The following is a 144,179-nucleotide window of genomic DNA, read 5'->3' as shown; positions in this document are numbered from 1 at the left end:
AGAAGTGTAACAGTAAAATATTTTTTAATGTGAGTTTCTTTGATTATTAGCCCGCTTTTGTAAACTGTCTCGCCTGTGCTCCGCCCCCCCCCCCTTTTTAAGCCGTCGTATTGAGTCTCCTGTAGGGCTTATTTTAGCTTTCTTTTGTTCATTAAATGAATTTCAAGAAGCTGAGCATATAACAGTTGAAAGGTCAGAAAGTATGAAGGTAAACAACACCTTAGTATTTTTGTGTTTTGTCCTTTATAACTGGTAGCATTTTTAAAATGTATTTTCTTACTCTAACAAACAACGTTTGAGTTTCATCTTATTTCACACTATCAAGATCATACAGTATTGACCATTTTGTACCCTGATATTTTAAAGCCCCAAAATATATGCTTTAAACTTTCTCCTCTTTTCTCTATTTCCTTGGGAAAATTCCTGAAAGTGCAACACAAGTGTTTTTCTTTTTCAGTGTTTGACAGGGTTTACCATACCATTGAAAAGATTGAGTGTTACTTGAATTTATTCTTGGAATTGTTTTTAACTAAAGTCCCTGTTTGACGATGATGATGGTATTTTAAAATTGTGGTATAATTAACATGTAACAAATATACATGCTTTTCTGCTGCTACTGCTAAGTCACTTCAGTCGTGTCCGACTCTGTGTGACCCCATAGACCGCAGCCCACCAGGCTCCCCCGTCCCTGGGATTCTCCAGGCAAGAACACTGGAGTGATAGGGGTCAAATCTATTGCATTAAGGAAGAAAGCCTGAGCTCAATCTGAGTATGACAGAGAGCTGGGGGGGTTAGAACAGATAATCAGAGAAAGGGTGTCAGTTGGCTGGAAAACTACAGAAAGGAGGCACTGAGGGTAGAATGTTTCTTGCTAAACTTGTCGAACAGTATTCTTGCTAAGCAGGGCTAAAGAGTTAGACACTATGGTAGGTTTGAAGAACTGGATCAGAAATGGGAATTTTTTCACTAATTTTTCAATTAACAAAATTTTATTTTTCATTTTCATTTAATTTTCCTTTGCATTGTCTTTTATAACTGGATCGGAGTAGAAAAAATCTCAGTAAAATTTAAAACTTTGCTCTTGCCAGGGTGGAGGCCTGATCATGGGTCATTATGGCAAAGCCTACCTCCTTCATCAATCTTTAATCCACGAGGCCTCCACCCTGGCCTTCCATTTCCAAGATTCCTGCAAAGTTTTAAATTTTACTGAGATTTTTTCTACTCCGATCCAGTTATAAAAGACAATGCAAAGGAAAATTAAATGAAAATGAAAAATAAAATTTTGTTAATTGAAAAATTAGTGAAAAAATTCCCATTTCTGATCCAGTTCTTCAAACCTACCATAGTGTCTAACTCTTTAGCCCTGCTTAGCAAGAATACTGTTCGACAAGTTTAGCAAGAAACATTCTACCCTCAGTGCCTCCTTTCTGTAGTTTTCCAGCCAACTGACACCCTTTCTCTGATTATCTGTTCTAACCCCCCCAGCTCTCTGTCATACTCAGATTGAGCTCAGGCTTTCTTCCTTAATGCAATAGATTTGACCCCTATCACTCCAGTGTTCTTGCCTGGAGAATCCCAGGGACGGGGGAGCCTGGTGGGCTGCGGTCTATGGGGTCACACAGAGTCGGACACGACTGAAGTGACTTAGCAGTAGCAGCAGAAAAGCATGTATATTTGTTACATGTTAATTATACCACAATTTTAAAATACCATCATCATCGTCAAACAGGGACTTTAGTTAAAAACAATTCCAAGAATAAATTCAAGTAACACTCAATCTTTTCAATGGTATGGTAAACCCTGTCAAACACTGAAAAAGAAAAACACTTGTGTTGCACTTTCAGGAATTTTCCCAAGGAAATAGAGAAAAGAGGAGAAAGTTTAAAGCATATATTTTGGGGCTTTAAAATATCAGGGTACAAAATGGTCAATACTGTATGATCTTGATAGTGTGAAATAAGATGAAACTCAAACGTTGTTTGTTAGAGTAAGAAAATACATTTTAAAAATGCTACCAGTTATAAAGGACAAAACACAAAAATACTAAGGTGTTGTTTACCTTCATACTTTCTGACCTTTCAACTGTTATATGCTCAGCTTCTTGAAATTCATTTAATGAACAAAAGAAAGCTAAAATAAGCCCTACAGGAGACTCAATACGACGGCTTAAAAAGGGGGGGGGGGGGCGGAGCACAGGCGAGACAGTTTACAAAAGCGGGCTAATAATCAAAGAAACTCACATTAAAAAATATTTTACTGTTACACTTCTGCCCATCGGATTGCCACAGAGATTTAAAGAAGGAAATGGGAGCAACAAGGCCGCCCTAAAACAGCCCCGTCTCTGTGGAGATAGAATTTTTGTTCTGAGTCCGAAGAGCACTTTTTTTCAAACACGAAGGGCGGGGGGAAGAGCGGAGTGACACGCAATTGAAGTGTTATACTGCCATCAAGCGGCCGCAGTTTCACTGAGTGATGAAGACGGCCTAGGAAGAGTCCCTTCGCGGCCCACTCTGCTCTTAGACCCACTAAGGGACCTGAGCGAGATAAACCGGGAGGGGAAAGCGACTGTAGCTAGAGCGCTGAGTCCACAAAACTGCTTTGGGTAGGGCGTGGGGGTGGGGCACCAGGGAAGTGGATATGCAATTGAGAGGCAGGAGAGCGGCCTCATATTAAAAAGCAGAGACATTACTTTGCCAACAAAGGTCCGTCTAGTCAAAGGTACGGTTTTTCCAGTAGTCACGTATGGATGTGAGAGTTGGACTATAAAGAAAGCTGAGGGCCAAAGAACTGATGTTTTTGAATTGTGATGTTGGAGAAGACTCTTGAGAGTCCCTTGGACTGCAAGGAGATCCAACCAGCCAATCCAAAGGAAATCAGTCCTGAATATTCTTTGGAAGGAATGATGCCGAAGCTGAAACTCCAATACTCTGGACACCTGATGCGAAGAACTGACTCATTGGAAAAGACCCTGATGCTGGGAAAGATTGAAGGCGGGAGGAGAAGGGGACGACAGAGGATGAGATGGTTGGATGGCATCACCGACTGGATGGACATGAGTTTGAGTAAGCTCCGGGGGGTTGGTGATGGACAGGGAAGCCTGGCGTGCTGCAGTCCATGGGGGTCCCAAAGAGTCACACAGGACTGAGCGACTGAACAGGACCGAGCGACTGAACCGAACTGAGAGCGGCCTCCTGAAGACCCGCCCCCGAAGCCATAGCAACAGCAACAGGAAGTTCCTGCGCGGCCTTCCGGGTGGGCAGCGCCAATGGCTGATGGGAAGTGTGGCGGTTTGTCTTACGGTGGTACAGAATTCGGGTCCTCTCTTTCCTATCTGAATTAATTTTGTGGATAGTTTCTTATGTTCCCTGGGGTGGCGAACATTTCCGGGAGGATTGAGAGCGAGCATGGGGATGGCGTTAGTTTTCAGACCCATTCTAAGAGTCATCGAGAAGAGTAACGCGAAGATGGACGCGTATCAGTGGCGTGTGGACATGCGCATCAGCGCTGTACGGACTTGCCAAGTCAGCTGTGTGCCCTAGACCTTCAAGCTATTTAGTGGCAAGTTTCTGCTGGCCCTTTAGTTTGTGGATCGGGGCTTGAGTGTTTGAGGGAGAGAAAGAGAAAGCCAAGTAGCCCCGGAGCCCCTTTTAAGAGGGCGTCATTCACCCAGCTATCCGTGCGTCCGTTCATTCATAAAGCAAATATTCACTGAGCACCAGTTACGTACCAGACACAGTTTTAGACTCTGGGGATCCAAGACACTGAAGATCACAAGAGTCCTGTGCTCAGGGACCACTCCTTCTAGGGAGTGGAGACAGAACATAAATAAACTACCGAGTCGATTTCAGATAGTGATAAGTGACAGTAAAAAAATAAAACGGGGTGATATGATGGAGAGAAACGTGGTGGATATGTACCCATTTTCACTGGGTGGTCAGATTCAGCTTCTTCAAGGAGATGACAGGTGAGGACATTAGGAATAGTCCTGTATGGCCTTTGATGATATTGATAAGGATAAAAGCTTCTTCCTGGTTTTACATTGCTTCACGCCTTATTAATACAGAGGCTTAGATCAACACAAAAAAAGATAGAAATGTTTGCTGCTTCATTGCCTGCAGTAGCTCCTAGACTCTCAAAAGTAGAATCAGAATAGGAAGTTCTGATAGAAGGGCTGAATGGATCAGGACCAGGAAGTGCTGGCACTAGACTGGACAACAGCTGCTTTTCGGGCCTTGAGCACCTAGCTTAAAAGCCTCTTTCCACAGAAGGCCCAAGAGTACAGAGGGTGGGGAAGCCTGACTCCCTTCCCCTTTGTGGCCTGCCCTCCTTTCTGGTCTCCTTTCTCTATGGGTCCTGGGATCTTGTCTTTCCAGATTAGGTCGCTATGGGGCTTTGTTTTGCTGTAATGGAAGAGTTTGTCACAGACCTGCATTACTATGGGTGGAATGCCAGTGGAATTTTAATTACAGGGAGGAGTTTGGAATGGGTCCATAGTACATAGTAGATCTTACGTAGTGTTCACAACTTTTATATTTTAAGGAATCCTAAAGGGCTCCAATCCATGGGGTCGCAAAGAGTCGGACACGACTGAGCGACTAACACACACACTAAAGTTTAGTAGAAGGTGAAACCGTGTTGACAGCAGCATGATAAATTGAATGAAAGAATGAATGAATGCATGCATGCATGTTCTGTGGTAGACAACAGTAGGATCCCCTCAGTTATCCTGGGTCTGGAGGAAAACAGGGAGTTAAAAGGCTACAGACCCATCACTAGCTGTGGTTCTCCTTTCGTAGGTGTGAGGTACACAGTGAAGGGAAGTTGGAAAAACAGGGTCTCACCCTGGGAAAAATCTGAAGCAAAAGAACTCTAAATAGACAAAACAGAGTGAAGAGCCCCAGTGCTGTGGGGGTGCAGGGGAGAGGTTGGGACTGATTGCTGTAGTGTAAGACAGATACTGAAAAGAGTCCCTGATGCCCTGTTAGAGGGCACCTACCAGCTTGTGGGAACATCAGGGACACCAGCTGGTCTAGGCCAGGGTAGCGGCGAGACTTTGCCCTATTGTGTTGGATGGCAGGTTGCAGGTGACTGTGATCTTCACTTCTTTCTAAGATCAGCCCCAGCCTTTTTCTTCCGATACAGGCCATGACAGGATTTGTCCTCTATGTTCTGAGCACCGAGCTTCATCCGAGGATTGTCCATACTCTGCGTATAATTTAGCTACGTTATTTTGGGGACAGAATTCCCTGGAGAGACAGGGGAAAAGGGATGTTAGAGGAGGGCGAAATGTCTGCTGTGGTATGCTTTGAATAATAATAACAATAATTGGCTACATCTGTTTGAGTTTTATCCCGTGGCAGGCCCTGTGCCAAAGGACCTCTCCCTAGTTCCTCATTTAATCTTCACAGTAACACGGAACACTGGTACCCTATTTCCACTTTACACAGGAGGAAACTAAGGCTTAGTTTAAGAGATTCATGTGAGGTTAAACAAATACAGCCATAGTTTCCATCCAGCTTTGTCTCTAGTCCAGTTTTTTTCTGAAAGTGTTGTCCCCAGAACAATAATAGTATCAGTATTGCCTGGGAACTTGTTCGAAATGCAAGTCCTCAGGCCCTATCCTTCACCTACTGAATCAGAAACTCTGGGGTCAAGGCCCAGTCACCTGTGGTTTAAAACACCTTCCAGGTGACTCTGATGTACACTCAAGTTGGAGAACCACTGCTCTAGTCAGTGCCCCAGCTCTTAACCAATCACTAGAGCTGAACTTTTCAGACTTCACTGTGCTCACAAATTGCATGCAGAATTTGGTTCATGGGCTGGTCTGTGGACCATACTTCGAGCACCAAGGCTCTATGCTATACTGCACTTCTGTGTGCCTTCAGTGAGCAGGGCTATTGATTGGATGCAGTTGTAGTGCCTTTAAATTCTCGATTTCTGAAAGCTGAGAGGCTATACAATTCTAAGTTGCCCTGAGCCTGCTTATCTTTTTCAAATGTTTGCCTGAACATAATGGTGATGAAGAGAGAAATCAAGAGTCAGACTCCATTCCCTCTTCCTGAGTACCATTTCAGAAATGCTGAGTCTTGACAGATTTAACTTGGAAGTTCTCTTTCTTGAGTGAAAGGAGAGCCAAGGGACAATTTCACGGTATTCCTTGCCTGAATGCTGCTGCTGCTGCTGAGTCACTTCAGTCGTGTCCGACTCTGTGCGACCCCATAGACGGCAGCCCACCAGGCTCCCCCTGTCCCTGGGATTCTCCAGGCAAGAACACTGGAGTGGGTTGCCATTTCCTTCTCCAGTGCATGAAAGTGAAAAGTGAAAGCGAAGCCACTCAGTCGTGTCTGACTCGCAGCGACCCCAGGGACTGCAACCTATGAGGCTCCTCTGTCCATGGGATTTTCCAGGCAAGAGTACTGGAGTGGGGTGCCATTGCCTTCTCCCCTTGCCTGAATGAGATGTGCTAAATGACCAAGGGGAGCAGCAGCATATGATCGCCTTAAATAACTGAAAACAATTTTCAGAAATATCGGAGGAGACTGCCTTCTTCTGAATGACTTACCTGGGTGATCATATTACTAAACTACCAATTAACGTCAATGTGCTTCTCTAACTGTGGTGTGTGTGTGGGGGGGGTGGGGTGGGGTGGGGGGAGGTGGCCTAAAAATGTGTATTTGTAAAAGACTATATTGCTGAATGGCTAAACTACTGCTAAAGAGCACACATTACTGGTTTTTATTTAGTTAGTTAGTTTTGACATATAGGACTTTTTGCCAGGAAGCTATCTGTTCACTATGTGAGATATTTGGGGTGTATTCCTTATATTTATGGCAAATGAAGATAAGGAGAAAACATTGTATCTGACCATTGACTGGGTGGGGGTAGAGGGCTTTGTTGAATGGAGAGGGTGCCCGGGCACCTCCATGGCCATTTTTATCTTCCTGAACTTCATGGAGAAGACGATGACGAGTAACAGAGGAGGTATTATGCCTGCAGCACATCCTTATTTGGGGCCAGAAAGGTCCAGAAGTGTGAGATGCTGCTCCTTCAATCCCCAGCCCTCCTGGCCAAAGTGTTTCTAAAATTTTCATTTTGTAGGCTCCTCTGTATGGCCTTTGTGGAATATGTGGGGCAACCAGTACCCCCAAAATATAGCTCTTGTAGTCACCCCTACCAGGATGCATCCCACTAATTACTGGGTACTCAAATTATCTCATTAAGGTGTGGTGCCTATATGGAACTCTGCTTCAGGGAGTGCTGATGGGAATCGTGATTAGAAAGCATGGTGCTGTATGGAACTCAAGGAAGAGGAAAGCTACAGGAAACTCAGACTGGCCACCGCTGAAGCTCACAGCGGTGTGGGCAGACAGAAGCATCTGTGTAAATCTCCGTATGATGCCAGGAGCTCTCAGGAGAGGCTCAGAACTACTGTAGAATGTCCAGCCTTCCTGGCAAATGGAACTCAGGTAAAATGGAGGCAGAGTATCTCCATCTGGGGGTAGAATGAAGGAAGGCATTGCCTGGTGTACTTCACTGAGGCAGAGGGTAGACTGAACAGTAGTTATGTGATCCCAGATTTAATCTGTCACCCGGTGGGGCACTGGTAGGAAAGGCTGCCCCTCCACCTGTGGACTCAGGTACCTGGATCATAGAGAATGCGCACTGTCAGATCTTGAAACTCCCCGTGTCTCTATGTAACCTAAAACATCTTTCCCCCAGATTTTTAGTCCAAATCTTCAAACTGCTCGTTTCTCTCATGCCCCCATCCCTGCCCACCCTGTTATTTTACCACCTATTTTCTCTCTTCAAACCTCCAACACTGCTTCTTCCATCCTTACTCTTAGCTTGTGGCCTATTCTCAGTGTTTCACTGAGAAAATTGCGTTAAGAGTCAATCCAAATCCAGGAGTCCAAAATCGAACTCCCCCATCTTCCCCTATAAACCTTCTCCACTGGCAGTATTTCCCATCCGAAGATAATGCAATTCTCTCCTCCCAGTTTTTTGTGCCATGGACTTGAGAGTGATCTTTCACTCTGCTCTTCCATGCACCTCTCATTTTTATCCTGTCAGGAAATCTTATGAGCTGGTTTTTCAGAATATATCCAGAATCTGACCACTTGTCACCACCTCTACTGTTACCATCCTGTTCCAAACCACTATCAGTTTTCTTCCTAGGTTACTGGACTTCTTTCCTTGCTTCACCCTCCCCACTGCTCCACCAAACCCCCGACTGATAATCAATTCAACAACCAGAATAATGCTATTAAAATGTATGATCAGGTCATATAATGCCTCTGCTCAAAACCAACAGCTTTCATTTCATTCAAGGTAAATTAAGAGTCCATTATGTCTTCCAAGGTGACACTAGTGGTAAAGAATCTGCCTGCCAATGCAGGAGATGCAAGGGACACAGGTGTGATCCCTGGGTTGGGAAGATTTCCTGGAGAAGGAAATGGCAACCCACTGCCTGGCAGGCTACAGTCCAAGGGGTCGCAAAAAGAGTTGGACAAACTTATACTCAATAATGTGAGATGCCTTCCTCTACCCCATGGCACCTTAGCTCCAGCAGGTATAGCTTTCATCTTCTCCACACCTTTGTTATCCCTCAGCAGCATAGTCAGGATCAGCGATGCCGTCAGGTCCACCTATGGCATGTCTGCATCAACTGTCTTAGAAGGAAGCTGAAATTCAGCTCAGTGATTCCCTTCCAGAAAAAAGAGGAAATCATCCCAGTGGACTTCCATGTCCAGTTTTGTTACTCCACACCAAAGGTCTTTCTCTCCTTGATATGGTTCTTGAAGTCCACCACCTCTCCCCCTTTATGCCCTTCCTAGCATATTCCTCTTTCTCTTATTTTAATATCCAGCTACTTTGAGTCCATCTGAAACAACAGGTATAGGCACAAACCCAGTGCTTATTCTTATAACCTCTGCCTGGGCTGGTTTCTTTGCCTGGCAGTCGGAAAGGCCTCTGGGTGGCAGTTTTATTTTCTGCTCTTTGGCAGTATGGAAGCAGTTGGCTTTTCCAATCTTGTGAGGACCCAGTTCCTGGTCTCTGAAAGTGAAAGTCACTCAGTCATGTCCAACTCTTTGTGATCCCATAGACTATACAGTCCATCGAATTCTCCAGGCCAGAATACTGGATTGGGTAGCCTTTCCCTTCTCCAGGGGATCTTCCCAATCCAGGGATTGAACCCAAGTCTCCCACATTGCAAGTATCTAAAGCTGTGAGTACTTGAATAGTGAGAGTTTCCCTCACTTAGGAAAAAGTCCTAACAAACAAAAAACAAAATATGCCCATGCTATATACATCTTTTTTTTTCTTTACTGTTTAAAAAATTTTTTTGTTACTGTATATTTTAATAGATTTGAAAGAATTAGAGATTATGAATCTGCCCAAAATATTAGATAAAGTAAATTACCTAAGTGCTTCCTCAGGTAAAAGGTTAGTTGTGGTTCTTGGAATTCTACCCATATGCACTTGTTATGCATTGATTTGGCCATCATCTTGAGCCTATCCCTCCATTTTCTTGTTGTCTATTGATGTCCTGGTCAGGCCTCCACATTCACTAGCATTTAGCATCCATGTGGATGACCCATCACACATTCATACCCCTGGGTTACATACAGACTGTTACCCTTGCAGAATCATGTCCTCTAGTTTTAGCTGGTCCCTTATAACTTCCCCCCATCTCCTTGTTAGCTTTCTTCTCCCTCTCATCTGAGTTGCTGTGCAGGACTTCTCAAGACCAGACTATTGCTCTCACAATGCCTCTTGCTCTCAGTTGCTCTCTCATGCTTCATAGAGAAAACAGAAATCATCTGGTGGGATCACACCAATTTCCTGTTTATGCTGCCTGTCTTCATTCCATGTACCTGGAGATACACCTATCTCACCTTCCAGGACCCTTTTTTGTGTAAGACCAATTCCACAGTACACTTAAGTCTCTTTAAAACTAACATCATAATTTTTAAAGTCCTTGAGGTTCCTCAAAAAGTTTAGATTATAATTATCACATGATCCAGCAATCCCACTTTTGGAAATAAATCCAAAAGAATTGAAAGCAGAGTTTGGAAGTGATATTTGCACACCCATGCTCATAGTGACACTGTTCACAATAGACATAAGGAAGCAACCCATATGTTCACTGATAGAAAAATGGATAGAGAAAGTGTGTTGTATACATAAAGTGGAATGCTATTCAGCCTTAAAAAGGAGGGAAGTACACATTGGCAACAACATGGATGAACTTTGAGGACATTATACTAAGTGAAATAAGCCAGTCACCAAAAGAAATGCTATATGAGTCCGCTTACATGAGGTATCTAAAGTGGTCAAAGACATAGAAAAAAAGAAAAGTATGGTGGTAACCAGGGGCTAGGGGTCGAGGAAAATGGGGAATTGTTGTTTAATGGGTATAGAGTCTCAGTTTTGCAATACGAAAAAGTTCTGGAGATTTGTTGGATACCAACGTAGATTTTCATGTTCTGTTTTTTTCTTTTTTTACCACAAGTTTAGAAATTCCTTGGACCTCATGTCTCTTTCTAGTCTGGAAGAACCTTGTATGATCATTGTCAAGTCTTCTTTAACTCCCACTCCTTTCTCAACCGACTGCCCTCTGACTTCTGTCCTCACCACTCCACTGAAACCACTCTTGCTAAGGTTTTCAAGGACCTTTCAAAATTTCTGGGCTGAGGGTATTCAACCCAGGGTAGTGGACACTGTTCACCACTTCCTCCTGAGAGTTCTCTTACCGTTGACTTCTGTGAGACTCTTCCTCCGTTCTTTCCTGTGTCTCACTGATAACTGTCTCTCTCTCTTTTTTTGCTGTCCTTTCTTCTTCCTAAATAGTTTTGTTGTTGGCCTCCTTCTCTTTGCGTCTTTACAGTTCTTCATAGTTTCCCTGGGACAGCTCAATTAAATCTGAAGTATCAACTATCAGATTTATATCTCTGATCAGATCTCCCTCTGACTAGTCAACTCTACCCTAATGTTCTATAGGTTCTTCATTAAACTCATCATCCCTCCTCCTGTGTTTTCTAACTCAATGACATTTATCCCCCAATTGTATTCTGAAACCTGTGAGTCATGCTGGAATCCTAATTCTTCTTTATCCTCCATATCCAGTTAGTCAAAAAGCCCTATAGATTCTGTTTCCCTTATTAATTCTCAACGTCCATCTCAACTGTCAGTGCCTCAGCTTAGGTTTTTAAGCACCCAATGCCTTCAAGTTAGTCTGCCTCAGTTTTGCCTTCCTCAAATTTACCTTCCATAACTTCATTGACCTTCTTATGATTTAAGTTTGATCATGAGGCTGGTTTAGTTAAAGGCCTTCAGTAGCTTATCATTGTTTTTAGGGTAGAGTCTCAACTCTCTAATATTCGGCATACAAAGCCCCTCTGCTTTCCCCAAATTATGGTGGATGACAGGCCCATGATGCAAGGCAACTAATTCTTGGGAGAGTTAGACCCCAGTGGAAGAAAACGAAACCTTCGCTGTGAATTTAGCATCTTACCAGCATAATTCTTCCTTGACCTACTACCTACTCCATTTCCTAGTATCATGCTTCTTTGTAGGAGAAGGCAATGGCACCCCACTCCAGTACTCTTGCCTGGAAAATCCCATGGATGGAGGAGCCTGGAAGGCTGCAGTCCATGGGGTCGTTGAGGGTCGGACACGACTGAGCGACTTCACTTTCACTCTTCACTTTCATGCATTAGAGAAGGAAATGGCAACCCACTCCAGTGTTCTTGCCTGGAGAATCCCAGGGACGGGGGAGTCTGGTGGGCTCCCGTCTACGGGGTCGCACAGAGTCGGACACGACTGAAGTGACTTAGCAGCAGCAGCAGCAGCTTCTTTGTAACTTAGTTGCTGATTGGGGTATTGCGAAGTGTGTCTGTCCCCAACGAAAAGGGGTGTAAGCACAAATGGAAAATGTAAATTTGAATAACAGCAGGATAGTGCAGCGGGGATGCGAAATTTACATTTGAACCACCTCCTAGTGCTCCAGCAGCCATCTAAGCCACACCTTTGTTCCTGAGCAGGGCGAGCGAGGAGGGGCCTGGGAGTATCGCCTCTAGGCGAGGGAGGGTGTGGCGCAGGCGCAGGCGCATGCGCAGGCGCAGTCGGGTGAAAGTCGCTCTTGCCCGCCCTGCGTTTTTAACCAACGGAAAACCGAGGAAGGAGTACGGCAAAAGTCATTTTCGGAGAAGTGGGACCACGCTTTGTGGGCTGCAACATGGAGGCCACCGGTGGACCTGAGGAGTTGGTGAGACGTTGCTCTGTTGTCGGGTGAGTGGGGAAGCCGAGTTGGGTCGAACCTCGAACGTTCCTTCCCTATCTCTTTTTCCTTTCCTAGGTTTCCGGGGAACTGGTGTCAGTGGCACATGCTCTTTCTCTCCCAGCCGAGTCTTATGGCAACGATGTGAGTATGACTCACCCACAGCTTCCACTAACCCAGCTATCCTGGGTTAGTCTGTAGGGCTCGCGACCAAATTGTAACCCCCTACCCAATTATCTTCCGTAGACTTCCTGTGTCTGACAGAAACTGCGCCTTTCAATTAATTCTAATCTTTTCGGTCCCCAGAAGCAGGCCTAATGCGAATAGGGGTAGTTCCCAAACTGTACCGCACTTTAGAGTTACTTGGGAATCTTTTAAATATCCCAGTGTTCAGGTTGCAATCCATCCTAGTTAAATCACAATATCTCGGAGGAGAGAGTCAGCAATCAGTTTTTTAAAGGTCCCAGGGTGGTTCCATTGTGCAGTAAAGTTCACTGGTCTCTGGTTTAGATCCTAAGGAGAAAGCCCATGATGTATTTTGAGTTATAAGACACACGGACATGGAAATAACGATAACGCTTTAATAATAATGTGATGTATGCTGGTAGATTGGCGGATCAGGGTATAAGATCCGAAGGAGTTTAGCCAAAGAAGAAACCCTAAGGACTCAGACAGTAGAGGAAGACCGCTGAGGAAGTGGTTATTGAACTGGATCTCCAAAGTGTAGATGGACAAAGGCATGGATTGGCAGTCAGGAAAAGGGCATGGTCTAAGGCATGGAGGTAAAAATGCAGTTTTTTTTTTTTATGGAGTCAATGAAATAAATTCGTCTATTTGGTGTAAGAGATTCCAATGAAACAGGTGCTTTGTAAGGCTTTTTATAATCTAGCCTGCTTCATGATACTGATTAATTTCTAAGTATTGTAGGATAGGGAATTGGCTATCTGATAAACACAAATGATGGGTTATGACATACTAGTCTTAAATGTGAAGAGTAACCTCACTTCTGCTATCTTACTTTGTCCTTAGTGGCGTATGTGGTATTTCAGTTTTAAAATGATTTAACTCAGTCCTGAGATGATTTATCTGCTGCTTTATGTAGTCTTCTATACTTTCACTAACTGCTGGGGAGACAGCCAGTGGCTCGTTTTGTTTATTAGGCTGTGTAGGTTTTCTTTTGGTTGTCATAAGGACAAAAGGATTATTACATTTTCCAGACTCACTAGTCCAGTTTTTAACCTTGATAGTAACACCAAACTTGGTAGCCCTCTTGAACATTAACTAGACATCCACAGACTTTTTAAATTTGTTCTTTAGTAGCAAGATTAGGTGAGTTCTGACCTGGCGTTCTTCACTCCTTTGCAGCCTGATATTGAAATGGCTTGGGCCATGAGAGCAATGCAGCATGCTGAAATCTACTACAAAGTGAGTTGTCTATGTTCTTTATGAAGCAGAATTAAATATGTAATTGCAGTGTATAATGCTCTGCTAAGCACCATTCTCAGTAAGTTAAATACTTGTGTTTTGGAGATAATTTTTATTACTCTAAAATATTATCTACAGAGAACCAGGGGTATGGAAGTGAATTTTGCTTTGACAGTGAGGAGTTGTGCTTCTTTGCCCAGTGTTCTGTTGCTAACCAGCAAAAGGATGTCTGACCCATGCTGCAGCAGCTGCTGCTGCTTAATTGCTTCAGTCGGGTCCGACTCCGTGTGACCCCATGGGCTATAGCCCACCAGGCTCCTCTGTCCATGGAATTCTCCAGGCAAGAGTACTGGAGTGGGTTGCCATGCTCTCCGGATCCAGGGGATCTTTCCAGCCCAGGGATCAAACCATGGTCTGCATTGCAGGCAACTTCTTTACCACTGAGCCACCAGGGAAGCTTTTCTGGCCCCTAGTAGGCACTAAATAAATGTTTCTTGACTTAATAAACAACCCACAGAGGGTAATAACCAGGCATTACTAGGACCAAAGTAGTTTAAATTGATGGAAAGGACTGTAGTATATTATGGCTCTTTAGAATTATGTCATGATTTCATCTGAAACCTAGGCTGTCTATATATTCTAATGAACTCTCCTGCCCTGAGAACCATGAGGAATTTTGGGGGAAGAAGGGACAGAAATATAGCGAATTAGAGACTGGCATCTGTATGTTGTCTTACTCTCTGGCAGCTGATTTCATCAGTTGACCCACAGTTCCTGAAACTCACCAAAGTGGATGACCAAATCTATTCTGAGTTTCGGGAAAATTTTAAGAATCTCAGGATAGATATACTGGATCCAGAAGAGCTCAAATCAGAATCAGCTAAAGAGGTAAGAATCCTCTCTTTTAAATATTGCCTAGCATCTGATCAACAATTATTGATCATGAATACATTTTTATATCTTTAGACTTGGGGGTGGGTTGTTTTAAGGCAAATATGTAAAGAAGCAGGGCTTTTATGTAGTTTAATAAACTAATATGTTATTAAATGAATGTTTTTCTGGTTTATGGATTTTTCATGTTCACTGAATATGGGTTTTTTTCCACTTTGGTGTGGACCTTTTGTCACTACACACCTAGCTCTTTCAGAGGAGAAGGAATGAATTTTTTTTAATGTGAGTAGTTTAACCAGAAGGCTTAGATAGAAGATTGGCAAATAGAGTACAGAGAGGTGTTTGAGTCCTCTGGATTTAAGATCATATCACAAGCTGTGGATAACTGGAAAACTTGTGTTTTGCATTGCTTACTTGATTATCTTCTACTTTTACAGAGCACTAAAATGCTTATACTTAGGAAATGGTTTTCCTTGAGAGTAGACTCTTGGCTTATGAAGAATGAAAACTTTTAACTCTAAGCAGGCTGTTACTGATCTTTGGAAAACTGCCTTTGTTGAATGGACTTCTTTCTTAAAATTTAACTTTGTGACTTTGGGCCTAATTCCTGCCTTCTTTGTCTTATTTGTGCTTCAGTGGGAATGAGTAACCATTTTGGGCTGAACTAGCCAATAACTTAAAACAGAGAATATACTTAAGAAATTAAAATTTAATTCTCTTCTTTAGACAAGGATTTAAGTATTTTATCAGATTTAAATATTGCTCATGTTGGAAAATGCCACTTAAAGATGCCAAAGATAGCACAGAAACTCATAGCTAGTGAAACTAGCAATCAGCTCAATTCTAGTCTCTTTCACTGTGGTTATTTTCCTTACTGGGGAAATGGAAGCCCCTCTCCTGGCCTGACTTCACCAGCCTCCTGCATTTTTAGCTAAGATATCTTTTTTGCCTTTATAGAAGTGGAGGCCATTCTGCTTGAAGTTTGATGGGATTGTGGAAGACTTCAACTATGGTACTTTGCTGCGACTGAACTGTTCGCAGGGCTACACTGAAGAAAACACCATCTTTGGTGAGTTTCTTGCCTCTGGGATTGTTTCTGAATAAGGAGAGTGAGGGGTCTGGTTTTACTGATGAATCAATGACATGGATGGTTTGGGAATCATTTTGTTATAACTTTAAAGATCATATTACTGTATCTTGAGTAACTGGAGATAGATTAAGTATTTTCAGCTTCATTTAGTATAGGATTAGAATTCCACATCTCTGAATCTTATGACTACTTGAATGCTTTGTATGTTAGTTCAACTTTGTCAGTTTACACTAGGTTTAGAAAATTAGCTAAGACTAGGACAATAATCAATTCTATTCACCTTTCAGCACCCAGGATACAATTTTTTGCCATTGAAATTGCTCGGAATCGAGAAGGTTATAACAAAGCAGTTTATACTGGTATTAAGGAAAAAGAAGAGAAAGAAGCCAGCAATGGAGGAGACAAAGGAGCCAACAGCAGAGGAGAAGAAGAAAAAGGAGCCAACAGAGAAGGAGAAAAAGAGAAAACCAACGAAAGAGAAGAAAAAGAGAAAGAAGCCTGCAAAGAAATCAGCAAAAGTAGTGAAACAACTATGTGAGGTAGTTAGGGAACAGCACTCTAGAAGCTATGATTCAAGTGAGTCTGCAAGTATCATGTTGCTACTTGCATAGGTCCCTATGGTCAAATGTATTAATATCTCCTTTTTTAGTGGAAGGACCTGCAAAAGGACATCTTTCTGGCCTAATTATCAGAAACTACAGTGGTTGTTCTCTTGTGTGAACTGGCTTGAAGACCATTGGTGGGGTCTTAGTTGATGGTTTGTTGGTTCACACCACCAGTCAAGTAAGGAATTTTGTAAATAAATTTCTTTTGGTTCTTATGACTATATATCTGTGACTGACTTTTAAAAGATATTGAGAATTATTTGACACGATTTTTTTAGTGCATAATCTTTGTCATGTCTTATATATAATGATTTATGTTTATTTCTCAGGGCTTCTCACTGCTTCCTGTAGTGAAGTTCATTTAAACCTGTAAAGTTGCACATGGTTTTGGATTAGAAATTCTTACATAAAATTGACTGTTGCTGTTTGAGTAGCTTTCTGATTTTATTTGCTATATTTCTCAAAAGATTTGATAAATACTCTACAGGGATAATAGCAGCAGCCTGAATCTGTCAGACAGGGAAACACTGCAGTTCACATTCGAGGAGCAAGAGACTAGACCTGCTTTAGTACCTGCTTTTCTTTTGTAACCACGTTGTTACCTGAAATACAGCAGAAATTAATAATGAAATACAAAGCTTAGTAGAGGGCTTTCCTTTTATAGTACTATGGACAATAGCATGTATACATTAAATACAAAATGAACATATTTCTAAATGGTATTTTGTCAGACTTCAAAAATAGACCAAGTGATTTTGTATGGATGGGGGGAAGTTCCTTCTCATCTAATGACTTTTAAGAGTGCATGTTTTTAGTTATCTTTAGAAATGTAGAGATTTGTGCATGTCCCCATAGACATACTGACTTTGTTTGCTAAAACTAGTTAGAGGAAGCTGCAGTGTTTATATGCATACAGTAAATACTCTTAAAAGTCTAACCACAGCATGATCATTCAAGAAAAGATATACCAGAGCAGAGGAGGGTGAATGAGACTTTTTTTCCCTCAGTGGACACAGAAGACAAAAGTTAAAATGAATGAGTTATCCCTTAGGTAAGAGCTACACTAAAGATGCACGCAGCCAGCAGAAACAATTGTGCACAAAGCAAATAGGTTTCTCCGCGAATTCTCTTGGGCCAGTTCTTAAAAGCTTTTTAAACATCTGTTAAAGTTTTCATTTTATAGAATATATTTTTAAAAAGGTAGAGTGTTAATATAACATAGTAGGTGGACTTTTTGAGATTAAGAACATGCTTTACTTTATTAAACTTTCTCTTTGATTTTACAGAGAATATGAAACATACTGTTGAAAGTCACATTGCTTTAAAACAATAGGCATCTGTCTATAAACTAGGTTATAAAAGGTGGTAAGAAGAAGGGAAGTAAGAACACAGAATACTTTGTGCTAACCATTTGATTTTTTTAAATTAATTTATTCTAATTGGAGGCTAATTACAGTATTGTGGTGGTTTTTGCCATGCATTGGCATGAATCAGCCATGGGTGCACATGTGTCCCCCTATCCTGAACACCCCTCCCACCTTCCACTCTATCCCTCTGGGTTGTCCCAGAGCACTGGCTTTGAGTGCCCTGCTTCATGCATCAAACTTGGACTGGTGGTCTATTTTACATATGGTAATATACATGTTTCAATGCTGTTCTCTCAAATCATCCCACCCTCGCCTTCTCCCAGAGTTCAAAAGTCTGTTCTTTACATCTGTGTCTTTTTTGCTGTCTCGCATATAGGGTCGTCATTACTGTTTTTCTAAATTCCATATATGTGCGCTAATATACTGTATTGGTGTTTCTCTTTCTGACTTCACTTTGTATAATAGGCTTCAGTTTCATCCACCTCATTAGAACTAACTCAAATGCATTCTTTTTTATAGCTGAGTAATATTCCATTATATGTACCACAACTTCCTTATCTATTTGTCTACCGATGGACATCTAGGTTGCGTCCATGTCCTAGCTATTGTAAATAGTGTTGCAATGAACATTGGGGTACACATGTCTCTTTTAATTCTGGTTTCCCCAATGTGTATGCCCAACAGTGGGATTGCTGGGTCATATGGCAGTTCTATTTCCAGTTTTTTAAGGAATCTCCACACCGTTCACCATAATGACTGTACTAGTTTGCATTCCCACCAAGAGTGTAAGAGGGTACCCTTTTATTTACACACTCCAGCATTTATTGTTTGTAAACTTTTTGATGGCAGCCATTCTGACCAGCGTGAGATGAAACATCATTGTGGTTTTGATTTGCATTTCTCTGATAATGAATGATGTTGAGAATCTTTTCATATGTTTCTTAGCCATCTGTATGTCTTCTTTGAAGAAGTGTCTGTTTAGTTCTTTGGCCCACTTTTTGATTGAATTGTTTATTTTTGATTTTGAATTGATCAAAAGGGGTAATATTCTGAGTGAGTCTGGCATAATCAGGTGAGACATTAAAGGAGACAAGAAACAGCAGCAGATGTTCTGTTGACCTTGAAGAAGCAAACAGATGTGTGACAGAAGGGCATCAGGTGGCAAAGTGTTGAGGGTGACATCTGGGAGCTGAGAATGCCTCCAGGCTGAGAGACAGCAAGAAAAATGGGATGTTACTCCTAGACTTGAAAGGAACTGAATTTTGTCAACAGCTGGTTAAGTTTAGGAGAAGAACTCAAGCCACAGATGAAATTGTAGTGCTGGTTGACACCATGATTTCAGCCCTGTGAGGACCCAGTTATGTCATACCTGGACTCTTAATCTGCAGGACTAATGAGGTAATAATAGGTATTGTCTTAAGCCACTAATTATGTGTTAATTTGTTATAGAGCAGTAGAAAACTACATAGACTTTGGTAATAAAAGTGGACTGCTGCTGTAATAAGTACCTAAAATGTGGGAATGACTTTGGAATCAGGCACTGGATGGAAGCTGGAAGAATACTGTGTAGCCTAAATTGCCTTGTACAGACTTTCAGTAGAAATACGAACTTTAAAGATGCTGGTGAGGGATCAAAAGGAAGTGTTATTGTTACTGGAAACTGGAAGAAGGGGGAGCCTATTAGTAGGTGGTAACATTGCAGAGGCCAGGAAGTTTGAGATTTGAGTTCTTGCTCTGAATTATTTGGAAGGTGATATGAGGCCAGTCTTGACATTATATTTAAACATAAGATTTATTATTTATTCAGATTCTGGTACCAATCCAGTTATTTATCTCCATGATATCTTTTGGAGGCAGGGAAAGAGACAAATTTTTGCATTTACAGAGAGGAATACTGAAGCCATTTAAAACTTTTAAGCCATTAAGTTTGTGATTTGTTACAGCAGCAGTATAAAACTAATAAGCATAGTGAGCCCTGCTCCAAAAGTGGAGACATTTACTGCACTATCATTATTTATTTTGAAACTAAACAAGGATATGGATATGTTGCACCAGAAGATTGGAGAAGTGAACTGCACCCAAAGTGAGCCTCAATAATTCTAAACTGTTTTGAACTTATTCTCCAAAGGAACTCCTGTAATTGAGTCTGTGTGTGTTGTGTGTTAGGTGCTATTGGTATAACTGGGAGTTCTCTAAAGTAGATTCTGTGTACAATACAATGCTTATTAGTGATATATGTGTGTGTGTATGTGTGTATGTATGTGTATGTATATATATATATATATATATATATATAGGCTTCCAAGGTGGCTCACATGGTAAAGAATCTGTCTGCAATGCAGGAGACCTGGGTTTAATCCCTGGGTCAGGAAGATCCCCTGGAGAATGGAACAGTTACCCACTCCAGTATTCTTTCTTGCCTGGAGAATTCAATGGATAGAGGAGCCTAGCAGGCTATAGTCCATGGGGTTGCAAAGAGTCAGACATGACTGAGCAACTAACACTTTCACTTCACTTTTTTTTTTCAAAGCCCCTTTTAATATTCTCTGTTGCTATACAGTAAATATTGTGATTAAAAGTTTCCTATTCCATTCTCTGTTATTTCTGTTATTATGCCTTCAGGAAATTGTAATTTCTTTTTTTTTATTTTATTTTTTAACTTTACAATATTGTCACTTCACTTTTGAAAGTGCTTCCCTCATAGCTCAGTTGGTAAAGAATCTGCCTGCAATGCAGGTGAGCTGGGTTCGATTCTTGGGTCGGGAAGATACCATGGAGAAGAAAATGGCAACCCACTCCAGTATTCTTGCCTGGAAATTCCCATGGACAGAGGAGCCTGGTGGGCTACAGTCCATGGGGTTGCAAGAATTGGACACAGTTTAGTGACTAAACCACCACCATATATATATAAACTCAACAGTAGGACCAAGAAATGTGTTTCTTGAGAGGTGTGTTTTTATCATTGACATTGTTTAAAGTTGCCAGATCATGGTGATAATTAAAGCTGATCAGTTTTTGTTGGTTTATTACCATTTTAAAATTTTCTACAGATAATATAGCTTTTTGTTTGCACCAGTGTAGATGATTCTCACTACTCCACATTTGTCCTCCACAGTTGCTTTTATATGTTGTTTTTTTTTTTCAGATAAATGGTTAATATCTTAACTGATAATTCAAAATTAAGGCCTGTATGTATGATATGTTAATGGTCATTTTTCTGTGCCTACATTCTACCTCTAGAACGGTGGAAGCATTATGAATGTCAACACATTGTTGGCCTCCTGAATTGCACAGCAGTCACATGATGACCATATGTATGACTGGCTAGCTTTTCTCTGCTCTACTTAGGGTTTCTCTAAATTCCTCAATATAAATTTAACAGAAGTCAGTATTTATGTTTTTATTTTATTAATGGAAAACAAGATTGAGTCCTAATTTTCCCTCTGTCACATAAGTAGTGATGTTGGGACTCAGATCTGCATCTTTTGATTATTAATCTCATCTAAAATCCAAATTCCTATCCTAGAATAAGCTTCTTGCTAGAATAGACAGTTAATATGGATGAGGAATTGAAGCATTCAACAACAATAAGCATTCAGTTGTGAAGTGATGCACCAAACTAGTTTAAACACTTCAATACGTTTTAAATTTCTCTTTTCCATCTAAGAGTTTCCTTTTGATATATGCAACTGAGATATTTAAAAGCCATGATGGCATAATTACTATATCTGTAATCTTCAATTTCAAAATTATATTTTAATTTCTTAACCTTTCCTATGAACTGAGTTTGGCTGACATTTTCCTCAAGTACTTTGTAGTTTTTTGTAATTTTTTTTCTTTTTCAGGCTTTATTCTGTCTTCCTGAAATAAGTTTTATCAGGCTACCTCCCTAGACACTCTAATATATATTACTGTTTGGTTTTTACATTGTAAATAAAGAAAATTGAAAATGCCTTAACTTAGAGGATAAACCTTTGCAAGTGGAAGATATCTCAGAAATCTAATTCAAAAATCTCCTTTTTATGTGAAAAAATAAAAAGACACTACAGGATGTGCTTTACCCGGTTGAAAAATCCTCTATGTATGTAAAGATTGTTTATTAACATCATCCTTCCTGTTATACTAAGAACACTGTACATGACATAATTCCATAATGTTTCCATTGTCCTATATACCTTCACAAGACACTTCTTTCTAGAAAACAGCTTTAAAATAATCTCTCTGCTTCTCTATGATTTAGGATTCTTATTATGTCCTTTCTGTTTCAGTTCAGTTCAGTTGCTCAGTCGTGTCTGACTCTTTGCGACCCCATGGACTGCAGCACACCAGGTCTCCCTGTCTATCACCAACTCCCGGAGTTTACTCAAACTCATGTCCATTGAGTCGGTGATGCCATCCAACCATTTCATCCTCTGTCGTCCCCTTCTCTTGCCTTCAACCTTTCCCAGCATCAGGGTCTTTTCAAATGAGTCAGTTCTTCACATCAGGTGGCCAAAGTATTGGAGTTTCAGCTTCCATATCAGTCCTTCCAATGAACAACCAGGACTGATTTCCTTTAGGATGGACTGGTTGGATCTTCTTGCAGTCCAAGGGACTCTCAAGAGTTTTCTCCAGTACTCCAGTTCAAAATCATCAATTCTTCAGCGCTCAGCTTTCTTTATTGTCCAACTCTCACATCCATACATGACTACTAGAAAAACCATAGCCTTGACTAGACGAACCTTTGTTGGCGAAGTAATGTCTCTGCTTTTTAATATGCTGTCTAGGTTAGTCATAACTTTTCTTTCAAGGAGTAAGCATCTTCTTATTTCATGGCTACAGTCACCATCATCTGCAGTGATTTTGTGGCCCCCCAAAATAAAGCCCTTCCTGTTTACACTAAACTGTATCTGGCCAATCTTATACAATTCCGAGAATTTGGATTATATTTAAAATCAAAATCACTGTAATTTAAAATTTACATGTTCTTGACTTTTTATTAAAGAAAACAAGTCTCCTAAAATTTTTGTCAATCTTAAGGTAATTTTTCTCCTTCACAGTCACTAAGGCTTACATGCTCTCCTTTGGTTTACAGAAGATAAAAGAATTCTGCCTTCTGCTCCCTGTAACTCCCCACCATTGAAATAAGTTTTTGCTTAATTGTGAATGAGATCATGAACTCTGGCATTTGCTTACCTGGTATACTCAAATTCACCTATGATATATTTATTTAATTTTTTTTTGTCATGAAAATTTTAAACATACACAATAGTAGAAATAATAGTATAATAAACCCCTATATATCTATCATCCAAATTAAATAGTACCAAGATTTTGCTACATCTGCTTCATTTATCCTTTTTGCTTTATTAAAGCAATGAAAACAAGCATCAGACATTATCATTACACCCCTGTATATTTTAGTGTGTATTTCTAAAAGTAAATATGTTATTATATAATCTCAATGACAATAAGATTTTCAACTGATATTCAATTATAGAAAAAATTTGTGAATGTATATTCAAATGATAGCAATCCAGGAAAAAGTCCTTTACTGTATATTTAAGGAATAGCCATTAGTGTAGGTTGATTATAGGCTATATGTATGTACAAAAGAATTAGAAAAGATTGAAAACATGTTTAATTCACACTGCAGGAACTAATAATAAGCCCTAGATACTGAGCTAGATACTTTACATACATCTTATTCCTATCATATAGGCATTATCAACCCTATTTTACACATTAGGAAATTTAGGCATGGGGAGATTTTGAGTCCCAGGTTAAGGATTTTAGAATTAGATACTAGTGGCTAGATATTGGAAGCTTATTTTAATTCCTGGCTAGTTATATGATGAAAACTGATTATGGAAGATTAAATTATGCACTATATTCAGTTCAGTTGCTCAGTCATGTCCAACTATTTTTGACCCTATGGACTGCAGCACACCAGGCTTCCCTGTTCACCATCTCCCGGAACTTGCTTAAACTCATGTCCATCAAGCTGATGATGCCATCTAAACATCTCATCCTCCGTTGTTCCCTTCTCCTGCTACCTTCAATCTTTGCCAGCATCAGGGTCTTTTCCAATGAGTCAGCTCTTTGCATCAGGTGGCCAAAGTACTGGAGCTTCAGCCTCAGCATCAGTCCTTCCCATGAATATACAGGACTGATTTCCCTTAGGATTGACTGGTTTGATATCCTTGCAGTCCAAGGGACTCTCAAGAGTCTTCTTCAGCACCACAGTTCAAAAGTATCAGTTCTTTGGCACTCAGCTTTCTTTATGGTCCAACACTCACATCCATACATGACTACTGAAAAAACTATACCTTTGACTATACAGACCTTTGTCAACGAAGTAATGTCTCTGCTTTCTAATGCACTGTCTAGATTTGTCATAGCTTTTCTTCAAAGGAGCAAGTGTCTTTTAATTTCATGGCTGCAGTCACCATCTGCAGTGATTTTGGAGTTCAATAAAGTAAAGTCTTTTACTGTTTCCATGGTTTCCCCGTCTATTTGCCATAAGGTGATGGGACCAGATGCCATGATATTAGTTTTCTAAACGTTGAGTTTTAAAGCCAGCTTTTTCACGCCCCTCTTTTAATTTTATCAAAAGGCTCTTTAGTTCCTCATCACTTTCTGCCATAAGGGTGGTGTCATCTGCATATCTGAGTTTATTGATATTTCTCCCAGAAATCTTGATTCCAGCTTGTGCTTCATCCAGCCTGGCATATCACATGATGTACTCTGCATATAAGTTAAATAAGCAGGGTGACAATATACAGCCTTGATGTACTCCTTTCCCAATTTGGCACCAGTCTTGACCTGCATACAGACTTCTCAGGAGGCAGGTCAGGTGGTCTGGTATTCCCATCTCTTGAAGAATTTTCCAGTTTGTTGTGATCCACACAAAGGCTTTGGCATAGTCAATAAGGCAGAAGTAGGTTTTTTTTTTTTTTTTTTTTTTTTCTGGAACTCTCTTGCTTTTTCTATGATCCAACAGATGTTGGCAATTTAATCTCTGGCTCCTCTGCCTTTTCTAAATCCAGCTTGAACACCTGGAAGTTCTTGGTTCATGTACTGTTGAAGCCTTGCTTGGAGCATTACTTTGATAGCATGTGAGATGAGTGCAATTGTGCCATAGTTTGAACGTTCTTTGACATTACCTTTCTTTGGGATTGGAATAAAAACTGACCTTTTCCAGTCCTGTGGCCACTGCTGAGTTTTCCAAATTCGCTGCCATATTGAGTGAAGCAGTTTTACAGCATCATATTTTGGTTAGGATTTGAAATAGTTGGAATTCCTTCACTTCACTAGCTTTATTTGTAGTGATGCTTCCTACAAACTTTGACTTTGCATTCCAGCATGTCTGGCTCTAGGTTAGTGATCACACCATTGTGGTTATCTGGGTCATGAAGATCTTTTTGGTATAGTTCTGTGTATTCTTGCCACCTCCTCTTAATATCTTCTGCTTATGTTATGTCCATACCACTTTTGTCCTGTATTGTACCCATCTTTGCATGAAATGTTTCTTTTCTTTAAGAGATCTCTAGTCTTTCCCATTCTATTGTTTTCCTCTGTTTCTTTGCATTGATCATTTAGGAGGGCTAATCTTTCCTTGCTGTTCTTTGGAGCTCTGCATTCAGATGGGTATGTCTTTCCTTATCTCCTTTGTCTTTTGCTTCTCTTTTCTCAGCTATTTGCAAGGCCTCCTCAGAAAACCATTTTGCCTTTTTGCATTTCTTTTTCTTGGGGATGGTTTTGATCACCACCTCATATAGAAAGTCATGAACCTCCTTCAGTAGTTCTTCTGGCAGTCTCGTCTATCAGATCTAATCCCTTAAATCTATTTGTCACTTCTTCTGTATAATCATAAAGGATTTGATTTAGGTCATAACTGAATGGCCTAGTGGTTTTCCGTACTTTGTTCAATTTATGTCTTAATTTTGCAATAAGGAGTTCATGATCTGAGCCATAGTCAGCTCCTGATGTTGTTTCTGCTGACTGTATAGAGCTTCTCCATCTTCAGCTGCAAAGAATATAATCAACCCGACTTCAGTATTGACCATGTGTAGATGACACATGACACATGTAGATGACACATGATGTCCATGTGTAGAGTCTTCTCTTGTGTTGTAGGAAAAGGGTGTTTTCTATGACCAGTGCGTTCTCTTGGCAAAACTCTATTAGCCTTTGCCCTGCTTCATTCTGTACTCCAAGGCCAAACTTGCCTGTTACTCTGTTACTTCAGGTATTTCTTGATTTCCTAGTTTTGCATTCCAGCCCTCTATGGTGAAAAGGACTTTTTTTTTTGATGTTAGTTCTAGAAGGTCTTGTAGGTCATCATAGAAACGTTCAACTTCAGCTTCTTCAGCAATAGACTTGGATTACTGTGATATTGTATGGTTTTCCTTGGAAACGAACAGAGATCATTCTGTCTTTTCTGAGACTGCACCCAAATGCTACGTTTAGGACTCTTGTTGACTGTGAGGGCTACTCCATTTCTCCTAAGGGATTCTTTCCCACAGTAGTTGATATAATGGTCATCTGAATTAAACTCACCCATTCCTGTCCGTTTTAGTTCACTGATTCCTAAAATGTCGATGTTCACTCTTGCCATCTCCTGTTTGACCACTTCCAATTTGCCTTGATTCATGGACCTAGCATTCCAGGTTCCTATGCAATATTGTTCTTTATAGCATCGGACTTTACTTCCATCACCAATCACATCCACAACTGGGTGTTGTTTTTGCTTTGGCTCCATCTCTTCATTCTGTCTGGAATTATTTCTCCAGTGTTTTCCAATAGAATATTGGGCACCTACTGACTTGGCGAGTTCATCTTTTAGTGTCTTTTTTTTTTTTTTTTTACTTTTTCATACTGTTCATGGGGTTCTCAAGGCAAGAATGCTGAAGTTATTTGCCATTCCCTTCTCTCAGTTCAGTTCAGTTGCTCAGTTGTGTCCAACTCTTTGTGACCCCATGAATCGCAGCACGCCAGGCCTCCCTGTCCATCACCAACTCCCAGAGTTCACCCAGACTCACATCCATCAAGTCAGTGATGCCATCCAGCCATCTCATCCTCTGTCGTCCCTTTCTCCTCCTTACCCCCAATCCCTCCCAGCATCAGAGTCTTTTCCAATGAGTCAACCCTTTGCATGAGGTGGCCAAAGTACTGGAGTTTCAGCTTTAGCATCATTCCTTCCAAAGAAATCCCAGGGCTGATCTCCTTCAGAATGGACTGGTTGGATCTCCTTGCAGTCCAAGGGACTCTCAAGAGTCTTCTGCAACACCACAGTTCAAAAGCATCAATTCTTTGGCACTCAACCTGCTTCACAGTCCAACTCTCACATCCATACATGACCACAGGAAAAACCATAGCCTTGACTAGACAGACCTTTGTTGGCAAAGTAATGTCTCTGCTTTTCAATATGCTATCTAGGTTGGTCATAACTTTTCTTCCAAGGAGTAAGCGGCTTTTAATTTCATGGCTGCAGTTACCATCTGCAGTGATTTTGGAGCCCCCCAAAATAAAATCTGACACTGTTTCCTCATCTATTTCCCATGAAGTGATGGGACCGGATGCCATGATTTTCGTTTTCTGAATGTTGAGCTTTAAGCCAACTTTTTCACTCTCCACTTTCACTTTCATCAAGAGGCTCTTTAGTTCCTCTTCACTTTCTGCCATAAGGGTGGTGTCATCTGCATATCTGAGGTTATTGATATTTCTCCCGGCAATCTTGATTCCAGCTTGTGTTTCTTCCAGTCCAGCATTTCTCATGATGTACTCTGCATATAAGTTAAATAAGCAGGGTGACAATATACAGCCTTGACGTACTCCTTTTTCTATTTGGAACCAGTCTGTTGTTCCATGTCCAGTTCTAACTGTTGCTTCCTGACCTGCATACAGATTTCTCAAGAGGCAGATCAGGTGGCCATTAGAGTAGTATCATCTGTATATCTGAAATTTTTTATAATTCTCCAGTAATCATGAATTCAGCTTGTGATTCATGCAGCCCAGGGTTTCACATGATGCACTCTGCATATAAGTTAAATAAGCAGGGTGACAGTATACAACCTTGTCGTACTTCTTTCCTAATTTGGAAACATTCTATGTCTGGTTCTGTGTCTGGTTCTAACTGGTTGCTTCTTGACCCGGGTACAGATTTCTCAGGAGGCAGGTAAGGTGGTCTGATATTCCCATCTCTTTAAGAGATTTCCACAGTTTATTATTATCTACACAGTCAAAGGCTTTTGGTGTTTGGTAGATGAAACAAGGGCTTTCCTCATAGCTCAGTCAGTAAAGAATCTGCCTGCAATACAGGAAACCTGGGTTCAATTCCTTGGTTGGGAAGATCCCCTGGAGAAGGAAATGGCAATCCACTCCAGTATTCTTGCCTGAAAAATCCCATGGACAGAGGAGCTTGGTGGGCTACATTCCATGGGGTCTCAAGAGTTGGACACAACGACTAAACCACCACCACCAGATGAAACATGTACGTCTGTTTCATTAACTAGCCAAAACCTTTGGCTGTGTGGATCATAATAAACTAAACCTACACAGGTAGATTTTGGAATAGTTTTATACAATAATTTCCATACTACAGTGAATTATGGCAAGAGTTGAGACTTTCAGAGAGGAATAATTTGTCAACCCTGAGAATAAGCAGAATGTTATTTTGGCATTATTTGTACAAATGCAAAAAGAGATTTCTGAAATGTTCAAATTACAGCATTCATCGGTTAAAATGTAGTTGATGATTCACACATTATTATTAGAATTAGTTACTTTTTCTCTATTTTTCTTCTTATTTATATTCACTTACATGAACTTGTGAGTTATAACTCATTTTGGACAGCAGTTATTTGCTTTTTTTAGCATGACATCCAGAATTGTAATGAAATTTGTAAGATAGTTCAAACACTGACTTCTTTAAAATCTGAAGTTTTTTCTTGAAAGAAATGCCATATATGTTGTAACAGAGGCAATATGGTAAATTTTTTTTTTTTTTTTTTGGTTTCCAGAATGACTTTGCTACATGTGGGAACCGTCAGCAATTTAGCTTCACTCCCAATCAACATGAGCAATTCGTAATCACAAACTTTGTGACAGACAGATGAACAGGGAACTCTCAAGACCAAATTAGGCATAATTAATACAGGAAACTCTCCAGTAACCTGGCAATTTGCAGCCAGGGGAGGACACATGCAGCATTGTCTTAACAAGTTCATCAAACATGTAATTAGCCCCCGGCCATCTGTGCAAACAGAATCTGAGCTGCTCCTAATCACAGATTGGCTAGCAGATGCCTCTTAGCAGAACCTAGGTATGTGTTCAAATACAGCGTGTACCACTAGAGGCAAACAGTCATATTTGTCTGGCTTTTTATTTGATGAACTCACAATATTTTTCCTTTTTTAATGAACTTGGATTTCCGGGGTCAGTTTCACTCAAGTTATTTTCTGAAGCAAAAAGCCAAGGCAGGATATTGCTTTCTCTAGTGGCAGATGAAGTCAGTTGGCTTGCAGAGATGGCCTTGATTCAGATAATTAGATTTTCCATTGGAAGGAGTTGGTTTTAAAACTTCTAATAAGGAGAAATAATCAGAACCCCACTGCTCATGGCTTGCCACATCCAGTATAGTGAGAAAGGCTTCAGGATCCCATCTTTTCATTCCAGAATTGTAGAAAGAATTAACTGAAAAACATTGTCTCTGCAAATAAAAAATAATAGTACATCCAATTAAGCATGACCAATAAAGATTAAAGTCTGTGGCTTTTCTTTCTGGAAAAATCTGTCAATTCATTCTAGGACCAGTATAGACTATTTCTCTCAGGATGTAAGATTTCAAAGGAAGAAAAATGTCCTCAGAGCTCAGTTGGTAATTCATCTTTCCATATGACTTCCTCATAGTTCTTATTAATTATCAATATTCAATCATGCATTAAAAGTGAATCTTTTGGGCTTCCCTGTAGCTCAGTGGCAAAGAATCTCCTGCCAATACAGAGGGCATGGGTTCAATCTCTGTTCGAGGAGGATCCCACATGCCACGAGACAACTAATCCTGTGTACCACTGTACTGAACCAGTGCTCTAGAGCCCACAAGCCACGACTACTGAAGTCTGTGCACCTAGGGCTGGTGCTTCACAAGCAAGAGAAATCACTGCAATGAGAAGCCTGCACAGTTAGAGAGTAGCTGCAATTAGAGAGTAGCTCACACTTGCCTCATCTGGAGAAGGCCTGAGTGAACCAACGAAGATCCAGCACAGTCAAATAATAAATGAATGAATCTAGAATGAATCTTTCTTTTTAAAAAATGGATTTTTCTTTGACCGAATTTAGCTTTTTATAAAACTTACTTTTCAAACTTTAAAAAATTTTTTATTGTATATTCGAGCATAGTTGATTAACAATGTTGTGTTAGTTTCATGTGTACAGCAAAGTGATTCAGTTATGTATCTATTCTTTTTCAAATTCTTTTCCCCATTTAGGTTATTACAGAATACTGAGCAGAGTTCCCTGTGTTATATAGTAGATCCTTCTTGATTGTTGATTTTAAATATAGTAATCTGGGGAATTCGGTGCCAGTCCAGTGATTAGGACTCTGAACTCACTGTCAAGGGCCTGGATTTGACCCTTGGTCTGGAACTAAAAATCCCACGAGTCATGCAGTGTGGCAAAAAAAAAAAAAAAAAAATAGTGTGCATCTATTAAATCCCAAACTCCTAATCTATTCCCCAAACCTTCCCCCTGTAACCCTAAATTCATTCTCTAAGTCTGTGAATTTGTTCCTGTTTTGTAAATAAGTTAATTTTGTATCATGTTCCTTAGATTCTGCATATAAGCAATATCATGTGATCTTTGTCTTTTTCTGTCTGGCTTATTTCACTTAGTATGATAAGCTCCAGGTCCATCCATGTTGCTGCAAATGTCATTATTTCATTCTATTTAATGGCTGAGTGATATTACAGTATGTGTTTGTACTACATCTTCTAAATTTTATTTTCTAAATTTTTATTTGAGTATAATTAATTTACAATGTTGTGTTAGTTTCAGGTGTACTGCAAACTGAATCAGTTATGCATATATCCACTCTTTTTTTAAAAAAAGATATTCCCCATATAGTCCATTACAGAGTATTGAATAGTGTTCCCTGTGCTATGCAGTGATCTATTTTATAGTTATCTATTTTAGTTATCTATTTTATATATAGTAGTGTCTGTATGTCAATCCTAATATTCCAATTTATCCCCTTATCCCCTGGTAACCATAAGTTTGTCTTCTACCTCCATGACTTTACTTCTGTTTTGTAAATAAGTTCATTTGTACCCCCTTTTTTTGATTCCATATATAAGTGATATTGTAAGATATTTGTCTTTTTCTGTCTTACTTCACTCAGTATGATAATCTCTAGGTTAATCCATGCAGCTACAAATGGCATTACTTCATTGTGTTTTTAATGGATGAGTAATATTGCATTTTATATATCTACCACATCTTCTTTATCCATTCCTCTATTGATGAACATTTACATTGCTTCCATGTCCTGGCTATTGAAAAATAGTGCTGCAATGAACATTGGGGTACATGTATCTTTTCAAATTATGGTTTTCTCTGGATATATGCCCAAAAGTGGGATTGCTAAATCATATGGTAGCTATATTTTTAGTTTTTTAAGGAATTCCATACTATTTTCCACAGTGGCTATACCAATTTACATTCCCCAGCAACAGTGTAAAAGGATTCCCTTTTCTCCACATGTCTACAACATTTATTGTTTCTGTTGGTATGTTTTTCCATCTTTTTGTGTCCTCTTCAATTTCTTTTGTCAACGTCATATAGTTTTTGGAGTACAGTTCTTTTTTCTCCTTCAGTTCAGTTCAGTCGCTCAGTCGTGTCTGACTCTTTGCGACCCCATGAATCGCAGCACGCCAGGCCTCCCTGTCCATCACCAACTCCCGGAGTTCACCCAGACTCACGTCCATCAAGTCAGTGATGCCATCCAGCCATCTCATCCTCTGTTGTCCCCTTCTCCTCCTGCCCTCAATCCCTCCCAGCATCAGAGTCTTTCCCAATGAGTCAACTCTTCGCATGAGGTGGCCAAAGTACTGGAGTTTCAGCTTGAGCATCATTCCTTCCAAAGAAATCCCAGGGCTGATCTCCTTCAGAATGGACTGGTTGGATCTCCTTGCAGTCCAAGGGACTCTCAAGAGTCTTCTCCAACGCCACAGTTCAAAAGCATCAATTCTTCGGCACTCAGCCTGCTTCACAGTCCAACTCTCACATCCATACATGACCACAGGAAAAACCATAGCCTTGACTAGATGGACCTGTGTTGGCAAAGTAAAGTCTCTGCTTTTCAATATGCTATCTAGGTTGGTCATAACTTTCCTTCCAAGGAGTAAGCGGCTTTTAATTTCATGGCTGCAGTTACCATCTGCAGTGATTTTGGAGCCCCCCAAAATAAAGTCTGACACTGTTTCCACTGTTTCCCCATCTATTTCCCATGAAGTGATGGGACCGGATGCCATGATTTTCGTTTTCTGAATGTTGAGCTTTAAGCCAACTTTTTCACTCTCCACTTTCACTTTCATCAAGAGGCTTTTTAGTTCCTCTTCACTTTCTGCAGTTGAGCTATTTCAAATCCTGAAAGATGATGCTGTGAAAGTGCTGCACTCAATATGCCAGCAAATTTGGAAAACTCAGCAGTGGCCACAGGACTGGAAAAGGTCCGTTTTCATTCCAATCCAGAAGAAAGGCAATGCCAAAGAATGCTCAAACTACCGCACAATTACACTCATCTCACATGCTAGTAAAGTAATGCTCAAAATTCTCCAAGCCAGGCTTCAGCAATACGTGAACCGTGAACTTCCTGATGTTCAAGCTGGTTTTAGAAAAGGCAGAAGAACCAGAGATCAAATTGCCAACATCTGCTGGATCATGGAAAAAGCAAGAGAATTCCAGAAAAAACATCTATTTCTGCTTTATTGACTATGCCAAAGCCTTTGACTGTGTGGATCACAATAAACTGTGGGAAATTCTGAAAGAGATGGGAATACCAGACCACCTGACCTGCCTCTTGAGAAATCTATATGCAGGTCAGGAAGCAACAGTTAGAACTGGACATGGAACAACAGACTGGTTCCAAATAGGAAAAGGAGTATGTCAAGGCTATATATTTTCACCCTGCTTATTTAACTTATATGCAGAGTACATCATGAGAAACGCTGGACTGAACAAAACACAAGCTGGAATCAAAATTGCCGGGAGAAATATCAGTAACCTCAGATATGCAGATCACACCACAGTAGGTTAATTCCTAGGTATTTTATTCTTTTTGATGTGGTGGTAAATGGGATTGTTTCTTAATTTCTTTTTCTGATCTTTCATTGTTACTGTATAGAAATGCAATCTATTTCTGTGTATTAATTTTGTATCTTGTATCTTTTCCTAACTCATTTATGAGCTCTAGTAGTTTTCTGGTAGTATCTTTAGGATTTTCTATGTATAGAATGATGTCATCTATAGACAGTGAAAGTTTAACTTCTTTTCCAATTTGGATTCTTTTTAGTTCTTTTTCTTTGCTGATTGCTGAAGCTAGGGTTTCCAAAACTATATTGAATACAAGTGGTGAGAGTGTACATCCTTGTGTTTTTCCTCATCTTAGAGAAAATACTTTCAGCTTCTCACTATCGAGTATGATGCTAGCTATAAGGTTGTTTTATATGGCCTTTATTATGCTGAGGTATGTTTCCTCTATCCCCACTTTCTTGCAATTTTATCATGAATGGTTGTTGAATTTTGTCAACAGCCTTTTTTTCTTTTTGCATCTGAGTTGATCATATGGTTTTTTTTTTTTTTTTTTTTTAGATGTTCCACTTTGACATTTTATTTACCGTGATCATATGGTTTTATTATTAAATTTGTTGATGTGGTGTATAACACATTGATTTGCAGATATTTGAGAAGTCCTTGGGTCCTTGGGATAAATTCCACTTCATCATGGTGTATGATTCTTTTAATGTACTGTTGGATTGAGATTGCTAGTATTTTGTTGAGGATTTTTGAATCTATGTTAATCAGTGTTATTGGCCTGTAGTTTTCTTTTTTGTGATATCTTTCTCTGGTTTTGATATCAGGGTGATTGTGGCCTCATAGAATGAATTTGGGAGTGTTCCTTTCTCTGAATTTTTTGAAAGTGTTTCAGAAGAATAGGTGTTAAGTCTTTTCTAAATGTTTGATAGAATGTGAAGCCATCTGGTCCTGGACTTTTGTTGGTTGGGAGTTTTTAAACCACAGTTTCAATTTAGGTACTTTTGATTCATCTGTTCATATTTTCTATTTCTTCCTGGTTCAATCTTGGGAAATTGTACCTTTCTAAGAACTTATCTATTTCTTCTAGGTTGTCCATTTTATTGACATATAGTTGCTTGTAATAGTCTCTTATGATCTTTCATATTTCTGTGGTGTCAGTAGTTAACTTATTTTTCGCATTCCTAATTTTTTTTGAGTCCTCTTCCTTTTTTTCTAGATTAGTCTGTCTAAAGGTTTATCAGTTTTGTTTATGTTTTCAAAGAACCAGCTTTTAGTTTAATTGATCTTTGCTATTGTTTTCTTTGTCTCTCTTTTATTTATTTCTGCTCTGATCTTTATGATTTATTTCCTTATACTAACTTTAGGTTTTGTTTGTTCTTCTTTGCCTGGTTGCTTGACATGGAAGGTTGATTTTTCTTGTTTCCTATGGTAATATTGTATTGGTATAAAGTCTATTGGAACAGTTTTTGCTATATTTCATAGGTTTTAGATTGTTTTGCTTTCATTTTAACTTGTCTCTATGTATTCCCTCTTGGAGTTCTTTAGAGATCTATTGGTTTTTAATATCATATGGTTTGGACTCCACGTGTTTGTGTTTTTTCCCTACAGTTCTTTTATTGTAGTTTATTTCTAATTTCATAACTTTGTGATCAGAAAAAATGCTTGATATGATTTTAATTTTCTTAAATTTACTAAGGCTCACTTTGTGGCCCAGCATGTGGTCCATCTTGGAGTATTTTCCATGTCCACATGAGAAGACTGTCCTGTTGATTTTGGATGGTATGATGTATAAATATCGATTAAGTCCCTCTGGTCAAATGTATCATTAAGGCCTTTGTTTACTTATTGGTTTTCTGTCTAGATGATCTGTTGATAATAGTACAGTAATAAAGTCTCCCACTGTGGAGGCTGACAAGATGGCAGAGGAGTATGTGGATAAGGAGTACATCTCTCTCCATGGATAAATCAGGAATACATCTTCAGATGCAGAAGATCTTGCAGAGCACCAGCTGATAACTGGCAGGAGTCCCTGACAACTGGAAGGGAATATATAGATTTATGCAAGACTTGATAAGAAAAAGGAAGGAAGAGGAAAGAGAAGAATGAGCAGGACTGGACCTTACCCAGGGGTGACAGCCCTGCACCTGGGTCAATCGTTTGGGACAGAAGGGAAGCATTTGAGGCTGTTAGAAAGTGAAACAGCTGACCTGTGACACTCTGAATGGAGTAAGAACCACATAGACAATCCATGCTGCAAGTGCATGTATCCCAGACAGGGACACAAACCCAACAGAATGTACAGCAGATGGGACCTGAGGCATGGGTGTTGGATAGAAATTCCAGAGCGAGGACATAAGGACTGCTATTGACTGTAGGGAGATGGCCTACAGGGATGGGAGGGAGGAAATTCATGGCAGAGAATGCCTTTGGAGAAAAGCAAGGCAGCCATGGAGGCAGGGCACTACTGCTTTAGTCATACACGAGGTGGAGCCATCACTGTAACCTCTCTCTCTCTCTAAATGCTGGTGCCAGCAGTTGACCAACAGAAAAAGACCCCAGCGAGGGTGGCCCTATGAGTGCCTGCTGTGCCAAGCAATAGAGAAGGACCAGTAAGAGAGGCCTTTGAGTGACAGCTGCTAGAGGCTAGAAAAGAATCCTAATAGCTCCATATCTCCTGCACCAGTAGCCATTGGCTTCCCTGCGCACCCGGCACTGCTGGTGTCCTGATGACCCAAACAGCCACAATACCTATATGCCTAGTCCAAACTGGGGCAGGGGGTTCCCTCATAGCTCAGTTGTTAGAGAATCTGCCTGCAATGCATGACACCTGGGTTCAATTCCTGGGTTTGGAAGATCCCCTGGAGAAGGAAATGGCAACCCCTTCCAGTACTCTTGCCTGGAGAATTCCATAGATAGAGGAGCCTGGCAAGCTACATTCCACGGGGGTCACAAGAGTCAGATATGACTTAGTGACTAAACCACCACCAAACTGGGGCAGAGCTGCCAGAGCCTAGAAAACTATACTAATAGTGTTGTAACTCCTGCACCTGTAGTTACTGGCTTTGTTGAGCAACTGGTGCTGCTGGAGTTCCCATGATCCAAGCAGCTGCACCACCTCCACACCTGGTCCTCACTGGGGCAGACTCAAGTCCTCCATGGAAGCCTCAGGAGCAAAATCCTGTGTATGACCCACATGCAGAGGTGGAGATAAAAGAAAAATTGAGCTTCACGGGTGGAGAGATCACAGAAGAGGATCAAAAACCTTTCCACCAGATGTATAAGCTGCAGATTAAATCCACAGGATCAACTAGGTAGACTCTGTCTATGGAATATATAAACAGACAGTAAGTGTTCCCACAAAATAAAATGATCTAGCATTGGAAGCTGTGGACATTGGAGGCAAGCACTTGAAGGAGTATGACCAGATTAGAGTTGAAACTGTCCCTACAGCAGGTCCAGAGACCAGTCCTCCTCAGTACTGGAGGGCATCCTAGGGAAGTGAAGGTGGGCTATGGCTCACAGTGGAGAAAAGGATGGTGACAGCTAAGACCTGAGAAAAATATTTATTATATTCTTATATTTTGACTTGTTCCATAGTTCTGGACTTTTTATTCTTTTTTTCTGTGTTGCTGTGGTTGTTGTTTTTATTATCATCTCTGTTTAGGCTTTTGGGAATTTTTAATTTTTTTATTTTATTTTATTTTTTAACTTTACAATATTGTATTGGTTTTGCCATATATCAAAATGAATCCGCCACAGGTATACATGTGTTCCCCATCCTGAACACTCCTCCCTCCTCCCTCCCCATACCATCCCTCTGGGTCGTCCCTGTGCACCAGCCCCAAGCATCCAGTATCGTGCATTGAACCTGGACTGGCGACTCATTTCATATATGATATTATACATGTTTCAATGCCATTCTCCCAAATCATCTCACCCTCTCCCTCTCCCACAGAGTCCAAAAGACTGTTCTATACATCAGTGTCTCTTTTAAATCACACTTTTAATCACTTTTCTATATTTCTACTTCTATTTGGCTTTCTGTAGTTCTCTGTTTTTTCTTTTCTTGTTTTAGTTTTTTGTTAATGCATATAGATATTTTTAATATATTTCTATTTAGCTTTGCTTTTCTGTTTTTTTTTTTTTCAGTTTTTCATCATGTTTATTTGCTTGTTTTATTTGCTTTGCTTTATTCATCAGTGGGCACTCTTCTGTAATCTTGTTTTCTGCTTTGTGTTTTAGTTAGTTTTGTTTTAATTGGTTGATGTCATTTTTGGTGTCCTTTGCTCTCTTCTACTTTGTTTTCTTTGATCTGTTTTGGTTTCGTGTGTGTGTGTGTGCCTGTGTGTGTGTATGTACCTTTGTTTTTATTTTCATCTGATTTTTCTTTTACTATTTGTCTGGGGTTTGGATTTTGCTTCTTCTTCTTTTTTTTTTTTGGTATTTTTATTTTATTTTTATTTTTTAAATTTTATTTTATTTTTAAACTTTACATAATTGTATTAGTTTTGCCAACTATCAAAATGAATCCATCACAGGTATACATGTGTTCCCCATCCTGAACCCTCCTCCCTCCCCATGAAGCTTTCTTCTTATTTTTTGCTTCTTTGTTTTAATCCCCTTTACTGCCATAACAAACAGCTTATGTGGTCTTGGTTCCCTGAACAGATGTCCAGCCTGAACCTCCGGAGTGGGAGCACTGAGTCCAGGACACTATACCACCAGAGAACTCTTGACTTCAGGGAGGATTAATCAGTGTGAACTCACACGGAGGCCCCCACTTGTATCCAATTCCTGGAACCACCTAATTGCCTGCAACACCCAGTGCAGGATGCCTCACTGAAATGACAGTCAAGTCAAGAACACAAACCCAGTCATCAACACACAGGCTTCCCACAGACATCCAAAACACACCACCTCACACAGCCCTGCTGTGTGTGCTTTGTGCTAAGTTGCTTCTGTCATATCTGACTCTTTGTGACCATATGGACTGTAGCCCACCAGGCTCCTCTGTCCATGAGATTCTCCAGGAAAGCATTTTTTTGTAGACTTTTTGATTATGGCCATTCTGACCAGCATGAGATGATATCTCTTTGTGATTTGGATTTGCATTTCTTCAGTAATGAGTGATGTTGAGCATCTTTTCATGTTTATTAGCCATCTGTATGTCTTGGGAGAAATATCTGTTTAGGTCTTTTGTTCACTTTTTGAGTGAATTGTTCTTTTTTCTAGTACTGAGCTGCAGGAGCTACTTGCATGTTTTGGAGATTGTCAGTTGCTTCATTTGTTATCATTTCTCCCATTCTGAGGGCTGTCTTTTCACCTTGATTATAGTTTTCTTCGTTTTTAAGTTTAATTAGGTGACATTTGTTCATTTTTGTTTTTATTTCCGATATTCTGGAAAGTGAGTCATAGAGGTTCTTGCTGTGATTTATGTCAGAGAGTGTTTTGCCTATGTTTTCCTCTAAGAGTTTCATAGTTTCTGATCTTACATTTAGGTATTTAATCCATTTTGAGTTTATTTTTGTGTATGGTGTTAGAAAGTGTTCTAGTTTCATTTTTTTACACATAGTTGACCAGTTTTCCCAGCATGACTCGTTGAAGAGACTGCGTTTTCTCCATTGTATATTTTGCCTACTTTTTCAAAGATAATGTGTCCATAGGTGCTTGGATTTATCTCTAGACTTTCTACTTTTTTTCCCATTGACCTATATTTATTTGTGCCAGTATCATACTGTGTTGATGACTGTAGATTTATAGTATAGTCTGAAGTCAGGCAGGTTGATTCCTCCAGCTCCATTCTTCTTTCTCATGATTGCTTTGGCTATTTGGGGTCTTTTGTGTTTCCATACAAATTATGAAATTATTTGTTCTAGTTTGGTGAAGAATACCATTGGTAGTTTGATAGGGATTGTGTTCAATCTACAGATTGCTTTGGGTAGTATACTCATTTTCACTATATTGATTCTTCCAATCCACGAACATGGTATATTTTTCCATCTATTTGTGTTGGTTTTGATTTCTTTCATCAGTGTTTTATAGTTTTAGATATATAGTTCTTTTGTTTCTTTAGGTAAATTTGTTCCTAAATATTTTATTCTTTTCATTGCAACTGTGAATGGGATTGTTTCCTTAATTTCTCTTTCTGATTTTTCATTGTTAGTGAACAGGAATGCAAGGCATTTATGTGTATTAATTTTATATCCTTCAATTTTACTATATTCATTGATTAGCTCTAGTAGCTTTCTGGTGGCAATTTAGGGTATTTTTAAATTTTATTTTATTTAACTTTACAATATTGTATTGGTTTTGCCATATATCAAAATGAATCTTCCACAGGTATACATGTGTTCCCCATCCTGAACCCTCCTCCTTCCTCCCTCCCCATACCATCCCTCTGGGTCGTCCTAGTGCACCAGCCCCAAGCATCCAGTATCGTGCATCGAACCTGGACTGGTGACTCGTTTCATATATGATATTATACATATTTCAATGCCATTCTCCCAAATCATCCCACCCTCTCCCTCTCCCACAGAATCTAAAAGACTGTTCTATACATCAGTGTCTCTTTTGCTGTCTTGTATACAGGGTTATTGTTACCATCTTTCTAAATTCCATATATATGTGTTAGTATACTGTATTGGTGTTGTTCTTTCTGGCTTACTTCACTCTATATAATAGGCTCCAGTTTCATCCACCTCATTAGAACTGATTCAAATGTATTCTTTTTAATGGCTTAGTAATACTCCATTGAGGGTTTTCTATGTAGAGAATCATATCATCTGCAAGTGAGAGTTTTACTTCTTCTTTTCCAATCTGGATTGCTTTTATTTATTTATTTTTCCTCTGGTTTCTGTGGCTAGGGCTTCCAAAACTATGTTGAATAGTAGTGGAGAGAGTGGGCGCCCTTGTCTTGTTCTTGATCTTAGAGGAACTGCCTTCAGTTTTTTGCCATTGAAGATAATATTTTCTGTGAGTTTGTTGTATATAACTTTTATTATGTTGAGTTATGTTCCTTCCATTCCTCCTTTCTGGAGAGTTTTTATCATAAATGGATGTTGAATTTTGTCAAAGGTTTTCTCTACATCTATTGAGCTTATCATATGGTTTTTATCCTTCAATGTCTTATATGGTGTATATTCCTGGTTCAGCTTTGGAAGCGATAGCTTACAGTGAATGGTGTCAAATTTGTGATCTCTGAAGAAGATTTACCTTTGGAACCAGGAACCAGGCTTGATCCCTCAAGAGCTTTTGTGTCACACAGTCTTATTAAAGTATAAAAAGGGACAGAGAAAGCTTCTGACATAGACATCAGAAGGGGTATGGAGAATGCCCCACTTGCTAGTCTTAGCAAGGGAGCTATATACTTTTTAAATTGGCTATTGCAATAAATCAAAAGAATGTCTCAAGGTTGTAAAGATCTTACTAGATCCACTCCCACAATTTACATTTTAAGATGACAGGATTAGAACTAACAATAGAAAGATCATACAAGACTTACTCCAATAATATACATTTTAAGATAACAGATTAATATGTTCTAGAATTAAGGTTGGTGATTATACAACTCTGTGAATATGCTCAAAACTACTAAATTATATATATGAAAATGGTAAGCTTATAGCATATGAATTGTTTCTTTATAAAAATGAATCATTTAAAAATTATTATATTTATTTTACATTGAATGATAACATTTGGCTATATTCAGTTAAATAAAATATAAAATTTAAATTAAAAAGTTTGTCCTTTCCTCCTCCTTGAGAATTACAGACCCCTTTCTCCTTCTTGGGGACCTCAGACTTCTTATCAACCTGCCTAGGAATTGACTCTCTCAGAAGGTTATACTCTTCTAAGAATTTGTCCATTTCTTTCAGGTCGTCCATTTTATTAGCATATAGTTGCTCATAGTAGTCGTTTGTATTTCTTGGATATATGTTGTAATTTCTCCATTTTCATTTGTAATTTTATTGATTGGAGTCTTCTCCCTTTTTTTCTTGATAAGTTTGGCTAATGGTTTGTCTATTTTGTTTATCTTCTCAAAGAATCAGGTTTTAGTTTTGTTGATCTTTGCAATAGTCTCTTCATTTCCTTTTCAATTTTTTCTGCTCTGATTTTTATGATTTCTTTGCTTCTACTAACACCGAAGGCTTTTTTGGTCTTCTCTACTTGTTTTAGGTGTAAAATTAGGTTGTTTACTTGACATTTCTCTTGTTTCTTGAGGTAGACTTGTATTGCTGTGAAATTCCCTCTTAGCACTGCTTTTACTGAATCCCATAGGTTTTGGGTAGTCGTGTTTTCATTATCGGGATTCCCTGGTGGCTCAGAGGGTAAAGTGTCTGCCTGCAATGCGGGAGACCTAGGTTTCATTGTTTTTATGCATATTTTGAATTTTTTATTTCTTCAGTTTTCTTTTGGTTATTCAGAAGCATGTTGTTTAGCCTCCATATGTTTGTGTTTTTTATAGTTTTTTTTAATGTGGTTGATATCTAATCTTATAGCATTGTGATCAGAAAAGATGCTTGAAACAATTTCAATTTTTAAAAATTTACCAAGGCTAGATTTGTGGCCCAGGATGTGATCTATCTTGGAGAATGTTCCATGTGCACTTGAGAAAAAGGTGAAATCCACTGTTTTTGGGTGGAATGCCACATAGATATCAATTAGGTCTTACTGGTACAATGTATCATTTAAAGCTTGTTTTTCCTTCTTAATTTTCTGTCTGGATGATCTGTCCATTTGTGTGAGTAGGGTATTAAAGTCCCCCACTATCATTGTGTTACTGTCAATTTCCCCTTTAATAGTTGTTAGCATTTGCCTTTATGTATTGTAGTGCTCCTATGTTGGGTGCATATATATTTGTAATTGTTGTATCTTCTTCTTGGACTGATCCCTTGGTCCTTATGTATTGTCCTTAGTCTCTTATAAGAGCTTTATTTTAAAGACTTTTTTACCCTATGTAAGTATTGCCATCCCACTTTCTTTTTGTCTCCATTTGCATGAAATATCTTTTTCCAACACTTCACTTTCAGTCTGTATGTGTCCTTAGGTTTGAGGTGGGTCTCCTATAGACAGTGTATATAGGAGTCTTGTATCCATTCAGGTAGTCTTTGTCTTTTGGTTGGAGGATTTAGCCTATTTACATTTAAGGTAATTATTGAAAAGTATGATCCCATTACTATTTACTGTTTTGGATTCATTTTTATAAACCATTTCTGTGTTTCCTGTCTAGAGAAGATCCTTTAGCATTTGTTGAAGAGCTGGTTTGGTGGTGCTGAATTCTCTCAGCTTTTGCTTATCTGTAAAGCTTTTGATTTCTCCTTCAAATCTGAATGAGATCCTTGCTGGGTAGAGTGATCTTGGTTGTAGGTTTTTCTCTTTCATCACTTTAAGTATATCCTGCCATTCCCTTCTGGCTTGCAGAGTTTCTATGAAAGATCAGCTGTTATCTGTACGAAGATCCCCTTGTATGTTGTTTGTTGCTTTTCTCTTGAAGCTTTTAATATTTGTTCTTTGTGTTTAATTTTCCATCATTGATCAGTATGTGTCTTGCCATGTTTCTCTTTGGGTTTATCCTGCATGACTCTCTGGGCTTCTTGGACTCCAGTGGATATTTCTTTCCTTATTTTAAGAAAGTTTGCAACTATTATCTCCTCAAATATTTTCATGCCTTTTCCTTTTGTCTTCTTCTTCTGGGACACCTATGATTCAAATATTGGAGCATTTAACATTGTCCCAGATCTCTGAGACTGTCCTCATTTCTTTTTATTTTTTTTCCCACTCTGCCTCACTTATTTTCATCATTCTATCTTACAACTCACTTATGCTTTCTTCCGCCTCAGTTACTCTACTGCTTGTTCCCTCTAAAGTGTTTTTAATCTCCTTTATTGCATTGTTCATTACCAATTGACCATTGTTTATTTCTTCTTGGTCCTTGTTAAAAATTCCTTGCTTCTTCTCAATCCATGTCTCTAGTGTACTTGCCTGTAACTCCATTTTGTTTTCCAAAGATTTTGGATCATCTTTGATATCATTATTCTGAATTGTTTTTTGGGTAGACTACCTTATCACCTCCTCTTTTGCTTTGTTTGGTGGTTTTTCATCATGATACTTCACCTGCTGGATATTTCTATGACTTTTAATTATTTTTTAGTCTAATGTGTTCATTTTCTCCTTTGTGCAGGTTGGAGAGTTGTAGTTCCTCTTAACAGTGGAGTCTTCTTGCTGTGGGTACAGTTTGGACCAGTTGCTTGTGAAGGTTTCCTGGTTGGGGCAACTTGTGTCTGTGTTCTGATGGATGGAGCTGGATATCATCTCTCTGGAGGTCAATGCAGTGTCCAGTAGTGAGTCTTGATTAGTCTTTGGGTTTGGTGTGGCTTTGGACAATTTGTCTTTTAATGTTCAGGTTTGTGTTCCTGGTTTTCTGGAGGATTAGTGTGGGGTGTCTTTTACTGGAGCCTGTTGACTTTTGGGTGGAACTTCGTCTCAATGTATGGGCTCTCATCTATTAATGTTCCCTGGGGTCTGGAGTTCTTTGATGTTCCAAAGTTCTGGAGTTGAGGCTCCTGCCTCTAGGTTTGGCTCTCCCTCTGACATTAACCTCAAGACTTCTCTGTCCACACAGAACTGAAGGAAAAAAACTCTAGGTTAATGGTGAAACAACTCTCCACAGTCAGAAACACCCAAAGAGGTTCACAGAGTTATATATAAAATATAAGTGGGAGGAGGGAGATAGAGGTGATCACGAGGAGAAAAGGGAGTGTCAAAATGTAAGTGAGTAACTGAGCCAGTAATCAAATCCCTATGTGAAAATGGATACTAAAAATTATAATCTTAAAGGTAAAAAATTAATAACAAATATCAAAATGTAAAAATTAAAACCTAGAATAGAGATTAGACTCTCAAAAATACCATACATAAAAAGCAAAACAAAATTGAACACAAAAACTAATATATGCAGTTAGTTCAGTGTCAGATAATCCCATGTTCTGGCTTGTACTTGTTTTCAAAGCCTATAGTTGACCCTCAAATGCACCTCAGCTTAACTGCAGAATTTTAATCTGTTGCACCTGCCACTTTCAGGGCAGTTCCCCTTCTTTTCTTTGCTTGGGCTGGCCTCTTCTGTTTTCCAATGTCTTCAGTGTCTAATCTCCACCTTGACACGAGGGGATGAATGTGTCCATTTATGCCGGCTCACTTGCTCAGTTGTGCTATGCAGAGGGAGGGACACTGCAAACAAACACCACTGGCATATGTGGGGAGCACTCATGGTATGTGGATGGACCACACTTGGTTGCCACAGCCCTAGGCAGGGTGAGCTTTCCATGTCAAAGCCACTCAGGCTCCTGGGTGCTCCACGAGGGCCCAGTCCCAGGCAGGCTGTGCATCTCATGTACTTCCCAGGCTCAAGCTGCTCAGACTCTCTCCTTGAGGGCACAGTCCCAGGTGAGCTGTGCATCTTGTGCACTTCCCATGTCCAAGCCACTCAAGCTCCCAGGTGCACCACGAGCACACAGTCCCAGGTGGGCCATGCATCTCCTTAGGGGAGCTGTCTCAGGCTGTGACACTTCTGGCAGATATGAACCACTCAGGACCCCAGGAAGACTTGGTTAGCAACTGGCACCCTGCTCACAGCTTGGCAGGAGATGTGGTCTCTGGGGTTGAGATTGCAGCAGCCCCTTACCTTCCCCTCTTTTGAGCACCTGCCTCTCTGCATCCACAGAGGGCTGTAAATGGCAGCCAGCTTGCTCTTCTTTGGTATTTGCTAGGGCACAATCCTTTGTTTTGTGAGTGTGCCAGGAGACACACTGTGGTATCAGAGCCTTCCTGGGGGAAAGATCCTTTGTTTTTCTTTGTCTCTCTGGCCTTCCCATGGTTTGGGTTGCTGTGTCATGTTAGTCCCCTCAGTGTGTCCTCAGGGCATTCAATATCAGTCCTTACCCTAAGGACCAATGATGCAGCCCATTCCTCTGCACCCAGCCCCCACTCACTGTGGGCAGACATGAGCATATGAGCTGCTTCTCCACTGGTAATTGCCATTTGGCACAAATTCTGTGATGATTTGTTGTTGTTGTTATGCTGCCCCAAAGTTCCCCACTGACTCCACCTGTGAAAGGGTTTGCTACTGTATGGAAACTTCTCCTTCTCTACTCCCTTCCCAGGATGGGTCCGTCTCTAAATCCTTTGTCTCTCTTTACATCTTTATCCTTTGTCTTCTTTCATTTCAAAGAGATTAGTTTGTCTTTCTGGGTATCTGGAGTCCTCTGCCAGCATTCAGAATTTGTTTTGTGGAAGTGCTCCACATGCAGATGATCTTTTCATGTATTTGTGGGGGAGAAAGTGGTCTCCCCATCCTATTCCTCCACGATCTTTGGACCAACTCTCAACATTTCTTGTAAGGCAAGTCTAGTGGTGACAAACTCTTTAAGTTTCTTTAAAAAATCATTTATTTTTAAATTGGAAGATAATTGCTTTACAGAATTTTGTTTGGTGGAATGGGGATGGAGATGGGAGGGAGGTTCAAGGGGGTGGGAACATATGTACACCTATGGCTGATTCATGTTGATGTTTGACAGAAAACAAAATTCTTTTAGCTTTTGTTTATCTATGAAAACATTTATTTCTCCTTTGCATTTGAAGGACAACTTTGCTAAATAGAGTATTCTAGGGTGAAAGATTTTTACCTTTCAGTGTTTTAGGCTTTCCTGGTGGCTCAGATGGTAAAGTGTCTGCCTGCAATGTGGGAGACCCAGGTTCAATCCCTGGGTCAGGAAGAACCCCTGGAGAAAGAAATGGCAACACACTCCAGTACTCTTGCCTGGAAAATTCCATGGACAGAGGAGCCTTGTAAGGTACAGTCCATGGGGTCGCAAAGAATCAGACACGACTGAGCAACTTTACTTCACTTCACTTCATTTTGAGAATATCATTCCACATCCTCCTGGACTGTACAGTTTCTGCTGAGAAGTCAGCTAAGAGCCTAATTGGGTTCTTTTGTAGGTTACCATCCTTTCCCCCCTGTCTTTAAAATTATATCTTTGTCCATTCATTTGTTGTTGGACACCTAGGTTGCTTCCATGTCCTGGCTATTGTAAATAGTGCTGCAATGAACATTGAGGTACATGTGTCTTTTTCATTTATGGGTTTCTCAGGGTATATGTCCAGTGGTGGTGTTGCAAGGTCATATGGTATATTTATTCCTAATTTTTTAAAGGAATCTCCATACTGTTCTAAATAATAGCTGTATCAGGTCACATTTCCACAAATATACAATGGAATATTACTCAGCCATAAAAAAGAATTAACTTGAATCAGTTCTAGTGAGGTGGATGAGCCTAGAATGTGTTATACGGAGTGAAGTAAGTCATAACAAGAAAAAAATATAGTATATAAATGCATATATGAAATCTGGAAAAATAGGATTGATGAATCTATTTGCAGGGAAAGGATGGAGATGCAGATGTAGAGAATGGACTTGTGGATACAGTAGGGGAGAGAGTGAGTAGGATGAATGGAGAAAGTAGCATCAATATATATACACTATCATGTGTAAAGTGGATAGTTGGGGAGAAATTGCTGTATAACACAGGGAGCCCAGTCTGGTGCTCTGTGATGACTTAGAGGGATGGGATGGGGAGAAAGCAGGAAGGCTCAAGATGGAGGATGTATGTATATAAGTATGACTGATTCGTGTTGTTGTATGGCAGAAACCAAAACAACACTGTAAAAATTGAAAAGCAAAAAATAATAAAATAGAAAAAAAATTATGTCTTTGTCATTGACTTTGGATAATTTTAATATAGTGTTTCTTGAAGAAAGTCTTTTTGTATTGAGATAACCCAGCATTCTCCTTAGCTTCATTAACTTGCACATTCAGTTTCTTCCCTGAGTTTCAGAAGTTCTCAGCTGTTATTTCTCAAAACAAACTTTCTCCTCTCTTTTTACCCCCTTCTCTTTCTGGGAAATTCATTATCCTTATATTACCCTTCCTAATGCAGTGAGATAATTCTTATAGAATTTATTAATATCTTTTAGATCTTTCTTCTCTCCCCTGTTCTACTGTATCTTTTCTAGATTTTTATCTACAAGCTTACAATTGCTTCCTTATGATCTGTTCTATTTCCAATGATTTCTAATGCATATTTTGTCTCATTTTTGAGTTCCTCAGCTCTGGAAGAATTTATGTTTGGTTCTCTTTTGGAATTCCAATCTCTTTGGTAAAATATCCCTTTTGGTTACTAATTTTATTTCTGAGCTTCTTGAACTGTCTTTCTGCATTTCCTTGTATCTCCTTGAATTTCTTCATGATACTATTTTGTATTCTGTATCAGTTAGATTGCAATATTCTGTGACTGTATATTTGGTTTATGAAGAATTGTCATTTTCTTTTCATGATACCATGTTACCGTGTTTTTTTGTGGTCCTTGATGAGTTTTTTTCTCTGTTGATATCTTTGAAGCAACAAACACTTTTCTTCTGTAGGTAAAACTGTTTTACTTGATTCTAGCAATTCAAGATTATCAATCACAGGCCTTTCTTTTTATTTTTCAGTAGATGGCAATGTAGCACAAGTTTTTAATTTCTTTACCTGAGCTGCCTCCGGGTATTTTTGAGGACTGGCACCACTGCCTCTGCCAGAGTTGTTGTTTGGTGCTCTTTTCATCACTCTTTATGCCTCCCAGGTCATTGGTTCCTTGCTACTATCAATGTTGCTGCTGTCACTGGTGTCATTGCCTAGGGAGGTGTGTCTTTCAACACATCTAGTGTCACCTGGGTCACTGACTCCACTGCTGTGGGGTAAGAGAGAAGTTTAGTGGGGAGCTGAGGTCATGAATACCTCTGCTGAGTCCAAGGTAGTCGAGTTTATGTGCTCCACAACTGTGGAAGGGATAGCCAGAGTCACATGCAAATATGAAGCTAGAAGGATTAGGTCACAAGCCTTCCTGCTGCTGTTGCCTGGTTCCCTGTGGCTGTGGGTACATCTATGACCAGGAGGCTGGAGTTGTCTGGGGCACCTCTTCTGCTCCTACCAGGTTCTTTAGGGCTGTGGCTCAGTCACAACAACAGGGGAACTGAGGCCATAGCCATCACCTCTGTTGTTCCCCTTGTTCTACCTCCTCTATGTGTTCCAGTCCACCCTCCTTTAGATGTATGGATATGTAGAACTCTCTGGAATCCTGGTGCACTGGATAGAGATATCTTCACTGAGTTATGAAATTAGTTTCAGATTGCAAGTAAGACACAAAGAGAGCATTTCATACTGCTATGATGCTGATGTAATTGTTCTTTTTAATTTTAATTTTATATTTTATTTAACTGAATATAGCCAAAATGTTATCATTTCAACATAAAATAAATATAATAATTTTTAAAATGATTCATTTTTATAAAGATACAATTCATATGCTATAAACTTATCATTTTCATGTATATAATTTAGTAATTTTGAGCATATTCAGAGTTGTGTAATCACTAACCCTATCTAATTCTAGAACATTTTAATCTTTCTAAAAAGAAACTCCATGCCATTAGCAATTATTCCCTATTTTTCCTTTTCCATTAGAAATTTCCTTCCAGAAATAACTAATCTAATTCCTGTGTACATTGATTTCCTATTTTAGACATTTCATATAAATAGAATAATATATTATGTGATATTTTGCATCTGGCTTCTTTCACTTGGCATAATATATTCAATATTCACCAATGTTGTGCATACATCAGTACTTCATTCTGTTCTGTGGCTGAGTAATTTATATTGTATGAATATACCATATTTTGTTTATCCACTAATCAGTTGGTGGACAGTTAATTTGTTTTCATTTTGGTGATTATGAATAACACTGCTATGAATATTTGCATGCAAGTTTTTTAACCTGGAAATATGTTTTAAATTCTCTGGGATATGCCTAGGAGTGGAATTGCTGGGTGTGGTAAGCAGAATAATGGCCATCTAAAGTTGTTAGAATACATGGCAAAAGGAAATTGAAGTTGTAGACTGACTGAAAGTTGCCAACTGGGTGACCTTAAAATAGGGAGATTATCCTGAATTTTATGTGTGTCCTACATGTAATCACAAGGGTATATAAGTGTGGAGAGAGAGTCAGAATAAAAAATCCAGAGGAAAACATGTGACACCAAAAGAAGGGTTAAAATAATCCTATGGTACAGACTTTCATGATGCTTGTAGTCATAAACTAAGAAGTGCTGGATGCCTCTATAAGCTGGAGATGGAAAGAAAGTGATTATCTCTTACAGTTCCCCAGAAAGGATGGCAGCTCTGCCAACACATTGCTTTCAATCCAGTGAGATCTGATTTGTGGGGAAAAAAAAAAAAAAGAAACAATAAGATAATGTCTTCTTATTGTGCAATATATATGCAATATAAAATTTACTAATTTTAAACATTTTAAAGTATACAATTCAGTGGTACTAAATACATGCACAGTGTTGTACAACTATCACCAATATCTAGTTGCAAAACTTTTTGTTATGGCAAAAAGAAACTCTGTATTCATTAACAGTTACTCCTCATTTACCTCTTCACCCAGTCCCTGGAAACCACTAATCTGCTTTTTGTCTTTATGAATTGCCAATTCTATATATTTTACATAAATACAAACATATGTGGCTTTTGTATCTAGTTTCTTTCAATTAGCATAGTAGTTTCAAGTTTCATACAAGTTATACCATGTATCAATACTTAACTCTTTTCAATGGCTGACTAATATTACCTTGTATGTCTATCCCACATTATGTCTCTCTCTGTTCAACAGTTGATGGACATTTGAGCTGTGTTCACTTTTTGGTTACTGTGAATAGTGCTGCTATCAACATTCCTCTACAAGCTTTTATTTGAAAACCTGTTTTCAGTTCTTTTGGGTATATAAATATGAGTCAGATATGCAGATGACACCACCCTAATGGCAGAAGCGATCACCCTCTTGATGAAGGTGAGAGTGAAAAAGCTGGCTTCAAACTCAACATTCAGAAAACTAAGATCATGGCATCTGGTCTCATCACTTCCTGGCAAATAAATAGGGAAGCAATGGAAACAGTGAGGCACTTTATCTTCTTGGGATTCAAAATCATTGCGGATGGTTAATGCAGCCATGAAATTAAAAGATACTTGCTCCTTGGAAGAAAAGCTATGACAAACCTAGACAGCATATTGAAAAGCAGAGACATCACTGTGCCAACAAAGGTCTGTCTAGTCAAAGCTATGGTTTTTCCAGTAGTCATGTATGGATGTGAGAGTCGGACAATAAAGAGGGCTGAGCACCAAAGAATTGATGCTTTTGAAATGTGGTGCTGGAGAAGACTCTTGAGAGTCCCTTGGACTACAAGGAGATCAAACCTGTCAATCCTAAAGGGAATCAATCCTGAATGATTGCTGAAGGTCAAATTCCAATACTTTGGCCACCTGTTGCGAAGAACTGACTCATTTGAAAAGACCCTGATGCTGGGAAAGCTTGAAGTCGGGAGAAGGGGACAACAGAGGATGAGATGGTTGAATGGCATCACCGAGTCAATGGACATAAATTTGACCAAACTCTGGGAGACAGTGAGGAACAGGGAAGCCTGAAGTACTGCAGTCCATGGAGTTGCCATGAGTTAGACATGACCGAATGACTGAACAACAGCAGGGTATATATATGCCCAGTAGTGGAGTTGCTGGATCATGCTGTAGATTTATTCCTAGTTTTAAAAGAAGTCTCCATACTGTTCTCCATAATGGCTATATCAGTTTAAATTCCCACCAACAGTGCAAGAGGGTTCTCTTTTCTCCACATTCTCTCCAGCATTTATTATTTCTAGATATTTTGATGATGGCTGTTTTGGTTGTTGTGAGGTGGCACCTCACTGTAGTTTTGATTTGCATTTCTCTAATAATGAGCAATGTTGTCTCTTCATGTTTATTGGCCACTTGTATTTCTTCTTTGGAGAAATGTCTGTTTAGGTATTCTGCCAATTTTTTTTTTTTTTATTGAGTTGTTTGTTTTTCTGATACTGAGCTGTATGAGCTGCTTATATATTTTGGAGTTTAACCCTTTTTCAGTTGCTTTGTTTACATTTATTTTCTCCCATTCTGAGGGTTGTCTTTTCATCTTGTTTACAGTTTCCTTTGCTGGGCAAAATCTTGTGAGTTTTATTCGGTCCTATCTCTTTATTTTTGTTTTTGTTTCCATTCCTCTAAGAGGTGGGTGAGAGAAAATCTTACTGCTATTTATGTCAAAGAGTGTTCTGCCTGTGTTTTCCTCTAAGAGCTTTATAGTTTCTGGACCTAACATTTAAGTTTCTAATCCATCTTGAGTTTATTTTTGTGTATGGTGTTAGGAAATGTCCTAATTTCATTCTTTTTCACATAGCTGTCCAGTTTTTCTAGCACCACTTATTGAAGAGGCTATCTTTTCCCCACTGTATATTATTGCCTCCTTTGTCAAAGATAAGGTGCCCATATGTGCGTGGATTTATCTCAGGGCTCTCTATCATGTTCTATTGGCCTATATTTATGTTTTTGTGCCAGTACCATACTGTCTTGATGACTGTAGGTTTGGATATAGTCTGAAATAAGGGAGGTTTGTTCCGTCAACTCTGCTTCTCTTTCTCAATGTTGCTTTGGCTTTTGGGGGTCTTTTGTGTTTCCATACAAATTGTGCAACTTTTTATTCTAGTTCTGTGAAAATTGCCATTGGTAATTTAATAGGGATTGCATTGAATCTGTAGATTGTTTTGGGTAGTGTGAAATGAAATATTTTCTGCCATAACAATGGGCAAGAAATGTCAGCCCTCAGTGATTTTGGGCCTCCAAATGTGAATGAGGACTCCCAAAATGGAACATGATGCCTGAAATCCAGCAGATATTGTATTCTTTTGTTGCAATGATGAATGGGACTGTTTCATTCGTTCGTCTTTCTGATTTTTCCTTGTTAGTGTATTGGAATGCCGGAGAAGGCAATGGCACCCCACTCCAGTACTCTTGCCTGGAAAATCCCATGGACAGAGGAGCCTGGTAGGCTGCAATATTGGAATGCAAGGGATTTCTGTGTATTAATTCTATATCCTGTGAATTTACTAAATTCATTGATTAGTAGTTTTTTGGTTGCATTTTAAAGGTTTTCTATGTATATAGTATCATGTCATCTGCAGTGAGAGTTTTACTTCTTTTCCAATCTGTATTCTTTTCATTCCCACTTTCTAGATATCTTTTGATTTCCTCTTTTATTTCTCCAGTGGCTTCTTGGCTATTTAGAAGTGTATAGTTTAAAAGTTTAGAAGTTTATCTTTGTGTTCAAACACTTTGCTTTTAAAATGTGCAGAAAAACTTTGTACATTTTAAAAATTGGATAGTTTTTTGTATTGCTTTTGAATTGTGAGAGTTTTTGATGTGATCTGGATATTAGACATTTATCAGATACATAATTAACAAATATCTTTTCCCATCCTGTAGGTTGTCATTTAACTGTCTTGAGAATGACCTCTGGCACATAAGTTTACTTTCATGAAGTTCATTTATTTATTCTTACCTTTTATTGCTCATAATTTTAGTGTCATATCACATAAACCATTGTCAAATCCAAGGTCATGAACATTTGTCCTCATGTTTCTTCCAAGAGTTTTAAGTTTTAGTTCTGTTATTTCAGTCTTTTAAACCACTAAAAATTTGCATATGCTATGAGATAAGGGTTCAGCTTTATTGGATTGTATGTGGATATCCAATTGTTCCAACACCATTTGGAACAATTGGATATTGTTGAACATATTGAACACGTTGAATGACTATTGAACACATTGAATGATTATGACATATCTTTCAAAAGCCAATTGACATATTTTTTTGTTGACCCTCAATCCAATTTCATTGATCTATATGGCTATCCTTATACTATAATGACACTTTTTATGGATGTAACTTTGTGTAAGTAAACTCAAGATGTTTGAGTCCTCCAAAGTTGTCCTTCCTTTTCAAGATTGTTTTGACTATTCAGGGCCCCTCATATTCACACATAAATTTTAGAGTTGGTGTTTTTCATATCTGCAAAATTGCTGTTGGTATTTTCTAGTAACTGCACTGAATCTGCAGACTTCATAGATTTTATTAAGCAGTATTATAATCTAGAAAATAATGTATTTCAATTCATGAATATGGAATATCTTTTCATTTATTTAGGGCCCTTTGAATTTTCAGTGTTTGTGTCTTATACTTCCTTAGTTAAACTTTTTCCTAAGCATGCTATTATTTTAAATGTTACTTTAAATAGAATTGCTTTAGTAATATAATTTTTGGGTTGTTGATTGCTAGTACATCAAAAGGCACCAGATTGTTTTTTGTGTCGGTTTTGCATCTTGCAACTTTGCTGATTTTTTTCTTAGCTTTAGTAGACTTTTTGGTAAATTCTTTAGGGCATTTTACATATAAAATCATGTCATCTGTGACTAGAGATAGTTTTACTTCTTCCTTTTAAAAGTATATACCATTTGTTTATTTTTTGTGCTTAATTAATCTGTCTAGAAATTTATTACAATGTTAAGCAGATGGGGTGAAAATGAACAACCTTTTCTTGATCCTAGTCCTAAGGTTAGGTATTTAGTCTTTCACCATTTAGTATGATATTATCTGTGGGTTTTTTATGAAGTGCTTAATCAGCATAAGGAAAGTCATTTCTATTCCTATATTGCTAAATACTTTTATTATGAAAAGGTGTTGAATACCATCAGTTGCTTTTTCTGTGTTATTTAGTGTGATAACATTTTTCATGCCTTCATTCTATTACTGTAGTGTCAAACATAGTCTTATTTTTATATGTGGAAACACCCTTGCATTCTTAATAACCTTCACTTTGAAATGGTTATATTTCTTTTAATATGTTTCTGGATTAGAGTGAATAGCATTTTTCTGAGAGTTTCTCCATCTATACATGATGTACATATATATTCTATAATTTTCTTTCTTTTTTTAAAAAAAATGTTCTTTCCTATATTTTTAATAAAGGTAATCACAATCTCACAAAACATATAAGGATGTACTCCCTCTTCTATTCTTTTGGAAGAGTTTGAGAAAGATTGATATTTTTTTTTAAAATCAAATACTGTAGTACTGATTTAATCAGTATAAAATTGAAAGAGCTTTAGATCTGTAATAAAAATCCAAATTTGGGGAAGGAAGGGCAAACTTTAAAACAGCAGCCAGTAGGGGAGGGCGTGGGCGAGTGAACAGGCACGTCGGAGCTGTGGGGACGTGTATCGACCACTGTCAAACCAGTGTAGTTTCTTGGTTTCTCATGGAAAACATTTTATACACCTAGTTTTTTCCTTCTATACTTAAGGTCAATCAGTGTTCAGACAGGTCCATTCCTTGTTTTTCTTGGTGATATTACCACATAATATTGCATTGACTCCAATTTCTGCCCCCGGTGGAAAAATTAGATGATTTCAAACACTTTCTTCAGCTCCACAATAAGCTGCCAGTCACTCTTCTGCATCTCGTCTCTGAACCAGTCTTTGAGAGCATCGATGGACTGCCGGCTGATCTTACTGACGAGAATGTCTGTAGCTTCAAAATGGCGTCCATACATTTTGGGAGATTCACCTGGGATGGGTTCTATTTTGACACAGACTTCTTGTCCTTTTTTCGCAACATCCACTTGTTTATGGTTTACTTCAATACTTGTTACTATTCCAATGTCAACAAAATTTTTGCTGGGCACGCACATGGGTGTCCCCTGCTTCACCTGCCCTGCTTCCACAGTCACGCCCATCACTATCGGATCCCGAGAATTGAAGATAAACTGAGGGAGGATCTTTATCTTGCAGGGGAATACTGCTATGTGCTTAAATTCTTCTTGTTTCTGTTTCTTGTAGTCTTGTCTGTATTTCGTAAAGGCATCAAATAAATGATAAATAATTTCTGCACTAAAAATTCTAACTCCTAAACTATCAGCCATTTCTTGGGCATCCCGTTCAATTCTCACATCAAAGGCCAAAATCACTGCATACTGAGGGTCGTGTTCCAGCATCACCGAAGCCTTCATGACGTCTTTTTTGTGGACGGGCCCAATGTTGATCCCTGCGTAGGGCACTTCTGATGTCTTCAGAAATTCAAGGAGAGCTTCCAGAGATCCCAGGGTCGAGGCCTGGACGTAGACGCCTTTCTCTTCTAATTTGATAGCGTTCAGTGTCTGCTTTAACTCGTGGATCAGCTCATCTTTAAGAACTGGGACTTCATCTTCTTTATAAGCTACGAGGAGGGATAAACCAGCCAATGTTTTTTCCAGGTCCTTTCCAAGAATCTTTACCCCCTGAGCTGCTTCTACCTCTTTATGCTTCTCATATTGGTTCTTCACTCTTAACTCCTTCATAGGGGGAGGTAACAGGAGGCCTCGGATCTGCGTGACGATAGGCCCTTCTACTCCGGGAACAATAATCATGTCTCCTTCCTTCAGACGCCCGTTGATCAGTATTACATCAATAGTCGTGCCCATTCCCGGGAGAGCCTTAACCTCCATCACCTGGGCTCTCAGCTCCTCACACTGGGCAAGCCTCTTACTCAACATGGTCTGAGTCAACTCAACAAGAAGGCAGATCAGACTTCCCATGCCATCGCCAGTGTGTGCAGAGGTAGGTACCAAGGACACAAAAGTGCGGGGATCCTTATTCTCATAGAACAAAGCTGCATTCAGCCCCTGCTGTGCAAATTCCACAATGATCGCCTTGGCCCGCTCCTCAAATTCATCTCTGGTGTTCTTCTTCTGCTTCTTCAGAGTAGCGGCCACGTCAGTCAGGGCTCTTTTTCCAATCATACAACCTATCAATCTTATTGAGGGCAACAATGAAGGGACATTTTTTAGATTTCAAAAGGTTGATAGATTCAATTGTCTGGGGCTCCAAACCATGCATAATATCAACAACTAAAATGGCAATGTCACAAAGAGAGCTTCCTCTGTTTCTCAGATTACTGAAAGACTCATGCCCCGGAGTGTCAATAATCAGCATTCCTGGAATCCGTATGTTCTCTCGATCAAAATTTTTAATCATCTTAGTTTGTTCATTAATAGCTTCAAGAGGGACATTGGTGGCACCAATTTGCTGTGTGATACCACCTGCTTCACCATCTTGTACATGTGTGTGACGGAGCTTATCTAGAATTTTTGTCTTCCCTGTATCCACATGTCCAAGTACACAAATAACAGGAGCTCTTAGCTTCTCTGTATTTATATTTTTACTGTGTTCAAGTCACCGTTTCTCAATCCTCGGTTTTGCTTTGTCATAAGCCCGTTCTTCTTTAGTTCGATCGTCGTCAGAGTCATCCTCAGATTCTGAGCTCACGTCTTTGCTTGGCTTTTTATCCAATGTTTTCCGAGCGTCCTTCTCATCTGACACCTTTTCATCATCATCTTCACCTTCACTGCCTTCACTGTCTCCTTCTTCCTCCTCTTCGTCTTCACTCTCTTCTTCCTCCTCCTCCTCCTCCTCTTCAGGGTTTTCTTTTACTTCTATATGCACTGTGTTTTCTTCTGTCTCTCTCTCCTCATCGTTAGCCATAGCTTCCCAGTCATCCAACCCAGCATCCTCGGTTTCTTCTTCCTCTTCTGGTTCAACAGGAGGCGGTGTCTCTTCTTTTTCGGGTAGTCCTTGCTCCACAACTTCTGCAGCAGCACTTAATTCCACTGGTTCAGAAACTTTATTTTCCATCTGCTGCGGTGGTTTTTTCTTCTTTTTATCTTCATAAATTGGCCTCTTCTATGGCAAAGAGTCTTTTGATGGCACTTCAACACCCTGAGCTTGTAGAAGTTTAAGGGTAGCTTCGCCTCTGGCTCTGGCTTCTCTCTGGGATTTAGTTAAAAGTTTCCCCTCTTTTTTCAAGCGTTCTTTCCTTTCCTTTTCTTTTTGCTTTTTCCTTTCTCTTTTTTCTTGTTCCAATCTTTCCTCTTCTTTATGCTTGGCTTCTAACTCTTCAAGCCGTTTTATCCGTTCTTTCTCCTCTCTCTTCTGTCTTTCCTCCTCTTCTTTAAGCTTAGCCAGAGCTTCTGCATAGCCTTAACTGTGGCTTTGCTAGGTCCTTTCTTCTTTTCTTCCTTTTCTCCTTTCTTTTTCTTCTTATCTTTTTTCTTTTTGTCTCCTTCATTGTCATCTTTGGGCCTGTGGGACCCTCTCCTTTCTCTTCAGAGGCAGGAGCTGCCCCAGAGTCAAGTGTCACTTTGGATTTCAGAGCTTCCTCCTCAGGTTTCCGCTGAGATTCTTTTGGTTTACCCTGATCCTTTTTACCAGACTCCAGCTCTTCTTTTTCTTTCAGCTTCCGAAGTTTTGCCTTTTCTTCATCCCGTTTTTTTCTCTCACGCTCTTTCTTCTCTGCCTTCTTTTGAGCCACTGTCTTAATTTTGAAGGACGAGTCGTCATCTTCATTTCCACTCTCGACAGTAGGACCTGGCTTGTTTTTCTTATTTTTTTTCTGTCCTTTCCTGGATTGCAAAAATTCATCTGATTCATCACCACTTTCACCAGAAGAATGTGCTCTCATACGCTCTTTAATTCTTTTACTGTTATCCTCATCCTCTTCTGATGCATCACGCTTGAAAGATTGATATTAATTCTAATTTTAAAGGTTTTATAGAAGTAGAATAATGGAGACAGAAGATAGGATTAGTGAGGTAGAAGATAGAATGGTAGAAATAAATGAATCAGAGAGGAAAAAAGAAAAAAGAATGAAAAGAAATGAGGACAATCTCAGAAACCTCTGGGACAATGTTAAACACCCCAACATTCGAACCATAGGAGTCCCAGAAGAAGAAGACAAAAAGAAAGACCATGAGAAAATACTTGAGGAGATAATAGTTGAAAACTTCCCTAAAATGGAGAAGGAAATAATCGCCCAAGTCCAAGAAACCCAGAAAGTCCAAAACAGGATAAACCCAAGGCAAAACACCCCAAGACACATATTAATCAAATTAACAAAGATCAAACACAAAGAACAAATATTAAAAGCAGCAAAGGAAAAACAACAAATAACACACAAGGGGATTCCCATAAGGATAACAGCTGATTTTTCAATAGAAACTCTTCAGGCCAGGAGGGAATGGCAGGACATACTTAAAGTGATGGAAAAAAAAAAAAAAAAAAACCTACAGCCCAGATTACTCTACCCAGAGAGGATCTCATTCAAATATGAAGGAGAAATAAAAAGCTTTACAGACAAGCAAAAGCTGAGAGAATTCAGCACCACCAAACCAGCTCTCCAACAAATGCTAAAGAATCTACTCTAGACAGGAAACACAAAAAGGGTGTATAAACTTGAATCCAAAACAATAAAGTAAATGGCAATGGGATCATACTTATCAATAATTACCTTAAATGGAAATGGGTTGAATGCCTCAACCAAAAGACAAAGACTGGCTGAATGGATACAAAAACAAGACACCTATATATGTTGTCTACAAGAGACCTACCTTAAAACAAGGGACACATACAGACTGAAAGTGAAGGGCTGCAAATAGAGACCAAAAGAAAGCAGGAGTAGCAATACTCATATCAGATAAAATAGACTTTAAAACAAAGGCTGTGAAAAGAGACAAAGATGGTCACTATATAATGATCAAAGGCTCAATCCAAGAAGAAGATATAACAATTATAAATATATATGCACCCAACATAGGAGCACCACAATATATAAGACAAATGCTAACAAGTATGAAAGGAGAAATTAGCAATAACACAATAATAGTGGGAGACTTTAATACCCCACTCATACCTATGGATAGATCAACTAAGCAGAAAATTAACAAGGAAACACAAACTTTAAATGATACAATAGACCAGTTAGACCTAAGTGATATCTATAGGACATTTCACCCCAAAACAATGACTTTCACCTTTTTCTCAAGCGCACACGGAACCTTCTCCAGGATAGATCACATCTTGGGCCATAAATCTAGCCTTGGTAAATTAAAAAAATTTGAAATCATTCCAAGCATCTTTTCTGACCACAATGCAGTAAGATTAGATCTCACTTACAGAAGAAAAACCATAAAAAATTCCAACATATGTATGCGAGACAGCAAAAGAGACACAGATATACAGAACAGTCTTTTGGACTCTGTGGGAGAGGGAGGGGGGATGATTTGGGAGAATGGCATTAAAACATGTATGATATCATATAAGAAATGAATTGCCAGGTTCGATGCAGGATACAGGAAGCTTGGGGCTGGTGCACGGGGATAACCCAGAAGGATGGTATGGGGAGGGAGGAGGGAGGGGGGTTCAGGATGGGGAACATGTGTACACCCATGGCAGATGCATGTTGATGTGTGGCAAAACCAATGCAATATTGTAAAGTAAAAAAAAAAAAAAATCCAACATATGGAGGCTGAACAACACGCTGCTGAATAACCAACAAATCACAGAAGAACTCATAAAAGAAATCAAAATATGCATAGAAATGAATGAAAATGAAAACACAACAACCCAAAACCTGTAGGACACTGTAAAAGCAGTGCTAATAGGTAGATTCATAGCAATACAGGCATACCACAAGAAACAAGAAAAAAGTCAAATAAAGAACCTAACTCTACACCTATAGCAACTAGAAGGAAGAAATGAAGAACCCCAGGGTTAGTAGAAGGAAAGAAATCTTAAAAATTAAAGCAGAAATAAATGCAAAAGAAACAAAAGAGACCATAGCAAAAATCAACAAAACCAAAAGCTGGTTCTTTGAGAGGATAAGTAAAATTGACAAAACATTAGCCAGACTCATCAAGAAACAAAGGGAGAAAAAAACAAATCAATAAAATTAGAAATGAAAATGGAGAGATCACAACAGACAACACAAAAATACAAAGGATCATAAGAGACTACTATCAGCAATTATATGCCAATAAAATGGACAACTTGGGAGAAATGGACAAATTCTTAGAAAAGTACAACTTTCCAAAACTGAACCAGGAAGAAATAGAAAATCTTAACAGACCCATCACAAGCACAGATATTGAAACTGTAATCAGAAATTTTCCAGCAAACAAAAGCCCAGGACCAGACAGCCTCACAGCTGAATTCTACCAAAAATTTAGAGAAGAGCTAACACCTATCCTACTCAAACTCTTCCAGAAAATTGCAGAGGAAGGTAAATTTCCAAACTCACTCTATGAGGCCACCATCACCCTAATACCAAAACCTGACAAAGATCCCACAAAAAAGAAAACTACAGGCCAATACCACTGATGAACATAGATGCAAAAATCCTTAACAAAATTCTAGCAATCAGAATCCAACAACACATTAAAAAGATCATACATCATGACCAAGTGGGCTTTATCCCAGAGATGCAAGGATTCTTTAATATCTGCAAATCAATCAATGTAATACACAACATTAACAAATTGAAAAATAAAAGCCATATGATTTTCTCAATAGATGCAGAGAAAGCCTTTGATAAAATTCAACATCCATTTATGATAAAAACTCTCCACAAAGCAGGAATAGAAGGAACATACCTCAACATGATAAAAGCTATATGTGAAAAACCCACAACAAACATTATCCTCAATGGTGAAAAATTGAAAACATTTCCCCTAAAGTCAGGAATAAGACAAGGGTGCCCACTTTCACCACTACTATTCAACATAGTTTTGGTCACAGCAATCAGAGCAGAAAAAGAAATAAAAGGAATCCAAATTGGAAAAGAAGAAGTAAAACTCTCACTGTTTGCAGATGATAGGACCCTCTACATAGAAAACCCTAAATACTCCACCAGAAAATTACTAGAGCTAATCAATGACTATAGTAAAGTGGCAGGATATAAAATCAACACACAGAAATCCCTTGCATTCCTATATTCCTATGAATATAGTAAAGTGGCAGGATATAAAATCAACACACAGAAATTCCTTGCATTCTCATTATACACTAATAATGAGAAAATAGAAAGAGAACTTAAGGAAACAGTTCCATTCACCATTGCAACGAAAAGAGTAAAATACTTAGGAATATAACTACCTAAAGAAACAAAAGACCTTTATATAGAAAACTATAAAACATTGGTGAAAGAAATCAAAAGGGACACAAATAGATGGAGAAATACCCTGTGTTCATGGATCAGAGGAATCAATATAGTGAAAATGAGTATACTACCCAAAGCAATCTATAGATTCAATGCAATCCCTATCAAGATACCAATGGTATTTTTCAGAGAACTAGAAGAAATAATTTCACAATTTTCATGGAAATACAAAAAACCTCGAATAGCCAAAGCAATCTTGAGAAAGAAGAATGGAACTGGAGGAATCAACCTGCCTGAATTCATGCTATACTACAAACCAAGAGTCATCAAGATGGTATGGTACTGGCACAAAGACAGAAACATAGATCGATGGAACAAAATAGAAAGCCCAGAGATAAATCCATGCACCTATGGACACCTTATCTTTGACAAAGGAGGCAAGAATATACAATGGAGAAAAGACAATCTCTTTAACAAGTGGTGCTGGGAAAACTGGTCAACCACTTGTAAAAGAATGAAACTAGAACACTTTCTAACACCATACACAAAAATAAACTCAAAATGGAATAAAGATCTAAATGTAAGACCAGAAACTATAAAACTCCTAGAGGAGGACATAGGCAAAACACTCTCCAACATAAATCACAGCAGGATCTTCTATGACCCACCTCCCAGAATATTGGAAATAAAAGCAAAAATAAACAAATGAGACCTAATTAAAATTTAAAGCTTCTGCACAACAAAGATAACTATAAGCAAGGTGAAAAGCCAGCCTTCAGAATGGGAGAAAATAATAGCAAACAAAGCAACTGACAAAGAATTAATCTCAAAAGTATACAAACAACACCTGTAGCTCAATTCCAGAAAAATAAACCACCCAATCAAAAAATGGGCCAAAGAACTAAACAGACATTTCTCCAAAGAAGACATACAGATGGCTAACAAACACATGAAAAGATGCTCAACATCATTATTATCTGAGAAATGTAAATCAAAACCACAATGAGGTATTTTCTCATGCCAGTCAGAATGGCTGCTATCCAAAAGTCTACAAGCAATAAATGCTGGAGAGGGTGTGAAGAAAAGGGAACTCTCTTACATTGTTGGTGGGAATGCAAACTAGTACAGCCACTATGGAGAACAGTGTGGAGATTCCTTAAAAAACTGGAAATAGAACTGCCTTATGACCCAGCAATCCCACTGCTGGGCATACACACCAAGTAAACCAGAATTGAAAGTGGCAGGTGTACCCCAATGTTCATCGCAGCACTGTTTATAATAGCCAGGACATGAAAGCAACCTAGATGTCCATCAGCAGATGAATGGATAAGGAAGCTGTGGTGCATATACACAATGGAATATTACTCAGCCATTAAAAAGAATACATTTGAATCAGTTCTAATGAGGTGGATGAAACTGGAGCCTATTATACAGAGTGAAGTAAGCCAGAAAGAAAAACACCAATACAGTATACTAATGCATATATATGGAATTTAGAAAGATGGTAATGACAGCCCTGTATGAGAGACAGCAAAAGAGACACAGATGTATAGAACAGTCTCTTGGACTCTGTGGGAGAGGGAGTGGGGGGATGATTTGGGAGAATGGCATTAATGCATTTATAATATCATATAAGAAATGAATCACCAGTCCAGGTTCGATGCAGGATACAGGAAGCTTGGGGCTGGTGCACAGGGATGACCCAGAGGGATGGTATGGGGAAGGGAGGTGGGAGGGGGGTTCAAGATGGGGAACACGTGTGCACCCATGGTGGATTCATGTTGATGTATGGCCAAACCAATATAATATTGTAAAGTAATTAGCCTGCAATTAAAATAAATAAATTTATATTAAAAAATAAATAAAATAAAGGTTTGGTAGCATTCATCAGTGAAACCATACTGTCCTGAGATTTTCTATGTGAAATTTTTTATTACTGATATAATTTATTCTCTTTTTGCATAATAGAGATTGCATAAAGATAAGAAAGAGAAAGGGGGATCAAAAATGTATTTGGAGAAAAGTTCCCCAAGCTTAAGAAAGATACAGATATCCAAGTACCAGAGGCACAGAGAGTCCCATACATTATGAACCCAAACAGACCTACACGAAGACATATCATAATTAAAATGGTAAATTTAAAGGTAAAGAGAGGATTCTGAAGTAGCAAGAATAAAATAAGAGTCAGTTACAAGGGAACTCCCATATAATTATCAGATGATTTCTTTACAGAAAGTCTGCAGGTCATAAGAGTGTATAGAGATGTAATATATTCAAAAATTGAAAAGGAAAAATCTACAACTTGGGATACTCTAGCCTGCAAGGTTACCATTTAGAATGGATGGAGATAAAAGAATTTCTCAGACAAGTGAAATCTAAAATAATTCATCAATACTAAACCTACCCTAAAAGAAATATTGAAAAGTCTTCTCTAAAAGAAATAAAAAGAAGTAAGAATCTATAGGAAAGGGAGAATTGCAATAGGAAAAGCAAATAATAAAAAAGATTGTAGATCATTTAAATAAAGCAGTGCTGCTGCTACTGCTGCTAAGTCACTTCAGTCGTGTCTAACTCTGTGTGACCCCATAGGTGGCAGCCCACCAGACTTCCCCACCCCTGGATAAACAAAAAAATTTTTGTGAAAGCAATTATAACTACTGTGAACAGCAAAAGGAAAGGATAAACATGAAGATGTAAAATCATACACCAAAAGCACAAAATATGAGGAGAGGAGTAAGAAATTGTAGAATTTTTTAAGAATGTGTTTGAGCTTATATTCAGTTCAGTTCAGTTGCTCAGTCGTGTCCGACTCTTTGCGACCCCATGAATCACAGCACGCCAGGCCTCATTCCTTCCAAAGAAATCCCAGGGCTGATCTCCTTCAGAATACTACCAATCTAAAACAGGTAGATGTAATAATGGGTCAACATACTTGAAAACAAGGGTAACCACAAGTCAAAAACATGCAATGATTCACAAAAACAAAAAAGAAGAGAACTCAAAAAAAATTCAAAAGAAAGCCATTATAGAAAGAAAGCCCCAGTATAGGGGCACCTAAATACTAACAGACATAAAAGGAGAAATTGACAGGAATACAATAATAGTAGGAGAGTTTTACACCCCACTAACACCAATAGACAGCTCCTTCAGACAGGAAATCAATAAGGCAACATAGATGCTAAATAACACAATCAGGCAATTAGGTTTAATTGATATTTTCAGGACATTGCATTAAAAAAGCAAGAATACAAGTTCTTTTCAAGCACACATGGGACATTCTCTTGCTTAGTTGCTCCATGGCATGTGAGGTCTTAGTTCCCCAACCAGGAATCAAACCCATGTCCCCTACAGTGCAAGGTGGATTCTTTACCATTGGACCACCAGGGAAATCCCTATTTGATGTAACCTAAATAATAATTTTTATATGATCTTCCAGTTTGTTGGCTAGTATATGGAGATAAAATTTTTGGTTTATCAAATTTGTGTGCATTAACTTTACCAAATTCACTTATTAATTATAAATGTTTATTGATCAATCTTAAAATTTAAAATAAGAAATAAAGTCATCCTGAAAATTAATGAATGATCACATGGAAACTAAATGACATGCTACTGAAAAATCAATAGGCCAATGCTGGAATCAAAGAGGAAATTAAAAAACACCTAGAGACAAATGACAATGAAAACACAACTATACAAAATATATGGGATTCAGCAAAAGCACTCCTAACAGGGAAGTCCACAGAGATACAGGCCTTCCTAAAAAAATTGAAAAATATAAAATAAACAACCTAACCTACTACCTAAAGGAAGTAGAAAAAGAGGAACAAACGAAACCTAATCAGCTGAAGGAAGGCAATAATAAAGATCAGAGAAGGAATAAATAAAATAGAGATTTTTAAAAAGCAGGAAAAATTAAATAAAATCAGAAGCTGGTTTTTTGAAAGTATAAACAAAAATGACAAATATCTGGCCAAGTGTTTGACAAATATCACCAAAAAGAAAACAGAGAGGACTAAATAAACTAAATAAGAAATGAAAGAGGAGAAATTACATGCAATACCACAGAATACAAGAAACAGTAAGAGAATACTATGAACAACATCACTCATTAATTCAGTTCAGTTCAGTCGCTCAGTTTTGTCCGACTCTTTGCGATCCCATGAATCGCAGCACGCCAGGCCTCCCTGTCCATCACCAACTCCCGGTGTTCACTCAGACTCACGTCCATCGAGTCAGTGATGCCATCCAGCCGTCTCATCCTCTGTCGTCCCCTTCTCCTCCTGCTCCCAATCCTTCCAAGCATCAGAATCTTTTCCAATGAGTCAGCTCTTCCCATCAGGTGGCCAAAGTACTGGAGTTTCAGCTTTAGCATCATTCCTTCCAAAGAAATCCCAGGGCTGATCTCCTTCAGAACGGACTGGTTGGATCTCCTTGCAGTCCAAGGGACGCTCAAGAGTCTTCTCCAACACCACAGTTCAAAAGCATCAATTCTTCGGCACTCAGCTTTCTTCACAGTCCAACTCTCACATCCATACTTGACCACAGGAAAAACCATAGCCTTGACTAGATGGACCTTTGCTGGCAAAGTAATGTCTCTGCTTTTCAATATGCTATCTAGGTTGGTCATAACTTTCCTTCCAAGGAGTAAGCGTCTTTTAATTTCATGGCTGCAGTCACCATCTGCAGTGATTTTGGAGCCCCCCCAAAATAAAGTCAGCCACTGTTTCCACTGTTTCCCCATCTATTTGCCATGAAGTGGTGGAGCCAGATGCCAGGATCTTCGTTTTCTGAATGTTGAGCTTTAAGCCAACTTTTTCATTCTCCTCTTTCACTTTCATCAAGAGGCTTTTTAGTTCCTCTTCACTTTCTGCCATAAGGGTGGTGTCATCTGCATATCTGAGGTTATTGATATTTCTCCCGGCAAGCTTGTGTTTCTTCCAGTCCAGCGTTTCTCATGATGTACTCTGCAAAAAAGTTAAATAAGCAGGGTGACAATATACAGCCTTGACGTACTCCTTTTCCTATTTGGAACCAGTCTGTCATTCCATGTCCAGTTCTAACTGTTGCTGCCTGACCTGCATACAGATTTCTCAAGAGGCAGGTGAGGTGGTCTGGTATGCCCATCTCTTTCAGAATTTTCCACAGTTTATTGTGATCCACACAGTCAAAGGCTTTGGCATAGTCGATAAAGCAGAAATAGATGTTTTTCTGGAACTCTCTTTCTTTTTCCATGATCCAGCGGATGTTGGCAATTTGATCTCTGGTTCCTCTGCCTTTTCTAAAACCAGCTTGAACATCTGGAAGTTCACGGTTCACATATTGCTGAAGCCTGGCTTGGAGAATTTTGAGCATTCCTTTACTAGCATGTGAGATGAGTGCAATTGTGCAGTAGTTCGAGCATTCTTTGGCATTGCCTTTCTTTGGGATTGGAATGAAAACTGACCTTTTCCAGTCCTGTGGCCACTGCTGGATTTTCCAAATTTGCTGGCATATTGAGTGCAGCACTTTCACAGCATCATCTTTCAGAATTTGGAATAGCTCAACTGGAATTCCATCACCTCCACTAGCTTTGTTCGTAGTGATGCTGTCTAAGGCCCACTTGACTTCCCATTCCAGAATGTCTGGCTCTAGGTCAGTGATCACATCATTGTGATTATTTTGGTCATGAAGACCTTTTTTGTACAGTTCTTCTGTGTATTCCTGCCACCTCTTCCTAATATCTTCTGCTTCTGTTATATCCATACCATTTCTGGCCTTTATCGCGCCCATCTTTGCATGAAATGTTCCCTTGGTATCTTAATCTTCTTGAAGAGATCTCTAGTCTTTCCCATTCTGTTGTTTTCCCCTTCTCCATTGCTGTTTTCCAAAAGTAAACTCTTCTTGACCTCTGCCTGCTTTTTGATGCTTTCAAGTACTTTTAAATATTTGTTTTCTTATATTCTTTTCCAGTTTGTATAATTGCTATCTATGGGATGGCTCACCTTACTTTTTCATTCATTTTATTCTTTTCTTGTAACCAGTTCTGGACAATTTTTTAAACTCAAAAGAGAGAGGAAACTTGTGAAATCTCTGAAAGTGTTTTAAAGTGACAGGAAAGGGAGGATTTGGCATACCATAAGTGAAAATTTTCCCAGAGTATCTGTATTCATTTGAGACTCCTCAATAAAAGTTACAAGAACACTCACACAGGCCTCCCCCAAACATACAAACAAGATATATGCAAAGTTTACAGCATTGATATCACATTGCAAATATTGATAACATCCCCAGAAGCACTTTCTCTTTTCCTTCCTATCCTACACGAGCACAACATTGTAAATCAACTATACTTCAATTAAAATAACCAGGAAAAGAAAAGCTTAAAAAAATACACATATATAAAAAAAAAAAAGAAGCAGAAACCTCAATTAAATAAAGTTGACAGGCCAGAAGGGGGACTTGTGTCCTACAATGGTAGGAAAGTTGAATGACAGGAAGGAATATATCTTCTTTCCTGGCAACAATTCAGCCCATATAAAAAAAAGGAACTTTGTTTATTGTAACCCTCCAAATTTCCTTTCCTCTTCTGTTAAAATGTTCTCCTTTCCTTTCTGTGTGGGAACTTGTGCATGGCTCACTATGGCTGCAGATCTCAAATGACAAATCTTTCAGTTCAGTTCAGTTCAGTCGCTCAGTCATGTCTGACTCTTTGCAACCCCATGAACCAGGCCAGGGCTTCCTGTCCATCACCAACTCTCGGAATCCACCCAAACCCATGCCCATTGAGTCAGTGATGCCATCCAACCATCTCGTCCTCTGTTGTTCCCTTCTCCTCCTGCCCTCAATCTTTCCCAGCATCAGGGTCTTTTCCAGTGAGTCAGCTCTTCGCATCAGGTGGCCAAAGTATTGGAGTTTCAGCTTCAACATCAGTCCTTCCAATGGACACCCAGGACTGATCTCCTTCAAGATGGACTGGTTGGATCTCCTTGCAGTCCAAGGGACTCTCAAGAGTCTTCTCCAACGCTACAGTTCAAAAGCATCAATTCTTCGGCACTCAGCTTTCTTCATAGTCCAACTCTCACATCCATACATGACCACTGGAAAAACCATAGCCTTGACTAGATGGACCTTTTTTTGCAAAGTAATGTCTCTGCTTTTGAATGAGCTGTCTAGGTTGGTCATAACTTTCCTTCCAAGGAGTAAGCGTCTTTTAATTTCATGGCTGCAGTCACCATCTGCAGTGATTTTGGAGCCCCCCCAAAATAAAGTCAGCCACTGTTTCCACTGTTTCCCCATCTATTTGCCATGAAGTGGTGGAGCCAGATGCCAGGATCTTCGTTTTCTGAATGTTGAGCTTTAAGCCAACTTTTTCATTCTCCTCTTTCACTTTCATCAAGAGGCTTTTTAGTTCCTCTTCACTTTCTGCCATAAGGGTGGTGTCATCTGCATATCTGAGGTTATTGATATTTCTCCCGGCAAGCTTGTGTTTCTTCCAGTCCAGCGTTTCTCATGATGTACTCTGCAAAAAAGTTAAATAAGCAGGGTAACAATATACAGCCTTGACATACTCCTTTTCCTATTTGGAACCAGTCTGTCATTCCATGTCCAGTTCTAACTGTTGCTGCCTGACCTGCATACAGATTTCTCAAGAGGCAGGTGAGGTGGTCTGGTATGCCCATCTCTTTCAGAATTTTCCACAGTTTATTGTGATCCACACAGTCAAAGGCTTTGGCATAGTCAATAAAGCAGAAATAGATGTTTTTCTGGAACTCTCTTTCTTTTTCCATGATCCAGCGGATGTTGGCAATTTGATCTCTGCTTCCTCTGCCTTTTCTAAAACCAGCTTGAACATCTGGAAGTTCATGGTTCACATATTGCTGAAGCCTGGCTTGGAGAACTTTGAGCATTCCTTTACTAGCATGTGAGATGAGTGCAATTGTGCAGTAGTTTGAGCATTCTTTGGCATTGCCTTTCTTTGGGATTGGAATGAAAACTGACCTTTTCCAGTCCTGTGGCCACTGCTGGATTTTCCAAATTTGCTGGCATATTGAGTGCAGCACTTTCACAGCATCATCTTTCAGAATTTGGAATAGCTCAACTGGAATTCCATCACCTCCCCTGGCTTTTTTGTAGTGATGCTTTCTAAGGCCCACTTGACTTCACATTCCAGGATGTCTGGCTCTAGGTCAGTGATCACACCATCATGATTATCTTGGTCGTGAAGATGTTTTTTGTACAGTTCTTCTGTGTATTCTTGCCACCTCTTCTTAATATCTTCTGCTTCTGTTAGGTCCATACTATTTCTGTCCTTTATCGAGCCCATCTTGGCATGAAATGTTCCCTTGGTATCTCTAATCTTCTGGAAGAAATCTCTAGTCTTTCCCACTCTATTGTTTTCCTCTATTTCTCTGCATTGATCGCTGAGGAAGGCTTTCTTATCTCTTCTTGCTATTCTTTGGAACTCTGCATTCAGATGTTTACATCTTTCCTTTTTTCCTTTGCTTTTTGCTTCCCTTCGTTTCACAGCTATTTGTAAGGCCTCCTCAGACAGCCATTTTGCTTTTTTGCATTTCTTTTTCTTGGGGATGGTCTTGTTTCCTGTCTCGTATACAATGTCATGAACCTCCATCCATAGTTCTTCAGGCATTCTATCAGATCTAGTGCCTTAAGTTTATTTCTCACTTTCACTGTATAGTCATAAGTGATTTGATTTAGGTCATACCTGAATGGTCTAGTGGTTTTCTCCACTTTCTTCAATTTAAGTCTGAATTTGGCAATAAGGAGTTCATGATCTGAGCCACAGTCAGCTCTCAGTCTTGTTTTTGTTGACTGTATAGAGCTTCTCCATCTTTGGCTGCAAAGAATGTAATCAATCTGATTTCAGTGTCAACCATCTGGTGATGTCCATGTGTAGAGTCTTCTCTTGTGTTGTTGGAAGAGGGTGTTTGCTATGACCAGTGAGTTCTCTTGTCAGAACTCTATTAGCCTTTGCCCTGCTTCATTTTGTACTCCAAGGCCAAATTTGCCTGTTACTCCAGGTGTTTCTTGACTTCCTACTTTTGTGTTCCAGTCCCCTATAATGAAAAGGACATCTGTTTTGGGTGTTAATTCTAGAAGGTCTTGTAGGTAACTCTTGGCTGATCCTAAATAAACACACTTTGCCTGGAGTAATAACTGGAAGTTTATTTTAGGTCAAAAGTAATAAACGATTCTTTCAAGAGTAGTTGTCTCTGTGTCTGTCATCCTGCCTACCTGATTAAAACTAAATCCCAGTTGCTTTTTAAGACATTGGGGCAAAATTGTGGTCAAGTGGAAAGCAATTCATCCCTATAGGAGATCTTTCTGACATTCAAAATGATTCTGTCTGCTAACCATAATTTGTTCACCAACTTTTCAGTCACATGTGAAGGTAATAATTTACCTGGTAATTTGTCTAACCAACTCATGACAGGTGACCCTCCACCAGCAATGTTGATAAATGGAGGAAAGGTTGAATTCATCATAAATCCATAGAACTATGTTTTGAGAGGATAAATAATTCTACTTATGTGAGAATTCCCAGAAATTTCAATTAAGTTGTAAAACTCGTATTACAAACACTAGCCTTCAGAAAAATATTCAACCTTTACACCTTTCAGTCTCCCTGGCTACTGTGGAGGAATTTGCATCCAATTTTTGTATTGATGATGTTATCCATGACAAAGTAACAGCCATATGAAGAGTTGCTCCTGTGGGTTCAGTATCTATTCAACAGTGGGGAGGAAATATGTTTTTAAGAAAACTGTGTTTATTTTCATTCTTCTCACCAATTGAAGTTAAAACTAAGGTTTATGATTCAGAGATGAGTGACTTATTTTTTCAAAATCGTATTCAGAATCTTCAGCTACCTTTATACAAAAGGTTTCCTTAGAGCCATCTGAAATGTACACTGTGATAGAGTTAAATATTCTCAATCAGGTTGGAGAATATGAATGTACATTTGAAACAAGAACATTTTTTTGCAGTCAATTGAAAGACGCCAGTATTTATATCACGTTCAGCTCAAGCAGGAATTTTCAGAGACATCTGCTCCTATTAGAGGCTAGAAGAAATGGGAAAATTGGATATAGTATGGAAAATAAATCTGGGTGAAATGGCAATGCTAGAGACAATTGAACTTTTTTTTTTTTTTTTTTTTTGAGACAATTGAACTTGAAAGAGACTCCAGGTTACAGAAACTTGAGGCTGTCTTTGGAGACAATCCCAGATACTGTAGTTCTAGAAGAGCCTTTTCATAGTACCTGTAAGATAACAAACTACAGTGATAGGAAATTGAAATTGGTTTTGAGGATGTGTGATACAGATTCTATTCGTTGGTGTGATAGTTCAGAAAGATACCTTGGAAAGCTACCACCAGGCTCAACTCTGAGGTTTACCCTGATACTGCTGTCCTTGCAACTGGGCCTACAAACTATCTCTGATATACAAATAACAGAAAAATTATTAAAGCAATGTTGTGTCTGTGATGATCTTGCAAAAGTCTGTGTAATACCTCCCATGGTTAAAATGAGAAGCTGAGAAAATTTGCAGTATTATGCTCTCCAGAGCATTTCACAGAAAAACTTTTCATAGTTTTATTAGCAGCAAAATGATCAACTAATAGCAAATATACAGGCAGATTATTTTCATTTTCTTCCTTTGAAACCATGAATATATTAAGAATTAAACATATCTTGATCTAAAAAAGAACAATTTTGACTTTCATGTTATATGAAGTACTTTTTAATTCTACATTTGTATGTTTCCTAATATTTGTGACTTAATTAAGGTCATTACAGGTAGCCATTGATTTTTTTTCAGAATGAGATCACCATTTAAAAATGATTACATTTGCTTTCCATGAATGCTTAATAGCATTCAATATCAGGAAAGCTGATATTGAGAGAACATAAAATACTGTAAATCTATTGACAATTTAATTAAAATAATTACTATGGTTTACTTGGTCAAATTTAAATTTACCTTGTTTTATTATTTTCCTTTTTCATTTGCATTCAACAGAGTACTATCAGTGGCAGTGCTTAATATAATTCAGGATGGTCCTCATTATTTAAACTTGTTGACATTTACTACTTGGAAAAGACATAAGCTTTTCAAATATTCCAAATTATTGGGGCTATAGAAATGCATTCATGTGACACACTGAGCTGTTTTTCATTCCTCTTGGCAAACTTCTATGAAGTGTGGAGTTGGTTTACTTTCAGTAGTTATTCCTACAAGGGCCCTTGTGTATACTACTTGGATTGCTCACTTGCTTCTTAACCATTCACATAATATATTCTTTCTCTTTTATGCAAAACCAAAAATCATGACAAAGAATTTGCTAGAGTGCTTATATTTTGGTTTGTTCGTTTATTTTCATTCTCCTTATATTTTATTTACATAGCAGTATTTCTTTTGGAAAACAAAACCATTTCACATATTAACTAACTACTGATTTGAGAATGTAAACTCTTTACTTTTATTCTTTTTTCTCTTTTTTAAATTGAAGTATAGTTCATTTACAATATTATATTAGTCTTAAGTATAGAACATAGGATTCAGTATGTTTATAGATTATATATAGATATGAATATTTTACATAGTTATTATATAATAATGGTTATATTTCCTTGTGCTGTGCAATACATATTTGTTGCTTATTTATTTTACACAGTAGTTTCTGTCTCTTATTCCCAGCTGCACCTTTTTAGGCCCCAAAATCACTGCAGATGGTGACTGTAGTCATGAAATTAAAGGATGTTTGCTCCTTGGAAGAAAAGCTATGACCAACCTAGACAGCAAGAACACTGGAGTGGGTTGCCATTTCCTTCTCTAATGCATGAAAGTGAAAAGTGAAAGTGAAGTCACTCAGTTGTGTCCAACTCTTAGTGACCTCATGGACTGCAGCCTACCAGGCTCCTCCGTCCATGGGATTTTCCAGGTAAAAATACTGGAGTGGGATGCCATTAGTATACAATATTTATCTTTCTCTTTCTGACTTACTTCACTCTGTACAATAGGCTCTAGTCTTATCCAACTCATTAGAACTGACTCATGTGCATTCCATTTTATGTCTGAGTAATATTCCATTGTGTATATGTACCACCGCTTCTTTATCCATTCATCGGTAGACATCTAGGTTGCTTCCGTGTTCTAGCTATTGCAAATGGTTCTGCAATAAACAATTGGACACATGTGTTGTTTTCAATTTTTATTTCCTCAGGTTATATGCCTAGGTGTGGGGTTGCTGGGTCATATGGTGGTTTTATTCTTAGTTGTTTTTTTTTTAACTTTACAATATTGTACTGGTTTTGCATTATATCAACATGAATCCACCACAGGTATACACGTGTTCCCCATCCTGAACCCTCCTCCCTCCTTCCTCCCTGTACCATCCCTCTGGGTCATCCCAGTGCACCAGCCCCCAAGCATCCAGTATCGTGCATTGAACCTGGACTGGCGACTTGTTTCATATATGATGTTATACATGTTTCAATGCCATTCTCCCAAATCATCCCACCCTCTCCCTCTCCCACAGAGTCCAAAAGACTGTTCTATACATCAGTGTCTCTTTTGCTGTTTCGTATACAGAGTTATTGTTACCATCTTTCTAAATTCCATATATATGCGTTAGTATACTGTATTGGTGTTTTTCTTTCTGGCTTACTTTACTCTGTATAATAGGCTCCAGTTTCACTGTTGGTGGGAATGCAAACTAGTAAAGCCACTATGGAGAACAGTGTGGAGATTCCTTAAAAAACTGGAAATAGAACTGCTTTATGACCCAGCAATCCCACTGCTGGGCATACACACTGAGGAAACCAGAATTGAAAGAGACACTTGTACCCCAATGTTCATTGCAGCACTGTTCATAATAGCCAGGACATGGAAGCAACCTGGATGTCCATCAGCAGATGAATGGATAAGAAAGCTGTGGTACATATACACAATGGAGTATTCTTACTTTTATAAGGAATCTCCATACCGTCTTCCAGAGTGGCTGTACCAATTTACATTCCCACCAACAGTGCAAGAAGGTTCCCTTTTCTCCACACCCTCTCCAGCATTTATTGTTTGTAGACTTTTTGATGATGGCCATTCTGACCAGTGTGAGGTATCTCATTGTATTTTTGATTTGCATTTCTCTAATAATGAGCAATGTTGAGCATCTTTTCATGTGTTTGTTAGCCATCCATATGTCTTCTTTGAAGAAATGTCTATTTAGTTCTTCTCCCCACTTTTTGACTGAGGTCTTTGTTTTTCTGGTACTGAGTTGTATGAGCTTCTTGTATATTTTAGAGATTAATCCTTTGTCAGTTGTTTCATTTGCTATTATTTTCTCCCATTCTGAGGGTTGTCTTTTCACCTTGCTTTTAGTTTCCTTTGCTGTGCAAAAGCTTTTAAGTTTAATCAGGTCCCACTTGTTTACTTTTCTTTTTATTTCCATTACTCTAGGAGGTGGGTCATAAAGGATGTTGCTGTGATTTATGTCAGAAAGTGTTCTGCCTATGTTTTCCTATAAGAGTTTTATAGTTTCTGTCTTATATTTAGTTCTTTAATCCATTTTGAGTTTATCTTTCTGCATGGTGTTACGAAATGTTCTAATTTCATTCTTTTACATGTAGCTGTCCAGTTTTCCCAGCACCACTTATTGAAGAGGCTGTCTTTGCCACATTGTATATTCTTGCCTCCCTCATCAAAACTAAGGTACCCATAGGTGCATGGGTTTATTTCTGGGCTTTCTATTTTGTTCCGTTGGTCTATATTTCTGTTTTTGTGCCAGAACCATGCTGTCTGGATGACTGTAGCTTTGTAGTATAATCTGAAGTCAGGAAGGTGGATTCCTCCAGCTCCATTCTTCTTTCTCAAGACTGCTTTGGCTATTAAGGGTCTTTTGTGTTTCCATATGAATTGTGAAATTCTTTTGTTCTAGTTCTGTGAAAAATGCCATTGGTAATTTGATAAGGATCACGTTGAATCTGTAGATTGCATTTTCACAATATTGATTCTTCCTACTCAGGAACAAGGAATATCTCTCCATCTGTTTATGTCAGTTTTTATCTCTTTCATCAGTGTCTTATAATTTTCTGTGTACAGTTCTTTTGTCTCCTTAGGTAAGTCTATTCCTAGATATTTTATTCTTTTTTTTAAAAAATGTTTTTTTTTAAATTGAAGAATAATTGCTTTACAGAATTTCGTTGTTATCTGTCAAACCTCAACATGAATCAGCCATAGGTATACAAGTATCGCATCACTTTTGAACTTCCCTCTCATCTCCCTCCCCACCCCCGCCCCTGTAGGTTGATATAGAGCCCCTGTTTGAGTTTCCTGAGACACACAGCAAATTCCCATTGGCTAATAGATATTTTATTCTTTTTGTTGCAATGGTGAATGGGATTGATTTCTTAATTTCTCTTTCTAATTTTTCATTGTTAGTATATAGAAATGCAAGTGATTTATGTGTATTTATTTTTGTACCCTGCAACTTTGCTAAATTCACTGATTAGTTCTAGTAATTTTCTGATAGTGTCTTTAGGGTTTTCTATGTACAGTATCATGTCATCTGCAAACAGTGAGAGCTTTACTTCTTTTATGATCTGGATTCCTTTTATTTCTTTTTCTTCTCTGATTGATGAAGCTAGGACTTCCAAAACTATGTTGAATAATAGTGGTGAGAGTGGACACCCTTGTCTTTTTCCTGATCTTAGGGGAAATGCTTTCAGTTTTTCACCATTGAGAATAATGTTTGCTGTAGGCTTATCATATATGACCTTTACTATATTGAAGCTAGTTCCTCCTATGCCCATTTATTGAAGATTTTTAATCATAAATGGGTGCTGAATTTTGTCAAAGAATTTTTCTGCATCTGTTGAGATTATCATGTTTTTTTCTTTCAATTAGTTAATATGGTGTGTCACATTGATTGATTTGCATATACTGAAGAATCCTTGCATCTCTGGAATAAACCCAACTTAATCATGGTGTATGAGCTTTCTAATGTGTTGTTGAATTCTGTTTGCTAAAATTTTGTTGAGGGTTTTTGCATCTATGTTCATCAGTGATATTGGCCTGTAGTTTTGTTTGTGTGTTGCCTTTGTCTGCTTTTGCTATCTGGGTGATGGTGGCCTCATACAATGAGTTTGGAAGTGTTACTTCCTCTGTGATTTTTGGAAAAAGTTTCAGAAGGATAGGCGTTAGCTCTTCTCTAAATGTTTGATTGAATTCTCCTGTGAATCCATCTGGTCCAAGGATTTTGTTTTTTGGGAGATTTTTGATCACAGCTTCAATTTCAGTGCTTGTAATTGGGTTGTTCATCATTTCTATTTCTTCCTGATTCAGTTTTGGAAAATAGAACTTTAGAATCTGTCCATTTCTTCCAGGTTATCCATTTTATTGCCATATAGTTATTCATAATAGTCTCTTATAATCCTTTGTATTTTTGCATTGCCTGTTGTAGCCCCTACTTTTTCATTTCTAAATTTGTTGATTTGGTTCTTCTCTCTTTTTTCTTGATGAGTCTGGCTAAAGGTTTGTCAATTTTGTTTATCTTCTCAAAGAACCAGCTTTTAGTTTTGTTAATCTTTACTATTGTTTCTTTCATTTCTTTTTCATATATTTCTGCTCTTATCTTCAATGAGATTTCTTTCCTTTTCCTAATTTTTTTTGATGATTTTATTGTTTCTTGAGGTAGGATTGTATTACTTTAAACTTCTGTCTTAGGACTGTTTTGCTGCATCCCATAGGTTTTGAGTTGTTGTGTTTTCATTGTCATTTGTTTCTAGAAATTTTTTATTTTCCCTTTTTATTTATTCAGTAACCTGTTGGTTATTTATAAATGTACTGTTTAATCCTCATGTGTTCATATTTTTTACAGTTTTTTTCTTGTAATTGATATCTAGTCTCATAGCATTGTCCTCAGAAAAGATGCTTGACACGATTTCAATTTTCTTAAATTTACTAAGGTTTGATTTGTGATCCAAGATGTGGTCTATCCTGGAGAATGATCCATGTGCATTTGAGAAGAAGGTGTATTCTTCTGCATTTGGATGGAATTTCCTGAAGATATCAATGAGATCCATCTCATCTAATGTATCATTTTAAGACTTGTGTTTCCTAATTAATTTTCTGTTTTGATGATCTGTCCATTGGTATTAGTGGGGTGTTAAAGTCTTCTACTATTATTGTATTACTGTCAATTTCTCCTTTCATGTCTGTTAGTGTTTGTCTTACATATTAAGGCGCTCCTATGTTGGATGCAGTGATATTTGCAATTGTTTTTTCATCCTCTTGGATTTCTCTCTTGATCATTATGTACTGTCCTTCCCTATCTCTTGTAAAGTTCTTTATTTTAAGGTCTATTTTGTCTGTTATGAGGATTATTACTCCAGCTTTCTTTTGCTTTCCATTTCCATGGGATATATTTTTCCATCCTCTCACTTTCAGTCTATATGTGTCTTTAGGTTTGGAGTGGGTTTCTTGTAGACAGCATATACACGGGTCTTGTTTTTGTATCCATTCAGCCAGTTTGTGTCTTTTGGTTGGATCATTTAATCCATTTACATTTAAAGTTCTGTTGATATATACGTTCCTATTTCTATTTTCTTAATTGTTTGGGGATTCATTTTGTAGATTTTTACTTCCTTCGTATTTCTAGACTGTATAAGTCCCTTTAACATTTATTGTAAAGCTGGTTTGGTGGTACTGAATTCTCTTAACTTTTGCTTGTCTGAAAAGCTTTTGATTTCTCCATCAATTTTGAATGAGAATCTTGCTGGGTAGAGTAATGTTGGTTATAGACTTTTCCTTTTCAGTACTTTAAATATATCTTGCCATTGCTTTCTGGCCTGCAGAGTTTCTGCTGAAAGATCAGCTGTTAAATGTATGGGGTTTCCCTTGTATGTTACTTGTTGCTTTTTCCTTGCTGCTTTTAATATTCTTTCTTTGTTTAGTCTTTGTTAGTTTGATTAGTATGTGTCTTGGTGTGTTCCTCCTTTGGTTTATCCTTTATGGGACTCTTTGCCTGTTGGACTCGATTGACTATTACCTTTCCAAGGCAGAGGAAATTGTTTTCTAAAATCTCTTCAAAATTTTTCTCATACCCTTTCTTTTTCTCTTATTCTTCTGGGACCCCTATAATTCGAATGTTGCTGTGTTGATATTGTCCCAGATGTCTCTGAGTCTATCCTCAGTTCCTTTGATTTTTTTTTTTTTTACTTTGTTCTGCTCTTTAGAAGTTATTTCCACCATTGATTTATTCTTCAGCTTCAGATATTCTGCCATTCAGTTCAGTTCAGTCGCTCAGTCATGTCCGAGTCTTTGCGACCCCATGAACTGCAGCGCACCAGGCCTCCCTGTCCATCACCAACTCCTAGAGTCCACCCAAACCCATGTCCATCTAGTCAGTGATGCCATCGAACCATCTCATCCTCTGTCGTCCCCTTCTCCTCCTGCCCTCAATCTTTCCCAGCATCAGGGTCTTTTCCAATGAGTCAGCTCTTCGCATCAGGTGGCCTTTTAATTTCAGTAATTGTGTTGTTTGTCTCTGTATGTTTATTCTTTAATTCTTCTAGGTCTTTGTTAATTGATTCTTGCATTTCCCCATTTTGTTTTCAAAGTTTTTGATCATTTTTTTTTTTTTTTTTACTATAATCGTTCTGAATTCTTTTTCAGGTCGTTTGCCTATCTCCTCTTCATTTATTTGGATTTCTGTGTATCTAGTTTGTTCCTTCATTTGTGCAGTATTTCTCTGCCTTTTCATTTTTTAAAAAACTTACTGTATTTGAAGTCTCCTTTTCCCAGGCTTCAAGGTTGAATTCTTTCTTCCTTTTGGTTTCTGCCCCACTAAGGTTGGTGCAGTGGGTTGTGTAAGCTTTGTATAGTGTGGAATTTATGCTGAGTTTTTCTTTCCTCTGATGGCCAAGCTGAGTGAGTTGGTAATCCTGTCTGTTGATGATTGAGTTTGTATATTTGTTTTGTTTGTTGTTTGGATGAGTCGTCCTGCACAGGGTGCTACTGGTGGTTGGGTGATGCCAGGTCTTGTTTTGAAGTGGTTTCCTTTGTGGGAGTTTTCACTATTTGATACTCCCTAGTGTTAGTTCTCTGGTTGTCTAGGGTCTTGGAGTCATTGCTCCCACTCCAAAGGCTCAGGGCTTGATCTCGAGTTTTGTGTGGTTCTATTGATCTGATCTGATATATTCTTTTCTGCTGGTCAGGTACTGCTGTCTGCTTGCAGCTGGGGTTATGCATGCACTTCTTTGTCTGAAGGTGTATTCCTGATGTATCCATGGAGAGAGAGGTACTCCACATCCACCTAAATCCTCCCCCATCTTGTTCTCCTATTTGTAGACTTTTTGATGATAGCCATTCTGATGATGTGATGTTATGGCTTTGATTAGCATTTCCCTGATGATTAGCAACATTGACCATCTTTTCTTGTGCTTGTTGGCAATCTATATGTCTTCTTTTGAAAAATGTCTATTACAGTCATCTGTCCATTTTTTAATCAGGTTGCTGTTTTTTTTTCTTTTCTTACTTATCAATAGATTTAGTTTTTAATTTATCTCTTTTAATTGTAGGATAATTACTTTACAGTATTGTGATGGTTTATGCCGTACATTAACATGAACAGCACACAGGTATAAATGTGTCACCCTCATCCTGAATCCCTTTCCCACCTCTCTCCCCACCTTAGTCCTCTGGGTTGTCCCATAGCACTGGCTTTGGTGCCTTGCTTCATGCATCAAACTTGCTCTGGTCATCTACATTACATATGGTAATGTCCATGTTTCAATCCTATTCTCTCAAATCATCCCACCCTTGCCTTCTCCCACTGAGTCTAAATGTGTGTTCTTAACATTTATGACTCCTTTGCTGCCATGCTGTCAGTGTGTGTGTGTATGTGTATGTGTGTGTTAGTTGCTCAGTCATGTCTGACTCTTTTTGGCCCAGTGAGGTGTAACCTACCAGTCTCCTCCATCTATGGGATTTTCTAGGACTGTTGGTACAGTCTTTTTAAATTTCATATTTATGCATTAATATACAACACTGGTATTTCTCTTTCTGACTTACTTCACTCTATATAATAAGCTCGAGTTTCATCCACCTCATTGGAGCAGATTCATACGTTTTCTTTTCATAGCTAAGTAATATTCCATTTTTTATATGTACCAAGGTTTCCTTATCCATTCATCTGCTGAAGGACATTTGGGTTGATTCCACGTCCTAGCTATTGTAAACTGTGCTGAAATAAACACTGGGGTACATGTGTCTCATTTCTGGTTTCCTCGAGGTATATGCCCAGCAGTGGGATTGCTGGTCATATGGCAGTTCTATCACAAGTTTTTAAAGGAATCTCCACACTGTTCTCCATAGTGGCTGTACGAGTTTGCATTCTCACCAACAGTGTAAGGGGGTTCCCTTTTCTTCACACCCTCTCCAGCATTTATTGTTTGTAGACTTTTTGATTATGGCCATTCTGAAGAGCATGAGGTGATACCTCATTGTTGTTTTGATTTGCAGTTCTCTAATAATGCAAAAATAGGAAGTCAAGAAACACCTGTAGTAACAGGCAAATTTGGCCTTGGAATATGGAATGAAGCAGGGCAAAGACTAACAGAGTTTTGCCAAGACAATTCACTGATCATAGCAAACACCCTCTTCCAACAACACAAGAGAAGACTCTACACATGGACATCACTAGATGGTCAACAATGAAATAAGATTATATTCTTTGCAGCCGAAGATGGAGAAGCTCTATAAAGTCAACAAAAACAAGACCAGGAGCTGACTGTGGCTCAGATCATGAACTCCTTATTGCCAAATTTAGACTTAAATTGAAGAAAATAGGGAAAACCACTAGACCATTCAGGTATGACGTAAATCAAATACCTTATGATTATACAGTGGAAGTGAGAAATAGATTTAAGGGACTAGATCTGATAGAGTGCCTGATGAACTATGGACAGAGGTTCGTGACATTGTACAGGACACAGGAATCAAGACCATCCCCATTGAAAACAAAGGCAAAAAAGCAAAACGTGAAATGTGATACAAATGTATCCATGTAGATACAAATGTAGGATTTCCTCATAATTTTTAATGGCTGAATAATATTACATTGTTATTTATACCACAACTTCTTGTTCATTCATCCATCAATGGACACTTAGGTTGTTTCCATGTAATGGCTATTGTAAATATGCTGTTATTAACATGGGGGTGCATGTATCTTTTTGAGTTAGTGCTTACATTTCCTTTGGATATATATTCATAGAAGTGGAGCTGCTAGATCATATGGTAGTTCTTTTTAGTTTTGAGAATCCCTCACAGTGTTTTCCATACTGGTTTATCAATTTATAATCCCCAAAATAGTGCACAAGGGTCCTCTTTCTTTATTTCCACATGGCCAGTTATTTCCTGTCTTTCTGAGAATAAAAACTCAAAGAGGTGTGAGGTGATATCTCATGCTTTTGATTTGCATTTCTTTGATGATTAGTGATGTTGAGCATCTCTTCATGTATGTTTTGACCATATATATGTCTTCTTTAGAAAAATGTATATTCAGATCCTCTGCCTATTTTGTAAACAGATTGGTTTTGGAGTTTGTTTTTTTGTTGTTGTTGTTGCTGTTGTTTTCCTGTGGGTTTTTTTTTTTGTTTTTTTTTTTTTTGCTATTGAGTTGTATGAGTTCTTTAGATATTTTGATTATTAGCCCTTTATCAGATATATGGTTTGCAAGTATTTTTCCTATTTGATGGGATGTCTTTTCACTTTGTTTATTGTTTCTTTTGCTGTACAGAAGATTTTTAGCATTTTATATTCTTACTTTTTAATTTTTTATTCTATTGCTTGTGCTTTAGATGTCAGATCCAAAAAATCATTGCCAAGACCCATGTCAAGTTGCTTATTCCCTATATTTTTTTAGAAGTTTTATGATTTGAGGTCCTATATTTAAGTCTTTAATGCATTCTAATTTAGTTTTTGTGAGTAATGTAATATAGGGCTTCAGTTCAGTTCAGTTCAGTCGCTCAGTCGTGTCCGACTCTCTGCGACCCCATGAATCACAGCACGCCAGGCTTCCCTGTCCATCACCAACTCCCGGAGTTCACTCAGACTCACGTCCATCAAGTCAGTGATGCCATGCAGCCATCTCATCCTCTGTCATCCCCTTCTCCTCCTGCCCCCAATCCCTCCCAGCATCAGAGTCTTTTCCAATGAGTCAACTCTTCGCATGAGGTGGCCAAAGTACTGGAGTTTCAGCTTTAGCATCATTCCTTCCAAAGAAATCCCAGGGCTGATCTCCTTCAGAATGGACTGGTTGGATCTCCTTGTAGTCCAAGGGACTCTGGAGTCTTCTCCAACACCACAGTTCAGATCCAAAAAATCATTGCCAAGACCCATGTCAAATTGTTTATTCCCTATATTTTTTAGAAGTTTTATGATTTGAGGTCCTGTATTTAAGTCTTTAATGCATTCTAACTTAGTTTTTGTGAGTAATGTAATATACTCGGCGCTCAGCTTTCTTCACAGTCCAACTCTCACATCCATACATGACCACTAGAAAAACCATAGCCTTGACTAGACGGACCTTTGTTGGCAAAGTAATGTCTCTGCTTTTCAATATGCTATCTAGGTTGGTCATAACTTTTCTTCCAAGGAGTAAGCATCTTTTAATTTCATGGCTGCAGTCACCATCTGCAGTGATTTTGGAGCCCCCCAAAATAAAGTCTGACACTGTTTCCACTGTTTCCCCACCTATTTCCCATGAAGTGATGGGACCAGATGCCATGATCCTCGTTTTCTGAATGTTGAGTTTTAAGCCAACTGTTTCACTCTTCTACCTTCATCAAGAGGCTTTTCATTTCCTCTTCACTTTCTGCCATAAGGGTGGTGTCATCTGCATATCTGAGATTATTGATATTTCTCCCGGCAATCTTGATTCCAGCTTGTGCTTCTTCCAGCCCAGAATTTCTCATGATGTACTCTACATATAAGTGAAATAATCAGGGTGACAATATACAGCCTTGACATACTCCTTTTCCTATTTGGAACCAGTCTATTGTTCCATGTCCAGTTCTAACTGTTGCTTCATGACCTGCATACAAATTTCTCAAGAGGCAGGTCAGGTGGTCTGGTATTCCCATCTCTTTCAGAATTTCCCACAGTTTATTGTGATCCACACAGTCAAAGGCTTTGGCATAGTCAGTAAAGCAGAAATAGATGTTTTTCTGGAACTCTCTTGCTTTTTTGATGATCCAGCTGATGTTGGCAATTTGGTCTCTGGTTCCTCTGCCTTTTCTAAAACCAGCTTGAACAACTGGAAGGTTTACGTATTGCTGAAGCCTGGCTTGGAGAATTTTGAGCATTCCTTTACTAGCATGTGAGATGAGTGCAATTGTGTGGTAGTTTGAGCATTCTTTGGCATTGCCTTTCTTTGGGATTGGAGTGAAAACTGACCTTTTCCAGTCCTGTGGCCACTGCTGAGTTTTCCAAATTTGCTGGCATATTGAGTGCAGCACTTTCACAGCATCATCTTTCAGAATTTGAAATAGCTCAACTGGAATTCCATCACCTCCACTAGCTTTGTTCGTAGTGATGATTTCTAAGGCCCACTTGACTTCACATTCCAGAATGTCTGTCTCTAGGTCAGTGATCACACCATCATGATTATCTGGGTTATGAAGATATTTTTTGTACAGTTCTTCTGTGTATTCTTGCCACCTCATCTTAATATCTTCTGCTTCTGTTAGGTCCATACCATTTGTGTCCTTTATTGAGCCCATCTTTGCATGAAATGTTCCTTTGGTATCTCTAATTTTCTTGAAGAGATCTCTAGTCTTTCCCATTCTGTTGTTTTCCTCTATTTCTTTGCATTGATCGCTGAGGAAGGCTTTCTTATCTCTTCTTGCTATTCTTTGGAACTCTGCATTCAGATGTTTATATCTTTCCTTTTCTCCTTTGCTTTTCACTTCTCTTCTTTTCACAGCTATTTGCAAGGCCTCTCCAGGCAGCCATTTTGCTTTTTTGCATTTCTTTTCCATGGGGATGGTCTTGATCCCTGTCTCCTGTACAATGTCATGAACCTCAGTCCATAGTTCATCAGGCTCTCTATCTATCAGATCTAGGCCCTTAAATCTATTTCTCACTTCCACTGTAGGCAATATAGGGCTTACTTTCATTCTTTTCTATGTAAATATCCAATTTTACCATTTATTAAAGAGCGTGTCTATTTCCCATTGAGTAATCTTGGCTATATTGTCAAACATTAGTTGACAGTATGTATTTCTTAAAGTTATCTCAATTTTGTTCCCTTGGTCAATTTGTTTTTATGCCAGTACCATACTGTTTTGATTACGATAGCTTTATTGTACAGCTTGAAATCAAGAAGTGCTATGCCTCCTACTTTATTCTTCTTTCTCAGACTTGCTTTGGTTGTTTGAAGTCTTTTGTGATTTCCTATAAATTTTAGGGGGCTTCCCAGGTGACTCGGTGGTAAAGAATCCACCTCCCAATGCAGGAGATGCAGTTTTGATCCCTGGATTGGGATGATGCCCTGGAGAAGGAAATGGCAGCCCACTCCTGTATTCTTGCCTGGGAAATCCCATGCACAGAGGAGCCTAGCAAGCTACAGCCCAAGGGATTGCAAAAGAGTTTGGCACGACTTACCAACTAAACAGCAACAATAAATTTTAGATCTAGAATTGTTAATTTCATCTTCAATTCATTGACTGTTTAGTGTATTTTCATTTCCACATATATATGAATTTTCTAGCTTTCCTCCTGTTGTTGATTTTTAGTTTCAAACCATCTGGACAGAAAAGTTACTTGACATAATTTCAGTCTTTTATATATGCTGAGACTTGTTTTGCTACCTAACATTTGCTACTTAACTATTCAGTGTGTGCTTGAAAATAGCGTGTTTTCTTCTGCTGTTGGGTGGAATATTCTGTGTACATCTGTTAAGTCCACTTTGTCTAAAGTATATTTTAAGTCTGATGTTTCCTTATTAATTTTTTTCTGGATTATTTATTCATCATTAAAAGTGAGGACATGAAGTCCCTTATTATTGTTTTGTTGCCTATTACTCTCTTTTGATCTGTTAGTATATGCTTTATATATTAAGTGTACTCATATTAGGTACATATATATTTACAATTGTTATATTTTTGATGAATTAATCACTTTATCATTATATAAATGACCATCTTTGTCTTTGTTACAGTTTTTGACTTAAAGTTAACTTTGTCTGATATAAGAGTAGGTATCCCTACTCTCCATTTGTTTTCATTTTCATGGCATATCTTTTTTTTCCCAATCCCTTCAATTTTAGCCTGTATGTGTCTTATAAGTTTACATGAGTCTCCTGTAGGCAGCATATAGCTAGGACTTCTCTTTTTATCCATTCAACTACTTTGTGCCTTTTGAATAGGAACATTAATCCATTTACATTTAAAGTAATTATGATAAGTAAGGACCTGCTATTGTCTTCTTGATAATTGTTTTCTGGCTGTTTTGTAGAATCTTTGTTCCTCTGTTCTTCTCTTGTTGTCCTTTTTTGTGAGTTGATAATTTTCTATAGTGGTAAACTTTGATTTTCTTTTTTGTATATCTATACATTTTTGTTTTGTGGTTATCCTAGGGTATAGTTGAAACATCTTATAGATATAAAGGTATATTTTAAGTTGATAATAATTTAACTTTGATCACATACAGAAACTTTATGCTTTCTCCACCCTACACTTTTTTATGGCTTTTATATCACACTTTATATCATTTTATATTGTTTATCTGTTAACAAATTATTGTAGCTCTAGCTTTTTTTAGTACCTTTGTCCTTCAATATCTACACTAAATTCAAGTGGTTAACACACCATGATATTACAGTACTTGAGTATTCTTAATCTGACCATATACTTGCCTTTATCAGTGTGTTATTTATTTTCATGCACTATTTAACATCCTTTTATTTCAGCTTGAACAAATCCCTTCAGCATTTTTTGTGTGACAGGTCTAGTGCTGATGAACTTCCTCAGCTTTTTGTTTGTTTGGGGAAAGTTTTCATCTTGCCTTTGTTTCTGATGGACAACTTTCCTGGGTGAAATATTCTTGGTTTGCAGTTTCCTTCTTTCTGTACTTTGCATATATCATTCCATTTCCCCTTGGCCTATAAGGTATCTGCTGACAAATCCATTGATAACCTTATGGGGTTTACGTTGTATGATAAAGACATTTTTTAAAATCTTGCTGCCTTACAAGTTTCTCTTTGATTTTAGACAGTCTTATTATAATTTGTCTTGAAGAAGATCATTTTAGATTAAAGTTGGTGGGGGGTGATCTATTAGTTTTATGAACTTTGATGTCCTAATCTTTGCCAAGGTTGGAAAGTTCTTAGCCACTATCTCTTTAAATAAACTTTCTACTTGTTACTCCCTCTTTTCTCCTTCTGGTACTTCAATAATATACCCATTGTTTCCTATATGATGTCCCATAAAACCCACAGGCTTTCTCACACCTTTTCATTCTTTTTGTCCGTTTTGTTCCTCTGACTCGATAATTTCAAATGATGTCTTCAAAGTGAATGATTCTTTTTTGATTGTCTTCTATTTAAACTCTCTATTGAATCCTTCGGTTTAATCATTGTATTCTTTAGCTCTAAAATTTCCTTTTTTAATTACTATTTTCTACTTCTTTATTGGACTTATTTTGTTCTTGTATTGTTTTGCTGATATGGTCAAATTGTTAACTTGTGTTCTCTTTAACATCTTTAACATCTTTAAACAATTATTTTGAAGTCTTTGCCAGGAAAATTCTGTATCTCCATTTTTTGGGTCTGTACTGGAGATTTACTATATTCACTTGGTAGAATCATGCTTCCCTGATTTTTTATGGTACCTATAGTTTTGTGTATGTCTCTTCATTTGAAGAAGCAGTCACTTCTAGACTTTATGGACTGATCTTGGTAACAGAAGTCTTATCTATGGGTGGGGGCATGATGGAGTGTACTGTGATCCAGGGTCTAGTGGTACAGGGCATCAAGTGCAGAAATGTTTGGTGGCACCAAGAGGATGGGGTAGTTCATTGAAGCCATTGAGGTCCACAATATCCACAACTGCATGGTCCTTGGCAAACATTATGCGGGGGGGGGGGGGGGGGGAGACACTGAAACTGCAAGGGTTATTGGGATAATCAGTAGCATCTCCAGGTCCAGCAGGTAGGGATTGGAGCAAGCAGCTGTAGTGGTCAAACCAATGATATATGCACACAGCACAAGGGACAGTGTAGTAGTAGGTGCTGGTTGAAAACATATAGTAGTGGTAGCCAACACAGGCAGGAACTGCAGGGCCAACTGCAGTTACACTGGCTGTTTTGGGGACCCTGTCTGTCAGCATGCACTACTATGGCTGCTGGGTCTCACAATGGAGCATGAAAGTAGAGGCCAGTGATAGGGTTTGAGCTGGGCAGGTGCACTTTTGGTAGAGATAGCTGCAGGTGAGTGCAGGCTTCATGTCAGAGACAGAAAATAAGGCCTGATCTTAGCCCACTAGCAGTTGCAGGAGCCCTGGATGTCAGTATGCTCTCCTGTGGCTGCACAGTCCCTCCTGTGGTCAGGTACATCAAAATGGAGATCGGTGGTGGTGTCAGACTGATGATGTGCAATCATGCTACTTGGAAGAACTAGCCCCAGGCGAAAGCATGGTAGTGGGAGTCAGCTACACAAGTGTAGGATGGCATTTGCACTTATGTAGCCTCAAAGGCCTGGGCTGGCTGCTGATGTGGTTTCTGGGCTCTGGTAGGGGTATGAGGGCAGAGAGTGAGCAAGGACTCTGATGGCTGGTGATAGCGAATGCAGATACATATGAAATGAAAACCAGTAAAATCTGCAGGAGGTCCACAGTGGCTGTACTGTCCATTGGCTTCTTCAGTGTCAAAAGCTGCTGGGTTTACCTACATAGCATATCACTAGGAATGACAATCACTTCTGCTGTATTGCTGCTAATGGTAATGCCTGGTTTTCTTCCTTTTCCCTGGCTGTCTGTGTACATCTCATATTTGATGGTCTTGGTGGAGTGAAACCAAAGTGGGACCTTCATGCAGTGTCCCAAAAGGCTGGAGAAACTGGTTGCTCATCCCACTCTTCTGTTATCTAGTAGGACAACTTTTTCTAGCTTGAGAGTTCTCCTTTGGTGCTGAGCGATTCTTTGTTGTGTGATTATTCTCAAGCTTTATGTTTCATTGTGTTAGTTACGTTTCTTAAATGAACTCCAGAGCTCCCAGATGGCAGGTTTTTTTTTTTTTTTTCCCCATGGGTAGCAGTTTAATTATTTATCATTTATGGGGGATGGGGGCTTGGTTCTCCTACTATGCCATCTTGGTGACATAATTTCTCTATATAGTCCTCACAAAGGACTTCAATCTTTTTAGGGTCTTTTGGGTCTCATATATCTGGATGTCTACTGCTCTCTCAATTTTTGGAAAGTCTTCGGTCTTCTTTCCTTTAAATAGATTTTCTATTCCTTTCTTCTATTGTTATCTTGATATCCCATAAATCCTGTAGGCTTTCTTCTCTATTTTTTTTTCTTTTTATTTATCTAGATAATTTCAAATGACCTGTTTTCAAGTTCATGGATACTTTCTTCTGCTTGATCAAGTTTGCTCTTGAAGCTTTCTATTAAATTTTTCATTTTCTTATATTTTTAAGCTCTAGAATTTCTGTGCTTTTTAAAAAATATTTCTATTTTTTTGACAAACTTATTGTGTTCATGCCTTGTTTTCTAATTTAATTTAGTTGTCTGTTTTGTAGTTCCCTGAACTTCTTTAAGAGAATTATTCTTAATTCTTTGTCAGACAGTTCATAATTTTCCTTCTTTAGAGTCAGTTATTGGAGTTTTAATTAGTTTCCTTTAGTGGTATCATGTTTTCCTGATTCTTCGTGATCTTTGATTCCTTGCATTGGTGTCTGCACATTTGATAACATAGTCTCTTCTTCCAGGCTTTATGGGTTTACTTCAGAAGGAAAATACCTTCATCAGCGAGTTCAGTTTGGGGTACTGGACAGGATAGCTGATTGTACCCACAAGCAGGCAGTTTTTTCTATCAGGTTCTCTAGCTGGGTGAAGCCCATGCTGAGGTCATGGGTTTGAGAATGCCAATTTCTAGGTCCACAGCTGGGTGGACCTGCTTGCTGGGCTCCATATTTAAATGAGACTATTGTGTAGAATCCCTGGTTGGGTAGGGCTGCTGGCTGTGCTACACAAGACCACTAGCTGGACTCAGCAATCACCTCTGGGCAGCTAGGATTTCAAACTGTGTTTCTGAAACTGTAAGGGCAGTGCCACTGGTTGGGCTGTTCAATTGGGCAGAGCTGCAAGCTTGTTTCAGAAATCGCTTATTCTAGTGGGGTCTCAGGCTGTGCTTTCCAGTTGGACATGCCACTGGCTAGACTCTGTGTTTAGACAAAGCAGCAGGCAGGGCTTGGCAAGCAGATAAGGACTTAGGATGTTGGCCTTCTTATGAGGGAGATTGAGGTTAGAAACAACCTAAGTCACCATCTCAATATTGTCACCACATGCAACTGTATATAGAAAATAATGATGAAGTTCTAATTTGAAAAACTTGCCCTCACAGTTAAGAAGTCAGTCTGGACGCTAAAAGTGAGGATATCATTCATAAATAAATGGAAAAATCCAGATTTGAATTTGAGATAGCTTCCTGAAACTGAGCTAGACAGTTCTTACCCATCCCAACTTGTATTGCTTTGCTATGTACACTAAAGATGAGCTTCTTAAATCACTACTCTCCTCACTTATTCCAAGCTAGAGATATTGGAAGCCTTTAATTCTTGACAATTATAAGAATAAAGATGTGACCTGGGAAATGAAGGATGGTGATAGCAAATGTTTTTGATCAAATTTTATTGGTGTTGCTATCATCAGTGATACTCACAAATTTATTCTTCTTAATCTATATAACTTTTGATTGGGAACTAGAAATGTTTGACCCACATGTGCTCCTTTGTGTTTCACGATTCTTTATTCACTATTAATTCCACATGACAATCCTCAGAATCAAAGTAGAAAAGAGGAGCAGAGGGCATGCTATATAAGCTCTTACCCATCTATCTCCTCACTCCTCCCTCAGGTGCAAATACTACAGCAAGACACTTCTGTGGTTGGGGGCAAGAGTGGGCAAGTGAATCTATCTAAAGCAGAAAGCTAGACTTGCACATTAAGTGTTTACAAGACCTCAGGAGATGTTTTGTTTTCTTTAAGACCAAGAGGGGCTTTGTTTTGTTTTCCTTACTTGAAAGTAGGCAAATTATAGTATATGTATCCCTTATCTCTAGTAATCTTGATAAGAAAGTGCAATTTTCTATTAAATGCAAATTTATATATATTTTACTTATTGACCATATTTGTTGTTGTTCAAATATTCTATAATCTTGTTGCTGTATGTTCTCAATGTGTCTATTTCTAAAATTGATGCATCAAGGAGTCCATTACAGTGGTGAATTTTCCAGTTTTACCCAATATTTCCAGCAGTTTTGCTTTATATATTTTAAAATTATGTTGATATGTAGGTAAAGTTTGGTCATTATCCTATATTCTTGCTTTAACAGTTTTATCATTATAAAACATACCTATTTGTACTGCTTAATGATCTTTACCACAAATTCCATTTTGCTTAATATTTGAAATGCCAAGCTGGATGAAAATCAAGCTGGAATCAAGGTTGCCAGGAGAAATACCAATAACCTCAGATATGCAGATGACACCACCCTTATGGCAGAAAGCGAGGAAGAACTAAAGAGCCTCTTGATGAAAGTGAAAGAGGAAGGTGAAAAGCTGGCTTAAAACTCAACATTCAAAAAACTAAGATCATGGCATCCAGTTCCATCAATTCAAGGCAAATAATTGGGAAAAAATGGTAATAGTGACAGACTTTATTTTCCTGGGCTCCAAAGTCACTGTGGACGGTGACTGCAGCCATGAAATTAAGATGCTCGCTCCTTGGAAGAAAAGTTATGACAAACCTAGACAGTGTATTAAAAAGCTGAGACATTACTTTGCCAACAAAGGTTCATCTAGTCAAGGCTACGGTTTTCTCATAGTCATGTATGAATGTGAGATTTGGACCATAAAGAAGGCTGAGCAACAAAGAATTGATGCTTTTGAACTGTGATATTGGAGAAGACTCTTGAGAGTCCCTTGGACTGCAAGGAGATCCAACCAGTCCATTCTAAAGGAGATCGGTCCTGGGTGTTCTTTGGAAGGACTGATGCTAAAGCTGAAACTCCAGTACTTTGGCTACCTCAAGCGAAGAGTTGACTCACTGGAAAAGACTCTGATGCTGGGAGGGATTGGGGGCAGGAGGAAAAGAGGACAACAGCGGATGAGATGGCTGGATGGCATCACCGACTAGATGGACGTGAGTCTGGGTGAACTCCGGGAGTTGGTGATGGACAGGGAGGCCTGGCGTGCTGTGATTCATGGGGTTGCAAAGAGTCGGACACGACTGAGCGACTGAACTGAACTGAACTGAACTGGTTTGGATATTCTTGTACTTAATTGCTCAGTCATGTCTGACTCTTTGTGACCCCATAGACTGTAGCCCACCAGGCTCCTCTGTCCATGAGGATTCTCCAGTCAAGAATACTGGAGTGTGTTGCCATGTCCTGCTCCAGGGGATCTTCCCAACCCAGAGATCAAACCCAGGTCTCCCACACCGCAGGTGGATTCTTTACCAACTGAGCCGCCAGGGAAGCCCTTGGATATTCTTATTATTCTTTAAATAAGGTTACATATGGAAATTTAATACAATACGATTTTTATAAAAGGGGGCCTTACTGGTTAAAATGAGAACCTTCCTGAACCACTACCACTTGATCCCTCGCACTTCATGGAGCACAGTTTAACAACTGCTGTTCAGTGATTCCCCCAGAGATGTTAATTCTGATCTGATCTTTTAACACATTCCATCATTCCATTCACTCGTTAAAAATTTTCTTATTTTCTCTGATGAAGACTCCCTGCCCTTTAGGAGATCTACCCTTCACTCCAGCCACTTAAATGGCTCAAGAGTAGGCCAGCCATAACCAGTTTATTATCGAGTATTGAGAGGGTTAAGACTGGTTCCCTTATGATCTCTGGTGAGTGACTTTGGCAAAGTCAGGGTTAGTCTACCTAAAAAGCCTCTTTCTCATTTCTTTTCTTTTTCTCCTTCTTGACATGGGGGTTTCTTTAATATTTTTCTTTTGGTGGCAGTATTGCTCCACTAAAATAAAACCATTCCATCCTCCCACCCTTTGCTTTTGAAAAACACCTACAATTGTAGCAAACATTTTATTTGTAAAAGTGATTTGCATCTGAGTCTGAGATTTGTGTCTAAGGTTTCCTGGAACTCATCCCTAATAATTCTCTGCCCAGGTTTTCTTGATTATATAGGAAAGGAAGGTCAAGCAGATCCCATGATCTCCTCTCTGTTTCTTTTCTTCATGTTTCTCTTTTTTTCAATAACTTTTCCATAGCTATAAAATATACACCTCCTTATTGTAGAAAATTTGGAAAATACAGAGAAAATTAAAGAAGAAAATAAATATCCATAATCCCATAAACAAGAGAGAGAACTACTGTTAAAAGTTTGAAACAAGTCTCTCCAGTGTGTTTTCTTTGTACACATTAAACATAATTATGATCATATGGTACATATAATCTAGAATTCTAGTTTTTATCACTTATATATAATAAACATGTTTCCATGCTCTGTAATTTGAAACATTCTTAATTTATCATTCTTAATGGCTGGAATAATCTTTATATGAATGTAGCATATGCTAATTGTTGCTTCTTCTAAGATGTGACAGTTAGGTTGCTTCTAAAATATCACTATTTTAGGACTTCCCTGGTGGCATAGTGGATAAGAAGCCACAACCACTAAGCCCACACTCTAGTGCCCACAAGCTGCAACTACTGAAGCCTGAACACTTACAGCATGTGCTCCACAACAAGAGAAATCACCATAATGAGAGACCCATGCACTGCAACAAAGCATGGTGCCTGCTTTCAACAAGAGAAAGCCTAATCACAGAAACAAAAACCCAGCACAGCCAAAAATAAATAAATAAAATTTTATTTATTTTTTTTGTGAGTAGATTTCACTTTTATTTATTTTTAATATAAATTTATTTATTTTAATTGCAGGCTAATTACTTTACAATATTCTAATTGTTTTTGCCATACACTGACATGAATCAGCCATGGGTGTACTTGCGTTCCCCATCCTATCCCTCTGGGTCATCCCAGTGCACCAGCCCCAAGCATCCTGTATCATGCATCAAAACTGGACTGGCAATCTGTTTCACATATGATAATATACATGTTTCAATGCCATTCTCCCAAATCATCCCACACTCGCTCTCTCCCACAGAGTCCAAAAGACTGCTCTATACATGTGTGTCTCTTTTGCTGTCTCACATATAGGGTTATTGTTACCATCTTTCTAAATTTCTTATATATGCGTTAGTATACTGTATTGGTGTTTTTCTTTCTGGCTTACTTCACTCTGTATAATAGGCTCCAGTTTCATCCACATCGTTAGAACTGATTCAAATGTATTCTTTTTAATGGCTGAGTAATACTCCATTGTGTATCTGTACAATGGCTTTCTTATCCATTCAGCTGCCAATGGACATCTAGGTTGCTTCCATGTCCTGGCTATTATAAACAGTGCTGCGATGAACATTGGGATACACGTGTCTCTTTCAATTCTGGTTTCCTCGGTGTGTATGCCCAGCAGTGGAATTGCTGAGTCATATGGCAATTCTATTTCCAGTTTTTTAAGGAATCTCCACACTGTTCTCCATAGTGGCTGTACTAGTTTGCATTCCCACCAACAGTGTAAGAGCGTTCCCTTTTCTCCACACCCTCTCCAGCATTTATTGCTTGTAGACTTTTGGATAGCAGCCATTCTGACTGGCGTGAAATGGTACCTCATTGTGGTTTTGATTTGCATTTCTCTGACAATGAGTGATGCTGAGCATCTTTTCATATGTTTGTTAGCAATCTGTATATCTTCTTTGGAGAAATGTCTGTTTAGTTCTTTGGCCCATTTTTTGATTAGGTCATTTATTTTTCTGGAATTGAGCTGCAGGAGTTGTTTGTATATCAAAAATAAATAAACAAAAATTTCAAAATAACACTATTTAAAATAATACTTCAAATGTATTCTTTTTAATGGCTGAGTAATACTCCGTTGTGTATATGTACCACAGCTTTCTTATCCATTCATCTGCTGATGGGCATCTAGATTGCTTCTATGTCCTGGCTATTATAAACAGTGCTGCGATGAACATTGGGGTACACGTGTCTCTTTCCCTTCTGGTTTCCTCAGTGTGTATGCCCAGCAGTGAGATTGCTGGATCATAAGGCAGTTCTATTTCCAGTTTTTTAAGGAATCTCCACACTGTTCTCCATAGTGGCTGTACTAGTTTGCATTCCCACCAACAGTGTAAGAGGGTTCCCTTTTCTCCACACCCTCTCCAGCATTTCTTATTTGTAGACTCTGTGGGAGAGGGAGAGGGTGGGAAGATTTGGGAGAATGACATTGAAACATGTAAAATATCATGTATGAAATGAGATGCCAGTCCAGGTTCGATGCACGATACTGGATGCTTGGGGCTAGTGCACTGGTACGACCCAGAGGGATGGTATGGGGAGGGAGGAGGGTTCAGGATGGGGAACACATGTATACCTGTGGTGGATTCACTTTGATATTTGGCAAAACTAATACAATTATGTAAAGTTTAAAAATTATATAAAATTAAAAAAAAAATAAAAAATAAAATTAATTGAAATGATACAAAAAAATATAATACTTCTATTGAGTGAACAAATTGGGTGCTTCCTTATTTGAATGGACAAAATGTATCTTTGAGGAAATAAAGACTGAATAGCAATAAGTTTCTACCTTTTATTGAAGATATTGAGGTACTTTTTATACTGACTTCCCCAAGTCACCTATTCAAGAATTAGAAGAAATTCCTCTAGAACTTTAAAGAATCTAAAACACAGTTTTAAAATATCTCTTTAATTATGGTCTACTCTGAAACAAACAAGCAGTAAATCATTGAAACTGATTTTCTTAATCCTGTAATTGTATCATGCTTACCCCAAAAGGGCTTAAATTCATGAAACCAGGATTCTTGCATTTTTTAAAAATTATTTATTTTTAATTGAAGGATATTTGCTTTACAATATTGTGTTGATTTCTGCCATACATCAACATGAATCAGTCATAGGTATATCTTGCACATGTTTTAAAAGGCAGTTGCTCTTCTAACCAAGGAAACCTATCCTCTTATACCCAGGAATTATGGGAGATGAAGGCAACCTTTAGGGTTTGAGATACTAACTGACAGGTATCTGGCACAGCTAATTGGAAAGTGCCATCTACTACATATGAGCTGATACTACATATGAGCTGAGTCCTTTTTGTTTTTATCCTGATTTAATTTTTTTAAGTATGCAAATTACTAAGCACCCCTCCTCCATCTTAGTTTTCCATCACTCTGCTACATCTGGGTCACACATTTCCACCTACTACACCATAATCAAACATCGATTCCAGAGATGGAGAAGCAATAGATAGTAGAGGAAGTATAAGATTCTTATTATTGCCATAACCAAAATTGTAATACATGGTATAATAAAAATATAACCCAGAAGAACAGTCATGGAACCAAAATTATCACATAAATAGTGGACTAGTTCAGTTCAGTTTAGTCGCTCAGTTGTCTCCGACTCTTTGTGAACCCATGGACTGCAGCACGCCAGGCCTCCCTGTCCATCACCAACTCTTGGAGTCTACCTAAACTTATGTCCATTGAGTTGGTGATGCCATCCAACCATCTCATCCTCTATCATCCCATTCTCCTCCTGCCCTCAATCTTTCCCAGCATCAGGGCCTTTTCAAATGAGTCAGTTCTTCACATCAGGTGGCCAAAGTATTGGAGTTTCAGCTTCAGCATCAGTCCTTCCAATAAACACCCAGGACTGATCTCCTTTAGGATGGACTGGTTGGATCTCCTTGGAGTCCAAGAGACTCACAAGAGTCTTCTCCAACACCACAGTTCAAAAGGATCAATTCTTTGGCATTCAGCTTTCTTCACAGTCCTACTCTCACATCCATACATGACCACTGGAAAAACCATAGCCTTGACTAGACGGACCTTTGTTGGCAAAGTAATGTCTCTGCTTTTGAATATGCTATCTAGGTTGGTCATAACTTTCCTTCCAAGGAGTAAGCGTCTTTTAATTTCATGGCTGCAGTGGACTAGAATGCTTCATAAAAATTAAATACCAAGTCACTTCAGCCAGTGGTTCCCTTTTCAGTTAAAGCTATCTCTAACTCAGTAATTTTAAAAATTAATTAATTAATTTTAATTGGAGGCTAATTACTTTACAATATTGTAGTGGTTTTTGCCATACACTGACATGAATCAGACATGGGTGTACTTGTGTCCCCCATCCTGAACCCCCCTCCCACCTCCCTCCCCATCCCATCCCTCAGGGTCATCCCAGTGCACCAACTTTGAGCACCCTGTCTCATGCATCAAACCTGGACTGGGGATCTATTTTGTATATGGTAATATACATGTTTCAATGCTATTCTCTCAAGTCATCCCACCCTCGCCTTCTCCCACAGAGTCCAAAATTCTGTTCTTTAATCTCTGTGCCTCTTTTGCAGTCTTGCATATAGGGTCATCGTTATCATCTTTCTAAATTCCATGTATATGCGTTAATATACTGTATTGGTGTTTTTCTTTCTGACTTACTTCACTCTCTATAATAGGATCCAGTTTCATCCACTTCATTAGAACTGATTCAAATGCATTCTTTTTAATGGCTGAGTAAAATACCATTGTATTTTTAAGTAGTTTTTCCCCTGTAGTTGACATCTAATCTTATCAAATTGTGATCAGAAAAAATGCTTGAAATGATTTCAATTTTTTTGAATTTACTAAGGCAAGATTTATGGCCCAGGATGTGATCTATCCTGGAGAATGTTTTGCGTGCACTTGAGAAAAAGGTGAAATCCATTGTTTTGGGGTGAAATGTCCTATAGATATCAATTAGGTCTAACTGGTCCATTGTATCATTTAAAACTTGTGTTTCCTTGCTAATTTTCTGTTTGGTTGATCTATTCATAGGTGTGAGTGGGGTATTAAAGCCCCCCACTATTGTTGTGTTATTGTTAATTTCCCCTTTCATACTTGTTAGCATTTGCCTTATATATTGTGGTGCTCCTATGTTGGGTGCATATATATTTATAATTTGTATATCTCCTTCTTGTATTGATCCTCTGATCATTATGTAGGGTCCTTGTTTGTCTCTTTTCACGGGCATTATTTCAAAGTCTATTTTATCTGATATGAGTGTTGCTACTCATGCTTTTTTTTGGTCTCCATTTGCATGAAACATCTTTTTCCAGCCCGTCACTTTCAGTCTGTATGTGCCCCTTGTTTTGAGGTGGGTCTCTTGAAGACAGCATATACAGGGGTGTTGTTTTTGCATCCATTCAGCCAGTCTTTGTCTTTGGGTTGGGGCATTCAACCCATTTACATTTAAGGTAATTATTTATAAGTGTGATCCTGTTGCCATTTACTTTGTTGTTTTGGGTTAAAATTTATAGACCTTTTCTGTATTTCCTGTCTAGAGAATCTCCTTTAGCATTTGTTGAAGAGCTGGTGTGGTGGTGCTGAATTGTCTCAGCTTTTGCTTGTCTATAAAGTTTTTGATGTCTCCTTCATATTTGAATGAGATCCTTGCTGGGTATAGTAATCTGGGTTGTAGGTTTTTCTCTTTCATCACTTTAAGAATGTCTTGCCATTCCCTTCTGGCCTGAAGAGTTTCTATTTAAAGACCAGCTGTTATCCTTGTGGGAATCCCCTTGTGTGTTATTTGTTGCTTTTCCCGTGTTGCTTTTAATATTTGTTCTTTGTGTTTGATCTTTGTTAAGTTGGTAAATATGTGTCTTGGGGTGTTTTGCCTTGGGTTTATCCTGTTTAGGACTCTCTGGGTTTCTTGGACTTGGGTGGCTATTTCCTTTCCCATTTTAGGGAAGTTTTCAACTATTATCTCCTCAAGTATTTTCTCATTCCCTTTCTTTTTGTCTTCTTCTGGGACACCGATGATTCGAATGTTGGTGTGTTTAACATTGTCCCAGAGGTTTCTGAGGTTGTCTGCATTTATTTTAACTCTTTTTTCTTTTTTCCTCTTTGCTTCATTTATTTCCACTATTCTTTCTTCTACCTCACTTATCCTATCTTCTGCCTCTGTTATTCTTCTGTTGGTTCCCTCCAGAGTGCTTTTTATCTCAGTTATTGCATTATTCATTATTGATTGACTCTTTTTAAATTTCTTCTAGGTCCTTGTTCAACATTTCTTGTATCTTCTCAATCCTTGTCTCCAGACTATTTATCTGTAACTTCATTTTGTTTTCAAGATTTTGGATCATCTTTACTATCATTATTCTGAATTCTTTTTCATGTAGACTCCCTATCTCCTCCTCTTTGGTTTGGTTTGATGGGCATTTATCATGCTCCTTTACCTGCTGAATATTTTTCCACCTTTTTATTTTGATTAGATTGCTGTGTTTGAAGTGATCTTTCTGTAGGCTGGAAGTTTGTGGTTCCTCTTTATTGTGGAGGTTGCTTCCTGTGGTTGGGGTTGGACTAGTGGCTTGTCAAGGTTTCTTGTTTAGGGGAACTTTTATCTGTGTTCTGGTGTGTGGAGCTGTATCTCTTCTCTCTGGAGTACAATGAAGTGTCCAGTAGTAGCTTTTGGGGTATCTATGGGTTTGGTGTGACTTTGGGCAGCCTGTATTTTAATGCTCAAGTCTGTGTTCCTGCGTTGCTGGAGAATCAGCATGGTATGTCTTGCTCTAGAACTTGTTGGCTCTTGGGTGGAGCATGGTTTCAGTGTAGGTATGGAGGCTTTTGCGTGAGCTCTTGTTGATTAATATTCCCTGGAGTCAGGAGTTTAATGGTGTTCTCAAGTTTTGGATTTAAGCCTCCTGCCACTGGTTTTCAGTCTTATTCTTACAGTAGCCTCAAGAGTTCTCCATCCATACAGCACAGATGATAAAACATCTAGATTAAAGGAGAAAAGATTCTCCACTGTGAGGGACACCCAGAGAGGTTCACAGAATTACATGGAGAAACGAAGAGGGAGGAGGGAAATAGAGGTGACCAGGAGGAGAAGAGGGAGAGTCAAAAGGGGAGAGACCAATCTGGCCAGTAATCGGTTCCCTAAGTGTTCTCCATGGCCTGGAAAACCCAGAGAGATTCAAAGAGTTAAACAGAGAAGAGAAGGAGGAGGGAGGAGATAGGGGTGACCTGGGGGAGAAAAGGAAGAGTGAAAAGGGGAGAGAGCAATCAAGCCAGTAATCACACTCCTAAGTAAAAATGGGTACTGAAGACTAGATTCTTGGTACAAAATTGATAACAAGTACCAAAAGGCAAAGATTAAAAATCTAGAGTAGAGGTTAGACTCTAAAAAATACAATATTAAAAATACAAAACAAAATCAATCACAAAAATTATGAAAAATATATATACGAAATTTTCTTTAAAAACAGGGTCTCTTTTTTTAGGAGGTAATAGTAGGTTATAAAAATGAAAATTAAAAGAGTAATAAAGAAGGTAAAAATAAAAAATTAAAATTTTAAAAAATATTTAAAAAATGATAATAGTAAAAAATATATCTAGGAATTTCTCTGGAGCTATTGAGAGGAGTATGGGGTCAGTTCAGTTTCAGATAGTTCCTTGTTCCAGGTTATACTTCTTCTCAAGGTCTATAGGCCCCTTCCAATGCTTAGTCAATGCTAACTACAGGGTTTTAATCTGTTGTATCTGTCACTTCCAGAGCAGTTCTCTCTTCTTTGTTTATTTTGGCTTTCTCTGTTTGCAAGTCTCTTCAGTGTCTAATTTCCACCTTGACATAATGGGTCAAAGGTGGTAACTTATTTAGGCTCACCTGTTCAGTTGTGTTGTGGGAAGGGAGAAACACTGCAAACAAATATCACTGGCATGTGTGGGGAGTGCTCGCAGCGTATGGAGCACACTGGGTTTGCCCAGCTCATGGCAGTGTATGTTTTCCTGGTCTACATTGCTCATGCTCCAAGTTGCTCTGCAGGGGTACTTTCCAAAGTGGTCCTGCGTTTCGTGTACTTCCCAGGTCTAAGCTGCTCAGATTCAGGTTCTTGGGTATTCCATAAAGGCACAGACTTGGTTGGGTGTGTGTTTTGTGCCCTTCTCAAGTCCGAGCAGCTCAGGCAACCAGATCCTTGGCGAATGCACTGTCCCAGGTGGGCTGTGTATCTTAATCACCTCCCTGGTCTTGGCCACTCCATTTCCCAGGTGCACCACGAGAGTGTCATCTCAGGTGTGCCATGTGTCTCCTCTGGGGAGCTGATCTCAGGCTGTGACCCTCCTGGCAGGTGTCAACCATCCAGGATCCCAGGAAGATGTGGTTAGCAACTGGAAGCCCATTCACAGTTTGGTGGAGGATGCCATCTCTGGGGCCGAGATTGCCCCTTGCCTTCTGGTGCTGGCTGTCACACGCCTGCCTCTCTGCCTCCAGCAGGGGCATGGGCCAGTCCGCAACCGGCTAGCTCTCCTTTGGTATTCACTCAATCCTTTGTTCTGTGAGTGGGCCAGGCTGTGCCTTAGGTGAGAGCTTTTCAGGGGAAAGTTCTCTCTCTCTCTCTCTTTTCTCTCTCTGGCTATCCCACAGTTTGGGTTGCTATCTCATGTTAGCTCCCTCAGATTGTCCTCAGGGCATTCAGGCCTGGTCCTTACCCTAAGCATGCAACGCATGCCTCCCTGTACAGCCCCCATTCGCTGGTGGCAGACACGAGCATCTGGGCTGCTTACCCAGTGGGAGTTGTGGTTAGGTGCGTATTCTGTGGGTTTTTTTCCTTCCAGTTATGTTGCCCTCTGAGATTCCCAAACTCCCCACAGACCTGCCAGTGAGAGGGTTCCCTGCTGTTTGGAAACTTCTACTTCATGTCTCCCTCCTCAGGACAGGTCTCCATCCCTAACTCTTTCGTCTCTCTTTTTGTGTTTTATATTTTGTCCTACCTCCTTTTGAAGGGAATGGGCTGCCTTTCTAGGTGCCTGGGGTCCTCCGCCAGCATTCAGAAGTTGTTTTGTGGAAGTTGTTCAGCATTCAAATGATCTTTTTTGTGGGAGAGATCAAATGATCACATTTGTGGGGGAGAAAGTTGTCTCTCCGTCCTATTCCTCTGCCATCTTAGGACCGCCTAACTCAGTTTTATATATATATCAGGATGGATGAAGCACAAGCTGGAATCAAGATTGCCAGGAGAAATATCAATAACCTCAGAAATGCAAATGACACCAACCTTATGGCAGAAAGCAAAGAGGAACTAAAGAGCCTCTTGATGAAAGTGGAATAAAAGAGTGAAAAAGATGGCTTAAAACTCAACATTCAGGAAATGAAGACCATGCCATCTGGTTCCATCACTTCATGGCAAATAGATGGGGAAACAATGGAAACAGTGAGAGACTTTATTCTTTTGGGCTCCCAAATCACTGCAGATGGTGACTGCAGCCATGAAATTAAAAGATGCTTACTCCTTTAAAGAAAATCTATGACCAACCAGGATAGCATATTAAGAAGCAGAAACATTACTTTTCTGACAAAGGCCCATTTAGTCAAAGCTCTGGTTTTTCCAATAGTCTTGTATGGATGTGAGAGTTGCACCATAAAGAAAGCTGAGTACCAAAGAATTGATGGTGTTGGAGAAGACTCTTGTGAGTCCCTTGGTGAGCAAGGAGATCAGCCCAGTAATCCTAAAGGAAATCAGTCCTGAATATTCATTGGAAGGACTGATGCTGAAGCTGAAACTCCAGTACTTTGGCCACGTGTTGTGAAGAACTGACTCATTTGAAAAGACCCTGATGCTGGAAAAGACTAAGGGCAGGCGGAGAAGGGGGTGACAGAGGATGAAACGGTTGGATGGCATCATCATCTCAATGGACATGAGTTTGAGCAAACTCTGGGAGTTGATGATGGACAGGGAAGCCTGGCGTGCTGCAGTCCATGGAGTTACAAAGAGTCAGACACAACTGAGTGACCAAACTGAATATATAAATATTCAGACATTCCAGACTTTCTTCATGACCCCAGGCCACACGGAGTGCTGAATTTAACATAGAAATAAATACAAAAGTAATATAGTCTATCTTTTGTGGATACATACAAAATCAGAGCTACCATTACTGAGTATTTGTGGGAAACCTGTTCTTTCTTCAAACTATACCTGGTTGAAAAAGTAAGGCATCATTTATCCAACTCCTATCCCTCTTCCTATCTTTTCAAAGAACTCATCAGTCTCTATGTTTTCAGGTTATTGACTATTGGAAGAGAGATGAAGGAAACAAAAATAGCAAAATTGGATATAGAAAAAGGTTAAGACTACAAAATTAACAAAAATCCTGGTATGGTCCTCATGAATGCCTTTCTATTGATGCTATCTGAAAGATTTCATTGTACATTTTGTTTGTTTTTTGCTCATAAACCTCCACTCCAATCTTGGTACTAATTTTACCTACATCATGTAGACACTTTTATCATGAAGGTTCACTTTGCTAGACTTCAGTTCTAAAGACGCATTGTGTGTGTTAGTTGCTTAGTCGTGTCCGACTCTGCAACCCCATAGACCCCAGCCCACCAGGCCCCTCCGTCCATGGGATTGTCCAGGCAAGAACACTGGAGTGGGTTGCCATTTCCTTCTCCAAAAGAAACTATAGAAAGAAAGAAAGGGAAGTCTCTCAGTCGTGTCAGACACGACTCTTTGCAACCCCATGGACTATAGCCTAACAGGCTCTTCCATCCATGGAACTTTCCAGGCAAGAGTACTAGAGTGGGTTGCCATTTCCTTCTCCAAAGAGGCACTGCTGCTGCTGCTGCTAAGTTGCTTCAGTCGTGTCCAACTTTGTGCGACTCCATAGATGGCAGCCCACCAGGCTCTCCCGTCCCTGGGATTCTCCAGACAAGAACACTGGAGTGGGTTGCCATTTCCTTCTCCAATGCAGTAAAGTGAAAAGTGAAAGTGAAGTCGCTCAGTCGTGTCCGACTCTTAGCGACCCCATGGACTGCAGCCTACTAGGCTCCTCCGTCCATGGGATTTTCCAGGCAAGAGTACTGGCGTGGGGGGCCATTGCCTTCTCCGAAAGAGGCATTAGATCATAACAATTTAAAGGACATGCTTGCAGATTGATCTCAATCTAAATTCTAGCTCAACCATTTAATACGCATGTCTTTGTTTAAGCATGAATGCTCAGTCGCTCAGTCCTGTCTGGCTCTTTGTGACTCCATGGACTGTAGCCTGCCAGGATCCTCTGTTCATAGAATTTTCCAGGCAAGAATACTAGAATGGGTTGCCATTTCCTACTCCAGGGGATCTTCCCGACCCAAGGATCAAACCTGCATCTCCTGCCTATCTCTTGCATTGCAGGCTGATTCTTTATCACTGAGCCACCAGTGAAGCTCCCTTTGCACAACACACACCTCAATTTGTGTACCAGCAAAACACAGGTGCCCAATATGCTACTGGAGATCAGTGGAGAAATAACTCCAGAAAGAATGAAGGGATGGAGCCAAAGCAAAAAGAATATCCAGCTGTGGATGTGACTGGTGATAGAAGCAAGGTCCGATGCTGTAAAGAGCAATATTGCATAGGAACCTGGAATGTCAGGTCCATGAATCAAGGCAAATTGCAAGTGGTCAAACAAGAGATGGCAAGAATGAATGTTGACATTCTAGGAATCAGCGAACTAAAATGGACTGGAATGGGTGAATTTAACTCAGATGACCATTATATCTACTACTGTGGGCAAGAATCCCTCAGAAGAAATGGAGTAGCCATCATGGTCAACAAGAGTCCAAAATGCAGTACTTGGATGCAATCTCAAAAATGACAGAATGATCTCTGTTCGTTTCCAAGGCAAACCATTCAATATCACAGTAATCCAAGTCTATGCCCCAACCAGTAACGCTGAAGAAGCTGAAGTTGAACGGTTCTATGAAGACCTACAAGACCTTTTAGAACATCCCCAAAAGATGTCCTTTTCATTATAGGGGACTGGAATGCAAAAGTAGGAAGTCAAGAAACACCTGGAGTAACAGGCAAATTTGGCCTTGGAATATAGAATGAAGCAGGGCAAAGACTAATAGAGTTTTGCCAAGAAAATGCACTGGTCATAACAAACACCCTCTTCCAACAACACAAGAGAAGACTCTATACATGGACATCACCAGATGGTCAACACCGAAATCAGATTGATTATATTCTTTGCAGCCAAAGATGGAGAAGCTCTATACAGTCTGCAAAAACAAGACCAGGAGCTGACTGTGGCTCAGATCATGAACTTCTTATTGCCAAATTCAGACTTAAATTGAAGAAAATAGGGAAAACCACTAGATCATTCAGGTATGACCAATCAAATCCCTTATGATTATACAGTGGAAGTGAGAAATAGATTTAAGGGACTAGATCTGATAGATAGAGTGCCTGATGAACTATGGACAGAGGTTTGTGACATTGTACAGGAGACAGGGATCAAGACCATCCCCATGCAAAAGAAATGCAAAAAAGCAAAATGGCTGTCTGGGGAGGCCTTACAAATCGCTCTGAAAAGAAGAGAAGTGAAAAGCAAAGCAAGGAGAAAAGGAAAGATATAAGCATCTGAATGCAGAGTTCCAAAGAATAGCAAGAAGAGATAAGAAAGCCTTCCTCAGTGATCAATGCAAAGAAAAGACTATATTACTTTTATATTTATTTCTATGTTAAATTCAGCACTCAGTGTGGACTGGGGTCATCGAGAAAGTCTGGAATGTCGGGAAAGGAGGATGATAATGTAAACTACTAAAGCATGGGAAAGTTCTAGAAAAAATACCAAAAAAAAAATCTATTGCTTTATGGCATTGGCCATATCTTCTGACCTCCTCATCCTTCTTGATTTGCTTCTCTCATTTTTTATTACTCTATGATTTTATAAAACAGTGAATTACTTTCTTGAACGAATGTTTAAATATAAATGAGCATGGAAAGTTATCAGTATGAAAGCTCAGAGCAAACACAACTGATATTGTGTAAGAAAAGAACAACATTTCTGCAGATGAAAGCTGAAAAAGTCTTTGAGTTTCAGAGTCTGGCTTCAGTTTCTCTCAGCATTTATAAACCCATTCTAGACAAAGCCTCTAGTGAATCCAGGGAACTTAGGCTCACCAATGTGGAGATAATCTAACAGGGTAATAGAGTGAGTTAGATAATGAACTTCTGACAAGTGAGCTTATGTACATATCCTTCTAAACCTACCATGGCCAATCTTCTCTCAGGAGCAGTTAAAAGCAAAACACTTTATTGAGGGCTTATTAATCAGGGTAAACTAGTGAGCATAACAAATTTTCAGTAGATTAACACAATAAAATTTTATTTTAAACACATTGTTGTTGTTTAGTCTTTAAGTCATGTCCAACTCTTTTGCGATCCCATGGATTGTAGCCCATCAGGCTCCTCTGTCCATGGGATTCCCAGGCAAGAATACTGGAGTGGGTTGCTGTGCCTTCCTCCAGGGAGTCTTCCTGACCCAAGGATTGAACCCAAGCCTCTTGCATCTCCTGCATTTCAGGTGGATTCATTATGCTGATCCACCAGGGCAGCCCATTTTAAACACACACCACAGTCCAGTGTAGGTAGGCAGGGTGAACTTTCTATGTCATCATCTCCAATTGATCCATACAACATTGAGAGGAAATTAGAAATTCCAAGAGTACTTATTCTGAGAAAGCTAAGTACTCAGAAGAATCTGGGCCAAACCCACCTAGGTATTCTGCCCTAAGATTACAAAAATAAATGGTCTCATAGCAGCAGGAATCTTGTTGATGACTGCCCTTGACATGTCTGTATTAAATTCCACTGCACCAGTCTAGACTGGTTGCTTTCAACACTTGATGCAAAGCTGGGATCTCCTTTACCTTATCCTAGGGATTCATTTTGACCCTTTCATGTGTTTGGTTTCCAGTTTTATCTATCCTGTGTCTTTCTCTTTTGTATGTATTACCAGTTTTGGCAGCATACATCTTCATATTGCTACATGAGGAATGGTGCATGACAGGTAAAGTTTTTTGAATCTTTATATATTAGTCTGCTAGGGCCGCCATGACAAAGTACTACAAACTGAGTGGTGTGACAACAAAAATTTGTTATCTCACAGTTTTGGAGGCTAAAATTCCAAAATTAAGGAGTCAGAAGATTTGATTCCTTTTGAGGGTTGTAACAGAGAAACTGTTCCATAGAGCTTTTGAAACATCTGGTGGATTGACAATGCCAAGCCAATGCCAATCTTTGGCATTCTTTGGCTTGTAGATGCACCATCCCAATCTCTGTCTTCAGGGTCACGTGGCGTTCTCACTATGTGTGTATATCAGTGTCTGACTTTCCCCATTTTAAAGGATATCAGTCATAAGAGATTAAGGGCCCAGGCTATTCCAACATGATATCATATTAATTAAAATGGTATCTTCAATAACTTTATTTCCAAACGAGATCACATTATAAAGTACTGGGAGTTAGGACTTTAACATGCGAATTAGAAGGATACATAATTCAATCCGCAACATTTCACATATCTGAAAATGTCTTCATGCTCTCCTAAAATGTCTTTACATTGAAGGTTAGAAATAATTTTCTTTCAGATTTTGAAAACATTGCTTCTTTATTGTGTAGCTTCTAGTGCTGCCTATTGAGAAATCTAAAGTTATTTGAATTCCTAATTTTTCACATGTGACTTGTTCAAATCTCTCTAGAATCTTTAACATCTTTTCTTTTCTACAAGCACTCTGAAATCTTATAATAATGTCACTTGGTGTGGAAATATTTTCATCCATTGTTACAGGCACCTTGTGGACCTTTTCTAGGAACCCATGGCTCTAAGTCCTGGGATTTTCTTGAATTTGTTAATGGTTTGATATTTCTTGCTTCTACTTTTAATGTTCTCTCTCCCTTGGAACTCTTATCATATGGTTGTTATATCCTCTGGACTGGTCCTCTAATTTTCTTTTCTCTTCTATATCCTATTTATCTGTTGTTTTGTTCCATTTTCTGAGATTTATTCAAATATCTTCAAAATTTTCTATCAAGTTTTAAATGTTTTGCTATCATGTTTTTAAGTTCCATGAGGTTTTTTGTTTTCTGAGTGCTTCATTTGTGTAACATCCTATTCTTATTTGTTTGTATCTCTGCCTGCATAATCTCCATTTGCTATAAATTGCCTTTTCTTTTTGTCTCCTCAGCTGTTTCATAACTCTTTGTTGTCTGGTATTACTTCCTTTTATTGATTGTAATCTTTGAGTTCAATCCTAAAGGAAATCAGTCCTGAATATTCATTGGAAGGACTGATGCTGATGCTGAAGCTCCAATACTTTGGCCACCTGATGCAAATAACTGATTCATTGGAAAAGACCCTGATGCTGGGAAAGATTAATGACAGGAGGAGAAGGTTGGATGAGGATGAGATGGAAGAGGATGAGATGGTTGGATGGCATCAACAACTCAATGGGCATGAATTTGAGCAAGCTCCGGGAGTTGGTGATGGACAGGGAAGCTTGGTGTGCTGCAGTTCATGGGGTCACAAAGAGTCAGACATGACTGAGTGACTGAACTGAACTGAATCTTTGAGTTCATATTTATGACTTCTTGACTATGAGCCTCATTTTAAGGTTATATCACTGCACTTCATTTTAAGGTTATATAAGATTATATCGCTTCATTTTAAGGTTATGGTTATATCCTTTCTCTTAAAAATGGTCAGTTTGCCGCCCACCCCAAATACTCTTCCAGTTTCCTGCCTAAAAGGCAAAGACCTATCTGCCACCTTTCTGGAAGCCCAGTGGAAGAAGAAGGCTTAGGGGAGGTAGTTTCGGTTCAGTACATTAGCCCTATCCTCAGCTACACCTGGTGTCCTTCAGTCAAGAAATCTTTTGTTTTACCCTCGCTAGAAAATAAATGCCCAAATATCTGTCAGGGTGTAAGAATGGAATCGCCCAATTCCATTCACGGTAATATAGAGTGCCAAAAGTGAAAGTTGCTCAGTCATGTCTGACTCTGCAACCCCATGGACTGTAGTCCATGAAATTCTCTAGGCCAGAATACTGGAGTCTTTCCCTTCTCCAGGGGATCTTCCGGACACAGGAATCAAACCAGGGTTTCCTTCATTGCAGGTGGATTCTTTACCAACTGAGCTATGAGGGAAGTATAAAGTGCCACCTAGTGCTCAAATCTGTTTGTCAGTTTTCTAGTTATACCCCTTTTCTTAGAGTCCTTTATGGTAGACACTAAGGAAATACAACAATAATTCAGCTTTCCTCATTTCACTTCCCAATCTCCTTTGGATTAACCTCCAATTCACAGTCATGTGAATTGTTTTGGCCTTGAAATGTGAGCAGGTGAAGCATGTCATTTCCAAGCAGAATGCTTAGGAACAAATGTATGGTTTGCCATGTTACTTTTTTTCTGCTATGGCAATTGTTTCAAGATGAAGCCCCCACAAGCCTCATTTCCTGAGTGATTACACTAGACATGTAGTGTGAGCAATAAACAAATCTTTTAATGTTTTAAACCTATGAGGTTCCAGTTACCATAGTATAAGCCTATTGATCACAGACTCCACTTTAGCCTTACTTCCAAATTAAATGTTGCCATCATTCCTGAAATTTTTGAATATGGTTCAACATAAAATTTATTTGCTGTTAGCTTTATTCCATCCTAGCTTAGGATCATGCTTCCTTTTTTCTTTCTTAAAAATTATTTATTTATTTATTTTATTTTTGGTTGTGCTGAGTGTTCATTGCTGCATGGGCTTTTTTTCTAGTTTCAGGCCAGTGGGAGCTACTCTCTAGTTGTGGTACACAGGCTCCTCATTGCAGTGGCTTCTCTTGTTGCACAGCACAAGCTCTAGGGCACGCAGGCTTCAGTAGTTGCAGCATATGGATTCAGTAATTGTGACTCCCAGGCTGTAGAGCACAGGTGCAATCATTGTGGCACATGGGTTTAGTTGCTCCGTGGCATGTGGGAATCTTCCTGGATCAGGGATCAAACCTGTGTCTCCTGCATTAGTAGGTGAATCATTTACCACTGAGCCACCAGGGAAGCCCAGGATCATGTTTTCTTGAGCATGATAAGTTGGCTGCTACTTGTCCATTTACATTCTATTTGCTAAACCTAATTGCTTGTATCCCCTCTCTTATTTCTCCCCTCCTTTTGGATGTATGGCTTTAAGAAAGATCCCTTTGCTTTATCTTTAGTGAGGTTTCAAGAGGTAATGAAAGTAGATGTGCATGTTCAATGTGCCATCTTTACTCAGAAGTTTTCACTCCAAATGAACTTGAAGGAAAATTGAAGGACATGCTGCTTTTTGGACCCACTGTCTGAGATCCTGTGGACTCCTGCCACCTGCTACAGTTTGAGATGTTGAGGAGAGCCTCTTATGACTTCCAGAATCTGGGTCAATTTTTGTAAGGCTTTTTGTTCACCATAAGGGCTCTAGGGTGTGAAAGTACTTTTCACATTGTAATGTCCAGTTGAATTTCTGCCAAAATACTTGCCTTAGATATTGGGCCTGGCATCAGCCTTCAGTGCATAGAAACAATCAAGTATCGTATGTCTTGCAGAATTTTTAATTTTCTAGTGGCAGCATTACTGGCACAAGCTTACATTTTGGGGGATTCCTTAGGTCCTTTAGTATTTTTAATTTTAAATTTATTTATTTTTAATTGAAAGATAATTGCTTTACAGAATAGTGTTGGTTTCTGCCAAACATCAACGTGAATCAACCATAGGTATACATATGTCCTGTCCCTCTTGAACCTCCCTCCCATCTCCCTCCCCATCCCACCCATCTAGACTGTTACAGGGTCCCTGTTTGAGTCCCGTGAGTTATACAGCAAATTTCCATTGGCTATCTATTTTACACATGGTAATGTAAGTTTCCATGTTACTCTCTCCATACACCCTACTCTCTCCTTCCTCCCCCTCCCCATGTCCATAAGTCTGTTCCTTATGTCTGTAGGGAACAGACATTGCTGTTTTGCAAATAATTTCATCTGTACCATCTTTCTAGATTCCATATATATGTGTTAGTATGATATTTGTTTTTGTCGTTCTGACTTACTTCACTCTGTATAATAGATTCTAGGTTCATCCACCTCATTAAAACTGATTCAAATGTGTTCCTTTTTATGGCTTAGTAATATTCAATTGTATGTATGTACCACAGCTTCTTTATCCATTCATCTGTCAATGGACATCTAGGTTGTTTCCATGTTCCAGTTATTGTAAATGGTGCTGCAATGAACATTGGGATACATGTGTCTTTTTCAATTTTGGCTTCCTCAGGGTATATGCCTAGGAGTGGGATTCCTGAGTCATATGGTTGTTTTATTCCTAGTTTTTAAAGGAATCACCATACTGTCTTCCATAGTGGTTGTATCAATTTAAATTCCCACCAACAGTGCAAGAGGGTTCCCTTTTCTCCACAGCCTCTCCAGCCTTTATTGCTTGTAGACTTTTTGGTGATGATCATTCTGACCAGTGTGAGGTGATATCTCATTATACTTTTGACTTGCCTTTTTTAAAAATTTTTAAATTATTATTATTTTTTACTTTACAATATTGTATTGGTTTTGCCATACATCAACATGCATCCTTTCTATAATAATGAGCAATGTTGAGCATCTTTTCATGTGTTTGTTAGCCACCTGTATGTCTTCTTTGGAGAAATGTCTGTTTAGTTCTTTTCCCTACTTTTTGATTGGGTTCTTTGTTTTTCTGGTATTGACTTGTATGAGCTGCTTTTGTATTTTGGAGATTAATCCTTTGTCAGTTGTTTCATTTGCTAATATTTTCTCCCATTCTAAGGGTAGTCTTTTCATCTTGCTTATAGTTTTCTTTGCTGTGCAAAAGCTTTTAAGTTTAATTTGGTCCCATTTGTTTATTTTTGTTTTTATTTTCATTACTCTAGCAGGTGGGTCATAGAGGATCTTCCTGTGATTGATGTCAGAAAGTATTCTGCCTATGGTTTCCTCTAAGAGTTTTGTAATTTCTGGTCTTACATTTAGGTCTGTAATCTATTTTGAGTGTAATCTTTGCGTATGGTGATAGGAAGTGCTCTAATTTCATTCTTTTATGTTTAGCTGTCCAGTTTTCCCAGCACCACTTATTGAAGAGACTATCTTTGCCCCATTGTATATTCTTGCCTCCTTTGGAAAAGATAAGTTACCCATAGGTGCATGGGTTTATCTCTGGGCCTTCTATCTTGTTCCATTGGTCTATGTTTCTGATTTTGTTCGAGTAGCATGCTGTCTTGATGGCTGCAGCTTTGTGGTATAGTCTGAAGTCAGGAAGGTGGATTCCTCCAGTTCCATTCTTCTTTCTCAAGATTTCTTTGGCTATTAAGGGTCTTTTATGTTTCCATGCGAATTGTGAAATTCTTTGTTCTAGTTCTGTGAAAAATGCCATTGGTAATTTGATAGGGATTGCATTGAATCTGTAGATTGCATTTGGTAGTATAGTTATTTTCACAACTTTGATTTTATTCCAACCCAGAAACATGGAATATCTCTCCATCTGTTTATGTTGTCTTTGATTTCTTTCATCAGCATCTTACAGTTTTCTGTATACAGTTCTTTTGTCTCCTTAGGTTGGTTTATTCCTAGATACTTTATTCTTTTTGTTGCAACAGTGAATGGGATTGATTCCTTAATTTTTCTTTCTGATTTTTCATTGTTAGAATATAGGGATGTAAGTGGGGGGGTCCTTTATTAATATACCCTGAGATTTTCCCATGTTTTGGCTCCTGGGGAAACAAGACAGTAGTGTGCAATGCATGGGGAAGGTATGTGGTCATGAGAAATATTCATCAGCTTTGGGGTCTGTGTTTTCATTGGTAAGTTATGTCCTAAAAGACAAGAGCTGTACAAGAGTCACCTGAGGCTGACCTATTTGAGGCCCTAAGGAGTTTTGGCCTGAGCTTTAGGGAATCTTAGTTATAGACTATGCTTGTCTACTAACTCCCTCTGTGATCTTGAACAATTTCACCTCCCTGAGCCTCTCAGTTTCCTAAAATCTCTTCCAGCTCAAATATTGTAATTCATGAAAGTTTAATGATGCTGGGGATTGACCTGCTCAGGGTAATAATGGTTTAAGGAGAGAAATGAATAGGCTGGTTAAAGTGTGACCTTCCCAGGGGATATAAAATGTTTTCTCAATTAAATGCACATCTTCTGAACCAGTTTGCAGTTAGCAAGGGCTGTGTGAGTCAGCTTTATGAAGAGGCTGCCTAGACAGGAATTCAGAATTTAGGAAGTAGATGGTGACGGACATATAATGATTCTCACCTGTCACACAATAAAGCCGGAGTATGGTGCTTACAGCTGACAGTCACATTTTAGTCAGGGCCATAGAGAGGCAGAAGAGGTTTCAGGGCTGTGACCAGGATGATAATGGTACTCTGAACTATGCCACATGAAAAGCAGAAGGGCTTGGGGATAAGTAGCTAGAATAAGACCCACAGGAAGGTCTGGGCCCTTGTTTTTAGCTGTCTGAAGGGCTTTTGTGAGGGAGAAGAGTGACTTCAAACAGTGGAGTTTGGCAGGTAGATGTAACAGAGCTACATCAAGTTAATAGGAAGGTCTTGCTAACTTTTAGAATCATAGGATGCCTCAAGAAGCAGTGGGTTTCTGTTGTTGAATGTTTTTTTTTTTTTTTTGCAGCAGAAAACATTTTTTATTTATTTTTTATTTATTTATATAAAATTTTAAAAATAAATAAAAAATAAATAAAAAATGTTTTCTGCTGCAAAAAAAAAAAAACAAAAAAAAACAAAAAACATTCAACAACAGAAACCCACTGCTTCTTGAGGCATCCTATGATTCTAAAAGTTAGCAAGACCTTCCTATTAACTTGATGTAGCTCTGTTACATCTACCTGCCAAACTCCATTGTTTGAAGTCACTCTTCTAACTTTACAATATTGTATTAGTTTTGCCAAATATCGAAATGAATCCGCCACAGGTATACCTGTGTTCCCCATCCTGAACCCTCCTCCCTCCTCCCTCCCCATACCCTCCCTCTGGGTCGTCCCAGTGCACCAGCCCCAAGCATCCAGTATCGTGCATCGAACCTGGACTGGTGACTCGTTTCATACATGATATTATACATGTTTCAATGCCATTCTCCCAAATCTCCCCACCCTCTCCCTCTCCCACAGAGTCCATAAGACTGATCTATAGACTCAATTACCATTTGATAAGAAAAATGTACAAAGGGTCAGATATCAGGTGAGGAAGTAGATTAAATAATCCAAAATATCAGAGCACCATTCAAATCCTGAAAGTCAATCACCAAGATAGTGCTAAAGGAATTTTAATCATGAGGTCTGAAATTCAACATAGAAAAAGTACCTATATACCACCATTTATAATGAAATTCCTGTCCATTGGCCTCTGGACAAATATCTGATTGCCATCTTGGAGTTGTTGTTTAGTCACTCAGTCACATCCAATTCTTTTGTGACCCCTACTGTAGCCCACCAGGCTCCTCTGTCCATGGGATTTCCCAGGCCAGAATACTGGAGTGGGTTCCCTTCTCCTTTCCATTCCCTTCTCCATGGGATCTTTCTGACCCAAGGATTGAAACCACGTCTCCTGCATTGGCAGGCAGATTCTTTACCACTGAGCCACCAGGGAAGCCCTGCCATCCTAGAGACTACATCTTAAATTCAGCAATTTTGTCATTGTTTCCCCAAATTCTAAATTTATGTCTTGTTCAGTCTGTAGCATTATTTTCTGTTTCAAGTATAATTTGAATATTTGAATTATAATGTCATAATATTTGATATTCAAATATGATAATGAATATAAAGGTGTTTGGTAAGTTGCAAAGTGCCACAGAAAAATACAAGATTATCAGTGTTACACTGGTCTAAGTGTAATCTGGTCTCTGATAGATTCAAAAGAAGGTCAGCTTCCCTAAGGTAGGAAGAGGTAGATGGTTTGCTAAGTGATTCCCTCTAGGACCTCTGACTAATAATTGCTAACCTTACAATTACTTCTAGAATCATCTACGTTTCCCTCTAGAGCCATGTGGAAAGAAAGAGAGATGATTGAACACTATGAGTAGTTGGAGGTAGGAGATTGCAGAGTATAATGTTCAGTTGCCCAGTCTTGTCTGACTCTTTGTGACTCTATGGACTGCAGCACAAAAAGGCCTCCCTCTCCCTCACCATCTCCTAGAATTTGCCCAAGTTCATGTCTATTGCATCGGTGACACCATCCAGCCATCTCATACTCTGACGTCCTCTTCTTCTTCTACCCTCAATCTTTCCCAGTATCAGGGACTTTTCCAAAGAATTGGTTGTTCGCATCAGGTGACCAAAATACTGGAGCTTCAGCTTCAGCATCAGTCCATCCAATGAGTATTCAGGGTTCATTTTCTTTAAGATTGATTGGTTTGATCTCCTTGCTGTCCAAAGGACTATCAGAAGTCACAGAATATAATAGCAGGGCTATATAAAAGATTGCAAGAGTGGGGATGGGTATAACAGAAACAAGAATAGAACATACAGAGGCCAATGTGAATTAAATAGTCAGTGTCTTATGCAGATGCTCCCAGTATTTTTTAAATAAAAGTTTTAGATATTTGTTCATTTGTACAAGACTGTTTAGGTGGTGCCACCTCAGGATAGAAATTGTTGTCCAAAGCCTAGGGACTTTAAAAGTACAAAAGCCTCTACTTTCTTTGGCACAGGTATGATGGGTGGGAAACTTCGTCTCTGCAAATGTGTTGGATAAAGAACTAGTATATTGGGAAAGGGAATTGTATCCCTGGAATGAACTCTGGGGCTGGCAAGAACAGTTGATATTCTTTCCTATTCTTTCCTACTCCCAGCTGTTTCTAAGAAACAAGCATTGTTTACTTTTTGAAGAGGAGGGAAAAAAAATGACACTTTTTTTTTCACCAGGGAGGAAAAAAGATGTCTCTGTCAGATTGTCTTTGGGCTTGGGCTTGTTTATTTATTAGCTGCTAGGAATCAACTGTTTTCTGAAGCCAAGGCCCAGGTCACAGGGCCTATGTAATGAGAGGATGTATCATTAGTGAGCAGTGGATATCAGCATCAACTGTGCATAGTAACACCTCAGTATTATTTGTGATTAAAACTCTTCTCAGCTATTCTCTCTCCTTTTTCTCCTTGGCTTCTGATTCACTCTGTTCTCTTTTCATTTCTCCCTCTCTTTGTCTTTTATTTCTTAATCTCTCTTTCCTAATTCTTCCCCATTATCCCTGTTCTACATTCTATTTTTCTTCTCCTCCCTATCTGTGGATTTCTTTTGCTTATCATTCCCAGCTGGCTCAGGCGCCATGCAGATGTGCATCCACTTTTCCATTCCCAGCGTTTTTTCTAAAAAAAAAAGACAGATGCAAAGCCCTTATTAGCTCATCTCCTTGGTCTCCCAGCCAGGGAAAGATTGCTCCCCAGATAGGTTCTACTTTACCTTACTTCAATTCAATGTGAAATGACTCAAACCAATTGACTTCCACAACTTCCTTGGGGATGATCACTTCATTGTTTAATACTACATGCTTTCAATTTTTCCTTCTTGGTCTAATATTTCCTTTGCTTCACTTTAACTCACTACTCTTGATTAGGATATCTGGGACTATTCTAAACCTTTTTGCTCCTTCCTTAGTGTTTATTCCTTTCTTAGGACTTAAATGTACTTATCACACTCCCACAGAGTAATAATGCCTTTGGCCCCTAAAAAGTTCTGTTCCATGGCCACTACGCCATAAGGTAGGTATTATTATCACCATTTTTAAAATATGGAAATTGAGACCCAGAGGGATTAAGAAACTTGCATAAGAATGCAGAGTTAGAAAGTAGTAGACTCTAGATCCAAAACTAGATCTGCTTGATTCCAAAGCCCATCATGTTCTGTTCACACAAAAACAAGGCTCAGGAGAGCTTAAGAAAAAAATCTCATAAAATACTTCTCTAGTTACTTGATCAGTCCTCAGGTCTAGCCCAAAATACACTTGAAAATTTAATTTTGGAGTACATTAAAGGCAGCATGGCATATCAGAAGAACCTGGGCTATAGTCCTACACACACACACACACACACACACACACACACACACACACTATACTTATATACATACATACATACATACACACACTGTAGGTGCCAGGCATTAAGCTAAGTTCTTTATGTATACTAAGCTATTTTGTTTTCTGCATTTCACAGATTAAGAAACTGAAGCAAGTAAAATTAAACAGTACTCAAGGTCACTCATTTATTAAATAGCAAAATTAAATCCAAAACTGGACAGTCTGACTCTAGAGTCTATGGTCTCATCTACAGCATTATCTCTTGCCAAATACAACATTATCTCTTAGTCCTATTGGTCCTGTTTCTTCTCAGTTGTTCACTTTCCTCATATACAAAATAAGCAGGCTGGACTAATGCAAAGGTCTGCAAAGTATGTTTTGTAGAACCCTGGGTTCCACAGAGGTATCTCAGGGGCCAGTGAAAATAAAGGAGAAGATTGGGAAGGGAAGACTAACCAACAGCGTTCTAGGTCTCCCAGCTTGCTTTCAAACCAGACCAGAGTTGCCTTTATCTGTTTTATGTATTGGAGTTCCTCTACCATGAAAATGTTTGAAAATACTTTTAAAGGATGGTGCAAATTGGGGGCAGAATGTTTTAGAGAATGGCGATCCCATTTTATCTCATTTTAATGTTCACCTGTATTCAGTCCTTGTATTTAGTCCCTTGATAAAGGCCATTTATTTTATGGACGTATTTACTCCAAGATACTGCAAGCTGTGTCTAGGCTTCCACGTAATTTCCTACACGCCATTTGCACTGCCTTTATCTTCATCTTATCAAGAAATCAGTTCTAGTCTATTTGATTTTCAGCCTTAGCACCTTCTCCCGCCTCTACCCAATAATCACTCAAAGATTATGAAAATATTTGAACTTCTAGGGACATAATATACTTATTTTTAGTGAAGTGAACTGAAAGTTTTACTGAGGCAGGGACTGGAAAGCTTCGATATTCTGCTGTGTTATAGCCTGGATTTAAGTTCACAATTTTAAAAATATTTATTCATTTGGCTTTGTCAGGTCTTAATTATGGCACTTAGGATTTTTTTGCATCATGTGGAACATTTCATTGTGGCGAATGCGCTCTCTAGTTGCGGTGCACTGGCTTTGTTGCCCTGTGACATATGGGATCTTAGTTCCCCAACCAGGGATCAAATCCGAGTCCCCTGCATTGCAAGGATTCTTAACCACTGAATGACAGGGGAAATCTCTTAAGTTCACATTTTTATTATGCTCAGATAATTCTGAGCACCAAGGATATGTTAGGTATATTCTAAACATGAGACTAAACGGAAACACAGAGTAATTGAAATAATGTGGGAGAAGGGGAAGAGGTAAAAGTTCTATATTGACTTCTTTATCTTGAATTATAACTAAAGCTCCATATTTCACCTTGAGATTAGAAGGTCTTATGTATTGGAAGACTTAATTTAGCTCCATTTGGGAAGTTTGTAAGCCCTATAACATTGAGGTGAGACATCTTATTAGCATTTCCATGAACTACAGACCTTTCCTGGAGAAATTTTCATTAGCTCCACTTACATTCTAATTATCATGGAACTATATGGAGGGAAAAAGATAAACCAGTTTTGAAAACTGGTTGTCATAATTTTATCTCAACAACAAAATAAGTTCACACAGTAAATTTATGTTCTATTTATGTTCTCTTTGAGAAATGCCTACTAAAGCTTTACTCTTTCTGGTTCTGTGAAAGAAGAATGCTTTGTTCTCAATTGAGGAAGAAGTGGGAGGCTTCAGTGCCGTTAATATTTTTATTTTCCTAGAGAAATATTTGCATTTTATGCTTATTTGTGGGAAGACTTATCATCTGATTTTTCACACATTGCTTCCTTTCAAAATAGCTACATATGACACTCTCTCTTTCTACAGTACAGGGAAGGCACAAAGAAGATAATGGAAGACAAGAGACAGTCCAAGATCTTAAAAAGGAGAAATTTCAACTGAGTTTCTCAGATCATGTAAAAATGAATCTGTAAATCAGATAAACTATGACAGGTTGAGAACTCAGACTGTCAGCTTGATTATATAATACTCATATTTTTAATTTTATCTGCTCTCTTCCACTTTTCCTTTGTTTTTAGTAGTGTTTCTTTGGACAATTATAGTATTTCTGCATGCCTGCATGCTCAGTCGCTCTGTCGTGTCTGGATCTGACAACCTATGGACTGAAGGCCGCCAGACTCCTGTGTCATGGGGTTTTCCGGGCAGGAATACAGGAGTAGGTTGCCATTTCCTCCTCCAGGGGATCTTCCCGACCCAGGGATCCAACCCACAACTCCCTTCTCGCCTGCATTACAGGCAGATTCTTTTACCACTGAACCACATACACTGTGTTAAAGCTGACAAAGAAAAGGGATATTTTTATGTCAAAAAGTGTTTGAGTTTAATGGAGAAGCAGTGTCTTTTGATGTGAATTTTTAAAAAGGTACAAGGGGTAAACTATTTCAAGCCATACTCTACTATTTAGAAATTTAATTCTCAGAATTATTCTCTATTCCAAATTTGGAAAGGTTTGTTTTATATAATGAGAGGGATTATCCCCTAAGCAAATTCACCAGAAGATGCTTTTGGACACCAAAAGATTAAATTGCCCGTTTTCATTAATAGATATTACTATATGCTTCATTTTCAATGATATATTGTTCAGCCAATCAAATGTGTAAAATACCTAATGTTTGATATGAAGATAAGTTTTGTCTTCAGATTAAATGAAATTGATGCAGTGGTAAAGAATCCACCTGCCAATCAAGGAGACATAAGAGACACGGGTTGGATCCCCGAGTTGGGAAGATCCCCTGGAGTAGGAAATGGCAATCCTGCTCCAGTATTCTTGCCTGGAAAATTCCATGGACAGAGAGGCCTGGTGGGCTACAGTCCATGGGGTTGCAAAGAGCCAGACATGACTGAGGACACACAGACACATCCTAGCCCACAAGTTTTGGCTAAGAAATTTTAAGACATAATAACTTAGAAGTCATCTACATTTTATCCTCTTTCCTTCCCACCCACCCCCCTCACCAGTGCCATGAGTCCTCATGTATTGGCAGACTAGATTAAGTTTAGTTTGGCTAACATTATCCCTGTTAAATTGGAGTTAGTTTTATTAATACATAATACATAACAATGACCAGAATCATGGCCAACAAAGGTTCGATCCTGAAAATTCTCTCTTCTGTTCATTCTAACTGGGCTGTGCACAGAGGAAAGCAAGTGACCAGTGTGCCAGGAAAATGGGAACTGTTCTGAACTGCAGATTCTACTAGGGGAAAGACAGCACCATCACCTGAGTACTAATCCTAGAAATGAGCTAAACACTTAAAGCAGTTAAAGTTTTAAATACTTCATCTTTGTTACTTAGTCAAAAGCAAACTTTGCTTATCATGTTACTTAGGCTTTTGAAAAATTGAGGGGTAGTTTTTAATAAACATTAGGCTCAAAGTGTTTAACAATCTCTTTGTTACATCTGTAATGCCCAGTGTTGCATTATTTGCTCTTATGCCAAAACATGTCCAAATTCTTTGTCTGTATAAACTTGGAATATTAGAGTTTTATTTTTTTTCATCCAGGCAAGAAATAGTTATTGAGTGCCTATTGTGTGTAAAATAAGACTCTAGGTGCTGGGGAACACAACTACCAAGATGGTAAGCAAAGAGTGAAAACAAATAGGATGACTTTAAATTCTATTAAGAACTATTAAGAAAATAAAGTACAATAATGGGGCATTACAGTGTTTAGAAAAGGCTTCTTGAAAGAAGTGACATGAGTTTAGATAGGAAAGATGACATACTTGTTTTCTACTACCACATAACAAGTTGCCATTAATTTACTATCTCGGAGTTTCTGTGAGTCAGGTGTCCAAGTACATATTAGCTGAATACTTTGCTCAGGGTCTTGCAAGCCAAAACCAAGGTGCTGGCTGGGATTGTGAATCAAAAGGAGAGAGACAGATCCAGCCAGTAATCAGTTCCCTAAGTGTTCCCCACAGCCCATAACACAGACAGATTCACAGGGTTGGGTAGAGAAGAGGGAGGAAGGAGATAGAGATGACCTGACGGAGAAAAAGAAGAGTCAAAAGGGGGAGGGAGTAATCAAGTCAGTAATCACCCTCCTAAGTAAAAATGGGTACTGAAGATTGGATTCTTAAAGGTACAAATTTGATAACAAATACCAGAAAGCAAAGATTAAAAATCTAAAGTAAAGGTTACACTCTCAAAAATATAATATTAAAACAAAACAAAACAAAATCACATAAATTATAAAAAATATATATGAAGTTTGCTTTAAAAATAGGGTCCTTTTTTGTAAGGTAATAGTAGGTTATAAAAATGAAAAGTAAAGGAGTCACAGAGGACCTAATAATGAAAAAATTTTTTAATTAAAAAAATGATAATAGTAAAAATATACCTAGAAATTTCTCTGGAGCTGTTGTGGGAATTGTGGTGTCAGTTCAGTTTCTGATAGTTCCTTGTTCCAGCTTATACTTCTCAAGATCTATAGGCCCCTTCCAATGTAGTTGGTGTTAACTACAGGGTTTTAATCCTTTGCACCTGTCACTTCCAAGGTGGTCCCCTCTGTTTATTCTGGTTTCTTCTGTGGCAGGTCTTTTCAGTGTCTAATTTCCTCCCTGACACAAGGGGGTGAAGGTGGTCACTTACTTAGGCTCACTTGTTCAGTGCTGTGGGGAGGGAGGAACACTGTAAACAAGTATCATTGGTGTGTGGGGGGAGTGCTTGCAGTGTTTCAGCCACACTGAGTTTGTGCCTGCTCGTGGCGTGTGTGCTTTTCCAGTCTACACTGCTCAGGCTTCAGGTCGTTCTACAGTGGAACTGTCTAAAGTGGGCCCTGCCAAAGAACTAAATAGACATTTCTCCAAAGAAGACATACAGATGGCTAACAAACACATGAAAAGATGCTCAACATCACTCATTATCAGAGAAATGCAAATCAAAACCACAGTGAGGTACCATCTCACGCCACTCAGAATGGCTGCGATCCAAAAGTCTACAAGCAATAAATGCTGGAGAGAAAGTGGAGAAAAGGGAACCCTCTTACACTGTTGGTGGGAATGCAAACTAGTACAGCCACTATGGAGAACAGTGTGGAGATTCCTTTAAAAACTGGAAATAGAACTGCCATACGACCCAGCAATCCCAGTGCTGGGCATACACACCGAGGAAACCAGAATTGAAAGGGACACGTGTACCCCAATGTTCACTGCAGCACTGTTTATAATAGCCAGGACATGGAAGCAACCTAGATGTCCATCAGCAGATGAATGGATAAGAAAGCTGTGGTACATATACACAATGGAGTATTACTCAGCCATTAAAAAGAATACATTTGAATCAGTTTTAATGAGGTGGTTGAAACTGGAGCCGATTATACAGAGTGAAGTAAGCCAGAAAGAAAAACACCATTACAGTATACTAATGCATATATATGGAATTTAGAAAGATGGTAATGATAACCCTGTATGTGAGACAGCAAAAGAGACACAGATGTATAGAATGGTCTTTTGGACTCTGTGGGAGAGGGAGGGGGGGATGATTTGGGAGAATGGCATTGAAACATGTATAATATCATATAAGAAACGAATCGCCAGTACAGGTTTGGTGCATGATACAGGATGCTTGGGGCTGGTGCACTGGGATGACCCAGAGGGATGATATGGGGAGGGAGGTGGAAGAGGGGTTCAGGATTGGGAACACGTGTACACCCGTGGCAGATTCATGTTGATGTATGGCAAAACCAATACAATATTCTAAAGTAATTAGCCTCTAATTAAAATAAATAAATTTTAAAAAAAATCATAAAATAAATAAATAAATGAAGTGGGCCCTGGGTTGCGTGCACTTCCCAGATCTAAGCCACTCAGGTTCAGGTTCTCGGGTATTCCACAAAGGCGCAGACTTGGTTGGGCCTGCATTTTGTGCCCTTCCAAGGTCCGAGCAGCTCGGGCGACCAGGTGCTTGGTGAGCGCACTCTCCCCAGGTGCGGTGCATCTTATCACCTCCCTGGTCCCAGCTGCTTGATTTCCTGGGTGGCAGTGGGTGCGCCCTCTCAGGTGTGCTATGTGTCTCTTCTGGGGAGCTGATCTCTGGCTGCAACCCTCCCAGCAGATGTCAACTGTCCAGAATCCCAAGAAGTCTTGGTTAGGAACTGGAAGCCTGCTTGCAGTTTGGTAGAGGATGCTGTCTCTGGGGCCGTTTGCCCCTTTCCAGCTCTGGCTGCCACCCGTTTGTTTCCCTGCCTCTGGCAGAGGATGGGCCATTCAGCAGCCAGCTAGCTCTCCTCTGGTGTTCACTCAGTCCTTTGTTCTATGAGCGGGCCGGCAGTGCCTTAGGTTAGGGCTTTTTGTGGGATAGTTCCCCCCCACCCCCACCCCCACCCCCACCCCCGGCTAACTCACAGTTTAGGTTGTTTTCTCACGTTAGCTCCCTCAGATTGCCCTCAGGGCATTCAGACCAGGTCCTTACCCTAAGCAATGCAGCCCGCTCCTCCCTGTTCAGCCCCCGCTTTCTGGTGGTGGATGTGAGCGTCTGGGCTACTTCTCTGCTGGGAGTTGCCATTAAGCATGTAATCTGTGGGTTTTATTTATTTATTTATTTATCCTCCTGATTATGTTCCCCTCTGAGATTCCAAAACTCCCCACAGACCCGCCAGTGAGAGGGCTTCCTGGTGTTTGGAAACCTCTCCTCTTTAAAGACTCCCTCCCCAGGATAGGTTCCCATCCCTAACTCTTTTGTCTCTCTTTTTATCTTTTATATTTTGTCCTACCTCCTTTCAAAGACAAAGGGCTGCCTTTCTGGGTGCCTGGTGTCCTCTGCCAGTGTTCAGAGGTTGTTTTGTGAAATTTGCTCAGCGTTCAAATGATCTTTTGATGAATTTGTTGGGGAGAAAGTGGTCTCCCCATCCTATTCCTCGGCCATCTTTGGACTGCCCCCTAGCGTTTTATTGTGAACATTCCAGGACTATATTTTCCTGAGAGCCTATTCCTGTTACTTATCAGCATTTCTTAGAAAAATCCACATGTCCATGTCTACTTCTTCCTCAAATTGAAACAAAACAAATAATCAGTTATTGGAGAGGCAGAAAGTTGATTTTGTCAATGGATTTTGTTTTGGTGTCTTCCTTATGGCTGTTGATTAATTCAACATGGCTGTCACATAGTAGCCTAATGGAAAGAACAAGGGGTTTGGAGAAAATACACTTAAGTGCTCTGGATCACATTTGGCTGGATGACCCTTGGAAAAGTCACTTAACTGATTTGATCCTTATTTAACTAAACTCTAAAATGGGGGAATAAAACTGATTTCATAAGGATGCTGTGAGGGTTAAATAATATAATTTGTAGAAATTTACAAGCATAACGTAGGTGCTCAATATTTAGTAGTCATTCCACAAAATGAATGATCTTTGATAACATTAGGCTAAGTGCTGCATGCCAGTCACAAAAATATAGTAAGTTTATGACCCTATTTATATGAGTTATCTAAAATAGTAAAATTTCTAGAAAATGAACATAACATTGTGGTTTCCAGGGATGGAAGGGAGGGAGAAATGGGAAACTGTTGCTGACCAAGTAATAGAGTTTCAGTTTTGCAAGATGATAAAGTTCTAAAGAGTGGCCAAGATGATGGAAGAGAAAGACTTTGAGCTCATTTCCTTGCACAGGCACACCAAAACTATAACTATTTACAAAGCAACTATAGATGAGAATGATCTGAAGACTAGCAGAAAAGATTTTCTACAAACAAAGACAAAAGGAAAGAGCCAGTACTATATTCAAAATAGATAACCAACAGGGACCTACTTTATAGCACAAGACTCTGCTCAAAATTCTGTAACAACCTAAATCGAAAAAGAATTTGCAAAATTATATATATATATATATATATATATATATATATATATATATATACCTGAGGGTTTCCCAGGTAGTGCTAGTGGTAAAAAAAATCCTGCCTGCCAGTATGGGAGACACAAGAGACATGGGTTCAATTCCTGAGTCAGGAAGATCCCCTAGAGGAGGGCATGGCAACCCACTCCAGTATTCATGCCTGGAGAATCCCATGGACAGAGGATCCAGGCAGGCTGTGGTCCGTAGGGTCCCAAAGAGTAGTACATGACTGAAGCGACTTAGCACACGTGCACATGTAACTGAATCACTTTGCTGTACACCTGAAACTAATACAACAGTGTAAATCAACTATAGTCCAATATAAAATGTTTTTGTTCAGTTGCTATGTAATGTCCGACCCTTTGTGACCCCATGGACTGCAGCATGTCAGGCTTCCCTGTCCTTCCTATCTCCCGGAGTTTGATCAAATTCATGCCCATTGAGTCAGTGCGTTATCCAACCATTTCATTCTCTGCTGTCCTCTTCTGTTCCTGCCCTCAGTCTTTCCCAGCATAAGGGTCTTTTCCAATGAGTCAGCTCTTCACATTAGGTGGCAAAGTATTGGAGCTTCAGCTTAAACATCAGTCCTTCCAATGAATATTCAGGATTGATTTCCTTCAGGATTGACTGATTTGATCTCCTTGTTGTCCAAGGGACTCTCAAGAGTCGTCTCCAACTCCACAGTTCAAAAGTATAAATTCTTTAGTGCTCAGCTTTCTTTATAGTCCAAGTCTCATATCCGTACATGACTACTGGGAAAAAATTATTGGAATATAGTTGGTCTACAATATTTGTTAGTTTCAGGTGTAAAGCAAAGTGAATCAGTTATATATATGCATATATCCACTCTTTTTTAGATTCTTTTCCTATGTAGGCCATTAAAGAGTACTGAGTAGCGTTCCCTGTGCTATACCATAGATCCTTGTTGTTCAGTTGTTAAGTTGTGTCCAGCTTTTTGTGACCCCATAGGCTGTAGCCCGCCAGGCTCCTCTGTCCATGGAATTTCCCCGACAAGAATACTGGAGTGGGTTACCATTTCCTTCTCCTGGGGATCTCCTCAGACCAGGGATCTAACCCATAACTTCTGCATTTTCAGGCATATTCTTAACCACTGAGCCATCAGGGTTCAGTTCAGTTCAGTCGCTCAGTCATGTCTGACTCTTTGCAACCACATGGACTGCAGCACGCCAGGCTTCCAGTCCATCACCAACTCCCAGAGTTTACTCGAAGTCATGTCCATTGAGTCGGTGGTGCCATCCAACCATCTCATCCTCTGTCATCCCCTTCTCCTCCTGCCTTCAATCTTTCCCAGCATCAGGGTCTTTTCAAATGAGTCAGTTCTTCCCATCAGGTGGCCAGAGTATTGGACTTTGACCTTCAGCATCAGTCCTTCCAATGAATATTCAGGACTGATTTCCTTTATGATGGACTGGTTGGGTCTCCTTGCCAGCCCAAGGGACTCTCAAGAGTTTTCTCCAACACCACAGTTCAAAAGCATCAGTTCTTCAGTGCTCAGCTTTCTTTATAGTCTCACATCCATACATGACTACTGGAAAAACCATAGCTTTGACTATAGGGACTTTTGTTGGCAAAGGGATGTTTCTGCTTTTGAATATGCTGTCTGGGTTTCCTGTAGCTTTTCTTCCAAGAAGTAAGTATCTTTTAATTTCATGACTGGAATCACCATCTACAGTGATTTTGGAGCCCAAGAAAAAAAGCCTGCCACTGTTTCCATTGTTTCCCATCTATTAGCCATGAAGTAATTGGACCAGATGCCATGATCTTAGTTTCTGAATGTTGAGTTTTAAGCCAGCTTTTTCATGCTGTTCTTTCACCTTCACCAATAGGCTCTTTAGTCCTCTTTGTTTTCTACCATTAGGGTGGTATCATCTGCATATCTTGATTACAGCTTCTGATTCATCAAACCTAGCATTTCATATGATGCATTCTGCATAGAAGTTAAATAAACAGGGTGACAATATACAGCCTTTCTCAATTTTGAACCAATCCATTGTTCCATGTCCAGTTCTAACTGTTACTTCTTGACCTGCATATGGGTTTCTCAGGAGGCAGGTATTCCTATCTCTTTCCACAGTTTGCAGTGATCCACACAGTCAAAGGCATTAGCATAGTCAATGAAGCAGATGTTTTTCTGGAATTCTCTTTCTTTTTCTATGATCCAGCAGATGCTGGCAATTTGATCTCTGGGCCCCCTGCCTTTTCTAAATCCACCTGGTAGATCTGGAAGTTCCTGGTTCATGTACTGTTGAAGCCTAGCTTGAAGGATTTTGAGCATTACCTTGCTAGCATGAGAAATGAGTACAATTGTATGGTAATTTGAACATTCTTTGGCACTCCCTTTCTTTGAGATTGGAATGACAACTAACCTTTCCCAGTCCTGTGGCCATTGCTGAGTTTTCCAAATTTGCTGGCATATTGAGTTCAGCACTTAACAGCATTATCATTTAGGATTTGAAATAGCTCATTTGTAATTCCATCACCTCCACTGGCTTTATTCATAGTAATGCTTCCTAAGGCCCACTTGACCTCCCACTCTAGGATGTCTGGCTCTAGAGAACTGACCACACCCTCATGGTTATCCAAGTCATTAAGACCTTTTCTTGGGAGTACAGTTCTGTGTATTCTTGCCACCTGTTATTATTAATCTCTTCTGGTTCTGTTAGGTCCTTGTTGTTTCGGTCCTTTATCATGCCCATCTTTGCATGATATGTTCTCTTGGTATCAAAAATATTCTAATTAAAAACAGCTAAAGGATCTATTTAAGTTTATTGGAGAATAGTATTTGAAAACATGTGCTTTCAAATAATATTTGAAACATGTGCTTTTCAAAGCACAAAAAGATGTGCTTTTTATTGTTTCTTTTATGCCCTCTCTATTGACAGAACAAGAAAATATATATGTGTATACTAATCCATATGTTATATACATCTTGGTTTTCCTGATGGCTTATTGGGCAAAGAATCTGCCTGTAATTCAGGAGACACAGGAGATGTGAGTTTGATCCCTACATTGGGAAGATATCTTGAAGGAGTAAATGGCAACCCACTCCAGTATTCTTGCCTGAAAAATCCCATGGACAGAGGAGCCTGTCGGGCTTCAGTCCATGGGATCACAGAACAGTTGGACACAACTGAGCTCAAGCACATATACAAGGATATCTGTTCAGTTCAATTCAGTTGCTCAGTCGTGTCCAACTCTTTGCACCCCCATGGACTTCAGCACACCAGGATTCCCTGGTCATCACCAACTCCTGGAGCTTGCTCAAACTCATGTCCATAGAGTCAGTGATGCCATCCAACATCTCATCCTCTGTTGTCCCCTTCTCCTTATGCCTTCATTTTTTCCCAGCATCAGGGTCTTTTCCAATGAGTCAACTCTTCGCATCAGATGGCCAAAGTATTGGAGTTGCAGCTTCAGCATCAGTCTTTCTAATGAATATTCAGGACAAATTTCCTTTACAATTGACTGGTTTGATCTCCTTGCTGTCCAAGGGACTCTCAAGACTCTTCTCCAACACCACAGTTCAAAAGCATCAATTCTTCAGTGCTCAGCTTTCTTTATGGTCCAACTCTCACATTCATACATGACTACTGTAAAAAAACCAGAGCTTTGAAAAGACAGGCCTTTGTCAGCAAAAGGATATACATATCTTTGAATCTTTCTATAGGTCAAACATCAGTTTTTATTGATGTCTCCAACTCCAATCCATTAGCAATTAAGCCATTTAGCCTCCTCCCCCCTTTTAACCTATATTCTCCTCCTTTATTCCAAAAAATAAGAAAACTGGTTCCTACCATCCACCACGCATTTACTTAACTGTTTATTTCCTGTACACATGCATAAAAGTATTGAAATTATTAACCCATATCCCCATGGAAACAATTTTATCAACTAGACTTCAGTGAATATGTATAGTTTTGTTTCCCTTTTAGTTCTACAGACTCCACTCCTTTCCAAATTTACTTACATGTGCACCTTTTTTCTCCGTCTTCTTTATTGAGATTGTTTCATACATTTATAATAATGCAATTTAATTGTTTTGTCACATTCTAAACCATATTCTGGGATACTCCAGTCTCCTAAATGATGTCTTCACTTTGCATATATTAAGGTTCAATTTTTGTGCTGTAAAGTTCTGTAGGTTTTGACAGATGCATATCCTACATTATAGCATCATACAGAATAATTTCACCAACCTAAAAAATATCTTGTGCCTCACTAATACACCTCTCTCCCTCTTTATCCCCACTGGTGACCCATGATCTTTTTATTGTCTGTATAAATTTGCCTTTTCTAAAATATGATGTATCTGGGATCATACAACATATAGTTTTAAGCTGCATTCTTTCGCTTAACAATATGCATTTAAAATTAAGCTGCATCTTTGCATGACATGGTAGCTATCCCTGCATAGTATGCCATTATATGGATGTACAACAGTTTGCTTATCCATTCACATGTAGAAGAGCATTTTGGTTTGGGGGAATTATAAATAAAGTTACTATAAACAAGCATAAGCAGGTATTTATGTAGACATTTTTAATCAATTGGGTAAGTACTTGGGAATGTGATTGCTGGATCATATGGTATCATTATGTTTGGCTTCGCAATATACTGCCAAATGATCTCTGAAAGTGGCTGTATTCCACAACTTTTCATGTAAAGAAAAATAAAAATCCTTAACATGGATTACATGGTCTGGATAATTTCCATATCTTCAGCCTCATCTTACATTACTTTCCCCCTCACTTTGCTTGCACAGACATACCCCATAGTTACCATACTCCCTTTAGCCTCTGAGAACCCATTCTGTGCCCTAGGACTGGAAGCTACTCCTTCTATAATCTTCCCTTCCCCAACTTCGTTATCGTTCCACGTTTCCATCACATCAGAATTTAATCAAAACCACTATGAGGTACCATTTCACACCAGTCAGAATGGCTGTGATCCAAAAGTCTACAAATAATAAATGCTGGAGAGGGTGTGGAGAAAAGGGAACCCTCTTACACTGTTGGTGGGAATGCAAACTAGTATAGCCACTATGGAGAACAGTGTGGAGATTCCTTAAAAAACTGGAAATAGAACTGCCTTATGATCCAGCAATCCCACTGCTGGGCATACACACTGAGGAAACCAGAAGGGAAAGAGACACGTGTACCCCAATGTTCATCACAGCACTGTTTATAATAGCCAGGGCATGGAAGCAACCTAGGTGTCCATCAGCAGATGAATGGATAAGAAAGCTGTGGTACATATACACAATGGAGTATTACTCAGCCATTAAAAAGAATACATTTGAATCAGTTCTAGTGAGGTGGATGAAACTGGAGCCTATTATACAGAGTGAAGTAAGCCAGAAGGAAAAATACCATTACAGTATACTAATGCATATATATGGAATTTAGAAAGATGGTAACAATAACCCTGTGTATGAGACAGCAAAAGAGACACTGATGTATAGAACAGTCTTATGGACTCTGTGGGAGAGGGAGAGGGTGGAAAGATTTGGGAGAATGGCATTAAAACATGTAAAATATCATGTATAAAACGAGATGCCAGTCCAGGTTCGATGCACGATACTGGATGCTTGGGGCTAGAGCACTGGGACGACCCAGAGGGATGGTATGGGGAGGGAGGAGGGAGGAGGGTTCAGGATGGGGAACACATGTATACCTGTGGCAGATTCATTTTGATATTTGGCAAAACTAATACAATTATGTAAAGTTTAAAAATAAAATAAAATTAAAAAAAAAAGAATTTAAGCATATTTTCTCTTTTCTAAATTAATTAATTTTAATTGGATGATAATTGCTTTACAATATTGTGTTGGTTTTTGGGTTTTTGGCATACATCAACATGAATCAGCCATAGGTATACATATGTCCTCTGCCTTGAACCTCTCTCCCACCTCCCACTCCATCTAACCCCTCTAAGTTGTCACAGAGCACTGGGTTTGAGCTCTCTGCATCATACAACAAATTCCCACTGGCTATCTGTTTTATATATGGTAATATATGAGTTTCAATGCTACTCTTTCAATTTGTCTTACGCTCTCCTTCCCCGACTGTGTCCACAAGTATGTTCTGTTTGTGTCTCCATAGAGCTTAAGCATCTTTTCTTTAGGCTAGCCTTCACTGACAACTTTGGCAAAGTCAAATACCCCTAATATAGGCTTTCATAGCTCCAAGTATCTTGCATTTGTAGCCCTTATCATAGTTATGGTACTATTAATGTATTCATTTGACCCCCCCACCCCACCCATATATGTCCTTACCAGGCTGTAATCACCATGAAGTCAGGACCAGATTTTTCTCACTGTTACAGTCCTAGCACACAGTACAGTATCTTACATATAGGAGGAGTTTAACATACACTTTTTAATTAGATGAACAAATAAATGAATGTGTAAATAGAGTAGAAAGTATTGATTACATTTATAAGTTAATGGTATACATTTACAACATGGATGAAATTTGAAGGTATTATGCTAAGTGAAGTAAGTCAGATAGAGAAAGACAAATACTATACTCCACTTATATGTGGAAACTAAAAAAGCCAAATTCATAGAATGAGAGAATGGAGAGTAGTTACCAGGGGCTGAGTGTTGGGAAAAACAGGGAGATGATGGTCAAGGGTATAAGTTTCCTAAAAGATGAATAAGTTCTTAGGGTCTAATGTACAACATGGTGATTATAAATAATGCTGTATTATATACTTTAAAGTTGTGAAGAGAGTTGATCTTAAATGCTTTTACCACAAAAGAAGAAATGCAATGGCAGTGTTAGCCTAATCCTGTGGTGGTAATCATTTTGCAATATTTAAGTGTATCAAATCAACACATTATTTACCTTAAATTTAGACAATATTATATATAAATAAGATATTGTTATATATCAGTAAGGGCTTTCCTAGTGGCTCAGATGGTAAAGAATCTGGCTGCAGTGCAGGAGACCTGAGTTTAATCACTGGGTCAAGAAGATCCCCGGGAGAAGGGAATGGCTACCCACTCCAGTATTCTTGCTTGGAGAATTCAATAGACAGAGGAGCCTGGTGGGTTACAATCCATGGGGTCGCAAAGAGTTGAGCATGACTGAGAAACTAACACTTTCACTTGACTTTCATATATCAATAAGGCTTGAAAAGAGTCAATGGAAAAATATTCTTTACATTTAAAGATATCAACTAAATTTGTAGAATCAATGTTTTCATAACCTTTTTCAAAATATGTCAGTTTCACCATTTTATATCATAATAATGCCATGCTATAATTGCTGTTGTACATATAAAGTAACTACTAATTCTAACTGTAACTCCAAGGTTACTCAAGTTATTTATTTACAACATTTAGAACAAAGTGTGTCTGCGAAATACCACTGTAAAAGAGCAATGTTTCTTTTTTTTTTTCAGTATGGCTCTCAGTTGGCTTAAGATTCTTTTTTTTTTTTTCATTCACCAGAATCCAAGAAGGGACAAAATGATAATAAAGAATCTACTGAGAAAAATCTGTCTTAAAAATGCTTTGCCTCAATCCTTATTAAGAGATTCAAACGAAAGTGGATGGATAGATTGTTTCCAATCAACCAATTTGACCAGTTTCTTACATGTAGTTAACCGAAAGCTTAATTGAATACTGAACAAAAAAAAAAATCAGTCTTAAGCTACATTAACAAAAATCCTACCACATCTTTATGGTATCTTACAAAAATCTTTATTTGTGCATTTCTTAACCTAAGTGTAAAAATGTATTCCTTTTGAATTTTTTTTTGTTTCACCAGCAAGAACAGTCATTTCAGACTAGTCAAAGTATCACTAAGTCCAAGAAACTTAGACTTGGAAAGAAACTAAAGAAACTAGTTTAGTTTCCTATCCAATATATGTTTTCTTTTTACGGTATTTGGGCTCTTCATGATGCCTTCCAGTGATGGGTATCTCACTTTGTACTGACACAATCAATTTCATTATTAGAAATTTTACATCTATGAGTAGGTGACCAAAATTTTAAATAGGAGACAATCAAATACAGAGAAATGAGCAGGTACTGATCCAACATTGATTCAATGACAGCTTTTCATAGCTTGCTAATTTTGAGTCATTGTAATTGTTGTTATCAAAGCTACAGATCAAAGCTAGAAATTCTTGTTTCTCTATCTCATCAGTAAATATAAATTTTTTATAGGCAACAGTAATATTTTCTTCATATCTACCACTCTCCAACATAAACTTCCTATGCTGGTCAATTTGATTTATTCTTACTCCAAATCCAAATAAACTTTTCCATCTCAGTGCACAGAATAATTTTCTAATTTCTTATAACCTAACTTCACTTCTTGAAATCAGGATCACTCTTTATTCTTTTTTAAAAAATTAATTTGTTTTAATTAGAGGCTAATTACTTTACAATATTGTGGTGGATTTTGCCATCAGTTCAGTTCAGTCACTCAGTTGTGTCCGACTCTTTGAGAACCCATGAACTGCAGCACGCCAGGCCTCCCTGTCGATCACCAACTCCCGGAGTTCACTCAAACTCACGTCCATCAAGTTGGTGATTCCACCCAGCCGTTTCATCCTCTATTATCCCCTTCTCTTCCTGCCCCAATCCCTTCCAGCATCAGAGTCTTTTCCAATGAGTCAACTCTTTGCATGAGGTAGCAAAGTACTGGAGTTTCAGCTTTAGCATCATTCCTTCCAAAGATACCCAGGACTGATCTCCTTTATTTATTATTATTATTTTTTTTTTTTTAATGGACTGGTTGGATCTCCTTGAAGTCCAAGGGACTCTCAAGAGTCTTCTCCAACACCACAGTTCAAAAGCGTCAATTCTTCGGTGCTCAGCTTTCTTCACAGTCCAACTCTCACATCCATACATGGCTACTGGAAAAACCATAGCCTTGACTAGACAGACCTGTGTTGGCAAAGTAATGTCTCTGCTTTTGAATATGCTATCTAGGTTGGTCATAACTTTCCTTCCAAGGAGTAAGCAGCTTTTAATTTCATGGCTGCAGTCACCATCTGCAGTGATTTTGGAACCCCCAAAAATAAAGTCTGACACTGTTTCCACTGTTTCCCCATCTATTTCCCCGAAGTGATGGGACCAGATGCATAATCTTCATTTTCTGAATGTTGAGCTTTAAGCCAAGTTTTTCACTCTCCTGTTTCACTTTCATCAAGAGGCTCTTTAGTTCCTCTTCACTTTCTGCCATAAGGGTGGTGTCATCTGCATATCTGAGGTTATTGATGTTTCTCCCAGCAATCTTGATTCCAGCTTGTGCTTCTTCCAGCCCAGTGTTTCTCATGATGTATTCTGCATATCAGATAAATAAGCAGGGTAACAATATACAGCCTTGACGTACTCCTTTTCCTATTTGGAACCAGTCTGTTGTTCCATGTCCAGTTCTAACTGTTGCTTCCTGACCTGAATTTAGGTTTCTCAAGAGGCAGGCCAGGTGGTCTGGTATTCTCATCTCTTTCATAATTCTCCACAGTTTATCGTGATCCACACAGTCAAAGGCTTTGGCATAGTCAATAAAGTAGAAATAGATGTTTTTCTGGAACTGTCTTGCTTTTTTCATGATCCAGCGGATGTTGGCAATTTGATCTCTGGTTCCTCTGCCTTTTCTAAAACCAGCTTGAACATCAGGAAGTTCATGGTTCATGTATTGCTGAAGCCTGGCTTGGAGAATTTTGAGCATTGCTTTACTAGCGTGTGACATGAGTGCAATTATACAGTAGTTTGAGCATTCTTTGGCATTGCCTTTCTTTGGGATAGGAATGAAAACTGACCTTTTCCAGTCCTGTGGCCACTGCTGAGTTTTCCAAATTTGCTGGCATATTGAGTGCAGCACTTTCACAGCATCGTCTTCCAGGATTTGAAATAGCTAAACTGGACCTCCATCACCTCCACTAGCTCTGTTCGTAGTGATGCTTTCTAAGGCCCACTTGACTTCACATCCAAGGATGTGTGGCTCTAGGTGAGTGATCACACCATCGTGATTATCTGGGTCATGAAGATTTTTTTGTACAGTTCTTATGTGAATTCTTGCCACCTCTTCTTAATATCTTCTGCTTCCATTAGGTCTATACCATTTCTGTCCTTTATCGAGCCCATCTTTGCATGAAATGTTCCCTTGGTATCTCTAATTTTCTTGAAGAGATCTCTCGTCTTTCCCATTCTGTTGTTTTCCTCTCTTTCTTTGCATTGATTGCTGAGGAAGGCTTTCTTATCTCTTCTTGCTATTCTTTGGAACTCTGAATTCAGATGCTTATATCTCTCCTTTTCTCCTTTGCTTTTTGCTTCTCTTCTTTTCACAGCTATTTGTAAGGCCTCCCCAGACAGCCATTTTGCTTTTTTGCATTTCTTTTCTATGGGGATGATCTTGATCCCTGTCTCCTATACAATGTCATGAACCTCTGTCCATAGTTCATCAGGCACTCTATCAGACCTAGTCCCTTAAATATATTTCTCACTTCCACTGTATAATCATAAGGGATTTGATTTAGGTCATACCTGAATGGTCTAGTGGTTTTCCCTACTTTCTTCAATTTAAGTCTGAATTTGGCAATAAGGAGTTCATGATCTGAGCCACAGTCAGCTCCCAGTCTTGTTTTTGCTGACTGTTTAGAGCTCCTCCATGTTTGGCTGCAAAGAATATAATCAATCTGATTTCGGTGTTGACCATCTGGTGATGTCTATGTGTAGACTCTTCTCCTGTGTTGTTGGAAGAGGGTGTTTGCTATGATCAGTGAGTTCTCTTGGCAAAACTCTATTAGACTTTGCCCTTCTTCATTCTGTATTCCAAGGCCAAATTTGCCTGTTACTCCAGGTGTTTCTTGACTTCCTACTTTTGCATTCCAGTCCCCTATAATGAAAAGGACATCTTTTTTGGGTGTTAGTTCTAAAAGGTCTTGTAGGTCTTCATAGAACCATTCAACTTCAGCTTCTTCAGCATTACTGGTTGGGGCATCGACTTGGATTACTGTGATATTGAATGTTTTGCCTTGGAAATGAACAGAGATCATTCTGTCATTTTTGAGATTGCATCCAAGTACTGCATTTCAGACTCTTTTGTTGACCATGATGGCTACTCCATTTCTTCTAAGGGCTTCCTATCCACAGTAGTAGATAGGGTCAGCGTCTGTGCTTTGCTGGAGCAGCTGTGAAGAGATACTCCATGTCCAAGGTAAGAGAAAACCAAGTAAGATGGTACGTGTTGTGAGAAGGCATCAGAGGGCAGACACACTGACACCATAATCACAGAAAACTAGTCAATCTAATCACACGGGCCACAGCCTTGTCTAACTCAATGAAACTAAGCCATGCCTTGTGGTGCCACCCAAGATGAGTGGGTCATGGTGGAGAGGTTTGACAGAATGTGGTCCACTGGAGAAGAGACTGGCAAACCACTTCTGTATTCTTGCCTTGAGAACCCCATGAACAGTATGAAAAGGCAAAATGATAGGATACTGAAAGAGAAACTCCCTGGGTCGGTAGATGCCCAATATGCTAATGGAGATCAGTGGAGAAATAACTCCAGAAAGAATGAAGGGATGGAGCCAAAGCAAAAACAATACCCAGTTGTGTATGTGATTTGTGATGGAAACAGGGTTCAATGCTGTAAAAAGCAATATTGCATAGGAACCTGGAATGTCAGGTCCATGAATCAAGGCAAATTGGAAGTGGTCAAACAGGAGATGGCAAGAGTATATGTCGACACTCTAGGAATCAGCAAACTAAAATGGACTGGAATGGGCGACTTTATCTCAGATGACCATTATATCTACTACTGTGGGCAGGAATCCCTTAGAATAAATGGATTTTGCCATACACCAACATAAATCAGCCTTGGATGTACATGTGTTCCCCATTCTGACCCTCCCACCCACCTCCCTCCCCATCCCATCCCTCAGGGTCATCCCAGTGCACCAGCCTTGAGCACCCTGTCTCATGCATCAAACCTGGACTGGCGATCTATTTCGCAAATGATAATATACATGTTTCAATGCTATTTTCTCAAATCATCCCACCCTTGTCTTCTCCTACAGAGTCCAAAAGTCTGTTCTTTACATCTCTTTCTCTTCTGCTGTCTTGCACATAGGGTCATCATTACCATCTTTCTAAAGATGCATTATAAACAGTGCTACAATGAACATTGGGGTACATGTGTCTTTCAGTTCTGGTTTCCTCGGTGTGTTTGCCCAGCACTGGGATTGCTGAGTCATATGTCAGTTCTATTTCCAGTTATTTTTTTTCTTCCTTTTAAAAAAAAATTTTTTTTTTTTACTTTACAATATTGTATTGGTTTTGCCATACATCTAAGGAATCTCCACACTGTTCTCCATAGTGGCTGAACTAGTTTGCATTCCCACCAACAGTGTAAGAGGGTTCCCTTTTCTCCACACCCTCTCCAGCATTTACTGCTTGTAGACATTTGGATAGCAGCCATTCTGATTGGCTTGAAATGGTACCTCATTGTGGTTTTGATTTTCATTTCCCTGATAAGGAGTGATGTTGAGCATCTTTTCATGTGTTTGTTAGCCATCTGTATGTCTTCTTTGGAGAAATGTCTATGTAGTTCTTTGACCCATTTTTTGATTGGGTCATTTATTTTTCTGGAATTGAGCTGCAGGAGTTGCTTGTATATTTTTGAGGTTAATTCTTTGTCAGTTGCTTTGTTTGCTATTATTTTCTCCCATTCTGAAGGCTGTTTTTTCACCTATTATAGTTTACTTTGTTGTGCAGCTTTTAAATTTATTTAGGTCTCATTTGTTTGTTTTTGCTTTTTATTTCCAATACTCTGGGAGGTGGATCATAGAGGATCCTGCTATGATTTATGTCGGAGAGTGTTTTGCCTATGTGTTCCTCTAGGAGTTTTATAGTTTCTGGTCTTACGTTTAGATCTGTAATCCATTTTGAGTTTATTTTTGTGTATGGTGTTAGAAAGTGTTCTAGCTTCATTTTTTTAACAAGTTGTTGATCAGTTTTCCCAGCACCACTTGTTAAAGAGATTGTCTTTTCTCCATTGTATATTCTTCCCTCCTTTGTCAAAGATAAGTTGTCCATAGGTGCGTGGATTTATCTCTCGGCTTTCTATTTTGTTCCATTGATCTATATTTCTGTCTTTGTGCCAGTACCATACTGTCTTGATGACTGTGGCTTTGCAGTAGAGCCTGAAGTCAGGCAGGTTGATTCCTCCAGTTCCATTCTTCTTTCTCAAGATTGCTTTGGCTATTCGAGGTTTTTTGTATTTCCATGAAAATTGTGAAATTATTTCTTCTAGTTCTCTGAAAAATACCATTGGTATCTTGATAGGGATTGCATTGAATCTATAGATTGCTTTGGGTAGTATATTCATTTTCACTATATTGATTCTTCTTATCCATGAACACAGTGTATTTCTCCATCTATTTGTGACCTCTTTGATTTCTTTCACCAGTGTTTTATAATTTTCTATATATAGGTCTTTTGTTTCTTTAGATAGATATATTCCTAAGTATTTTATTCTTTTTGTCACAATGGTGAGTGGAATTGTTTCCTTAATTTCTCTTTCTGTTTTCTCATTGTTAGTGTATAGGAATGCAAGGGATTTCTATGTGTTGATTTTATATCCTGCAACTTTACTATATTCATTGATTAGCTCTAGTAATTTTCTGGTGGAGTCTTTAGGGTTTTCTATGTAGAGGATCATGTCATCTGCAAACAGTGAGAGTTTTACTTCTTCTGTTCCAATCTGGATTCCTTTTATTTCTTTTTCTGCTCTGATTGCTGTGGCCAAACCGTCCAAAATTATGTTGAATAGTAGTGGTGAGAGTGGGCACCCTTGTCTTGTTCCTGACTTTATGGGAAATGCTTTCAGTTTTTCACCATTGAGGATAATGTTTGCTGTGGGTTTGTCATATATAGCTTTTATTATGTTGAGGTATGTTCTTTCTTTGTCTGCTTTCTGGAGGGTTTTTTTTTTTTTAAAATCATAAATGGATATTGAATTTTGCCAAAGGCTTTCTCTGCATCTATTGAGATAATCATATGGTTTTTATCTTTCAATTTGATAATGTGGTGTATTACATTTGTGGATACTGAAGAAACCTTGCATCCCCGGGATAAAGGCCACTTGGTCATGATGTATGATCTTTTAAATATATTGTTGGATTTTGTTTGCTACAGTTTTGTTAAGGATTTTTGCATGTATGTTCATCAGTGATACTGGCCTGTAGTTTTCTTTTTTTATAGCATGTTTGTCAGGTTTTGGTATTAGGGTGATGTTGGCCTCATAGAATGAGTTTGGCAGTTTACCTTCCTTTGCAATTTTCTGGAAGAGTTTGAGTAGGATAGGTGTTCAGATCAGATCAGATCAGTCCCTCAGTTGTGTCCGACTCTGCGACCCCATGAATCGCAGCACGCCAGGCCTCCCTGTCCATCACCAACTCCCAGAGTTCACTGAGACTCACGTCCATCGAGTCAGTGATGCCATCCAGCCATCTCATCCTCTGTCGTCCCTTTCTCCTCCTGCCCCCAATCCCTCCCAGCATCAGAGTCTTTTCCAATGAGTCAACTCTTCACATGAGGTGGCCAAAGTACTGGAGTTTCAGCTTTAGCATCATTCCTTCCAAAGAAATCCCAGGGCTGATCTCCTTCAGAATGGACTGGTTGGAACTCCTTGCAGTCCGAGGGACTCTCAAGAATCTTCTCCAACACCACAGTTCAAAAGCATCAATTCTTTGGCACTCAGCCTTCTTCACAGTCCAACTCTCACATCCATACATGACCACAGGAAAAACCATAGCCTTGACTAGACGGACCTTTGTTGGCAAAGTAATGTCTCTGCTTTTGAATATGCTATCTAGGTTGGTCATAACTTTCCTTCCAAGGAGTAAGTGTCTTTTAATTTCATAGGTGTTAGCCCTTCTCTAAATTTTTGGTGGAATTCAGCTGTGAAGCTGTCTGGTCCTGGGCTTTTTTTTGTGAAAGATTTCTGATTACAGTTTCGATTTCCATTCTTGTGATGAGTCTGTTTAGATTTTCTATTTCTTCCTGGTTCAGTTTTGGAAAGTTGTATTTTCTAAGAATTTGTCCACTTCTTCCAAGGTGTCCATTTTTTTGGCATATAGTTGCTGATAATAGTCTCTTACGATCCTTTGTATTTGAGTGTTGTATGTAGTGATCTCTCCATTTTCTTTTCTAAAATTGTTGATTTGATTTTTCTCCCTTTGTTTCTTGATGAGTCTGGCTAATGGTTTGTCAGTTTCATTTATCTTCTCAAAGATCAAGCTTTTGGCTTTGTGGGTTTTTGCTATGGTCTCTTTTCTTTCTGTTGCATTGATTTCTGCCCTAATTTTTAAGATTTCTTTCCTTCTAGTAACTCTGGGGTTCTTCATTTCTTCCTTTTCTAGAAGATACACGTGTACCCCGATGTTCATTGCAGCACTGTTTATAATATCCAGGACTTGGACGCAACCTAGATGTCCATCAGCAGACGAATGGATAAGAAAGCTGTGGTACAGATACGCAATGGAATATTACTCTGCTGTTAAAAAGAATACATTTGAATCAGTTCTAATGAGGTGGATGAAACTGGAGCCTATTACACAGAGTGAAGTAAGACAGTAAGAAAAACACCAATACAGTATACTAACGCATATATGTGGAATTTAGAAAGATGGTAACAATAACCATATATGCTGCTGAGTCACTTCAGTCGTGTCCAACTCTGTGCGACCCCATAGACAGCAGCCCACCAGGATGCCCTGTCCCTGGGATTCTCCAGGCAAGAACACTGGAGTGGGTTGCCATTTCCTTCTCCAATGCGTGAAAGTGAAGTCGCTCAGTCGTGGACTCTTAGCGACCCATGGACTGCAGCCTACCAGGCTCCTCTGTCCATGGGATTTTCCATGCAAGAGTACTGGAGTAGGGTGCCATTGCATTCTCCAATAACCCTATATGTGAGACAGCAAAAGAGACACAGATGTATAGAACAGTCTTTTGGACTCTGTGGGAGAGGGCAAGGGTGGGATGATTTGGGATAATGGCATTGAAACATGTAAATTATCATATGTGAAACAAATTACTAGTCCAGGTTTGATACATAATACAGGTGCTTCAGGCTGGTGCCTTGGGATGACCCTGAGGGATGGGGAACAAACGTATACACATGGCTGATTTATGTCAATGTATGGCAAAACCAGTACAATATTGTAAAGTAATTAGCCTCCAATCAAAATAAATAAATTTATATAAAATAAATAATTAAAAAATAAAGATGCGTGATATATATGTTATATATATACATTATATATGTGTTATATATGTATATGTGTTATCCATATATATGCTTTAATATACTGTATTGGTGTTTCTCTTTCTGGCTTACTTCACCCTGTATAATAGGCTCCAGTTTCATCCACTTCATTAGGATGGACTAAAATGCGTTCTTTTTTATAGCTAAGTGATATCCCATTGTGTATATGTACCACAACTTTCTTATCCATTCATCAGCCAATGGACATCTAGGTTGCTTCCATGTCTTAGCTTGTAAACAGTGCTGCAATGAACAATGGAGTACATATGTCTCTTTCAACTCTGGTTTGCTCAGTGTGTATGCCCAGCAGTGGGATTGCTGGGTCGTATGGCAGTTCTGTTTCCAGTTTTTTAATGAATCTCCACACTGTTCTCCATAGTGGCTGAACTAGTTTGCATTCCCACCAACAGTGTAAGAGGGTTCCCTTTTCTCCACACCCTCTCCAGAATTTATTGTTTGTAGACTTTTTGATGGCAGCCATTCTAACTGGAGAAGGAAATGGCAACCCACTCCAGTGTTCTTGCCTGGAGAATCCCAGGGACAGGGGAGCTGAGTGGGCTGCCATCTATGGGGTCGCACAGAGTCGGACACTACTGAAGCGACTTAGCAGCATTCTAACTGATGTGGAATGGTAGGATCCCTCTTTTTTAAACTCCATATTAGAAGTCCTTGCACCACCGCAGAAATCTTCTTTGATCAACCCCATATGATTTCAACCTTTGAATTTGAACCAGCCAAAGTAATTGTAATTAGTAACCTCCAACTCAATTATTCTAGTCTTAGTATTTACTCCAAAAGTTTTTTGGACACTTCTGTAAATAAGACATAGGTTAAGGAACCTCCCCATGAGAATAATTTAAACACTGAAGGATACAAGCGAATGTATTTGAGGTTTCAGAGGGAAGAGAGAAGACTACAGATTGAAGAAACAAAGAAAACTTTGTGGAAGAAGTAGCATTTGAGCTGGGCCTCAAAAGATGGCCCTGTGAAAGTTCTGAGTGTTGTAAATACCAGGAAAAGCCGTTTTATGCAGAAAGAAAGGCTGGAACAATGGCACAGAGATAAGAAAGGAAATGATGTATATGAAGAACTATATCTTTAGTCCTCTGTGGCCAGAATAAAAGTTTATGAAGAGATCAGTGAAAGGTGAAGCTAGAGTATGCAGGGACGATATAATACAAGGACTTGTTTGCCATTCTAAGGAGGTGAGACTTTATTTCTTCCAAGGATAATAGAGCACCATTAAAAACAGGTAGCAAAGTGGCATGGCCAGATTTATTTTTTAACAAAGAATAGCAAAGAATAAGAAAACCAACATTAATAATTCTTTAGAATTGTAATTTCAGATAGTACGGACAGTAGTTTTATATCAGGGGCCCTCTTTTTTTCCAAAATACTCAATATCTACTGACATCTTATAATTTCAGTTCAGTTCAGTTCAGTCACTCAGTCGTGTCCAACTCTGTGCGACCCCATGAACTGCAGCACGCCAGGCCTCGCTGTCCATCACCAACTCCCAGTGTCCATTCAAACCCATGTCCATCAAGTTGGTGATGCCATCCAACCATCTCATTCTCTGTCGTCCCCTTCTCCTCCTGCCCTCAATCTTTCCCAGCATCAGGGTCTTTTCAAATGAGTCAGCTCTTCACATCAGGTGGCCAGAGTATTGGAGTTTCAGTTTCAACATCAGACATACCAGTGAACACCCAGGACTGATCCCCATTGGGATGGACCGGATGGATCTCCTTGCAGTCCAAGGGACTCTCAAGAGTCACCTCCAACACCACAGTTCAAAAGCATCAATTCTTTGGCACTCAGCTTTCTTTATAGTCCAACCCTCACATCCATACATGACCACTGGAAAAACTATAGCCTTAACTAGATGGACCTTTGTTGACAAAGTAATGTCTCTGCTTTTTAATATGCTATCCAGGTTGGTCATAACTTTCCTTCCAAGGAGCAAGCATCTTTTAATTTTGTGGCTGCAATCACCATCTGCAGTGATTTTGGAGCCCAGAAAAATAAAGTCAGCCACTGTTTCCCCATCTTTTTCCCATGAAGTGATGGGACTGGATGCCATGATCTTCGTTTTCTGAATGTTGAGCTTTAAGCCAACTTTTTCACTCTCTTCTTTCACTTTCATCAAGAGGCTCTTTAGTTCTTATTCACTTTCTGTGGTGTCATCTGCATATCTCAGGTTACTGATATTTATCCCAGCAATCTTGATTCCAGCTTGTGCTTCCTCCAGCCAAGTGTTTCTCATGATGTACTCTGCATATAAGTTAAATAAGCAGGGTAACAATATACAGCCTTGACATACTCGTTTTCCTATTTAGAACCAGTCTGTTGTTCCATGTCCAGTATGTTAATTCAGGCAAAGAGTGACAAGAATCAAGAATAAGAAGAAAAATAAACTTACTGAGTGTTAATATACCAGATATCTTTTATTTGCTTTATAGCCCCATGAGTTGATATTATTATTATTCCCATTTTACAGATGATAAAATTGACTATCAGATGACTTTAGAAGCTGGCCAAGGGTCAGCTAAGTTGTAGAGCTTGGATTTGAATCCATACAGTTTGATAACAATACCTGTGCTCTTAAGCACTACATCACTTGACCCTCATCAGTTGACCCTATACAGCTAATTCAATGGCTGAATAGCTACTAAACAAGAGCATCAGAACTTAGATACCTTCTAAAACAATTTGCTCAACCCTCATATTGTCAGATGGTGAAACTGAGGGGCAGGAGATAGGAGAGCATCTTACTCAAGGTCACAGAACTCATTAGAAATACCTGGCTAGAACATAGGTCTCCTGTTTCCCAGTTGTGCTCATTCTATTATACTATTTTGCTGTTCTTCTAGCAAAATGAAAGCTGTGTAGCTCCCCAATACTAAGGTTGGTGTTTTGCAGGAAATTGATTCAAACATAAAGTCCCTAAAATCGAAATGCCATGGCAAGTCAAAAATTCCAAATGTATGTTATCGTGTGTGTGTGTGTGTGTGTGTGTGTGTGTGTGTGTGTGTGTGATGTGTGGCTGGAACAGGTTATAGAGATGCAAGTGAAGGTCTACAACTTTGGGAAGGAAAGAATTTCTTCAGACAAGGATTTCCCCTCACTAACCCCAGGTTCATGGCTTCCCTTCTTATCCCCTGGGAATAGGGCTGTTCCAAGCATGTGACTCCTGTCCTCTGCAAAGTCTGAAGCAGCTGACTGTTTGCTTTGGAATATAACTCCAGGTGTTAAATTCAGTCAATCTCAAAGGTCATAAAATTTTCAGGCCACAATTCCTGGAATAGTTGCCTGTTCCAGCTCAATCTTGTATATGACCATTGCAAAACACCACCAGAATTCTTGATAAATAAGAGGCCAGGAATTCCCTTAGACCTCTTATCTCCTCCTGCTAAAGCATAGGTGGGTAGTTACTTTTGAGCTTCCTACCACAGTTTCCAGCCACTCTCTTGAATTTTCAAGGTTTAAAGGTGACTGTTACCTATTCAAAAATAGCCTTAGCAAAAAGAAAACTTTGTACCACGAGTTTCTTTTTTTATTGTAAAGTTAAAAAATAAAATTAAAAAAGGAATAATCAAAGAACATACAGAGGAAAAAAAGTAGGGAAAATTATTCTAGAGGTTGATACAACAGTTAATTAATAAAATGATCTTGTTACTGTACCATGAGTTTCTATGGTAATTCTTCTCAAACTTTGATGGCAACCAAATAACTTGGGCTTTGGGAAAAACTCAGTCTGGCT

The 144,179-nt window shown here is 38.9% G+C and overlaps 2 protein-coding genes across 3 annotated transcripts; one reads left to right on the top strand and one right to left on the bottom strand.

Annotated features, from left to right (window-relative positions):
• Positions 1-12,153: 12,153 nt before the first annotated feature.
• On the top strand, positions 12,154-16,514 carry PBDC1 (polysaccharide biosynthesis domain containing 1). 2 transcript variants are annotated; one of them, XM_002699986.6, is made up of 6 exons: positions 12,154-12,268; positions 12,359-12,424; positions 13,646-13,705; positions 14,453-14,593; positions 15,554-15,665; positions 15,974-16,514. In XM_002699986.6, exons 1-6 carry the CDS (start codon positions 12,239-12,241, stop codon positions 16,222-16,224), a joined length of 660 nt encoding a protein of 219 aa, XP_002700032.1. In that variant the 5' UTR covers positions 12,154-12,238; the 3' UTR covers positions 16,225-16,514. The 2 variants fall into 2 exon arrangements, with proteins under 2 accessions (XP_002700032.1, XP_005228036.1); XM_005227979.5 differs by lacking the exon at positions 12,359-12,424 and having other exon boundaries at positions 12,154-12,291.
• A 37,785-nt stretch (positions 16,515-54,299) lies between these two features.
• Positions 54,300-129,014, bottom strand: LOC614207 (eukaryotic translation initiation factor 5B-like). Its single transcript, XM_059883834.1, is given in 5 exon segments — positions 54,300-55,728; positions 55,730-56,981; positions 56,984-57,088; positions 57,091-57,520; positions 128,910-129,014. Coding segments are annotated over 5 exon segments (3,246 nt in total). The 3' UTR covers positions 54,300-54,374.
• Between the last annotated feature and the right edge of the window lie 15,165 nt (positions 129,015-144,179).

The sequence above is a fragment of the Bos taurus genome, chromosome X (genome assembly GCF_002263795.3).
Source record: "Bos taurus isolate L1 Dominette 01449 registration number 42190680 breed Hereford chromosome X, ARS-UCD2.0, whole genome shotgun sequence".
Classification (NCBI taxonomy): domain Eukaryota; kingdom Metazoa; phylum Chordata; class Mammalia; order Artiodactyla; family Bovidae; genus Bos; species Bos taurus.
Note: the sequence above shows the minus strand (reverse complement) of the source record. Positions and strands in the feature narration are given on the sequence as shown.

What these genes read in the sequence shown, in the direction of transcription:
- PBDC1 (XM_002699986.6), top strand. Translation starts at nt 12,239, where the DNA reads ATGGAGGCCACCGGTGGACCTGAGGAGTTG. An exon ending in CCGAGTCTTATGGCAACGAT is followed by an intron (nt 12,425 to 13,645) that starts GTGAGTATGACT and finishes ACTCCTTTGCAG; the next exon opens with CCTGATATTGAAATGGCTTG. An exon ending in AATCAGAATCAGCTAAAGAG is followed by an intron (nt 14,594 to 15,553) that starts GTAAGAATCCTC and finishes TTGCCTTTATAG; the next exon opens with AAGTGGAGGCCATTCTGCTT.